The 144,179-nt window shown below is 35.7% G+C and overlaps 1 long non-coding RNA gene across 3 annotated transcripts; it reads left to right on the top strand.

Annotated features, from left to right (window-relative positions):
* Positions 1-38,864: 38,864 nt before the first annotated feature.
* Positions 38,865-121,625, top strand: LOC111930130 (uncharacterized). 3 transcript variants are annotated; one of them, XR_015287784.1, is made up of 12 exons: positions 38,865-38,979; positions 47,268-47,307; positions 48,275-48,387; positions 62,446-62,577; positions 63,004-63,120; positions 90,398-90,464; positions 92,053-92,124; positions 100,586-100,700; positions 105,010-105,123; positions 112,019-112,068; positions 114,058-114,150; positions 120,906-121,625. It is a non-coding gene; the product is annotated as an uncharacterized LOC111930130 (long non-coding RNA). The 3 variants fall into 3 exon arrangements; XR_015287785.1 differs by lacking the exons at positions 47,268-47,307; positions 48,275-48,387; positions 62,446-62,577 and having other exon boundaries at positions 38,880-38,979; XR_015287786.1 differs by lacking the exons at positions 47,268-47,307; positions 48,275-48,387; positions 62,446-62,577; positions 63,004-63,120 and having other exon boundaries at positions 38,871-38,979.
* Positions 121,626-144,179: the final 22,554 nt, after the last annotated feature.

The raw sequence follows: 144,179 nt of genomic DNA, 5'->3' as shown, positions 1-144,179 counted from the left end.
CATCTCTCTTGCCCAGAAATGCACAGACATTGAAAATTTTCTGTGATTCTTTTGAAATATGCAAAAATGCAAAAGAAAATATGAACATTCCAAGGAATTTTAATGAACTTTATTCCTGCCTTTACATTCTTTTCTTTTGTTGTTGGTTATGATCTCTGCCTCAAATCAACTCTGCCTCCTTTTGTAGGGTTCTGGATGGAGAGCTGATACTTTTTTGGAGTCATCATAGTCAAACTGGCATGCCAGCCTCATCATCTTAAGTAATTTTGAAATACGAAGTGAGACGGTAAGTAAAGTTACAAAAGGAAAAGCCCAAGTGCTTTGAATCTAAAATGTTCTCTCACACTCTCTTTTTTCACCCCCAAGAAGATTAAATTAGTTCAGTACAGCTCTGGTTATAATGATCTGATTCCTGATGCTAGTATGATTAAACTGGGTGCATTAAAGTAAGCAATGATAAATTAAAAGCACAGTAGAAATCTTAGTGGGTGTGAACAGATGAGTAATCTTAATTGGAAATGAAATATGCCCATTATTCTGTGCTATAAATGGACTTTATATCATAAATTGAAGAGATAACTACTTGATGTGTGGTGCAGTCCCACATTAGAGAGAAATTCAGTACGAGTGTCTGTAGTAAAGCCTTTTCTTAGTTCATTAAGGACAAACACAAGTTTCCAAAGTGCCTCAGTAGCATTTCTTTGCATGTGCAAAACTAGATGCAAGCAATAACCATTCTGTTAAAAATTCAAAATTTTCATTCTACTTGTAGAAAGTGCCTTGTAAATACTTTTCTTAAAAGTGGTTTCACAGTATATTGACATTCATTTTTCTTCCCAGCATTTTCCAGACTAAATAACACAATTGGTACTGTTTTGAAATCCATACAAAATTACAGAAATCTGAAGGTAAAAAGTGATTACTAAAAGCCCATAGCATCTAAGAAAAATCTGTGTCTTTCAGTTTAATAATTGTACATGACCAACATGTATGATGGGATTCTCCATACAGAGTATATTAAATATACTTCTCATAATTGACATTCATGAGAACCTGGTTTTTATTCCAAAATAATATTCCTTATTATCTTTTTTTCATTAGTAGAGTCTCTCATGAAATTTCCACTGCTTCTCAGTAGGAAAAGAAAAATGGTCTGTGTGGGTTGGGTTGGCTTTTGATTACTCAAAACCTCGTTTAATCCTATTGAGTCAAAACTTTCCGATTCCTGTCAAATTTCAAAAGCCTGTTACATACTATTCCAGTTGTGAACAAACTCAAAGAAAGGTTTGAGGCTGTCCCCCCCTTGCTGTGTCAAGAGCTACTTTGATCTTACATTCAAAAAAACAATTACAAAATCTCTCCTTTCCTGGGACCTAAGTATTTCAGAGTGTTTGGTTCTCTAGAAGGAAGTCTAAGGTTTAATTTTCACTTCTACCACATAAAACTTTGTTGACCTTAAATGAAGTGGTAGTCTTTAAGAGTGCAAAACCCCAAAAATCCTACAACTATGAACAAGAATGAGAAAATTACTCTCAGTTCTTGTCCTTGTAACCTAGAATTCAAAATTTATACAAATGAGAGAATTTTTCTTCTGAAACAAAGAATTTGTCAAACAATTTGACCCATAGAGCCAGAGGATTGGTGAAAGAAGTGATCATATAACTTCTACTCTAATTAGGCTGCAGTAAAGCAATGAACCAACCTAGATAATTAACTGAACAAAGAATAACTATGTCAGCTCTGGGTGCTGACAGCTGGTGCTCTGTGTTTGCCAACATGCTCTGTTGTGTTAAATTTAGTTACACTGAAACATCCTGCATATATTGTATTTGAATTAAAAGATTTTATTTTGCTGTATAGGAGCGCTGCTCTCCATGCATCTCAGCAATCTGAGGACTGAAGGTTACAGGGACAGAGAACTCACTAAGTTGGAAACTATGATCTAATAACTTTTTTCTCTACTTTACACCTCTGACCCTCATTTTAAAAATTATTCACATGCGGGTGACTGCCAAATTCTTGCTGTCTGCTTTATACAACATTTACACTGATCCTAAACTGCACAGGATCTGAAGCAGCCACCTCATGAGCTAATATATCACATTTATAAGCATCTCTAGAGACAGGTAGTGCAGAGATACAGATAATGCAGAAAGATATTCCATAGACTACAAAGTCTGAGGGTTTGTAGTCTTGAATTACAAGTGGAAAACAAGGTATGGTCTGGCTCTTGCACATGTGTTGCTTATGCCAGTCCAATTTCACTGAAGCAGAATTTATTTGCTTCTTTCCTGAACGATAACAAAATGAATCTATGAATTAATCCCAAGAAAATATGCAAAATTGGTGAATGTCCTGCTTTAGAGCCATTAATACTGGAATCAGCCTTTCTAGCTGGTTTAAGGAAGACAGAGTGCATTAATCCTTACATTCAATATATGTTGTAAATCTTATGTATAATTTCCATTTTATTCTAGCACCAGAGGTAACATAATGAGAGGACAAGGTTTAGAGTGGTCTTGATTCTGTTTGTTTTTCAGTTAAGTAAATTACATCATTGTGTCCAGCGTGTGCCTTTTATAAATCCAAAATGAATACATTTCTGGCACTCTCCAAGATTAGACTAATATTAATGAAAAACCTCAGAGTATGTTATTAATTTTTTCCCTGTCAAATCTATAGATGTTTTTAATAGAAGAATTATACTGGCTGCAAGGTGAGTGATTTTGAATAAGTGAATTCCTACACAATCAAATTCAAAGCAAAACCAGTATTTAGTATAGATTCAATGCATTTGCAATACTTTGGAATAGACTCTGTAAAAAAATACAAAGACCTATTCTTTCTTAGGAATTTTTTGGAATCGAAAGGCAGCACAGTGCATGAAGAATTTAAGTACCTCTGTATAAACAACTACCAAACCCCAACTTTAAACAAGATTTAAACTGTATGATCCTATTCGACTGTCCCTTTTCCTAGTGCCCCAGAGCTCAGGAATTTGCAAGAAAATGCTATTCTGCTTCTGGTGTACAGTTAGGAAATGTTTATACCTACATACAAGATAATATTTCTTGTTGTATTTGGGGATGATCTTCTCTTACTTTTCTTGTTATAACAGTAATTGTGACAACTGTTAAACAAAAAGGTGAAAATTCCGTTATCCTAATGGAGCTAAAATCTGTCTCCTAGAAGACAATCTTAATCACTAGAGTCCAGATTTGAAGATGCTTCTCAAACTTATCCCAGAAAGGGTTTGTTGGCTTTGAGTCGAATGGCATGCCTTTCTTTCTACATTCTTAAGCTGTCTTGCTGTTCCCAAAATGATGTTTCTGCTATGCAAAGTGACAACTGGGAACAGCTCTTAGCACATTCTGTGAGTGGGGTTTGATCTATGCCAGCAAGGTCAAACATTCCTTGGGAATAATCAGGGGAGAGCATTTGCTAACAGATAAGTAGATGTGACTGTTCTAGATTCAGGTGTGAGCTATGGAACTCATGAGCCTGGAGCCTTTCTTTGCATGCTCAAATGTGTAACTTGCAGGATAATGGACCTTTGGAACTGAGAGCAGCCAGAGGCTGCTGATATACACAAGGTAAAGGAAACGCATATGAATTATTTTCACTGATAAGGGCCTAGCAGTTTATAAAATGCCCAGGCAATACCATTTCCCCATAGGTTTAGAAGTTATAATTTAACAGCAGGGTTCTTAAATCTTTGGTAATATTTACTAGTAGATGTGTGCATGCCTTTGGTGTTCTTCTGTTAACAATAAATTGACAAGGATAATAATAGGCTCTGTCAGAGATATAACACCGAAGATTCAACTTTTTATTGATTCCCAGAGATGCTTTTAAACATATAGTTGAGAAATTCTTTATTTGGATTTTTTATTTTCCTTTCTCTTTTCATTTATACTGTCTTTGGTGGACTGCTTCATTCCAGTAGCTTGGCATGAGGCTGTCAGGCTTCCTCACTGGATTTATCAAAGGCAACCACACAAATGAGGAAAGTTCAGACTTACATTCTCTGAGGTTATATAGTTTAAACAAATTCACATTGGCCTTTTTTTGACAATAACTTTCCTTACACACCTTGCATTGCCCTCTTTTTTTTTATGTTCCCCTCAGACTAATTACCACCCTTTAACCTGCAGTGACTTTAACATCAAATCTCTGTTCTGCAGCTATCAGTTGTGCAGGTTCAAGTAAATGGCTTAAAGAATTTCGGACTGTGGTAGAATTGGAAGACGATTAATGAGGTTTTCTTCCTATGTTTTATTGGCTGACACTGCCACCCTGTGAATTCATGTCTTTCTTCCTAAATAGATATACACATGTCCATTTAGAAATGACACCCTCTGTGTTTCTGTCTCTTGGCACTGTTTTCAGTGAGCTGAAACTTTAGTGAGTCTTTTATTTCATATATACTGCTTTATTTCATTTTGTGTTCCTTAGCATGACTTACGAAAAAAAAAATTAAATGTAAGAAATATAAACTATTTAGCATCAGATTTTGCATATGACAACCCAACTAATGATTCAGTAATTACAGACTTCCAAGAAGGCTGACTAATATATCTCGAAATAGATTTGATTTGATCAGCTATTGGAAGTTACATCCTTTTCAAGGAGCTAAGTTTAGAAGCTTGTTCTCATATCAATATAATATATTTTCTCCAGTAAACATTTTTCCATCTTGGTATTAGCAGTTTCTCAATCTTAAAGAAGTATTTCTTACATATAAATACTTTAATTTTTAAAGTAAGCCATCTAGCTCCTTGAGGGTACTCTGTACAGCTCGCACTAACAGCTCATAGCTTCCTGTTATGTAACCAAAGCTGTAAGACATCCTTGGCATGTTGCAGGTTTTTCATAAACACTGGAACAGGATCCATTATCATATCTGTCAAACCATAGTGTAAGTGAAAAATGTAAGCTCTGCCTCCTAACTTACTGTAACAAGAGAGTCCTGGAAAGGCATTTTTGTGGCTGTCAACACAGCGTGAATGTATCTCTGGTGCACTTAAATTCTTTTTTTAACTCTTCAGCTTTTTATGTGACAGTATTGCAGGAAGGACCAAGTCCATATTGGGTTGGATGTTTTCTCAGGTTCTTTGTGTAAATCAGTGTCAGAGATAATCAGTAGCTTTGAATGCTAAGGGAGAGTAATTATTCTAAAATATAAAAAACAGCTATGGGAGTCATGTGAGGTTTTTCAATATGTTCCAAAGCTTGCAGACCAAATGTCTTCAATTTGTAGGCAGAAGACTATCTAGGGAAGTAGTGATCTGCTGTTATTTTAGCTTGTTTCTTGAGTAATTATAATTAGGTTTCTTTTTCATGAGTCTTAAGTCTACAACTGTAATTTATAGTGTGCTACTCAAACTGGGTGTTTTGTGTTTCACACTCAATGATTTATTTTAAAGATTCAGTGGCCATATTCTGTTTCCATCATGTCTGCACAAATCTTATTCTCCTAGAAGTAGGGGAAGTCAAATATATCCTCTTATAGACTACAGTAATATTGATGAGGAGTATTGAGATATTGAGGAAGAACAGCTTCAACTGCTGTTACTTGTATCATTCTTTTTGCATATTGGAAAAAAAATGCTTCGATCTCTAGACAACCAAATACTTTTCTCAATAGTTAAATTCACAAGAAAAGAGGGGCAAAATAGTATTTCTCTAGTATAGTGAGTGTTTAGAAATCTAAGGTACCAATTCTAAAACCTTCAGATGTGATCTTGGAAAAATCAGGCAATGTAGTACTGAATGCATAGCTGGAAACCTTCTAAAATGTCTTTTTGTTAATGAAGTTAAAAATCCCATAGAAGCTTTCCTCTTCTGAGCTCCTGAAATGCAGTAAAGGTTTTTGTGAGTTTTACCATCTATTAACCTCTTAAAAACAATATGGCAATCTATTAAAGCAATGATTGTGATCAGGGCTGTAAGTGAGAGTTCACACTGAAATACACAGAGGGTAGAGACACTTACCCAGTGTCAGTTAAGATAAAGCAGACAAAGTAGTAAAAAAGAGAAATTCCCCTTTTCTGTGGTGCATTTTTAAAAGCAAAACTTGCTTTAGTCTGTTGAGTTTCTTGTGAGCCTTGGGTCTTCAAAGAGACAAGAGCAGCTGTTGGTTGTTGTAAAGTTATTTATTGCATGAATTCATCAGTCTTGAAGGCGAAGAGTTCAGAGTATTAAAGTCTGTGCTAAAAGCTTTCTGGCATAGAATCTTGATGTTCTAAGCAGCAGCAGCTTTTCTTATTTCTTTTTTCTGTTGTTGTCATTTCACCCCAGTACAGGGGGTTTTTATTCATAAATCATTTAATCAGCTAAAAACTGATGATGATGATTCTAAAACATTCTTCTTGCACTAATCTGAGCTTAATTCTAATGTATGAAGGTAGTGTCAGTTCTTACCTAAAATCTACGCGTAGAGTATTATCTGTTTACGTAAATAGCTCTATCTGTTCTATCTAGAAACGCAAGCAATGTTCTGCTATGTTTTCTTTATGTCTGGAGCTAAGTTAATTTTGTAAAAGGTAACACTCCTGAACTTTAAACTAGGCTTTAGGTTCTTTTTACTACCTAGCACAGTATCTTAAGGCATTTAAGACATATTTCTACTTAATTAAAACTAAAACTTACACTCCTACTTCATGTCTGTGGCTTAATATATTTTAGTTTCTCTAAAGGCTCTAATTTAATCCCTGCATTCTTTTCTCTCTCTGAGGGACTCAGAGAAGCTTCTCTTTCATGCATTCCAGCATCTCTCCCTCCTCTTTGAATCATGTAGATTATTTTAATAGCTTTATTAATTATTTGTTGAATGCATTGGAGAAAACCAGGTACTATGATTAGCACAACTATTATGATGACTGAAATGTATAGACTTATTTTTAAAAACATTTTTACTCGTGATGTTAAATTCTATTTATTAAACAGACTATTTTAACAGAGCCAAGACCATTGACTTGCCATTTTACTGAAATACCCTGATTTTCCTCATCCCTGATGACTGTGTCAAATAATAAAGTAATAAAGGTTATTCGTTTTCACTTCTCCCATCAAAGTCAAAATGATTAAATTTGTTTCAGTAAAGATAAAACAAAGATAGCATCTTCTACATCTAGTTTCAGTTGTGTTTTCTCAGTGGTTTTGACAGGATAGATCTGGGCATCTCCCAAACCTTAATATTTCCTAAAAAGCTGCTCAGTTTGCTATTTTGTGGGAATGGATATTTTTTTTTATTCCATGCCTGATTGTTGCTCCTAATTGTTGTGTTGCAATAAAGATCCTATGATTCCTCTGGACATTCATGGCTAAACTTTAGATTGTGTTTATGTTCTAATGGTGACTGTAGTCTTTTGAGTGCAGTTTTCATACTGAGTGTCTGTTAGAATATCCCCTCAAATCTGAATCTTTTCATAATTACATGGATATGCATTCTGAAAAAATAATCTTATGTGAAAACTTAACTGTCCTGGATAGGTACTGAACCATATCGAGGGGCCAATGTAATGAAATCAAAAAGGTCTAATTGCATGTGGATATCAGATTTGGGTTTTTTCAGGTATTTAGGTAGACAGGGATCAAACTGTCTCTCATCTCCAGATGATATAAAAAATCATAAAAATGAATAAATAATCTTTTATGCTGTGAAAAAGTAGTAAAACCCTGTTGGATCAGTTATTATGTTCCAACTTATTTGACTGCAATGGGAAATACATAAATATATCCAAGGACAAAACCCTACCTTTGAGGTTTGAAAGCTTGATGATGCTGTACTTTTTTGGACACAAAAGGTGTTAAATAGTTTCAGAGACCTAAATGGACCTGTAATGAATCTCAGTAATGAAGAAGTTACTCAGAATGAATGGAGATAATTAACAGATTGAAGTTCTGCAAGCAACAAGTAATTGGATTGTTGGTGGATAATTTGTTTCCAGAGGCATTTTTACTATCTGGACATATGCTATATTTTGTTCTTATCTTTTTATTCAAAAGAAAATTGTCTTCAAATCTTGTACTATCCCCAGTGTGATCCTGGATGTTAAGTTACTAGAAGAGAAAGGTACCATTTAAAAATATTATTTTTAGCAGTTGTCCACAAGTCTCATTTTAATTTTAAATAGCAGTCGTTTCTATTTTGTTATGGTGGTTGTACTGTCAGGATTTATAAGGATTGTCTCTATATTTTGAACACTGCACACACTATTAGTAGTGCTGGTTTTAAATAAAGGACTATGGTAAGCTCATCAGAAAGGCCAATAGGGAAACTATATAGAACTTCATAGGATCAAACAAAACTGATGGGCAAATGATAGATTTGGAATCTGAAATGGCTCATTGAACCTGAATTTGCACACATTGCTGGACACTGGTATAAAGATAACCTTGGATCATGGACAGTCTGGTACAAACCTGTCCTGTATTTCCTTCCTTTATACATGGTAGAACTGGGGCTTCTTTTCAATCCTATAATCTTGTCCTATAAAATGTCTTTTGTTCCTCTCCAAAGAAGAGTTGAAATTTCTGCTCTTTCCCTACCCTTTATGTTCGGCCCCCATAGGGATAGCGTTACTATTTCATAGTAGATTTACCTTCTGCCAAAACCAGTATGTGTTCTTCTGCATTCCATCACTTGCACATATATTTTTGTTTCTTCTCTTTTTCCCTATCTGGGTGATTTTTGAATAGTCCAAGAACTATTCATAATGATTTTTAAAAATACATGTAGTCAGTGCCTCTGGCCAACTTAATTTGACGGAGGTTTTTTTTTAAGATTAATGTTAGTGTCAATTGTATTTTTTTCTCCTTAGGAATTTTTTTAATGACTCTGTCACTTGGTAATCCATAGTCCTTGAAAGCAAACTGAAGTACATTGCTTTTCTGTGCACTAACTCAACAATCTAGTCAGCTAGAACAGGCAAAATGGAACACACAACCTAATAACATTTACATTGATTGGATGTGAACTTCAGTTATTGCAATCTAGCTGTCTAGAAGGATTGGGAATTTGGTGGCTATTAATCTGTGGTTTTGTTTAGGGGAGAGAGAAGATAGTATGAAGACAGTGTGGTTTTGTATTGATGATGGGTACTTAGAATAAGCTTCTCTGACCTCTTCTCCTCATGAGAAGAAGCACCCTTCTCTGGGTGCTTAAAATTCTCTTGTCTTGGCAGAAGTACAATTCCATTAGGAATGGCATAATAGGAATTTCCTTTTAGTCTGATGAAGACAAAAAATTCTCTATTTTTATATTATGAAGAACTGTTTGATCTCTGACAACGTCACATAACCTGATTACCACTTAGCGATTGGAAGAGCTTGTTCTGTCACCTTTTATCATCTCCAAATATGAGTATTTGACAGAACGATATGAAAGGTAAATATTTTTCACCATTATATGAAATTTCTTTTTAGCCACAGAAATCCAATTAAGTTCACACAATCGTGTCCTCCAACATTAAAAAATGTAATCAGAGATAATACCAGTTAAATATTGGGTGTATTTAATCAAAATTTGAAAGGATCTTGTTGGATCAAGGCCTGACTTGTTAAAGTTTGGCACTATGCTTGTCACTAAGAAGAGCAGTGAATTCTAATCTGTGTTTTATGATTCATTTATTATGGGTTATTACAGATCTAAGTTTCTTTCTGCAGGCATCAGGAGACGTTCATATATTTTCTGACAATGATGGTTTGAAGCATCCCATGATCCTGAGAACCATTTTCTATACTTATATGTATTATTTCCATGTCAGGCTCCAATGTACAAACTGTCCATACCTTAATATCTATTCAGTAATTTTCTTTCTTTCCAGTTTTGGAGGCTTTTTTACTTTTCCCTCCACAAATTGCTACCTTAATTTGGTAAAGAATTCTAAGAGGCAGCATGTTTTATTAAGAGCAGAGATTGATTGAAAAATTCTGGTAAAAAAAGAAAATAAAAGTTGATGATTTTATAATTTAGATGCCACTTTTCCCAGTAGGTCATGATGTCAAGTCATCATTTTCAAGTATCCCTGCAGCTACAGTGTTAGAACTATATTATTACAAATGACATTTGATGTTTTAAATGGTGATATTGAATCAGGAGTATTCTCCATGCTTTAAGCAAGAACAAATCCAGTATAATATTATTTACCTAAAAGAGGCAATTGAATTCAGCATGGAACAACTAGACAATCAGCAGACTTCCCATCATCATCCTATGGAAAATTGTTAGTTATAAATTTAATAGGGGTGGCAAATTTGTATTCAACTTGTTATAAAAGTACAAAATCACTAAAATTAATAATTATTACACCAAAATATAAATGGATGGATAAAAAGAAAAGGACATACAATGTCATTATTTGAGACTTTATGATTAAGTTCTTAAGACAGCTTGGCAAGGTCCATAAAAATGTTCATTGTTCCCCCTTACTGTCAAAGTGAACAGTTTATCAAATGAATATCCATGCTCAGGATGATATAAATGGTTGATTGAATTCTCTTCTGCTTTGGTTGAAAACTGTCACTCTGATTGCACAGACTTTACAGGATAGAGTGCAGCTGCTAAACAAATGTCTTTTTTGGTTGGATCAATTCAGAAAGGTAAAAATAGGCTGGAAATTGGCTGATTTGGGCAGTGAAAATGAATGTATAGTCCATAGTGTGAAAAGGTTAAACTTTAAGCTTTGAAACAAGTGTGAAAGCAAGGAGAGGCACTTTTGGAGGAAATGAATTGAAGAAAATATGGCTTTAGGAGTCTACTTACATCCCATTATCACGGTTTCTGATGCTTTTTGCACTTTTAGTATTGCACTGTGTAGGCATCCTAACAAAAAAAAAAGCCAACAGGAACCAAACGTGATTAATATAACTGGCAATCATGAAATGACACATGGGTTCAGAGAGAAAGGGGAGTCTATGCTTAATGTACTGGGCAAGCTCAGTGAAAAGTGCATTATCACATGGGAAGACTGCAAAACATTGCTTGAACTGCATTAAAAATGAGTGGCACAGTATCACTGCCCAGGGATTGCTTTATACCAGCTGTGATTTCAATATGTAGTGGAGATAGCAGACATTGAAACACAATGCAAAAGTGAAAGATTAAAGATTTAGTTCAAAATTTTGACACAGAGATTATATGAACTGGAAGCATAATTCATTAGTAGAATTCTTGGGGTGACTATAATCCAAAACCTGAGAAATTACCCATCTATGAGCACATGTATGAGAAAGCTGACATTGATGAAGCTTGATGGTGTCATTCATATGACTAGAACTATGGCTTCGGTGGTGATGGGCTGTGTTAGTGGATGGAAAATATCAGGAGACATTTTATGCAAGAGGTCTCTTTTTGTATGAGGCTGACAGATGATGACTGGCTCCCTGAGGACATATTTGTTATTTCAGGAAAAAAAAAGAACATGACACACCTTTGTTATCATAGGGGACATTAATCAGAGAGGCTTGCTAGAATATTTACCAATAATTAAATATCACTAGACTTTTTAAAAATCATCGATTACATATTCATCAGTCAAAAGAGGCTGTCCAAGATGTAGGAAAAGCTTTTCATTAGGCATGATTTCATTCTGGAAAAGAACTGAGATCTAAATAATATAGAGAAAAAAATGCCTTAAAGGAAAATGCAAATGGTTTCTGGGAGTCACATTAAGACCATTTTATTATATAAAAGGTAAAAGTTGAAAACACTCATATTTTTTTAAACTATAAATTGGTTAAGACTAGAAATGGAAGGAAATGGATAACAAACTAAGAAAAAAAGGAAAATTGCAGCATTTAATGTAATAGAACTACTTTATAGAAAATTGATAAAAGGAAGGAAAATCCCCCCTCAATGACAGATCTTTGAGAAGCTTTTTAAGAATAAAGAACCTTCACAGTAGTACAAGTATAGTATAATATTACTTTTTAATTTAGAGCGAAAAACAACACAAAATTGATGTAGCACACATTAGAGAGCAAGGTAATAGGTCTGAAAAACTACCCCACAAACTGAGTTGCTGTATTTTTAGAGACAGAGCAAAGTAATTGCTCATTGACTATATGATATTTAATATCTGTGGTTTGGAAGGGGCACACCAAATCATAGGTGGCAAAGTCTGAAAGTGATACAGGAATTTGCAAAGTAGTAATAAGAAAGACATGTCCCTGGCAAAAAACTATTCTTTATTAGTTTGCATAACTAAATAAAATATTTTATTGTTATCAAACAGAAAGGACTTTATAAAGAAAAATAATGTGAGAAGTGTTTTTTAGGCAGGGGACCCTAAATTGAGACTCACAGGCTTTCCTCCAAAACTATACTTGGGAGGCCTAATGCATATCAGTATGTTTAGATAAAGCACAAGAATTTTATATTTGTGTATTTTGCTGCCATAACTTCTACTGGTATACTTTGGCCAGTTCTTGTGCTCTAGCTGGTAATAATAATGAAAACTGGGGAAGGTTCAAATTTATGTTGTTATGCAACTGCTTGTTAGAGAATGTTCTCTCAGGCACTGGTGTCCCGAATTGTGTTAATTCCAGTTTAGGATTTGCTATCGACTTCCTTCTTATTTTACTTAGTCTGTTTTTTCAGTCATTATAGTCCTGTGCTGGAGATCAGAGATGGCTACAGACAGTCATGGGAACATGGATCGTGTGGTTAAAATCTGGTAGTGGCAATAGGTCAGCATCTGAATAAATCATTTGCTTTGATTGATAATTTAACTTTTTTTCATTGTGGTTTGCTCTCCTTCCTTGAGCATGGCACTTGTCAAAGTAATACATGTCTGTTTACGTGTATACATTTCTCACCATTTTACCATGTTTACTAGAAAATTTTCCTGTTTTTTAGATTTCTAGTGATAGAAAAGTAAGAATCTGATAAATTCTCTATTAGGTGGGACTGAAGGTTTATCTAACCCACTGTTCCTCCCACAACAGTAACAACAGCAGGTTTTACTTTGCCAGGAACTGTGGTGATAGGAGGAGACAAAAAATATGTTAAAAGAGAGAAAAGCCCTTCCCATATGCTTTCCCCATGTCCTCCCCCTCTCCCCTCACACTTTGCTCACCTCTCTCAACTCTCCACCTACTCTGTCTTCACCACAAAATTTTGCAACCCAAAATTTTCAGCTTGTTTGAAAATTAAATTTTAGTCTTGGTGCTGCTAGCATTTTTGAGGTTTTATTATGAATATGTAAGAAACTGATGCTTAAAATATTAAACTGTATATTAAAATAGCAAATACTTTGATAAATAGAAATGAGTACCCAAAGTGAGCCTGATATAGCCTGTTTTGATGTAAATCCCAAAAGCAAGCCTCACACTGTTAGTTTTGATGTCATATTCCGCTGCAATGGCACATATAAAAATGAGAGAAACTTTTTCCAAATGAAGTGGTTTTACCTAAAAGGTAGGAGTGGGGAGCAAAACAAAAGACAAGTCCACCTAGAGCACCTGCAATAGTGTAATTGAAGAGGTTCTTTCTTCTCCAATATTTAAAGTACAACAGATTCCTCCAGTTTATGTGACAAAATCAAAAACTTCTTCTCAAGAAAAGAGAAAAGCCAAACTATTTAGATAAAATTTGAGTTGAACAGGATAACATCACATCAAGATGCAATCTACTGCTGAATCAAAACTGGGCAGTAATGAGTACTGCACAAATATAACAGAGAAGTATTTGGGAACACTCATTTTCAGTTAAAGAATAAATTTACTTTTCAAACCTCTCCTTAATTTTATGGCCATTCCTGTAAGCCAAGTTTATCATTTTACCAGTATGCATATTGATTTAATGTTTGTATTTGAATGATGTGAAGATTCATTTTTCATAAAACTTGATCATGTTACAATTTCTCATGGTCAAGGAAAACAGAGCTTGAGGCATTATGGCCCTCATTAATTGGTTCAATGCTTCTAAAAACTTTTCAGACACTTGATAAAATGTTAATTTCTGTGGACTTCTGTGATTCTGTAGTGACCTGCTCTGTCTGTTATGAAAACACAGCATCAGTTTTAGTGTGCACATGAGAAGCTACAGAAAGTTTTGAATTCTAGAAAGAGTTAGGAAGCTCTTTTTTGTTCATTTTAAATAAAGCCAAAGTGATAGAAAGAATTGGCCAATAATTCACGGCTTTCTAACATACCAAGAAATGGAACAGCTAGAGAGTGAAGTGTAAACACTATAAGTTTAGATTGGAAATGAGGTGTGTATTTTCTGACTGTTGCAGTTAAAGGATGTAAACTTGCTTTCTTCACTCAAGGCTTGGTGTTACATGCCTCATGAAGGAATTTTTGGGTGAGCCTCAGTGACTTTGTGGTATGCATTGTGGCCTTCTGATTGTAGAAGCAATAAAAGTCACCCAACCCACCAAAACCTCACAAGTCATTGAGACTACTCAGATGTGTAAAGCCAAGGCTCCGGTGTTCTGCTTCTTTCTTCCTCAGGCTCAGCTGTTGTATAATTTCAAGATGGTGCTCTCAGTCTTTGCTCAGGAGCAGTGAGCACGCTTTCCCCAGCTGGGACAGAGATTGTTCCTTTTTGTGTTTGAGACACAGCACAAGCCACACAGAACACAGGAGGGGTGAGCCAAAAGAACGTGATGTTGTTTTTAACTGGGGGAGTCATGCTCACACGGCAGGGCAAAAAACCTGGAAAGCACAGAAGTTGCAGTAAACAATTATCAAACAGGTAGTAAAAATGAAAATTTCCTTTGTTTGCCAGTGCTTGCTTGCTCCTGTAGGCTGCTTCCTTTCTGACATTCAAGAGTCTGTCTTCAAAGGTACTTAAGAATAACATTTCCAACATCTCTAGGAATGGAAAGAACAGTGAATAATGAGGAAATATTTATGTTGCTCCTCAAATCAAAGGGAAATTTGAAAGCATTAATAAAAAAGACACCCTGAGTAGGTAAACCTGTATTAATACCAGAGGGATGACAAGATGATTTAAAACATAGTTACAATTAATTTCAAAGTGTTCAAAGGTATAATCTCTATAACTGGCAATGATCCTTCCTGAACTTTTACATCCTTGTTATTTGTCTTTTTCAGGGTCACAGGTATGTGATTATCTCTTGCAAATTGAAATGAGTATATGCATGAAATGAATATATGCAGATTAAATACTTCTTATACCGAAGGCACAGCTAAAAGACTTGCCTACAGAGAGTGCGGTTTTCATGAAAACACATAATATTTTTGACTGCTATGAAGCAACTGAAAGAGTGATATTAGTAGATCAGTGTAAGATATTGAATCTTATAATTTTTCAGCTGAAGTTTATGGTCACAAGAACTGAACAGCTCTTCTTCAGAACTCTTGAATATGTCATGAATGATCCTTACATAGATTCTAACCATTTAACTGGGTCAAAGGGTGAGTTTTTGTGTATTCACAAAAATTTGTGTATTTTTAGTACCTAAAAATGCAAGACACTGGTCACAAATCCTGACAAACAGACCCAAGGCACACACATATATTTAGTAGCATTAGTATGAATTTACTTTCTTTTTGTGATCTTAGAAAACAGCTAAAAAATTCTAATCATGACACTTGTTTCTTTGAAACAAAGAATAATTTTGGGGAGTAGGACCATATTCCTATTTTTATACTAGATTTCTCAGTCATGGTGAAGAGCTTCAGCTTATCAGATTCCAAGCCACAGATGGTAACTTCACTGCAAGGAAACCACAAAGCAGGTAATGTACCTGTTCTACAAAAATGGTGCTGGAATGACTTGTTAACTAAATGTCCTAAGAGACAAAATCTTGCTGCACTTTAGTATTCACCTTCCCCACAGTCAAAGGCAGTCATCCAGCTACAATTTCCAGCCTGTCTCCTCCCTCCTGCCCTCTCTTTTTATCATATATCAATAGGGTTTATGTTTCAGGTCTGAATGTTAATGAATTAATAAAAATGTAATTATGAGTACATATTTACGCTTCAAAGTTTAAATGTGAACTGTTTGCTCTTCACAAATATGATTGGTTTAGCAAAAACCTTAGGTCCATTTTTTCTGCCTCTTCATAGGAACTTTTCTAATGAATCTTTGTAAATCTTACATACAAATGTCAAAATGAAACTATCCTCTAGATTATCTCAAATCAGTAATTGTGAATAGAGATGATAAGTAAGAGAAAAAAAAAAACCAGAAATCATTTCATCCTACTTGGTTTTCTTGGTGTTTGAGAGGTGGTAACTGATTCAGTTTAATTATTTTTTCACACACCTTGAAGTGGTCTTTATGCTCTAGATTACCTATGCATAGTACACCATGGCAAAATGTCATTTAATTTCCAATTTTGAAATGGTTTTCATAGTTTTAATGTCTATCTATATAAAATATATATAAACCTGGAGCTCAGATTTTAGGGAGAATTAACACTTCAGTTCTATATATTCTCTTGAAAATTGATCTCACACACTTTCCCTCACCCCCCAAATCCTTTTAAAATTTGTATTACTAACTACATAAACCTTCAGTTTTTAATCTTTTCTTAAAGTCCGAATTTTGGTCTTAATGATATCTTTTGGGATTGACTGCTGCAAGAGGACTAGACATTATACACAGTCTTTCTATGTTTTTATCTCTTTCTTTAAAACATTCAAAACTATTAAAGAGCTTTAAAGCTGACTAATATTATCTTACAGAATATTTAGTCTTGAAAAACAAAGAAGCAGTTCAATTTTTTTAAAATTTATTTATTTTAGTTTTTATGTAGATATATTCTACCAGAAAATTATATTTTAGAAACTGTGCCCATGTTAAGAAATAACATAATGCATCTTCCTATCAGGGCTATTTTATACTTCCTCATCAGGAATATTATTTTATATTTCTATTACCAGATTTCTTTTCTGCAATATCAATACTCTTGAGTGACTCAGATGTCACAAAAAACCTGTCAATGACACAAACAATTAAAATTTCTTGCTTCAGTTATAATTCTTTTCAATATTTTTAAACTTATTTTTAGCATCTGAAACCTCAAGTCATTTGTCAAGCCATGTTGGCACAGTCTTTTGTAGAGAGCATCTCCAGGTTTATCTAAGCCAACAGTGATCCCTTCTGGAATATTTTGCAGAGAAAAACATTTTCAGGTCTCATTTTAGCCAACAATATTCCTCTTGGGTCTGAAGCCCAGAGTGCAGCCTATATTACTGATGTTTCAGCCCCCATAAACCTCTCACAGGAAGTCAAACAATTAGGAGTTTCTTCAGAGAGGACAAACATTAAATTTTGAAGACACTGAACTGTCAGGACAGCTCCTCTTTTCCCCATATCTGATATATGTCTACACAAGATGAGCAAGAGTTTCTGCTTCTTTCAGGTGTTGATGGATATGGGAAATGACAAACAGAAATATTTGATTTTCCAGACATGTGAAAAGTTTTGAGAAAGAAAAAGATGATAACAGAGACAAGAAATATTGATCCCTTTAATTAAAATATATGATAGGAGATTAACAGATACAAACCACAATTTTACATGCTTAGCTTAATTAGACAAAACCTCCACTGAGATCAAAAAATTGTAACATCAAATCACTTTTACTCACAACCCATTCCATTTTATTTTTATTGTTTTCTTGAAAAAAATGTTTCTCTGCCTCAAGTTTTAGTGAAGTGTTTTGATTCTGTACTTGTACAAGACAATGCATTCCTGAATGAATTTAGGAGATTCTTTCACTAGATTTCAGACAGTATAGGTTACTTCCTTGTGTCAGGCACCAAAACAGTGTAAGATCACACAGAGGTAACATTCTCCCATACACTATTTGTTAATATTTCTGGGTTTTATACAGTAGGTGAAAAAATGTGGCCAAATTTCTGTCTTTTCTCATTTTTGGTCACACAAAATTATTTATTTGGTAAAATGGGTGTTCATAACAAGGAATAATTGTGTAAAAATTTTTCAAGGATTTATTTCTAGCTGGTGGCTAAACTGAGTTCCTGAAATTAAAATGTGGACTTTTTGTATCTATATGTACTCTTCCTTCAGGTCCATGGTAGCTGCATATGACACAGTTTAGAAAACAGATGTACTTTAATGATAAATATCTGATTTAGGACTCAGAATGGACATTTGAATGTTCTGCAGTAGATGATGAGTATAGGATTGTGGTCTCAACATTTGGAAAATTATTCTGCAAAAAAGAACTAAATTTTTATTTTTTTTTTTTTGTCTTAGAAACACCTTGTTCTGTGTTTATTATCCTGGAAAGATGCTGAGTAGCACAGGAAATCCTGTTGAGATTTGTGCTTACCAGAAATAAATGGAAAAGGATGGAAAAGGACTGGGATGGTCCATTTGGGTGGTAAATGAGAAAGAGAAAGTTGCTTAATTCTAATAAAAGTTCAGCTGTGAAAAAAACAATTTACAAAGAGCACAGGGATTATGTTATACTTAGATAGACACTCACTGATGCAGGGAGCAGACTGAAAGTCTTCCAAGTATGCTGCTTCATTGGCTACAGTCATTTCCCTGTTCTACGTGGTTCAACGATTATCTAAACATTTTCTAGAATGTAGAAGAGTTTCAATGGAAGTGACACTTCTCAGTGAGTGTAAAAGCTTATATATGCTAATGTTCTGACCTAGTTGAGCATTTAGGAAGAAGCAGTATTGCTGTCTTTTTAGAAGCTAAGTATAGCCCAGGTGTCTAGCTCCAGTAAAGACATAGCCATGAGTAATTACTGGCATAAAGTGTCGCAGTGGTTGAGGAAGTAGGCAAACAAGTAACTACAAATTTACTTACTAACTTACTTTGCTGGGTATTTTGTGCTAGGGAACTATTCCTGTGACTTCCCAGCTTGTAGAAATTATTTTTTCTCTTTTTGTTTTTTTTTTCTTTTTTTTTTTTTTTTTGGGGAGGAGTGACGGGAAAAGACAGTTGGTTTGGTTTGGTTTGGTTTGGTTTGGTTTGGTTTGGTTTGGTTTGGTTTGGTTTGGTTTGGTTTGGCTTGGTTTGGTCTGGTTTGGTCTGGTTTGGTTTGGTTTAGCCACTCCATGCAGTATATGGGTATCCTGGGCATCCACCTTGGAAGTGTGAATACCCTGATGGGGGAGGCAGATGAGAAATAGGAAGTGAAAGCTGTTGATATTCTAGTTTAATATGACAGGAGAGAATGTTCTTCTGAATCTGAAATGTCTTTCCACAAGTGCATAATGCACACATAAACACAGCATAAATTGTGAAGTTGAAGCAAATAAGAAATGGAGACACAGACTCTCATCAGAACCTAATGAAATTAAAGATCTGCCTGCAGTATTGTGCACATGGCTAATAATCAGTTATAAACAGGAGGAGCCTATTCTTCTCTCAAAGCACAGATGTAATTTCTGCTGACTCTAAGTGATTTTTTTCAAATCATAAGTAATTTACATATCTAAAGTAAAGAAGTTTATATATATATATAGGAGAGATTGTTAAGAATTAAGCAGAGATAAGGTAAAAAATCAAGCAGGACTCTTACAGGTAGTTTATTCCATTCCATTCCATTCCATTCCATTCCATTCCATTCCATTCCATTCCATTCCATTCCATTCCATTCCATTCCATTCCATTCCATTCCTTTTTCTATTCCTTTGATTCATAAAAGTGCTAAGATCTTCCATTTTACCGTGCATGGAATAGAGTAATGTCATATTATAGATAATCTTTCTTTTTCCATTAATGTTTGGGTTGTGTCACTATTGAGGACTCGCAATAGACTAGAGCAAGTGGTTGATAATGAAAAGGGGTCAGAGGATTGCACTGAAGACAGGAGATAACTAAATGGTCATAGTGAATATTCAACATGAACTGAGCATTGTTTTTAGTTGTCTTTGAGAACATACTTTATTAATTTTTGTTGATGTAGCAATTTACACTTGAACAAAAAAGGAGGATAAATTTAAGGTATAAGATATTTCCACAGTAAGCTTTTTCCTGGCACTTCTATATGTCTAGAAGTATCTCCAGACTATAAGTAGGTGGACATTCAGATCATCTGTTTTCTGGAACCTAGACTTGTGACATATGTTCTTCAGAAACGCTATTTAAAGGTTGCAGTCTCTTTCTTACATCTTCTAGATCATTGTTATATTATGGTTGCTGACTGTACAGATAATAGTATTTTTAATAAAGAGAAGAATTTTTGTTCCACAGATGCTTTTGGCCACCTGTGAATATAAGACCTTACATCCTGGACAACTTTTCTTCAAAATGTACAAGAATTAAAACTACCCTCTGCAAATATGCATGAAAAAGACTTAACAAGAAGGTATATGGTTGAACCAGACAGCAATTCAGTATTAAATAAATATACATACACTATCTTTTACAATGTTCAATCAGCTCTAGCAATCAGTTTCCCTGCCAGAGTTATCTGCTGCATTTGCAGGTTCTCTTCATGCTGAACATGCTGCTTGATCTATCTTACTGCACATAACATAACTTACTGGGTCTAGATTTGTACTTAGTGCTTCCTTATCAAAATGAACCATGAAGGAGAGGCAAAACATATTTTAAATATTCCAATCTCTTCAGAAAATCAGATAATAGCAGTTTGAGTCATTATTTATAAAGTGTGCGCTCAGGACAGTTGAAGAAATAATAGGCAGATATTCCCTCATTGTGCTGTGTATGGTTTAGTAGTTCATTAATTGCTGTCTTGTTGTCTGTCTAACATATGCTTAAATACCTTTCTGACTATATGTACTTTGCTGAATGAAGTCTTAAATCCATGTCTGTTATAGCTGAGATAATCTGCCTAATTATGTATTTTGCATAGATTAGACTGTATGTCTTTAAACAGTGCACGCTAAATTTTCATGGAAAATGGTCCTTGCATGAGCATGGATACAACCTGCTCAAGATAGAATTTTTCTGGAGAAAGGATGTGATGGTAGCTGAAGCGTAATCGTAACTTGGATAGATGTTATAATGGACAAAAGAGAGCTTATCTTATTCCTCTTTAAAAAGGATCAGGATTTTGGCATAGCTTATTCATGAAGAACTGCAGCCAAAGTCAATGTTCTAGAATGTCAGTGCCTGAAAGACAGGCAGCTATTGCAGGTGTTCAGAGTTTTCAAGGAAGAGGGTAACAAGTGAGGTTTCATGGAAGAGAGGAGTCAGAGAACTACCTCAGCTGTGTTCAAATAGACATCAATGAGGAAAACTCATGACAAAACTCTTGAGTTTTTTTCTGCACAGGAAAAAAAGTCTGGGACCCTTGGGAATAACATAGAAACAGAATATAAATTTATGTCAATAAGTGTCACAAATCTAGACTGGATAAACAATAGACCATGTAGTCTGTTGCCCTTTGCCAACTGCTAAACTCACTTTAAGTCAGTCCTCTGTCCCAGGAGATGGGAAGGGAAAAAAAATGAAGGTAAAAGGAATTGTATTGAGACAATGACACTTTAATGAAAAGAGCAAAAACTGTGTGTTCAAGTGAAGCAAAATGAAGAACTGATTCATTACTAGCCATCAGCAGGCAGATCTGCAACTGCTTTCTGATCATAAGGGCCTCAGCCCTTATAATGGCTAGCTGGGAAGGCAAATTCCATAACCAAGAATGACCCTTCCTTTCTCCATCTTTCCCCCTGTTATTACTTCTGAGCACAATAACAAATGGTGTGGAATATCCCTTTGTTCAGTAGGGCTCAGCTGCCCTGACTGGTCCCTTCCAGCTTCTTGCCCACCCCCTCCTTCCTTTGGTGAGGCAGAGGTGGTGGAGAGCGAAACAGGAGGCAACACTGCTGTGCTAGCACTGCTCAGAGGTGTGTTGTGTTATCAGCCATGTGTGTTATCAGCCATGTGTGTTATCAACCATGTGTGTTATCAACCCTGTTTGAATCATTAATGCAGGGCACAGAACCATACAGGCTGCTACGGAGAAAGTGGACTTCATAACTTCATCCCAGCATGATGCTCTCCTCTTTACAGGCAGGAAGGAATTGATGAACATTTATGCCTTGCAGCAGAATTAGGGAGAGGAGTACACAGCAGCCAGGGCAGAATATCCAGCAGCTGTCAAGAGAAGGGAACAGGCAGAAACAGGAATGGAAAAAGAATGGGAACTAAGCTGAGGCTGGGACTGCTGCTCTGTGTATGCTGAGGCTTCACTAGAAGTTTTATGCAGGCAGTTTCAGTTGAGTCCAATTACTAAATAAAGGACAAAAATGACACAGGTGGAAATTGTAAAGGATGCATTCAACCATTTTAGTGCTAATAGGAATAGGAATAAGTACACTGGTGTTTTTATTGTTTCTAAACATAAGAATAACATGGAGAGACACAGAGATGGACACACACACACAAGAAAAGGCTAAAACATGCTGTCAGTTTAACTATATTAGTATGCAATTTGTTCCTCCTAGCCTGAGAGGAGGATATAAATCCTAAATGTCCAGCTCAGAGGCTTATATTGGAGCAAACATAAAAAAGAACTCTTTTTCTTACAAAGTAAACAGTCCTCAAATTCTTAATTCTTAACTTTCCAGTTCTGAACAACAATTTCTTCAATGTTTCCTATATGTTTCTTTTTTTATCTCATATACATTGTTACTGACTTCAGATAAAATCAGTTTATCTAACTTGTTTAACTTCTAAAAGAGCCAAAGTTTGATAAATCATGTTAATTATGTTCTCTTTCAAAATCATCTCCATTAGCTACAATTTAGGAAGAGAGTTTTCTTCAGTCTTTAACACTCAAATAGCCACCACAAATGCATTATGAATGTAAATACTGTATCGGCTTCATGGAATGTTGGATAAAAACTTTAATTTCTCTACAGTGATATGTAATTTCTGTTAAAAGTTTATATGCATACTAAATTTAAGAGCATTTTTTAATAAAAGAATTTGTGATATATGACTGCTTGTTATGAATGTTGGGAGAATACATTCCAATAGGAATGTAAAATACTAGGGTTCAAGTCTTTACATATTATGCCAATAAATTTTTGAAATATAATGTTCCTATTAATTTTTAAAGGATATGGCTTTATAAAACAAGTTTATATTTTTTGTGCTGAATTCAAACAAGAAGTCCTCATTTATCTTGAACCCCTACATTTAAGATGCAAGTATAAATACATTCAAGCAAGCCTGAAAACATCTAAAAATTACAGGATTGAGTATGAGCAGTGTAAGATTGTTATTTCTTCTGAAGTTCTCTGTATATTCATAAAGTTTACATTACAGCCTAAACTAATTGGATTTTCTCCCTTTTCAATCATCTTTAAAAAGCCATGCCAAATTCTCATTTCAGGCTACTATAATTTACTAACTTCATAATCTAGTGGGGTAAATGAGAAAAGCCATGTGATTCCTGTGATTTACAGTAGTTTAGACTGTTCAGGAGAATGCGAGGTCTCTAGAATCATTAAATTAAAAGTGATTTGAGCTGCTAGTAGAATCATTTTATATGTCCTTATGAGGTACAGCAGAATTGGGATCTTTCCTAATGAGGAGATGCAAATGTGTGGGTATTTGCAACATATAGAAACTGTAACTTTCCAACTGATAAATGACTCTCAATAAAACCTGTTTGAAACACTGAATAATTATCCTTGTAGTTAGCTAAGGAGGAATGGGGATTGGGCAGTAGGCATAATATGAAGATAGTATAATAAAAAAATGCTGCTTAGTAGGCCTTCTAAACAAATGAGGACATCTAAAATATCAGTATTTCCCAAGACAGAGGAATGAGTTTTATTGGTAGAAAAATAAAAATAGCAAATCAAAGTCAAACATTCTCATTATTGAGGACTAGAATAGTGGGGATGTATGCCATAAAATATCTCAATTGGCAGAGCCAGCTTGAACAGTCTCAATATCCAGTGATATACTTACATGTATAATTACAAATGTAGAGCTAAAATACTTTTACAACACTGCACAGGCTGAGCCAATTTTTATAATGCATCAGAATACAAAATCATGGCATGCTGGTAAGAAACAATTCTATCTGGAATCTGGAATATATTTATATGTGGATTAAATAGTCACTGGCTGTATCTCAATCTCTCTCTTAGCTCCCCGTCTGATGGTATTCTACTTCATATAGTCTTTACGAGATTTTTAGTTATTGTAATATATATATATATATATATATATATATGTCTATGTGCTTATGGATATGGGCATATATATGAAGTCTTTTTGGTACATACATAGAAAATTACTGAATTTTTTTCCGTAAAAATTAATCTTACAGAGTAAGATCATCAGAGTAATTTATGCCTGATGAGTCTACTTTGGTGAAGGAGAATTTATTTTTAAGGAGAATGAATGCTGCGCTTTCACTACATTGCTTTGAAAATCCTTTTCAATTTCTTTCAGACAAGATGAATAAAATTCCTGACAAGGTTTTTAAAGATGGTTCACGTAGAAATTTCAGTATACTTACATCCTGGTGAAAATTGTAAAAAGGACATATCTAAGTTTTTGGCTTAATCTGGTGGATTGTGCTCTTTAAATCTTACAGCACATGGCACATCATACAGTGCAGAGAATTCCATAAGCAGCACCAGGGGGTACAACAAGGGATAAGCCATTAAAACCCAGAGAACTTCCAGTGTATGAAATTGTTGATGTTGTACTTTATATTTGCTTCATGTTTCCACTCTTCTACATGTGGTGTAGCTCAAGGGAGTCTAAAGCTCCATCAGAAACAGCAATACTGCAACGTTTTAAATACGATTTAGGACTTCTGTGTAGGTCTTAAAGAGGAAACATAGGCATAAGCTGTCTTGCATTTTCTGTCACTGGCCTGATTAGCCTTATGTCCCTATAGGGAAGCATATTAACTAAAGCAGGAGGAGAGCATTGCACAGTTTGGTGGTTGAAGTATCTGCAAACAAAATAATACATGAGCTGTTTGGCGCTGTTTGGCCTAAGAACAAAACCCATTCTTCTGATGGTTGGATGAGTGTACCACACAGAATGTAATACAACTTCCAGCACACTCCATCAGCAGTATAATGAGCAATGTCCTGACAGCTACTGTGCATCCTGTGAATGTATGTTAGTGTTGTGTAGAGCAGCAGACTTGCACACTCCCCGGGTGTCCTGATTTTCACAGCTGTTCAATAGCTCTGAAACGTAAACCTCTACTTCTGCATTTAGCAAAGATTGAGGATTTCAACTTTGAGCAACTATTTATTTTAAAATCATAACTGAGGACTGACATGTATACAATTTTATAGAAATCCACATGCATTGCAAATTTAAATAGATGTTTGATCTTTACTAGGCTTCCAGAATGTAGCTTGTCAACAAGTTCATCCTCCCATACATCTTGTGTGGTAGATTTGTTAGTTGGTAGATATAATTTTTATCCTCTCTTATAAGTAGAAAAACTGACAGGAGAAAATGAAGTCATTGTTGTCTTTATTTTTGGGGATGCCCTGACAACAGAAAGCATACTAGGTTTATGTAAGAATATTGGATGCACAGCTTATGAAAGAATAAGCCTACCTGAAAATTGTCAAGAGCTACCCACTTTCAATCATTCCTTCTTTCTTAAGTATATAAAAATGACAGATAAAAAATCCTTCCTACGCAGTATTAAAGGGCAATATGGTACTAAAAAAATATAAGACAAAATTTATTCAGTTTTGTCATTTTTGCTTTAACCAGTATAGTTCCTGAAGGACAGAATAATTATACCCATAAGATTTGTAGAGAATAGAAGTACTGGAAATGTGCTGTAGTGGAATCAAATCAATAACTCTGAGACTACTTTGAGCTCATTTTAAATATTACTCTCTGCTCTCCCTAGACTTGAGCTATTGATTTAGAAATTTCTGTCAAGCCTTCTTTTCTGCATAATTATGTCCTATACTTGTTTCTATTGTTTGCTTGGTTTTTTTAATAATGAAACTAGAAAATATGATTCTTGGATAAATACATAGTTGAATATGAAGAAGCTTAAGTTTCATGCTCAGTTTTCCCACTTTTTCCGGGTAATTCTAGTTTTCATAAACATGAATATAGTTTTTAAGCTATAAGAGGTATCATGAATTAACTCTAGTCTTTTCAAATAAAAGCAGGTGAAGTACAGATATCTTTGGATAAATGAAGAACCTAACATAAATATTTGCAGTAGACTATCAACTGAATATTTTCTTAAAGATTTTTCTATTTTGTCTAAAGAATTGCATTGAAATGTAAGCAGAAATGGGTGATCAATTGTACTAGCTTAAGGCTCGTTCTCTGAGGTGCTGAGTAGCCTTCATTTTCATGGAAGGAGGCTAAGACAGCTTAGCATTTCACAGATATTTGCACTGAGTGGTTAGATAAATAACTTTCTTAAGAACCAGATATATTTACAGAATTTTATCTCTACCAGAGGTTTGCTCAACCATAGAGATATAGCTTAGAACCTGGAAAAAATTAGTTAAATCTGCTGAAAGCATTAAAATGTACATAGAAATTTACACTTCCCACCCCATTGCCCCCCGCCTCTTGTCCCTGACTTCCCTTGGAATATGGAACAGAACAACTTTCTTCTATGGTTAAATGTTGCTATTAAGTAGCTAAATTGCATGGAGTGATGGGAAATTATATGGTTTGCATTTATTCTGAATAAACTCCAATCTACCAAATGTTACTTCTGAAAAAATTGAGAGACATAAACATTACATAAATACTCATATGAACACATTTATGTGGTATATACTTCTGTTTCTAATTACTATTGGACTAAAACATGGATAGTGCATTACCTATGAATTCAGAGAATAGTTTTGTGAGGGGGATGTGTTTTTCTAGGGTTGTGTGAGGGGGTTTGAAACCAAACATTGTCATTTGCTGTGGCTTTCATTGTTACAGTATTTCACTGTTACGATCCAAAAACCTAGTGAAAGCTATGATAAATAAAACAAGCTTATCAAGGTGCTTCTCTCTGTGAATATAATATCAGTTCCTAGGTCTTGAAGCCCTAAACAGTCACAGTATGGATTCTCTGAATGAAGGAGAGGACCATGGTATTGATTGGAGAACATCTTTAGGATCATCAAGTCCAACCTTAAACCTACTATCAAGTCCAACAAGTATAAACTGTGTCCCTAAGCACGACGTCTTCATGCCTTTTAAGTTCCTCCAGGGATGGCAACTCAACCACTTCCCTCAGAAACCTGTTCCAATGCTGAGAAATTCTTCTGGCGAAGAATTTTTTTCCTAATATGCAATCTAAATTGGCTCAGCTTGAGTCTGTTTCCCTGTGTACTATCACTTATTGCTTGGGAAAAGACACCCGCCTCTCTACAACCTCCGAAACATCCACGGCCTTTCCCTCATCCACTAAGCAGGTCACCTTGTCACAGAAGGAGACCAAGCTGGTCAAGCAAGACCTGCCCTTCCTAAACCTGTGCTGGCTGGACTGGATTTCCTGGCTGTTCTGCACGTGCCATGTGTTGGCACTCAGGATGATCTGCTCCATGATCCTTCTCAGCAACAAAGTCAGACTGACAGACCTATAGCTCCCCAGATCCTCCTTCTGGCCCTTCCTGAAGGTGAACATGAATAAAAATAATGATCTTCCATAATCTAAAGGCTCTTTTTAAACCTTTGAATCACAAAATGTTCTGCATACTTCACTGGTTTACAAACTGTGTACCTGTTCTTTCTGTCCTTGAGAAAGATAGAGCTTTTGTTTTCCACTGCAATAGATCTTCTGATTTAATTCTTGATGAGTCATAATCCACTGAATTTTCATGCTTTAGATAGTATGTAACAATGTATATGTATATTTATATGTATATTTATTATGTATATGTATGTGTATATGTATATGTATGTGTGTATGTGTATATGTGTATATGTATGAATAAAAGAATATATCACCAGTACCACTGGTAATGTATTTAATATTTGTGAGGAGCTACAGTCATTTGGAGCATAATCCATGGCAACAGAGGTAAGAGTTTTTAAGATGTTTTTAAAAAATGACAGACATTTAAAGTCATATGGAATATTCACAAAAGGCTGTAGATGTGAAATAGGTGGTGTATCACATAATTGTGGAATTTGCTATGTTGGTATTACCAACACGCAGGCAGTAGGCACATGTTTATATTATAAAAGATGGTAAAGTGTGTTGTTAAATTTAGATAGACAACTGAAATCTAAACAGGAATGTTTTAGCACTATGTAAATTTAATTGGACGGAATTGGACCAAAGGGTCATAGATGTTTATGCAATCCTGTTGCTGTTCATTGCAGAAAATGAGGTCAAGGTTCAAGCAAAACAAGGAGGAAAACAGAATTCTTGATCTTATGGTATGCTAATAAACCCTAGATAGAAGCTCTGAAGAGCAAAACAGACTAAATTTAGGCTCACTGCTTTTTTTCTAGAAATGACTGCTGCATGGTCTGTTAAGATCCTTTTTATTCTTCAGTTGTTCTCCCCTCAGGAAAAGAATTAACATACAGAGAAAAGAAAACAGACCAGGAGGCAGAGTGGAAAGGACAAGAAGAGGACTATCCCATGTGTGTCAAATTGCATTCATTATAGGTCATGATTGAACAGCAGCTACTCTCTCTCTGGTCCAAACAGGCTGATAACTTCCCCTTTATTAAAAATCTCATTTAATCATTTACTGTGTGGATAAAGTGAAGACTGAAACCACTGAGTACATCTTTGCAGAGCAACAGCATAACTGCCAAGAATACAGCATAGCTCTGTAAGCAATAAGTTTTGCTTTACTGCCAAGTTAAACTTAAAGAAACACAGTACTAAAACAATGTTAATCTCCTAGCTTTAAAAGAGTTAAATCTGCACTCAGTTGTTAAAAATATTACATTCAAATTTATAATTTTATATTTCAATATATATGTAGAAAAGGAACAAAACTGTGAATGAAAAATTATAATGATGTTCATTAAAAAACAAAGTAATTGCCACTTCCTTCAAAATTGAAATAATAATGTTTTTAGTTGGGGGGAAAAAAAACATCAATAAACCAGGGAGTACTTTACAAAAAATTACATAAATCAGTTCATTCTGATATGACCTCAGTGGTTTATCAGAAGCACGTGGAAATCTTTATTGATGGTGAGGAGTTTCTGCTGGGGACTTGGCTATATTGCAGTGCTGATCTGTTCTCACCTGTCAGTGAGATTTCAGAGTGCAGCCTTGGAACTTCTGGTGGAGTTGAAAAAAGCTGTGAGTTTCTTATTGCCTAGGTGAGAAATTTGGGGAAAGAAACAAACTTTAAAATTGTTCTTACAAAATCTGAGTAGTGTTGCAATCAGATCTTGCCACTGACAAAATCCTGGAGAACCACAATTAGTCAAAGAACCGGGAAGAAGTTAAAGAAGTTTTATAAATTGTCATTTGCCTAAAGGCTGAAAATGTAAATATCTTAAAAATATTCTGGTGTAGATTGTAAGAATAGGAGTCTTCAAAAATATTAGCTATTAAAAATGAGACAATTTAGAAATGTAGATGTGATGGCTAATACAAAGAAACAAAAAATTATTTCAATTTCATTAAATGTCATCCGCTTAGATCTCTTGATTTCCATTTTTCTAGCATCTTGGTACTAGTTCATAATCCAACAATTCTGTGAATTTCCCATATAACATAAATGTATCCTTTAGTGAAGAAAACCATCAGTGGTTTGCTTGGACAAGGTGTTGTATGGTTTTGGGTTGTTTTCTGGTTTTAAAATTGTTTCTTATTTTAAAAGGATATGTATTTTGTCTGCAAATACTCTTCCTTCAAGTCACTGAAATAGCAAAATGTTTTCAAGAGCCACTTGTTTCCAATTATGAAGAAGAAATAACCCATTGTCTGTTCATGTAGTTAGAAGTCAGAAATGAAACTGCGTTAAAAAGATGAGTTGTTGTCAGATGTTTGAAAATTGAATCACCATATGAAGCTGTTAGTGACATTTCTGACTTTAGCAATGACACCTTTCGTATTGCAAGGAGGGAGGAAAAGGAATGTTTTCAGCCACCTAAACGTCTAGTTCACACATGGTACAACAGAACAAAGCAGAGTATATATATAATTATATATATAATTGACTCTCGTGGCTGCTTAGATAACATTCTCAAGCACTTTTCATCTCTGTCAAAGCTATTGCACAATATCCAAAAACAGCCTTTTAATATAGCTTTATTTATATAACTATATCATGTAATATAACTAAATCAACCTGCCTGTACACGAGTTACACTTAATGAAAACCTTGAGCATAAAGTGCACTAATGTAAGGCTATTTTTTTTAAAATAGGATATGGTAAATTCTTTATTATTAAATTAGTGTTTAACATAGTAGTACTAAACAAAGTAAACCAGTAATTTTCATTGTTAAATGAATGAATTGAATGATGGACTTTTTTTTTAGGGAATAAGGAAAAAAAAGATCATCTGGGTTATTGGCATAAAGAACTGTTTGATATAATATGTAAATCTCTGAAAGTGTTCAGAGGCAGATTGGATGGAGCTCTGAGCAACCTGGTCCAGTGAAAGATGTCCCTGCCCATGGCAAGAGAGGGGTAACTGAATGACCTTTAAAATCCCTCCCAACTCAAACCATTCTACACTTCTGTAATTCTTTGAAAGTTCTGTGTTGTGTTAAGGTCCAATATTTCATAATCCAATACAGATTGTCCCAGTTTTCAGAGTTTATGAATTATATTGCATTACTTTCTACTTAAAACCATGGAAATACTACAAATATGCATATTGTTTGTATGGAATCAGATATGGATAAATTATAGAAAATTAGCACATTTAGTTTTTCACTTACCTGAACTTCATATAAAGTTTATTAAAGTTATAAACATTAAAAACCATTTTCAATAAATTTGACAAGAGCAGCAGGTCCCATTCATATTCAGGTTTTCTGAACAGCCACAATATTGTTACTTGATGGGGTGGGGAAGACTTAATGTCACTGTAATGTGGAGAGGCATGTAAGATGTTATGTTTGATTTCACTCTATACAACTCCAAACTAGATTTTCTCTGGCTTAACCTAAAGCATAGTCCAGACAGAATCATCCTGAGGGCCTTTACTGATGGCATCTTAAAATACAGTGGTGGTTTTAGTGACTGCTCTCTGCTGCATCTCTGGTCTGTCATCTGTGCTGTGATGCCCAAACAAAATGCCACTGAGGCGGCAGTGGGGTACAATCACCCTTTCCTGCCAGAGCACCAGCATTTTTTTATTTTTATTTAATTTTTTTTCTGCATGCAGCATCATAGTTGAAAAGTATGCACTTTTACTTTGTGACTTTTTAATGTTATTGGAGTATTCACAGGAACCTTACAATCATCTTTCAGCACCCAGAATATTCTTGGTGCTGCAGCCATATTAATGATTTACAAATGCACATGAGGATTGTTTCTAACTATCTGCATCTAAGGTACCAATAAAACTTCAGACAGAGAGAGGCTGTGTCCTTGTTATGCATGTACAGCTGCTGTAACAAATACATCTCTGGTCCTAACAGGTATTTTTGCCCATTACAGTACTATATGTAATAAACAGCTAAGGGTTGCATTTGCCAGTGTGTAAGTGATGATCACAGAATGCAGTTCTGTTCAGCTCTCCTCTATTTCTGTTAGTACAGCATCTAGGAAAAAAAAATGAGTATATGAATCAATTTATAAAACCTATTTTTTTCTGCAATGATATACAGAAAATATAATGATTCATTTTTTTACCTCATCCACATGTCCTAGTAATTTTATTAACTTTTTTTCTTTTTTAATACATGAAAGATATTATCTGTGAACTCGAGGATTCCTTAACAATTCATACTATTTCTGCCTCAATGTGAGTGTTTTACTTTCTGAACAACCAAACAGTATTTTGTACAGGTAAAAATGCGGATACAAGTTCCAAGCAACAAAAAATCATACCTTAAATATGCATTTTGAGCCTTCCTTTTCTTTGTTCCCCTTAAACATGAGTCACTCTTGGCAGGAAGAGCCAGACCTTCACGTGCACACAAATGGTATTCTGTTTTGACTGGCTATGCTTCAGTAAATGATTTATATATTAACAAAGAGTCAGTGGCAGACTGATTTTGGATCTGGAGCCCTGGACTGAATCCATTGAAGACTCTGGCACTGATGATTCCTGATTACTAGTGTTCACAATGGCAGCATTGGCAGGGAATTAAACAAAAACTTATTTCTGTCTTCTGAATTGCTTTCTTACCAGCTGATGATTTCTTCTTCAATTGATCCCTAAATGTAGCAGACAATAAGACAGAAACTGGGGACAAATGTAAGTCAGATTATCTGAAAAATCTTTCTGTTCTTATTACCAAAGAGTTAAAAGTGTGAGTTTTACTATTCTTTGAAACAACACAAGGCCAATGTAATGTTTACATTCCAATTGTATTTCATTTTAGGTTTGTTACTGAATTAAAATAAGTAGTTCACAGGCCTTATGCTCCCTGTCTACACAAAGATGAATTTCACTTTGAGATACATGATTCTCTGGAAAATAAGGACTGTATGCGCTGAGACCACATAAAAACCATTGTAAAGGGGAATTATGTGTTGCATAATATGCTTCATTTATATTATTGAAAATTAGAACACTTTCATGGCATCTTTGATAGCAGCTGCAATTCATTATTAATGTTTTGCTGGAGTCTGATCTAAATCATGTATAGTCAGTCCATAAATGTTCACTTATTTATGAATTGTATAGGCAGTACCTTGTACATCTTCATGTTCAAACAGTGAGAATGACTAGAAATATCTGACAGCACTGAAGACAGTAATAATTTCTGATGCCTCAAATATTAGGTCTATGGAAGTCAAAACACTGAATACTATAGCACTTACTTTTCAGTACACACTCTAATAATGAAGCCACATGTGTTGTGCTACATATCAAAACATAAGAATCACAAAAATTGTAGCCACTAAAATAAAAGGAAATACCAAAAAGAGCCTTGCTTTGTAAAAATTTGTCTTTCTCTGGGATATAGCATTTAATTTTGGTTTGCAAGTCAATTGCTAATTCCACTAATGAACTTTTATATTAAGATTGCCTTCTTTCTTTTATGGAAGAAAGCAGAAGCTGTGTGGGTGGAATACTTATGCAGAGGCCAAGAAACCCATATTCTGCTCTTTCCCTGAAAGAATCTGGACTTCTGGCTTTCAAGAGTCAGCTGTTGCTGTAAGTTTTAAGGAAAAAAAAAATTATATTCAAGGTGGTACACTCAAGTATTGTTTATGTATTATTAGAACAAGTAGAACCCTTGGACAAGAGGTATAAATTCCCAAACAATTGGCAGAAAAGAGCAAGCAATTACATTGAAGCTCAGATTTCTCTTTTCAAGAGCTCATGAGTCTTGTACAATATAATTGTACCGTGTGAATCAACACATGCAGGTGACCAAGGATGACCAGAAAAGCCCACTGAAATAAAAGAGTAAATTTATTTCATTATTTTGCTGGCTAAAGGAACCCAAAACTTATTTTGCAGAGTCATGCTAAACAAATAAACAGGTACTGTCACGCCTAGTCCAGTCCTAGGCAGGGCAGCAAGTCTGCTCTTTGCACCCTTTTATCAAAGGCCTGCACATGAGTTTACCACTACATGTAGAACAGATATATAATCCAAAATTTAATTCAAACCCAAAGGAGCTGTACAGCTGAGATACAACTTGCTTCCACCACTGAATGCAGATCTATGGTGTACAGGTAAACACCTCTTACACAGACAGTACTAAAGCCTTTGGAAAGGCCTGTAAGAGCTACCTCAGGAAAATGTGATGTGAAAAGAGGTCCAGAATTATTCTGCATCAGCCTAGAATGTCAATTAAGAAATTTGAATGTTGAGAATGAATTAATGGCTGTACTGTGCAAAGGAAGATACTAATATCACATAGACAGTAAAGCAGGATTCCTTCTGTGGAATTGGCAAAAATAAAATATTATTTCCTTGAAGGAACTATTTGGGCATTTCAAGGCTGGTCTCTTCAGAGAATTATTCCTATATTATTATAGGAATAATTATATTAATAATAATTATATTAATAATTATTCCTAATTATTTAAAGGGAGAAATTATGCAGAAAAGACAAATTTATTGCCAAATGTCATTCCATCAGCCAGTGGCAGAGGCTTTAATAATAGTAGTAACACTAAGTTGGGTTTTTGTGAGGTGGATATTTTAATCCTAGAGGCTAATATGCAACTACTTCTACTCTTCAATAAACATCAATGCCTTAAAATTTAGATAGACATCAAGATCTAGATTAAATTTTCAAACGGAAATAACCAAGATGTCAAGAAAATGTAAAGTCATCTTTCTCATTATTATTCATACCTTCTCCTCACGGAGGTGGAAGAATTTTCAGGAAGTGTAGGTGTTTCTAACTGCTGTAAATATCAGTGGGGTTTTGTCTGCAGTATGAGCAGCTCTGAAGTTTTATTAAATAATCTGGCTTCGCTGATTAGCATAGGTAATTTTTTAGGGTCATATCGACAATGTATTACTTAAAACCAGATTCTGTTTTTGAAAATATAATATTTTACTTGCTTTTTTTTTTTTAAATTTAATTTGCTATTCCCTCATTTGGAAAAAAAAAGTTTACTTTGCCACTGTTAGCTTTTTCACTTCATCCTGTTAGTAGTTTTCCAGATTCACATATTGTTTTATCACTAACTCAGAAGACTGAAGCAAGCTTTGAATTAGTCTAGTAAATGTAGGTGAAAAGAAAGGAAAAGTGGTGACATTGCCTGCAACAGAAGTATTTTGTAGTAAATCATTTTTCTACTTTTTATTCCAGTCATCTCAATATTATAGCTGAGCCACCACTGAAATGACAAAAGCTCAATCATAAATTTGCAAAAGGACTTCAGCGTTTTAAGGATGAAAACTGCTGCAGTGTACCAAGGCAAACAGATGTTTGTCATGATCTGAGGCTGAAGAAAGTAACAAAACTCTCAGAATAAATAGAAAGAATTCTTGAGATTTTAAATTGTTCTTCTCTAACAAGGATCACAGAAAGAACTGATAAAGTTTTGCAATTGCCACCCTTAGGAAAAATTTGAAAATTTCGGCTGTAGAAAGCAGAACTCTTCTGGTGGAATAATCAGTCAATTTGCATAAGGTTATGCACTCTGAACCTTAAAGTCTGGACTTTGTTGGCATTTGACTGCAACACCATCAAGAAAAATCAAGGAAATGCAGGATGATGCCAGTAATTTAATCCATAGGTTTGTTGAATTAATAGCCTGAGATAAAGAAAAAAAAAGTCTTCAAACTTCACATTCTACTCTAAATGCTACCAACTGGATCTTTAAGAAAAAAGAGCTGAACCACTTGTGTTGTTCTTTATTGTGCTGTAGGAACAAAGCACGACCCCTACATCATGCCTTTCCTTTTTATGTTACGGATTTCAAAAACAAGCAGATGAGGGAATAACAAAAGCTTACAATCTTTGTGTCAAAGGTGTTTGTGAAGCAGAGGAAAAGGACCATTTAAGTATGTTTCAGAAGAAGAAGTTGCATTCTTGAGGCTTTTTTTCCTTGACTGCTGTATGTATTTTTCTTTGCTTTTCAACTTAGTAGTGAAATGAGGGTTTGAAGGCAAAGGAAGCTTTTTATAGACTTAAAATCAGTAATTTTTTATGGAGGATTTTTTTTATGCTTTAAAGGTCACTAGTGAAAGATTTTTGATGGTTCAAGCTTCCCAATTGTCCCCCAATTTTTCTCTTTTCAAAAGTTAACAGATTTAGCTCCAGTGTTATACATGTATAAACTTTATAGCTTTGATTGGTTATGATGTGTTTATGCTTGTTTTTTTATTGTTTTTTTTCTGGGGGGAAGGGGTGGTGATGGTTCTTTTGTTTATTTGGTTGGTTGGTTTGGTTTGGTTTGTTTTTCTTTTTCTAAAACATGCCTTAATCCAATTAAAGTAATTATTATTTTTCACCTTATACCAGCCTTTATTTCACATGAGGGCAAATTTAAACTAGAATGCTTAGGAATTCTTCAGGATGGCATGTATCAATGTATAAGAGAATGAAACTCTAGAACTGCCCCATAATGCCCAAACCCAATGATTCATAAAATTATAAATTTAATGGCGACAGAAGTATTTGGGAATTTTTACTGAACAGTAGAGATTCATGGCATGAAAACAAGAACAGTTCCTAAAATTAGGAACAGTACTAGTATTTATTTTTCCTCCATTCTCAAAGGTTACCAGTTCAGTGTAGAAACCTTATACAGTTAATTGAAATTCAATTCAATAAGCAATGCATTATTGATGCATTGAGATAACTCTAAATCCACTTGTCTTTTTTTTTTCCTTTCCTTTTGTCTAATTTATTTTTTTTAAAAATTATATATAATATTTTGTTCTGTTTCTTAATTTTTAAAAATTAGCAGGAGAGGAGCTAAAAAGAATACCCCTGAGGTGTTTTAATGTTTTGGAAAAAGATTCTGTGTTTTATGTTTCAGACTCAGAGGTTATTTTTTTCCAGATAATACAGAGCTAAAGCCATGATCTTAGTTGAAATCAAATGCACAGCATCCCTTAAATAGTCTTCTGTAAAAAAAGTCTAGTCCTTAGCTGAATTGTGAATAGTTTAATAACTTCCTTATACAAACTCTCATTAATACAATTTTTTTTATCAAGGACATTTCAAGTGTCTACAACCAGAAAACTTGTGCAAAGCATCTGTGTAGATATGGGAGATCAAACCTAACTTTCAAGGACTTCCATTAATTAAAGCTGTGCAAACCTGAAGAAAATTGCTAACTTAAATGCTTAAATTGCTTAACTTACTTTCTTACCTAATTTGCATGTAGCTGGTGTCGGACTCAGATCCATTTTTTTCTTGCTGAATGTACAGAAAGTGAAGAGGATCAACTTCTTGGAAAGCAAATGCCATCTTTCAAATCGGACAGTAAAAAATACAGTTATTAACATTTGGTAATGCAGCTCATGAGCCACACAGGAAAGTCTGATGGCTTTTGTGATGGCTGTGTTGTGCACTATGCAGCTCTGCTCAGCTTTACATTCCTGTACTTGGATTGAATTTGTCTGGCAGAGTTTTCCTGTGGTTTGAATACAAAAGGGACAGAAATATGTTTATTGTGTGCTTTTTAAACATAAATGCATCCTCACAAGGTGTTGATTTTGTAATATCCAAATATGAAAGGGCAGGGAAAATGCCTCCTGGCGGCTACAGGTATTTGCAGCTTGGGTTGAAATAGGTCCAATCACTTTTCTGCAGTTTTGCAAAAAAAACAACTTTTTACACGATTACCTCTGAAAAACACCCAAGGGATTCAGTAATTCATCTCTTAATTAGAAGAAACATCCCAAGAAACCTGTTTCACTTGAATATGGGAACTTCCAGTCTGAATTGAAGTATGAAGTCTATTTAAAAGTCCTTGGGGCTCTCTTCTTAACTTGACTACTTGGTTGGGTTTTTTGGATTTTTTTTTTTTAATTAATGCAAAAATAAATTTACTCCTCAAAGAGAGAGATTACAAGGACTATATTTATAAGCCAAATCTTCAATTATTTTCTTTTTGTTGAGGCAAGAATCTTGTGTCTTGAAAAGAAATAGCATTTTTCTATACATGAGGCCTGGTTCAATCCTAGCTATTAACCCACAGGAAAATGTGAATAGAGAAAAAAAGGATTAACTTTTGATATAGATCATTTTTAAGCCTTCGTTTTTTCTTCAGACTTCAGGTACTAAAAGAGGAGCAAAATCAAGACATGCATGTATCCAGTTTGCCGTGGTTTTAAACCAGTAACTAAAAAAATTACTTATTTCTTGCTGTGAGATATGGATTAGAACAAAAGCAAAACAGGCATAAAACTTAAAAGGAACAAAGAAAGTTTATTGACAAACTACAATAATAAGAACACCAGAATAAACTTCCCTTGTTCACACGACAACAGAGACAAAAACTTTGGAACTTTGGTGGTTAAAACAGTCCCAATTCCTGCTACAGTCTTTTCACCAGTCTTTATAGAGAAACAGAAGTTTCTTTCTGTTAATTTATGGGGTTTCTCACACGAAAACTATTTTTGTTATAGTTTTCCATTGCCCTGATGTCAGCCGCCCAGAGCTGCTGTTATCAGAGCTCACTCCTCCCATTTTCACATCACTCTGAGGTGTGTATGGGCCATGAGTCTAGGGATGGCATTTTAAGGATGTGTTATTCAACAGCAAAAAGTCTTCTTCATCTGTTTCTGTGAGCTTCACTAGAAAACAGTTTTCTCATTGCCCCCCAAGGCTTCAAAATATACTAGCACTTTTTTTTATCACAATTACTCTACTTTTTACTTAAAATCTACACTTTGAACACTCCATTCCTCCCTATATATTGTATCATGAATTAAAGGAGTTCTTTTCAGGACTTCATTGTCCATCTCCATAGCTTTAACAGAAAGATATTTCAGCTTAATTAAAGCATCTCCTTATTCTGTACCTTTTCTGAAGCTTCTTTTCTTTCCTGTCACTGGTAGTTTATAAAGTCTCTTTTCATGTTGATCACTCTCTTTTTCTCTCTCTGGATAAAAAGATTAATCTGCAAGTCTCATCTGGGTAATGAAAGAGTTAAAATCTTGCCCAGGCTTTTGTAGATAGTTTGGAGATCTCTGCCGAACAGCAGCTGGAGCTGTCTGCGATGGAAGGTTCTTCATAGCTGCTCTGGAGAGTGTAGTCGCTGTCTCTGCTTGCTGCAGGTTCAGAGCCCCTTTCTTTCTTTACTCGGCAGTTTCTGGTGAATTCCATCACAGCAAAAACTGCAGCGGAGCCAGGGACCGGCCTGGCCCGGCCAGAGCCCGGGGCAAACCCCGCAGGCCCCATCTCCCGGCCGGGAGCCGCAGCAGGCCCAGCCCAGCCCCGGCCTGGCCGCATGGCCTGGGCGGGGAACAGGAGGCCAGCCAGAGCTCTGTTACCTTTTACAGCCAGGAAACAAAAGAGAACTCAAGTGCCCTGACTTTACATCTTAAGGTAGGGTTCACAAGTTAATCTCCCTTTTCAATGGTTAATATTGCTGTCAATTCCCAGTAATGACCAATAATTGGTCAGGAGAAGAGACTCCTTTCAGTCCCTAGCAACTTCAACTTCCTTAGCTCTCACAACCACCTTAAAGGTAAAGTCACGTCATGACACAGTTCTAGAAAGGAACATAATACATCATGGAGGTGCTTAGACAAAATGTACAAGACCACATAAGGCTAGCACACATTATCTTATTTTCTTCAAGTATGAATGGACTTTATTTATGCTCCATAATTTTTAATTAACACGGGAGTTACTTAGGAGTCCTTGGAGCCCTAAACCCCCTTGAGTTCCAGAGAACTCAGGGGGGTTTGATTCAGTAAGGCACTGTACTCCAATTCAGTAGCAACATTAAAGCTCAACATTTTCAAGTGTTTTCAGGGTAGAATTTAGCATTGATCTAATTGACTGTCTTAGTGGAATCTCAAAAGACTTTTTGTTATTCCTTCTTACCAAATATCTCATGAATTAACAAAAATGCATTATTTCATCTCAGTTGTCTCTGAAACAAAAATAATCTTTTATATTCAGATTTTAAATAATTTAATTTTACCCATTTTTAAATAGATATACAAAGGTTGTGCTGGAATACCTGCATTTTTCAAATTCCCATTTCTGTCAATGGTGCATTGCTAGCATAAAACTGAAAGGCAATGGGAACCAGCTGAGAAATTCTTATTGCGTGGAAACCTTGTCAGGAGAGCTACTGCATAATTCTCTGGATAAATAAGTGCTGAAACACTGAGGTCGACAACAATCTTTGCCTCTTACACTGTAGAAACTGAAGTTAAGGAATCACATAGGGTGTTCAGCAGAGGCCAGATTTTTAGACCTCTTTTTTTCTTTTTTCTTTTGGTCAGGAAATGTCTTTTTTTCAAGTTTGATCTTTCTTTTATTTGAATAAAATAAGGCAATTCTAATCCTACCGGTTCATGGGGATAGCAATAAATTTATTTTGTTCATTCCTATGGACATTTTTATTCTTTTTTTTTTTCTTCCTTCACTAGTCAAAGTGTCAGGTGTTTCATCAGGAGGAGATTCTATTTTTCACAAAAATGTTAGAGGGTAGCTTTATATGGTTTTGGACATGTCAAAAAGATAAAGCAGCCCATTAATCTAGCATTGTCTGATAGAAGAGAGAAAAGCATTTAAGGGTTTTTTTTCTTTATTTATTTCTAAAATAGCATGTACTTATTTGGAAGAATTTTTAAAAACACAGGAGAGGGAGGCTGTACTTTTAGCTGGAATATTTCTTCGCCTGAGTGAGCAGAAACAAGTGTCTGCCTTTGATAACTGTGCAGACATTAGACTCTGAATATTAAAGAGGGTTGGCAGCTACAATATAAACTGGGGCACTTGCCATTTCTGGACAAAATGTGTCATTCTTACTGGGAAGTCAGCTAGTAAATGCTCCAGCATTTTGTCTGCTGTGGTTCATTTTTGGCAAACTAGAAAATTAAGAAAAAACAAACTGAACTGGGAATTCTTTAATTTAGTTATTTTCAGGAGATGAATTTCCAATTTAACTTTAAATGTGTTGTTATTTAGTGGAACACCAGAGCTCAGGGAGAAGAGGTTTGCTGTATGTATAAAAAGTGCTGGATGAAAACACAGATAGTAGATAAAAAAAAGGCTGCTCTGGTCATTACAAAGCTTCCAAATATTTGGACAAGCAGAAGGGTAAATCAGTCTGCAGCATCTACCTGACAATCCATGTACGCCCAGCCAGTATTCTGTAATGTGTGATACTGCAAAACACTGCTTGCATGATGCTGCTACAGCAGTCATAGACCACTACATGACACTGTGTTCCTGAAAAAGCTGCATGTCTGATATTGCTGAGAGTACTGCCTGCTCTTCATTTAAGTACTGCACATTTTAATCCTTAGAGGAGCTGGTGTTGTTTGAAGGCAGTGTCTCTCTGCTGTGGATTAAATTTGGCATGGAGATGGCAAATACTTGGAGCTAGGACCAAACTTGAGCCTTTTCTCACTGGTATCAAATACAAAAGATCAATTGCCTTTGGTATTTGGACAACTGGGCTGCTGCCCTGGAAATGCTGGTAGCTTTTAACACTGGTTCAGATCCATGAAAAAAAGGGACCTGTGCTCGATTTCTCATGCTGATGGTTCTGCATAGCTGCAAAGCAGCAGTCTCAGCCCAACCTTTATCGTTTTTAAGTGCAAGATCTCTGTGACCTGATTGTGTGAGGGAGCACTTCATAGTTTTGATATCCTGCTTTCTGCCTCTACTGCCTTGGTTTGATGCCTGTGATATGAGGAAACCTTTATTCAGCTCAAGTACCTGGCACAAAGAATTTCTGTGGAGTAAGAAATGACTGGTCTGTATGGAATTTCTAGACATGTTCTAGTAAAGTGAGAACTAATATTTCAAAAATGTGAAATCCACATGTGCCATTAACAGTTCTTTGAGACATCTGCTTACTTGATTTTGGGAGCAATGTATTTAATAACACCTGGATGATCTTTTTTAATTGCATTGCAAGTGTTAACCAAAGTTATATGTAGAAGTACAATTAAAATGCAATTTTTATATTTATAGTCATTCTGACCATGTTTTCTTCCTCTCCTGCTGAGCCTGATAGGCCAAAATTCTACCTGGTGAACAAACCTTCTTCAAGACTCCTGAACTTATTCTAAGTTCCTCATCTTTACTGTCACCTTCCTGATTTTTTTCAACTTTTCCTGTCTCATTGTTTTGCTATGAGATTGTAGTTATCATATTCAAAGCGATTTGCACTTCTATAGCTAAGCTCTCAAAGTGCTGATCAAACATTAATAAAGCTTCACAGTGGAGCTGCTCAATATTTTGATCACCCTTTTCATGGAACACACATATTCATCAAAACCAGGAACGTGTTTTGATAAATTTTCCATTTAGAAAACATTCTGACAGAGTTCTGAAGCAGGAAACGCCTGCATATTTCAACAAGAGTTTCACATATCTTGGAAATAGTTTTTCATTTGAATGATAATTAATAATTGAAAAAAAGTGAAGCCAAATGAAGCATCTTAAAAGAACCAAAAAATTAGATTGATAAGGTGTGAATTGATCAAATGTTTAGTTTTGAAATATTTGCAAAATTTCAGTGCAGTGTCCTGTTTGAGATCAAGGAAAGAAATGTGAAAGGGAATTGAAGGGCCTGAATAAATCACTGAACTGTTGCATTAGGTACCAAATTTTGTTCTGAAAAAAATGCCAAGAGAAAAGAGTCACTTACAGATATCATTGTTTTTCTGACTATTCCCAGGAACACATTCTGCAGTAAGCAAAAGCAGACAATCCCAAGAGCAGCATTCACTTTTCTGTTTTCTTCTTGCTGCTCTAAACTATAGCTGACATTGTCTCACACCAATCAATGCTTTTAATGATTTTTAGGCTAAGAATGTGGGAATCCTTAATTTTCATTGGCAAAATTAAGGTTCAGATACATTTAACATTAATGATTTGACTTGCTGGCCCTGTAGATACTATTTTTGTGTTTTTAACAAATTCATACCTATTAACACAGTTCAGTGCTATTGTGCAGTGTACTATCTGAGAAGCAGGAGGTTTGAGCAGGTGAACAAAGGCTGATTTAACCCCTGTGTGCATTGGCATCACACTGCATATAATACAAATGACATGCAGGTCTCTTATACATGAAAAATTTCAGGCAGCCGTCAAAATAAATCATTTAGAGCTTGCTTTTCTCAGGGTCTTGGTCTGAGACTGATCTGATCTGTTTATAGACAGATGATATCAATGCTAAATACTGAGGAAGGAGACAATACGCGGTAATTAGTCCCAAAGCTATTTACTAAGACCTGGATAGGAAGCTTCATTCAGTAGGGTCCTGGGGGGCTAGGGAAAGATGCTTAGCTCTCTGCTGGAAGATGCACAAAATTCATGCTTCATAGCAGCACTCAGTATCTTCCAGGATGAAGCCCATCAAGATCAGTAAGCACACTGATATGAGTGCTGTCTGATCCAAGATTTTAATTTAATTTCTGCTCTACAGAATCAGGAAGCTCATCAGTAAGATCCGCTGTCATTTGGCACAATAGGATTATAGGGTCAGCAATTAGATGTTGTCATGAGGACAATATGCTTAGCCCTGATATTTCTTATTCCTTTCTCATTTAGAAATTATCTTCAATATTTTGTTGATTTTTCTCAGCAATTAAATGCATAGGCTTTAAATAATTCCTTCTTGGCTACATCAGTGTTAAAACTTCATTCAACTGATAACCCTGTGTGGGGCCAAATTACGAGGAACTAAAGGAAATATATTCTTGTAATAAGTAGTCTGTTCTCTTTTTGTTGGATTTTTTATTTGATTTCTGAATTTTATATTCAAATATGACTGGAGTCATATTAATAGGACTTGCCTCGTGGTCAATTCTCTTAATCCCGCAGATCTTTCCTAAGTTAGTCAGTGTTAACTTGCTGCTATTCTTCCTTTGTGGAAGTCTGCCACTCTAGACTCTGTGTTGTGCTAATCAAACCAAAGTAACATTCCATCAAGCCCTGCTCAGCAATGGCAGGCTGTTATTAACAGCATGAAATGTCTCCCCTCTTGATGAAGTGGTGTCAGCGTTAGGCAAACAATACACAAAATAATGTTCTTGTACTCCTGTGGTTGACAAATTTATCTAAAAATGGGGAAGATTTTGCTCTTAATAACTACTCAGCAAAGTTTTCCGTAAAATAATTTTACATGGATGTGAAATACAGAATCAAGTCTAGGAATGAGGACTAGAAATTGGGACTTGTTTTTCTTCTCTTTGCTTTTCTCTCAGCCTATGCTGTATGCTTAAAATATCAAGAATCATTTTCATATATCTTTGAAAGATTTTAGCTTTAGAAGGCTATTGTCTGGGGAGGAATGTCAGGTGGGTTTTGTTTTTCAAAGTGGGCATTGCTCAGTTTTCACTCAGCTAGTTCTAAATGTGTCTCTTTTCAGTATCCAATTGCCTTTAGATTTTGTTTTGAGAGGTCTTGCATAATGCAGGGAGAAGTACATGCCTAACATAGCTTTCTGTGCTCCACTTCAGAGAAACTGGAGAGTAATGTGGGAGGGAGTGAGAAGTTCTCAAAAAGCTATCAGGATCTACCTTTACCTTTCAAAATTCTTTATGTCTTGCCCAAGGAAAAAAAAAAAAAAATCTGTGTTGTGCTGAGAACTGAATTTTTTTTCAGGTGTTTTTTTCCTCAAGCACATGTCTATTCTTTCTAAGTGCTGACACAGCGTAACTTAATTTATGAAATCTGATCAGAATGCAATTAATTTTAAATTCTGGCTAATTTACTTTTGATGTTATTGTAAAAGTTTCAAGCAATAGTTTAAGATGTGATTCTGAAATTTCAGATTTTGCACAGAAGGCCTAACTCTAACTTGCAGTTAGCTCAGTTGACCATAGTGCTAATGACATCAGTGTTAAGGCTTCGATCCCCCTGCAGGCCATTTACTTGAGAGTTGGACTCAATGATCCTCGTGGGTCACTTCCAACTCAGAATATTCTGTGGACCTATGCCTGGGATGTGTGGCCTTTTCTGGGCTATCCTAGCAATATCAGAATTCTGGCAGGGCTAATCTATTCCCATCATACCTTTACAATATTAGAAACACCTTCCTATCTTCTGAATACATTCCATTTCACAATGAACTTGCACTCCTGCCATTTTTTAAGTTTGCAAAACTGGCACTAGTAATGCAGCACTTAAAAATCTGCTGCACAGGAATTTAAAGGTGAGCTGAACATGCAAATAGTTCTGTACCATGCAAAGTTATTATTGCTGCAAAAGAGATACCCCAGCATCTGGTTATTGGTTTATAGAAAGGAGATCTATACTTTTGAGACTGGAGCTTTCTTATAAAGCATTGTAACTACTGTGTTTATGAGCATTTGAAGACTCTCCAGTGTTCAATGTTTTATATTTACAGTGCTTTAGATTCCAGAGAATTTCAGACCAGTGATGAACAGCAAAATGCTTGATTAAAAATAAACCTCTTAAAATCAAAACAGTTTCTGGCTTTTCTTCCTCTGCAGTTTCCAAGGAATTCTTACAGCAGTTCGCTAGAAAGTATGATTTGGTTTTATGACTTTTTTAAAGTCATAGTTTAAAGTTTAAAATAACTCCACTTTTATGCTAGAAGTAGTTTTATACTAGGAAAGGAAGAAATGGTTGGGAGATTTTATGGTCTACAGATGAAATGGAAACCTTGCCCCCAAGTTCTGTTTGCAAGGAAGCAGAGAAATTGCAATCTTTAATGGCTGCAGTCTTTTGAACATTGAAAGTTTAAAAAGAGAAAGAATTATAGAAAAACCTTCTGTATCCCATAGCTGTGCAGTTCCAGCAGATATATTTTATTTTTTTAACCCAAAAAAAAAAAAAAAAAGAAAAAAAAAAAAGAGAGAGCTTAAATTACAAGCTGTGGTCCCCCTTAGTTTTCCTGGGATATTCTCAAACTTTTAAAATACTCTGCTTATGTTACTTTTACATAAATCTCCATAGAAGTAACAAATTGAACTAGCTTATCAGTTACCAGTTTTTTGAGAAGAGAACAATATCAATTTTATGAATCTGCCTTTTCCCTGTGCTGCAAGCTGAAATCTGGTGAGCAAGAAAATCTTTATCTACTGGTCTGTGCTTTAGCAATCACCTGTCACAGCTGTGGGAGCAAACTTTGGATGTAAGAATGGATCCCAGTCAATAAAACTTGAGACAGTTTCAGACTGGATCTGAAAAGATATTTGCATGTAACTTAAAAAACCTGACAGTAATCTGGCTCTTATTTTCTGTTTTCATTGGTAGGTCCTGAAAAATCCAATTCTACCTGTTGATTTGGGCACACTCGTGTGTTCTTCCTGATGTCATTTTGTCTATATGGAAAACAGTTTCAGTAAGAAGCCAAAGCTACAGGGTTAGATGTAGGAAAAATGCACAAAAGCAGGAGAGTTTCAAGTCAGACAGAAAGAAAGCTTCCTGAATTAAGTGTATCAGTCTCTAATAGGGTTTAAATTGCTTTAAAAAGGCCAAGATATTAGCAGAATAAAAATAGTTGTATTACTTCATGAAATTAAGTGACCTTCTGAAAAAATGAACTGTGTCATTCTGCTTTTTTAATATTTGTGTGATTAAAGATAGTATTTTTAATGGCCAAGGAGAAAGAACCAACCAGCTATCAAAATGATACAGAAGTTTGGAAACCACTGCACTGCCAGAAAGATTTTCCTTTTAAAAATATCAGCTTCATACAGGTAATAAGGATGAAGAAGGCTTGTCAAAATATTTCTCATAATTTTGAAACCATTAATCTAGAGGATTCCTAATTTAAATCTAGATTATGAAAGTCTGCAACTGACATAAGGGTTTATAGAATTTACTGTCTTGAACTTAAAATGGCAATTAAATTTTTCCAAGCTGATGGAACATTTTGGATGGAAACTGAACAATATTACAGTGTATTCACTTAACAAATTAGTAATTGTTCCTGTTTATGGAAATATTCTGTTGGCAATTTTGAAATGTTACAAAAGATAAGAAAAGTAGAACAGTAATATAGCTTGGGGGGAGGTTAATCACATCAGGTTTTGGTGTCTTCCAGAGGATTGGGTGAATTGTTTTTTTTGGATTACACAGACTGTATTAGGTTGGCATTGACTCCAGTGAGAGACTGGACAAGTGCTTCATAGAGATGGATTTACACTGTAAAAATCAAGACAGGGTGAAAACATCCTATGAAATTCAACACAGGAAGAAAAAGAGTACTCAGTCATACAGGTTAAACTTCATAGAAGTGTGAGAAGCAATGGAAAATGTTGAAACAAGATTTTTGTCTCTTCATGAAGCCCTAAACAATAATGTTCTGCCTTTGCACAGAGATGGTGTGCTTCTTAGAAGGAAAAACATTTTACAACATATAAAGGAAAGAAAAAAAAAACAACAATGGGATTTTAAGCGAGAGAAATGCAAGAAACATTATTTTCAGGAATGAGTAATTACTAGAAATTGTTCAAGAGGCAGTTTGTGGGTGGAACCAGACCTCACTGAATGGGACATGTGAGCAGGACACGAGGCATTAGCCAATATGATAAATATCTGAGTTAAAATAATGAGGAGAAAATAGAACATATACAAACTGAATATGTACTGGACAAATAACTTTTTACTATATTACCCAAACTGTGTGTTTAAGTAAAATAATATTTTAAATTTTTTTATTGTTTTAGAAAGTATAGGATGTCAGCTAAAGTTGGCATATCAGATACTGTATCCTTTTTGAGGATAATGAATTTAAGCCTAAGAATTGAAGTTTTAAAATAACTAGAGTATCTAGTGAAACAAAAACAAGGCACCAGACATAAACAGCATTATTAAAAAATTAAGTTGCAGAACATATCTCAGATATGAACTGTGGAAAAACACCTATAGCAGTGGCAGGCAATCAGTCATAATTCAATTTTGAGCACTTATATTTTTTTTAGAAAAAAAAATTTTTTAAAAATTTTTTAAAAAATATATTTTTTTTATAAATCTAAAGAAAAATGTCTAAACCCAGGGTAAACATATTCTAATGGTCTCAAAAAAAAAAAAAAAGGCATTTGGTGAGTAATTGTCACACACACAACAAAAGATAGCAATTTATTGACTTTGGGATTGTCACTGGAAGATTACCTGACTATGTAACCACCAAATGATAAAAAACAAAGAGACTAATAGAAAAAAAGTCAAAGAGAAAATATGCCACTGAGATTTGCTCAGCTGGCTAGGGAATGGGGCTAATAATGGCAAGGTTGTGGATTTGATCCCTGTATGGGGCACTCAGGAGCTGTACTCGATGATCCTCGTGGGTCTCTTCCAACTCTGAATATTCTGTGATAATAATGTGATAGAACACCTTGTGTGACCCTTTGCAGGAGCAAGATAATGTGTGCAGGATGGCTTCCAGTGAAAGAACTTTTGTGTGAAATTATTCTTTGCTTCTCAAAGATGACTGTTAAATGAGAACAAACTCAGGAGCTGAAACCTTCTTCTACAGTAGAAAGATGGGGGGGAAGCATAAGTCTCTAAAATGCTTAAACTGAAAAAAAGAGGAGTGGTTAAATAGCACAAAATAAAAATAAGCTAGCATTCCAATGCAAAAATTTAGTAAAACTAAATGCTGAGTGCTAAATTGAATCTGAGACTGCTTCATCAACTAATACATATTACAAGTATTTTCCTTTAGAAAATAAAGTATGCCAAATACTCACAATGACAAAGCTTTGGAGACTGAAACAAGCCCCCCAGGGAAGTGAACAGAGCATGAAGCCTGCCAGAGTTCAAGAAGTGTTGGGACAATACTCTCAGGTACGTGGTGTGACTCTTGGGTTTATCTGGTGCACGGCCAGAATATGGCCCTGGTGATTCTCGTGCACCCCTTCCAGATCAGATATTCTGTGATTTTGTGAATGGTTCTGAGTGAGACTAACGGTATGAACACCTTGAGTTCACGTGTCCCTAACATAAATTCTTGAAAACATTTATTAGTTATAGTAACATTGTAAATAAAAGAGTACATTGAATGCACATTAATCGCACCACCTGTGAATACTGCCTGCTGTCTGCTACTTCTCCTCTGCCCACTCTCTCCTCACTGCTTAATTCTCCTTGCCTAGAATGTATTTACTGATTTCTAAAATGCAATTTCTATAGTTGTTACTGAAATTCTTTCAAAGATTCACATTTTTTTCAATTGCATCAAATATAGTCCTAATGTAATCTCTCCCATTGTGTCTTGACAAAAGAGAAAAAGGAGTATGTCAAAGAAGCGTAAAACAATTTCAAATATTCACTTTCCATTGGTTGCTACCATCTTTTTATGTCTATTCTCTCTTGTAGTATTTTATAAGCATAAGACTCTCTTTGCATTTGTACTTCCTTAGCCACAGCTTGTATCTCTGTTACCTAAAAAAGAGACACCACTTTAGTCAATGACTTGGAGGCACATTTTATAGTTTGTTGCTGCAAAAGGCCTTATTCTCCATTCAGTTACCACATGGAGCAGCAGTGTAATGGTTCCACTGTCAATTGAATTGCAGGTTTTAATGGTGTAGATGAAGGAAGAATCTAATAGGGAGACATTACAAGAATTAGGAGACTGATGAGCTATTGGTGAGGATCCTATCTGGCTGTTATCTTCTTAGTTGCTTTCAGGCATCATTAGTGCTCTGTGCTGACTTGTGCTCAAGGAGCATAGAAGGAAACACAAGCCACCAACAGGGAGGATCACAGGCCATTTAGTATCTCACTTTCCAAGGGGAGATGTAGTTCTCATTTGACTGTTTGGATACAATACAAGCCCTGGTTCTTTCGCTGATCCTTAAAATGATGTAGCTCTGATATAAACGTCACTCCAGGACCTCTACACTAAAATTCTAGGAGGTGCTAGGGATATTCAACAAATTACTGAGCTTGACCTTGCAACAGTGGAAACTATAGGGCTTGTGCAGTATTTCTTTCTGTAAATTGGAAGCAGAGGTGGACAAAAAAAATGAAGTGGTACCCAGAATTATATATAATTTTTTAGATATATTCTTTCCTCTTTTTCTGTGTGACTTTCTTAAACTAGGCCATCAGTCCCAGAAATCTCAGTTCTTGAGACATGTTCTCACCTAGGGCAAAGGAAAATTCTTTGATGCTTCTTGAAAAATTACTGGCCTTCTCTCAGAGACCATCATAGTGGCTGCATATCACTGTAGCATCTAAAAAATAAACAAACACACAACCAGACAAAAAAGGAACAAAAATCCCCCTTCTGCAGAATATGTTATGATGTTGAACATCAATTAGTAATATATAAATATATGAAAATATAAACATATACTACTTCTTAACGTCTTCCTGCTTGGGCTGACAGAAGATGGGTCAAAAGAACAGAGAATTCACAATGCAGATGTGAATTTTGGGTTAAAGCTTTGTAAATTTCAGGATTAAATAAAGCTCTTGTACAGTCTTATTCCTTGTGCAGTCCTCAGCTGCCACCTTCCCTTCTGTAAGTCACTGAAGTTTTAAAGTCAAAGTGCCACTTTCCACTAAAGTGAAAAGCATTTTTCTACAGGTTTGGGATTTAGTCTTTTCCAAGACTTTTATTTAATTTAGTTTGAATATATTGAAATCTCAGGATTCCTTCCTTTCAAATGAAATAATGACACTTGATTGACTCATGTTTTGGGTGACCAGTTAGAAACACCATAAAGGAGCATGATTTGAAAAAAATACTGATCATCAACCCTCCAGGAAAAAACCCTGTAAGACGTTTTCTCAGATATGGAGGAGAGAAAGCCACAAATAGTTTTTTTTTGGGGTTTGAAGTTGTTGTTCTATGCTCCTCTTAGTACCTTGTTCACTTGCAGATTATATGCTGGTGTGCATTACGTAATCACAGGCAAATGAATTGTGACATATATATGTAAAAAATATGAATAAAACAATTTTTTATAATTACTGGCTTGTCAAAGCAACTAAAACTAGCAAAAAAAGTTGTACTAAAAATAAGAAAATATCAATTGCTTTCATTCTATATAGTTATAAGTGACATCAGCAAAGGAAAAGGAACTTTTATATGTATGACACACTAAACCAAACTAGGCAGAGTACCAAAGTGTGTGCTGTGAAGAAAAGTGAGCTGGAAAGAAATCATGCTGAAAGCATGTGAAAAAGTATGCTCAAAATAAACTCCTAATCTTTTCTAACAGAAAAACTTTGGATCTGAAATGCATGCTTTTAGCCTCCAAAAGCTGAGATTTAGTTTTCTGTACTGATCTCCTATATAAATAATCACATCAAAAATAGTAATAGGATAAAATCCAAAAGTGCAAACAATTGAGGGAGAATAAGCTTTAGGAGGAAAATTTTGGAAATTTCTGGAAAAAAGTTATATATCCAATTTTTGGACTAATTTCCTCTCTCCTTCGCTAAGTCAAAAGCAGAAGAAAAAAAATAATTGAAAGATCACTATTTATTCCTCCTTTGTTCTGAAAATGTTCAATTTCTCTTAAAAGGAAGATTTGCTGATTCATACGGCATAGGGAGCAGAAATGTCCTCAATTTCTTCAGAGTGAAAACATCAGCAATTTTTCAGCATGAAGAGACAGAAAGCTTGACTAAAAATACATAAAAGCACATTTGGAATAAGAGGAAAAACAAGCTAAAAATATTACTTGGATGAGCATAACCTATTTAGGTGTTGTACAACCACGGCTAGATTATGTGGTCCCATATTTCTAGTGCTTTTACAAGGTCATCCATTAACCCTGATTTCTTTTCAAAATGTCTCATTTAAACTGTATTCAGTAGAGCTGTTGTTTAGATGCACACATTTACCTTTAGCTCTTCAGTTCACTTCATCCCTTGATTGCAACCCTCCTCTCAAATGAGTGACTCATCTATGGTGATTGAAATTACCAGTCCGGGAATAGAGTAAAACTCAGCATAAACATTTGAGTTAACTTGAGAGAAGTCATGCTGGTTTTTAATTATTTTTTTTTTTTATCCCTTCCTTACAGGGTAAGGAGAGTGTAGACTTAAATGTGTGTGAGCACTGAGAGACTGTGATCAGTTTTCAGTATTGGGTACCCATACTGTGTAAATAGATAAATACAGTTATTTGGATTTTTCTCCTATTTGTTCTCTCCACCATCTCTAATACCAATAGGCAGCTATTTTGCAAACGTAGCTGATACAGTGTTGGAGGGGAAAGTGACTATATTGTTGGTGTTTGATTTTTTCAATAAGAAATGAGCCCCATCACAGCTGGTATCACTTCTAATCTTCTGCTGCATTATAGTGAGCTACACAAACCTCCTGGGGTGCACTTTTAGGATACCCAGAAAAATTAACAAAATAAGGTAAGAATTCTGGAAATCCAGATCAGGAGGTCCTAGACAGCTGAGTGAATTTCTATGAGGGAAAGGAATTATTGAAGTGCCGTTTTTCTGATTTGGAAGAACAGGAGCACCATAAGCCTTAAAAAGCACCTGGTCAGACACTCAGATTCAGGAAGATGCATGTTCCTTGTCTGTCTCCAAGTAAAAAGGCTCCTATTTTGAACTAGTTCTTGCTCAAGCAGCTGTTAAAAATCATCTAGTTCCTGGTACCCCTCTTGATGTTACTGTCCCAAAAGATGGTAGAATGTCATGCTTCCTAGAAGTCCAGGCCTGAAAGCATGACAATTTAAAGCACTTTTCAGAGGCAGATCATCAAATAGGAAATATTTTTTTATCAAAAAGTTGTTGCTTATTAAAATAGTTTCTGATCTTAAAAAATATTATTTCCTTGAAAAATTACAACTGCTACCCTCTTGTCAGCTGGTGTTTTCACTGGGTGAAGTGTTACAAGGAGTCTAGGAAGCAAGAATGTTAATGAATCATGAAATACAGAGGCAAAACTTGCTCATTTTGGGTAAATCTATCAGTTTTCTCTTTGTTAATTTATCTCTGTTTATAGGGATGATACAGCATATTTTTTTTAAAAAAAAGGGAAAAAAAAAGGAACAAACCAGATTATTTGTGTCCAAGAGAAGGAGTGGATTCTAGAATGTGGAAGACAAGTGGTCATTATTATTAAGAATAGTGAAGTTTTATGGTTGATTGACCCTACATTGTTGTAGTCTGGCTCTAAAGTGAAAGAAAACAAATGCAGCCTTAAAAAGAGTGAAGTTTCTTTCTGCCAGGGCCTTAGGGGTTTTTTTGGGTTTGTTTTTGTTTTTTGTCTTTTTTTTCTTTTCTTTTGTTTGTTTATTTATTTGTTCTTTTGTTTGTTTCATTGGGTTTTTTGAGTTTTTTCCCTTTTTTTGTGGGTATGAAAATGCATAATTTTCTTATCTAGGAAGGGCAAACTATGAAAGACGTCAAAAGCACGATAGATATATATGCATTTCATCCCTTCTAGCACTTAATAGTTCCTGTCTTACTGCGATAGGACCAATCATAGAGACATGCTTTCAATCTTCACACAGTGCCAGGAAACACACAGCTTGAGATTTTTGCTAGGAGATTGCCAGCTCCTGAGGGAAAGGATTATTTTGCAGAATAGATGGAACAAGCCACCTTCATGGTGGTGAGGTAACCTATTCAGAAAGCAGGAGAAACTTTGAGAACCTTCAAGTGAAACAAGTGGTATTGTGGAGTTTGTTGGTTTGTTTGTTTTTTCCAAAATGTTCAGCCAGAATCTGCTGTACAAGTTCCACTGAGCCTATTCCACAGAGCATCCCAAACCCCAGCTCTCCAGCCTTCAAGCTAAGAGTGCAGCAAATAGCCTCTTAATAAAAGGTAGGGTCCTTGCTCCATCTCAAGGGAATGAGTTTTCCCACTACAATGTCAGAATGGATTCAGTTTTGCATGGAATATACTCTGGAGGTAAAGGTCTTTCATGGAGTCTAAACTATATCACTGCAAAGCACTTGTGCTTCTTTCTGATGAATTGTGGAAGTAACAGTATTTTAGAAAGTGCAGAAACCAGACTCCTTCATTGATCCCTCTCAGGAAATAGAAGAGAAGAAGAAGGCATTAAAAAAACCCAAAACCAAATCAAAACAAAAATAAACAAAAAAAACCCCTGCAAAACCAATAAAACCAACTGCTTTAGGCATTTGCCTCTAGCAAACCAGTGCTAGATGCAATAGTGGCAATAATGATTAGCCATGGTGAATTTCAGAAAGTTAAATGAAATCCTAACTCACAAAACCTGAGCTATTCTCCCAGCAGGTCATTCCCAAGGTAATACCTGTTAGACAGCCTACTGTGAGATCTAAATCTCTACACATTCAGGAGTAAAGAAGAGGAAAAAAACTGAATTAAGACATGAAGTAATAGAACTGGTGCACACAGACCCTTTATAGGTTTTTTTACAAACACAGTAGTTCCCAGGACATACATCCCCAGAGGCTTTGGACACCATGGCATCAATAAAGTACCCCTGACAGGTTTCTGGGCTGCCAGGTTTTCTGCTAAAGATATGTGCTTTAAGTTTTATGCCTAAGTCTCCTGACACAAAGAGGAAAAATGAATGGAAGCAAATACGACTGAAGCAAGAGACTGTTGAGAAATTTTCAGTGGAGATGTTATCTTCATGATGAAATCCTGGCTTACAGGAGTTGGACAGTAATGCTAAGTGGTAAACCGTGATGGCTGAATCCACTTCTGATCGTCTGTTGCCAACAGATTTTTGGGTGATAAGAGGAATTCAAGCTGCCACTTTCAGAAACATTACTTCCAATTTTGTGAGAAGCATGTTTTGCCTCCTAATCCTCAATTTTATCCACTGTCCTTCCCAGACAGGCCAGTTTCCATAATAAACTGGGAGGATCTCCTTCAGTGTCCCAGTGATATTCACCTGTAATCCCCAGCAGGGTTTTCTGGCTTGCTGGGTCTATATCTACAAACATAAAACATATTGCACTTATTTTTTTTCTCTCAGACGTATTAGGAGCCTTGGAGTGGCTTGTAGAATATTCTCCTGCAACTATTAGATCAAATTGGTAGAGAGGGTAAAGGTTAGTCTCTCTATTTTTAATCCCTAAACCGAAGGAAGGTAATCCAAAGCACACATACAAAAATACAGGAACAAACAGCAATATATAAACAGCTGTATTTTGGATTTTGTTTGTTAATAATACATACTCCTGGCATACACTTTCCCCCAGATCAGATGTTGTCTTCAGGTCACTTATACTCTGTGCATATCCTGAAAGTGGAAGATAGATGGGTCAAAATACATCCACAGATTTACATTTTGGAGCCTGATTAGCTGATACTCAGCTGCCACTGACAAAAGAAATTTTACAACATTTTCAGCCAAACCATTGACATAAGGGATTCTTACCATTGGCAAATTTCTAATTTTAATTGTCGCATCCATTAAGGTTTTTTCTTTTTAAAAACAATAAGAGCATCTCTGCATGTTATTGGATAGACATTTTCAAGATTCAGCTGGCATGAATACTTACTGGAAATGCCAATAACCCCCATGGAGGAGAAATGAAAACACAGGGACACATCTTTCCTAATTTTTAACTCAAAATATTATCTAGTTGCACATTCACAGATTGAAAATTTTCAAATAGTCAATAAAGCCCCATATTTTATTTATCATTACTCTAAAACCAAATTAAAATTCTTTCCCTTCTTCAGACTGTTTCATATGTAAATTTCATCTATATATTTTAGATGCTTAAATGTGTAGAATGACTAGCAGCAAGAAAAAAGCATATGAGAATGCCAAAAGCTATGATGCCTTGATATTTTAAAACAATTATGTCTGCAAAAATAACACACAGGACCATGTGTAGGTCTATTCGTGGGCAAAAGCTGAAAACTATCATGAGCCACATTTTTTTTGAGAGGTTTTATGGGGATAGAGGGCTTGGAGGAAGATAAGAAAGAGTGTTGTGGAGAAAGTGTGTTATTTGAAAAGATGAAAGTATACCTAGAAAGTTTTGAAATATGCCATCACTTTTCCCCAACTTGAACTTTAGACAGCATATTGACATTAAATCAATTTGGTAATATAAAAGAGCCTCACTTAAGAAAGAAACAGAGAAATCTAAACTGAGATTGAAGTCTCCCTCAGCCCCATCCTGCTTTATTCTCAACAGCAACAAAGTCAAAAAAGACTATCAAGAACAAAATCCCAGAAGGGAGCAATTTTGTTTTCCTTTAAAAATTTCTGTGTTTATGAAGACATTTTCTGGGTTTCTGCCTTTAGAATATTAACTAAACTTTGTTTAGGAGGAAGGCACAGAGTGTGCCAGGAAACAGGAATTAGTCTCTTTAGTCATGGAATTTATTCTGAGTTGAAGTGATGTGTGAACTTGAAACAACTTCTCAGATATGGTCAAACAGGGAGAGAGGTGAAGTGCTCAGCCTCATAGCAAACGTCTGACAAGTAGAAATAGTTTATGAATAATAGCTAATACAGTATGCTCAGCTTTCTTATTTCATCTCCCTCCTTGTGTTATAAATCCACACTGGCATGAATATAATTTTTACTTGCTAAGCCTCGCGGGGAAGTGAAATAAATAAAAATTAGCATTTGAACAAAAGAATCGATTTGAGATCTGCATTAAATGCTTTGTATTCACTGTGTGATGGATGTACTGCCTCTTTCTTGCTCCTTAGGAGTTATTTAAAGGTCCAGCTGAAATGAGTTTCATAATGAAGGAATACATGAAAACAAATACTGCAAAGAGCCATTGTGCTGCCCCTCTATCTGACTTACAGGAATAAATGTAGCAAAGGGAAATATGAGCAGGAGGATGCTAATGAAACATTGACAGGAGGAGTGATAAGTAAAGCAAGACTGTCAACAGAATCTTAAGAAAACAATGACAGCAGGATAAGCAGTAGCACAAGCCCTTCACACTGTTTTTTGGGGGTTTTTTCATTTTTTTTCCCAGCTGGAGCTTTACATACTTGGAGGGTTTTGAGCATCTTGAAATGCTGCTCATTCATGCCTTATAAAAGCAAGTCCAAATAGGAGTCATGTCCATTGCTTTAAAAACAAGAAAATATTTGTTAGAATTTTTTTTGTATTTTCCTAAAGTAACTGCAGGTTTATTTTTTCCTGAGCACTTTCTAACTTTGCAGTTAAGGGCCAGTTCCATATGATCTTCATCTATGTTGTTGGAGTTATTAGCTGAGAGATCTCAAAAAGGAGAAAGAAATTAAAAGCACAAAACATCTAAAGGAAAAAACAATCTAATTGCAAATAAGACAAATTAATTCTTCAGTCATGTTTCCTATAGAAAAAATGTGAAATTCCCTAGAAAGTATCCAGGAAAATGCAAGTAACCTAAAATGCATTTTTCAAACAAATTACTCAGTCTCCTAATAAAAAAAAATAATGGTGAACTACAAAGTGAAGAATTAAAATGTATTAAATAATTAAGAAATCAATAATTTTAATCTTCCTTCCCCTTCAGAAGAGGGGCTTGTGGATAGAAATAATGATGAAATGGTGACTAACTACCCTGAACTTCTGTGATAAAAATTAAGTTTATTCAGAATCAAATTGTGTAAATTGATAGTACAGATATATGTATAGATCTATTCCCACTCAAAAGCACTGTGCAAAAGATAGTAAATGGACTATCACTGGAGAAATATATGATTTCCATCAGTAGTGGCAGGAAAATAATGAAGACTAACTAAACATTCAAGTAGAGAAGGCAAGGAGTTATTGTTAGGAAGGCTGGAGGCAGACCCAGGGGGGAGTTGCATTCTAGGAGTACATCCCCATGCTGTGCACCCATGCTGCTGAATGTCCCTGTCATGTCACAATGTGGGGAAAGAGGCTTAGTCCTGACTTGTGATCTAGTCCATGATGGAAGGAAGAACAGAAATGAAACCAAATACTGATTATTGAAATAAGTATGGATTTCTGAGAGCTGAAAGTGATTATGGAACAGAAGTAGAGGAGGGAAAACAGATATTGCCTTCCACACCTATTTTTTTCATTTGGAAATAGCTGGACTGAGAAGACTCTTTAAAGATTTTGTAATGTACCTTTAAACAGGTGTTTCCAGTCTGTTTCCTTCTGAGTGCTGGTAATGTGATCAGTTCATTGCCTTTCACCAGGCACTCAAGACAGAGGGCAAAAATCAAGATCTCATTATTCTGAGAGGGTCATTGTAATTCTTTCCAGCCCATTAGGCACAAATATATTTGTAGACAATTCCATAATTGCAACACATCACCGAGGATTTCACTAATTAATGTAAAACCAAAACTGTACTTTATTAACACCATGCAAGCTGTAAAGTTTCTCTTTAATCAAACATGGGGAAGGACTTGGATGTTTTGATTTATATCCATGATAAAATTTTTCAGTGTAAGGTTTTGCTGGCCTACATATGATCTATATGGATGTAAAAAAAACCCAAACAGAGCTAAATCAGAGAATGAGATGCCTTTGTCATTCCTGTTGGAGAATTTCGGGCTAGAGGTAAATATTTACATTGTGGTGTTCAGGGACTAAATATGATATAACTGTTGTTCTGATGAGTTTTCAGTCACACACTCTCCCCTCCTGCAATTCCATGAGAATCTTCATCTCCCACTTAAACTTCAGTGTCCAAGACCACATTTAGATGTTGCCATGGTTTATTTGGTATAACCCGCCTTAGCAAATCTATGTTAGCCATAAGCTATGAATCAATTTTTTCCTAACACAGAACTTTGAAAGGCTGCACAAAGAATAATATATTAGAATCACTATTGTTTAGGCATAAAAATAATCTGTTAGCTTGATACAAATACCTGCATGTTGTTTGCAAAATAAGGTGCATAAAATTACAGTTAGTTTATGGATATTAATTTTAAACTGTTATTACAAGTCATTAATTTAAAAAATCACATTAAAGTGCACCCTACTGATGTAGAAGCCCTAGCAAACAGAAATGCATATTAAGTGGGGAAAATTAAAGCTTTATTTTAAAAAAAGACACAGTGCTTAGTTGTTCTTATGTCGTCAGAGTAGTGATGTTGATAAGTGAGTTATGATCTCATCTGCCCAGGCCATAGACTCTATGGGATATGATGCTTATGGAATTACACATGGCAGCTCAACCTGTTCCAAAAATATACTTGTTTCTCCTTGACATGATTCCATCAAAGGGATTAGTAATGATTCATCACTTATTGTAGGGCTTTATTTCTTCAATAAAACTGAAAAGAGGCAACTTGAATACAGATCGTACATATTTCTCATCCATAACTTTGACACTATTTCCATTGCTTTTCATTCTGCTGAGTTTTACTTCCTTTTTTCCTTCAATTCTTTCCCTCCTGCTGGTTTAATTTGGCTGATGTTAATGCATCTTTTGTCTGAGTACTGTATACCTGTACTGAAATTATAATTTTGGCTATTTTTCTTTCCTTCATTATTTCACGAGTGTGAAAAACTGGGTGTTGGTAAATACTTCAGTGAAGCTGATCAGACACTGCAAGGTCCTGTCCTTTCCACTAGTTCCCTGACTGGGGGTGTGACTGGTGTGTTTCTTTGACATTTTAAATATTTCTCTTTCACAGTTTCCAAATTCTAAATTTATCCCGGTATACAATATATTCAAATCAGTTATTTGATATTACATCAGTTTTGCAACTAAAAGAAAAGCTGCAATCCAACTATTTTGCAGGAAAATATGGCTATGAAAGTGGGTATGTAGCAACTGTTAACCCTTTTGGAGTTCAAATAAAGATAGAATACTCAGCCTAAAACTTTAAATAGGTTAAAATATGTGGTTTTCTTTAGTGGGAAGCTTTCAACTGCCAACAAACCTGTCTTTGTGTGCTTGATGTATTCTGATTTATGGCAAGAGCTGTGAAGCCACAGGCTCTACAGACAGAGCACATATTTAAAGGTTAAGTCAGGTCTGTCCTCTCTATATTGCACTACTCGTGACTGTAGTATGGTTTTTGAGTGATTCTTACCATTGCAGCACATGCTGAACTGTGCCACAAAATCTTGTACAGATTTATCCTGGAAATGGAGTTACAGCTAAACTACATTAGCTGTATCTTCAGCTGTGCTTCTGTAATGTTTCTCATCAGTTCTCATCTAGGTCTTGGTATTCATCTTCTGTCTTTGAATTTATGCTATAATTTCAAGGCCCATGGGGCAGGAGCAACATTTATTATATTTTTATATGCAAGAAATTAAATCAGATCTTATGACGTGGTCTTGTATCCAGAAATACATTTTAGAAATATTAAAAAAAATGAAAATATTAGTAATCTCAATAAATAAGCAGATTAATTAAAATGTAACTCTACTCTATGGCTGCATGTTGAACATTTTGTAAGTTTATTGTGGTATTTCCTGAAGAAATAACAGATGCCCCTTGTATACCATGATATGTGCATTTGAATGCTACAGTCTGAAGAGAGAAAAATTGTACCCAAAAGTTTAACCAAAGAAACATCACTCACACAAACGCTCACAGCCAGTAAAGACAAGAGTAATAGACAAGGAGATTTCAGATCATAAATTTGTGATTGTTAACTTTTCATATAGCTTCAGTATTTCTCTATGATATTTGAAAGTCTGTCTGTCTTATGTCTGTCAATGGTGCTTGAACATCAAGAATAGTCTGCACTTACATAGTACATTTTCCTCAGACATCTTTAAATGCTTCACAGGCATTAAAGCACTGAATCTCTAAGATATTGTCTGAGGCTGAGAATCATTCTTTTTTTCAAAAATTCCATTTACTTATTTTGTAACTGTACAGTTTTCACAGCAAATCTGTAATGTATTAACACTGGAATGTAATAATGCAAACTGCTAGTCCTAAACTTCTCTTTAATAAAATGTATGTTCTGTATTATTAGTATCCATAATATTGCATCTGTCTTTACTATAATTTTAATAATAATTTATTTTATAAAGAATGTGAAGCAAACTAATGCATGAATATGAACTCTGTTTTGGAAAGAGTGATGTCCTAGTCACTGCTTAGTCACTCCCTGCATTGATTTTTATCAGTTCCTATAGTTACATATTTCCATAGAACTTCAATTTTAATTTCCTTTTTTTTGTTTACTGTTAATGAACATCAAGATGGCTTTTTAGATACAGATTCTATCATATGACATTTTTATTTAAAGACAGTAGTAGAAAGCTTAGAGTGGTATTGAGAAAAAAAGCCCTTGAGTTTGATTACTGTATTAGAAAATCAATATGGTTATCTAGTATTTTATGTCTAAAATAAAAAAGCATAGAATCACTTTAATCATTGAGATAGCTTCAGTGAAAGAATATGAAACAGCACCTGTTTGTCACAGAACTTTTCTTCTGACTTTTCATTTCTTTTTTGTTTATACATTTAAAATTTTCACTATTCTTATTTAGTTTAATCCTACTTGCATAGTTGTCAGTAAGCAATGCATTTCCTAAAGAAGGAAGTTATGCATCAGAAAGTTTTTTTCAGGACTGGGACCTGTTTTGAAAACAGTGAGATCTGCCATAAAATGTGGTTCAGCCCCCTGACCCCAACCAATGCCTTAAGCTTCCATGGAGAACAATTAAATGGGCTCCTCTCTTTCCTAAAATTGTGTGTCTTATGTTAATTGTTTGTCACCTTTCTGCAAATAATGAGTCTATTCCCCCCTCTGCTGAAAGAAACAGAAATGTAAAAGATTTCAAGTGGCCTCAATGCATACTATGAGAGCAAAAAAGTCCTGATACTTGGGGAATGCAGCACGTGCCTGCTAATGACAGCTAAATTTAAATACTCTCTCCCTGTTTGAATACCAGCTTTAACTCCCTTACTCAGCTTGAAATCAATTAAATTAATTAACTTCAGAACATTAATTCCTAATTTACTGCAGCCTTCCTGTGATATGAGTGAAGCCTGGATTCCTCCTCAGTAGATAATATCTTTGTGCTAACAGTCTTGGGCTTCTGGGACACCTTCTGCTCTGATTTACTGTGCTTTTAGGTTTGTTGATGTTTCATTCATTTTCACTTTCAAGCTCAAATGCTCAAAGGTCTAGATCCTGCAATACCTACACCCTCGGCTTTTAAGGAGTTTAAAGGACTGGTAGCTTAAGTAAGATTTGAAAGTCTTTGGAACATGCAGAGGAAACAGAGCTGTGCTGCAGCAGGGAACACCTTGGCGTGGCAGCTGATGCCTGTGCTTTTCTGTCCACCTACACAGGTGAATAACAAGTGCAAAGTCTTGTCAGGGCAGCAGGACCTTTCCTGGCTAATAAGTCCAAGTAGTAATGGATGCAGTGTCTGGTAAAAATATGGACTCTGAGAACCTTTGTAATAAGAAATTCATGTTGCACAGCCACAAATGGGCATCTTGGGACTGTTTACTATCAGATTTTACTCTTTCCAGAGCTTTTGTGTTTCCTTCCTGGTATTAGCCACTACTATTTTTTTCCTTTGCTTGACTTCTGAGGCAGGTACCGACAGTGGAATACGTATCACATTAAAGAAAAAGTCATTGAAGGAACTGGTGAATCCACTTCTCTGTGTCTAGTTTTTGCATTGTCCTAGAACATCATTGATGCACATGTAGAAAATAGAGGAACAAAAATTTGGTCATAACTGTAATAGAATTTCAGATCATTCTGAAAAGTCTGTGTGTTGGTTTCTCTGCTATAGGCAGATACATTGTACACAGGACATTGTCAAAATGGTGTTACAGTACTTGAAGTGTTAAGGTTTTTGTAGTCCTTGGAAGCAGAGTTATGTTTTATAACAATCTCATGGGCAAAGTGAGTGCTATCATTGTTTTTGATGTTTTAATCTCAGATAAAACAGCAGTTTCTAAACTTGAGATTTCATTTTTCTTAAAATAACTTCTTGAATTTGTTCTCTAACTTTTCTAACAGGAATTGCCTCTGTCTCTTCCTTTAGTAGCTTTGTAAAGGGTCAGTCAGCATTGTTTGTGCCCATGTGCTATGACTGCTTAGTGATGGCCATTGGAGCATCATCAGAGGGGGCCAAATATACTTCTCAAAAGACACTTACATGGATCATTTTAATTTGGTAGGTCAACATATATTTACAGCAGCTGTTGTCTTTTGTATGTAGAGGATCAGACAGGTATAAAAACATTCATTCCTGTTTTTACTGCTGCTAGGTTCCAACAGGCTCAGACTCCTGGCCTTAGCCAAAATGTTCTTTGATATGAAAATTACATTGATTGGCTGTAATCTTCTTCAATCAGAGCCATTCTAAAGTTTTACTGGTTCCCACATAGCCCTTGATTCAGTTTCTGACTCCCAGCTTGCCTACAAGTTTGTGTAGTACAGCCAAAGTTTTTTATTATTCCAAGGAAATTGAGGATCATTAGCATGAAGGCCTTCCTGTTTGTACCTTTTATCTGACATCTGTCTATAATGCCATCTTCAAGAAGATGCCATCACAGCCACTACTGTGATCCTGTGACATCTATTGTTTCCCTGTTGCCAGTTAAGGAGCCTTGAATTTGTCTGTGAGTGCTACAGCTCTGCAGTCCTGCATTCTGCAAGAAAGGATCTCACCTTCAGGTTATGAACCAGATGAGGATTACAGACATTGAATAAAAATGTAAGTAAATTGCTAACTATTTTTAAAGATGTTTGTAAAAACATTTGTAAATCCAGAGAATAAATTCCAATATTATTAATGTCTTTGTACTTGCAAAACAGTATAATTAAGACAGGAACTATAATTTTGGCTAATTTCCATAAAATATTTTAATGGTTCGAGTTCTGTCTCCATTTTATATTCAAACATTGCTCTATGATGTTTTTGAAGGCACATTATTTTTTAGAAATCTAGTAATTATTCCAATCCAGCAACTGTTATTCACTTGAGCAACTATTGACATGAAAATTATTTGTTAAAGACAGAAAAAGTTTTTGGTTTAAATTTATTTCAAGGAGATGTTTGATGAACAAACGCTTGTAGTCATGAGCCCAAATATACAACTAGATAAGCAAAATCTTCATTAAAATATTTGGTAGTTTGAATGCAGATCTTTGGAAAAGCCATGTGACACTTTATGCAAAATCACCTGGGTAGTTCTGGAAATTCTTCATAATAGTCACATTTTAAAGGGTCTTTATAGGAAAAAGTTAAATTCAAATAATTGCTGTAATTTTTGTATATGTCTATTCTAGCAGGAGGCCAGGATATATTTTATATATATGTAGGATAGCAGTGAGACTAGGGCACAGTACTAGCAAACTATTTAGTACTTATTAGTGTCTCTTCACTATTTATTATCCTTCTCTATTTAGCTTTGCCGTGTGTGAAATGGAGTTCTTCGAGGCTGTATCTTTTAATGGCTGAGAGGACAAAGCATTCCAAACAGGCAGTATGAACAGGACTGCTGCAAGTTTTGCTCACTTTGTTCTTAATTTGCTTATATTTTATTCAATATTACTGGAAATTTTTCCTCCAGCTAACATTATAAGCCTTCACACCACAACCAGTGGCAAGCAGCACTTTCCCTTAGGCTTATGCTATTAAAAAACATGTTAATGCTCAGTGACAGTGCCCTTAGATCACTACACCTACAGGACTAAAAGAGTGAAATAGGAATAGGACTAACAATAACTTAAAGCCACAGCAGACCCAGGAATAACTTCTGTCATGGGCAGATACAGCCTGTGCCACTTGGACTTTGGGAAATAGCGCCTGGCCCTGCTTTATTTGTCACGGCAGATATATTCTCACCTCTACACTATTAATCCCATACTTGTAGGCTTGTGGCTACTTGTGGACTAAAGTTTTGTTGCATTGCAAAGTGGAGAAATAGGAAACAGACTTTTGAGATGAGTATACAGCTACTACCTCAGGGACAAAGTATGCATGCTCCATCTGCTTCTTAATAGGGTTGTTAAAGAAATCATTTGCTCACTTGTGAAAAACATAGAAAAATAGTCGATTAGAGGAAATAAATATATACAGTCAATTTTACATCTGAGCCAAATGGGGTACTTCCAGGTAACTTGAGGTACATGTTCCATGGAGTCATTATAAAATAATTTTAATTGATTTTTTTTTAAGTTTTATTTTCTGTGTATTTATTTTTATTACATAATTTATGTCCAAATATTCTACTGAAGGTAAGTGCCATTTTCTAAGCAGACATGTAGGCTGAAGAAATAATTCAGACTCTTTCTCATTCGGGGTTTCATTACACCTAGGGGGTGACCTAGTTCAACCCTACTTAATTTTTAATATCTCACAAAAACACTGCCCAGGGTGTATGGCTGAATGCACAGTGAGCTGAGTTGGCCCATGATTTGTGATTAAAATTATATTTAATGCAAACAAACAAGCACAGATGAACTTGATCAGAATAAAGAAAAATTAATAGATCAGTCTTTAACCAGTCTCTGAAGTGAGAAAATGTTTCCAGCTGCTTATCATGCTCTCTGGGCGAAATTGAGTTTCTGACCAATTTACCCTTGTTTTTAATTACAGCACAATGTAATATTCCAAAATCCTTATTTACTCCCTTACTTCTCAGTATAGTGCTACTGATTTCCGTGACAGTGTACCTGCGGCAGGGAATTGTATCAGAACTGTTAGAATTGTTATGGTACAGATATCAGAAACTATTATCTTGCATAATTTTTGAGACAGCCTTCCTGTTACTCACTTGTCAGAAATTTTGCTTTAATTATCTTGTCTTTGCTTCACCTTGTCTTTCCTTTTCATAGAAATATTTTTAATACAATGTCTTAAAGCTACCACCACTGTTGGAGTTGGACTTTGATCCTTATGGGTTCCTTCCAACTCGGGACATTCTGTAATTCTGTAATAACATTATGTGTTCCTACACATTTGCAGTCCATAATTACATTATGATGAAGGTAATGATTTTGTTGGAAGGGGATTAAGAAAGGCTTTGGGGAGAGGTTAACATGGAAATCCAGGTTTCGTTTGCACAGATATTTGAATGGCCCTGTGTATGTCACTGCAATGATCTAAGTGCAGGCAATGACCTCTTACCTCACTACCCCGCCATCCACCCACAAAAAAACCACAACCTCATTTCTCATAAATAAATTGGGAAGATTAATAAATTATTATCAATACTCTTAAACCATCCTGGCTTTACATGGCCTATCAAGGTCTTCCCTATCAACAACTTCCTTTTACTGTAGTGAGAGAAAGAGGGTGAAAGAAAAGCAAACAAGCAAAAAGGCTCCACACTAGCCTGAGGCTGAAGTTAATGTATTTTAAAACTATGCCCAGCCACTGTGACAAGAGCAATGTGCTGTAAAGGGGTTGGCAGCATCCAGCTGGAGGAATTAAATCTTGCTTGTCTGGCAAACACTTAATAACTTTTTGCAGTGATGATGGAAATGATTAATCCAGATCTGCCTGTAGGATGTCTGTTACCAAGAAAGGCATATTTAGGAAGTGTTTTTTTTTTTTTGTCTCCAAACCAATTGGGTGTGTTCTGACTGTAAAGAAATAGAACTTCAAAGAACAGTGAAATAAAAGTTCTGCAGTTTTGGCATAGAATTGATGTTTGTCAGCTCTGGGATACTACACAGTGCTAAAAGTGAGACTCTTTCACTGGACAGAGCACTCAGGGATCAGTTTACATCATTGTATCTTAAACATTATCTTAATTATATTAGAAAATTGTTGCTACACCCCTGCTATTCTGTGATTTATCTTCCTGTATGATTCTTAGGTAATTCTAACAAAAAGTCTCACTCATGTATTATGATCCCAAAAGGTGAAAAAGAGTTCCTCCACCTCATGTGGATAAGACCTTCCATTTTAGAGCAAGTGACCTTATTGCACCATCATTGCTTAAGTCATAATCTAAACATTGAGGGGACAAAAAAGTGTTAAAAACCCCCAAAATATCTGTAAAATATTTCTGATCCTTTTATCACAATGCTACCATGCTGCAGGTACTTAACTTTAAAATAGGTGCCTTTAATTTTCCTTCTATTAGAGCTGTGGGCATTTGGGAAAGCAAGCTTGGTGGATTCGTTATCTTTTGTTATATAAATATATTCCTTAATTAATTGAATTAAATGAAGCTCATAAGATGTAGAAGCAGCTTAATTAGAAGCAATGGAGAAAAAAATGTTGAAAATTAGGCCAATGTGAAAATAAATCAGAAGAAAGACACTATAGAAAATAGAAACAAACATCCCTACAATAATCCAAATTTTAGGCTGAGTGTAGCTAGTGCCAATCAGAACATGCAAATGGTGAGATGAGATTTACACTTTCTATGAGCTCGAAGTTTGGAGCTCGCAATGGTAATGTGGACCATCTATAAAACTGAGAGCAATATCTGTGCTGAGCTCTGGGATACATATTTGAACAAATATAAATATGGATTTTTCTTTCTTGATACATTCCTTGCAAGGGAAATTACAGTGACAGGGACTTATTATAGATTTTATTTAGTACAGAGACTATTACTGTAAGGTGTACTTAAATTCGGATTTAGATCCTCACAGTAGAAAAGAGAACTCTGTTTTCCATACTTTTGCAAAACCCTTTAGCAAATATTTTGTGGCACTTCTTTTCAGAGGTATTATTTAGTTAGTCAGGAAAGTGGAACTTTGGGCTCCAGAGTTTCATTGATAGATCTGCCAGTGGGAGGCCGACTTATTTTCTGTGAGTCTTAGCACATGAAATTTAATTGCCTGTTCTTGAAAAGTGCTTTGGGAACTGAAGTTCTCATGCTTGGTTGATTATTTCTGGTTCTCCAGCACAATTTGCAGCCTGTACACTTGTGTCAGCATAACTGTTTGCAGGATTGTGTTGAAAAGCAGATTCACAAAATGATCCAGGTTTAAAAGAGACTTCCAGAAGTGTTTGTTTATTTAATTCTGATCATGATTTGAATCATCCAGTCTATATTAAGGCTCTTAAAAAGTAAGATAAAGGGGCAATAACGTGAAACTGGCATAGGGTTGAGCAGCTGGGGGTAAGATTTTTGGGAATTTATAAAGCTGAATTGGCTACCAGAACCATTTTGAATAAAAGAATAAAAGGATATATAATAATATATTCTAATATAATAAAAGAAGCATTTTTCATAGCTGCTGCAAGGGATTTCCCTATCTTCCACCCATGTTCCTTCAGGTGACAGGCTGCCAGTGGTAATGTTAAATTTTGTGTATTACTACTGAATGCATCACTTTCAGAGAAAGAAAAAAAGAAAAAAAAAACTAAACAAGTAAATACAAACCTATAATATTTAATTTTTCCTACCTATAAATACTTTTTGAGTTGATTGATGCCATTTTTTAAAATCAAAGGCTTGATTTGATTAGAACTTTCAGTGTCTTTGAAATGCAAACAATTCTAAATTTTTTTTCCTTAAAAATGAATAAATGAACTGATAAGTAAATTGTTACACTTGAATGTGTATTTTTGCAGCAGTGGTTTTTTCCCAGGCAGACCCATGGGAAAGCAGAATTGCCAAATAATCGCATTGCATCAGAATAACATCAGTCAAAAATAAAATTACAAAAATATGTTATTTCAGAAGTCATGGAAGCACATTAAGCTTTGTTATGAGATTTGTGCTCCTCGAGTCTCCCCTCCCCTCCCCTCCCCTCCCCTCCCCTCCCCTCCCCTCCCCTCCCCTCCCCTCCCCTCCCCTCCCCTCCCCTCCCCTCCCCTCCCCTCCCTTAGATGAAAGAAGGATTGTTCAGAGAGCATTGTTGGATAAAGCACTGTATCCCCTAGGGCAAGGGAGTGGAAAAGGAGAATGAAGAAAGGAAACACAATCTAGATGTGGAATGAAGGAACAGCAATCACGTTGATGAAGCTGGCAGAGGACAACCAATAAATATGTCATCCTTTGCTGGTGTTTTTTCTTTTTTTTGTAATTTCTCTGGAGGACCAAATTGCTGGGCCATGATAACAGTATTTGTTCAATTAAAACTAATGCTGAGATGCATCTGTGGTGATATAAAAGCACATTGAGGTCTGATGACATCAGTGCCAAAAGAGACATATGGATAGTAATGCTAGAGGTTTTCTTTTCCCAAGTTAGTGTTTAACATGGCCACCAAGAAATTCTTAAGATCTTTCCCACTAGGCAGAATGGAAAACACTCCTGATAATACTCACGACAGAAATAAGTAAAGCAGGCAAAATAATTCAAGTAGAGTTGGAGTTTTTTGTTTCTGTCTCTGGTAGTACTTTTCTTTAACTGCTAACTTGAATTTTAGGTTTTAATTAGAGCAAGAGCTCAATCAGAATTCACCTGAAACTGCTGTGCTGCAAAGCAGAAACCAAAAAATTGTGTAGCTTTCATTTGGACTGATAAATCCCTTTATGTTGTCCAAAATTTGAGTGATTTGGCATAAATATCTATATAGTTCTGGTGTGTTTTTTACAGACCAGGGCTGAGACTGAGTTTGTGCCTCAATTTGCCCCCTATTTTCAGAGGCAATGCACTAATCCTTACTTTTTCTTACTTTACTTACTAATTCTTACTTTTGTGGTGTTTGGGTCAGGGAAAGGCAGGCGCAATCATTCTGGTCTTTGCAGGAATGAAGCAATATTGTGATGGTGCCTCCTTATTAACACTGTTAGCTGTCATTTGCTCTTTTCCATTCTGCTCCAGAAGAAAGACAGACAGGTCAGATTAGTTTACCTTTAAACTATGGGTAAAGAGAAGTGGGAAAGTGTTCACATAAAAATATGTTGCCCTGGCTGGCCAATTTTGATATCCAATCAATTTTTTCCTCTGTTTCGCTTTGGAATCAAGAATTGTAAACTAATCATCTGTGATTTACACTGACCTGGATGATTGTTCTGGAGGGAGAAGGGACAAGGAGACTAGTTTAGTGCCCTTCACCCCTCCTCCAAACCACTATTGTGCCCTAATCTCAACAAAGTAAGGCTACAGGATCAGAGTGCAAGTATCAGAGCCAAACCACACATGTCAGCAAGACCACTATTTCAGATGCTGCTTATTTCAGATAAATATATAGATATCTGCTCTTTCAAGTCCAGTTTTGTCACATTTATCTGTCATATCACATGATGTAACCTCAGATGTTGAACACCAGCTTTCTGATGTAAAAGAAATCAAAAGGAGGTTCTGGCTATATTTAAGGGTCAGTATATTCCACATACACAGAATAGTTTTTCATCTAACCCTTAACTGCTCTAATATATAACTAATGCAGTATTACTGTAGTTAAAAGTGCAAATGAATTAAATTAAAAAATAATTATAACAAGAAATACACTGGTATAATGATACTAATCTAATTATGATGGTATATTTCCCCATATAAGCCCAAACTACTGCCTTTTTTTTTTTTTTTAATTTACATAAGAAACAGATTTAAAAGCAATACTTGTACAATATGCCTTTCCAGGAGTTTTATATCACATACATGATACCCTGTATCCAGATTACATCTTTTTATGTTCAAATTGATCTAAACATGAGGAGTGAAAGCTGAATTTCAGTTCTGTATGTAGCATGGCTTCTTTGTCAGAACTGTCACTGGTAAAACCTGACAATAATTTGCTTTTTTCATCAAAAATTTGGAGCACAATTATCTCAGTTAAAATCAATACAAATTTTAACATTAAATTGCAGTGAGGAAAGCTCTCTTAAACCTCTAAATTCTAAGGTCTTTCATCTACTTCTAATAGTGTTCATGGTATTATCTATCTAATAAATTCTTTCTCAAGAAGGGTGAATCCTTAAGGTCTAAAGTGTGTCTTGATAGCTGTCATAGTTTTAAAAAAATCAGGTTTTTTGGAAGGTAATATGTGTGTGTTGTGAAGTAAAAAACTCTGTAATTTGAAATTTCTGTATATTCCTATTTTTTCTTTTCATGTTAAACACAAGAAAGAATGCCAGAAATGAGGATGGGGGGATGGATGTGGACTGACAGATCAAACTGATCATGAATTATTTATGTAAAAAAAAAATGGAGAGATAATTTTAGTCACATACTGATTGAAGTTCAGTCTAATCAGAACTCTAGGGTTTTTTCATTTTGTTTTTGGTAGAGTTTTTTTTGTTTTGTTTGCTTTTTGTTGTTGTTTCATTTGTATGTTTGTTTTGTTTTTTGTGAGAGTTGGAAAATAAGGAAAAGCTCGTAATGGATCCCACATTTCTTTATATTTGTTTACAACTAGTAAAGTGATGCTATCAACATAATATCTTTGGACTTTAAATCTATTCAGCCACTGTAGAAATGGATTTGACATGCACAGTTTGCTGCTAAGATTTATGGTGAACATTTATTAAAGTATTAGGGAGCAATGAAACTGTTCAGGGTGTACTACTATATATTTTGCTATATATTTACCATAAAGGAATGCATAAAAATAGTAAGGATTTTAGCAACTAAAATTAAAAATACCTTTTTTCCTTAATGCTTGTATTGCTTTGGAAGTTCTTACATGACCAGATTGGGGGTAGGTGGCAGAGGAGGAACGGGGAAGAGGCACATTCTACTATGATAGAACTTAAATTGAATTTAAGTGGATTAAAATATTTGCTTTGATATGGATACTATCAGTATTCAAAGCATTTAATGTCTTAAAATAATATATGAATTAAATATTCTGAGCCATGCCCATAAAAAGATTTGGGCTCCTAAGCCCGAGATATTGGTCAGTTCTCAGTTTAGCTGCTATGTGGTCCTGGCAAATGCCCATGTTCCAATATTCCAACAGCATCTCCTTTTCCCCTTGGTGAAGTTCTTTGAGCACCTAAAAATCTGCTTCTGAGTGCTCCCAAGAGTAACTCAGTCTGCACCATCCTAACCATCTAAGGATGAATTCATGCTTACACATTTCCTTGGGCAGGAAGATAATTCTTCTGCCTTATGTAGGGATCACCCACTCTGTCTTCAGCTGTGACTGCTCGTGGGTGCCTAGGATAGCCTCAAAGCATTAGAGAAGTGGGCATTACCACCTCCTTTCCTGCAGCTCTCACCAGTTCTTCAGCAATCTGAGGTTCAGAGACTTCCTGAATTTAATTTTGTCTTGTATTAAATAGCTCTTGATCTGCATGTTTTTCTTCCAGACACTTTAAAAAATGTTTTGAAGAGTTTCAGCACTCAAAATATTACTGTTAAACTATTGCACAGACTGAAAAGCTGTTGTATCAAGGCTTACTTGCATTCATTCATTTTGAACCTTCTATGATGATCTTCTTTTCTTTTTTTTCTTTAAAAGGTGACTCCTATTTATTTTTTCTAAGCCACCTCCAGTTTTACAGACCTTAATCATGTTCCCTGCTCATCTTTCTCTTCCAGATGGAAAATTATAAAATACCTATTTTTTTTCATCATACAAAAGCCATACCATATCTTTGAACATCACTTCCAGATTTCTCTATATCTTTTCCATTGCAGCATATTCTTTTGAAATAGAAAGGATAGAACTGACCAGGTATTCCAGAATCATGGATTTAACTATGGCATATCAAGGCTTCCTCTTTTGATTTCTGTTCCTTTGAAAATAGTTCCTGGCCTTCTGTTTGCTTTTTCGATAATTATTCATAGCTTTATACTTTCTGGAGTTCATGATCATAAATACATATCACAATCATAAATAGTAATTATTTGTTTAGATCCCACTTTTATACAAGTAAACTAGAAATATGGTTTTCTCTATGTGCATTGCTTAATATTTTTACTATTTAATTTTGTCTGTTCTTTGTTATAAAGTTACTCAGCATTATGAAGTCCTACTTTGCTATAGACCCTCATATTTCTTTCCTTTAATAATTTATTTGTTACCATAACTTGTCCACCTCCCTCATTTCATCTCCTTTTCTGATTAATGTGTGATTATGTGAAACAGCACAGATACCAATGCAGAGCCACAGGTGAGGTGTTCATCTGCTTTAAAAGCTGACTGCTCTCACCATATTTCCTATATGTTAAAGCATTTTTTTCAATGTGAAAATATTTCTTTTTATTCTGACAGCCTAATTTCTTTAAGAGGCTTTCATGAAAGACTTTGCAAAACGCTATTTGAAAATCAAAGCAGACTACACCAGCTAAATGTCTCCTGCCAGTATGCTTATCAACTTGTTCAATGAATTTCACTGGATTTTTTGATGTGAGTCATGCTGATTCTTCACCAATATATAATTTTTAATCCATGTGGCTCCTAAACATTCTATCAATTTACATAGTAAAGATATCAGATTTACCCATCTGCAGATAAATTAAGAAGCCTAGGAGGCCAGGGAAGGACAGACCTTAAAAGCATGGTGTCATGATGATAAAGCCCTTTGTAAAATTAAGCTATATTTGCAGGAAATAAAATTCATGCAGGATACAGCTATTTTTAAGCTGAAACAAAGTTTCGATGCTGATCTCTCAGGATAATTCATGATTCAGACTTTTCATTCTAAGGCCTTAACTGGTTATTAATATTCTAACTGCCTAAATTTGCTTTCTCTTTCATTCCCTGTATGAAAGTTATGTATTATCTTGTCTTCTTGGCTGCTAAGCAACCGTAATAATGCCTCTGACAGTCAGCCTAACAGATAGCCCTGACTACTGTTTGCTTTGTCTACTGGTGGTAATAGTACATGAATGTAAATAGGAGGTGATAGGAATGGCAATAACAGAACAAATGTCACTGGAACTTATGAGAAATCTAAAGTTAAAGCTTAGGCTGTATAGGTAGTTGAGAGAGTTTCATGACAGCATCTGAAACTGAAGGAAGAGAAGCAATCACCGTTGTGGGAGTGAGCTGGCAACTCATTAATTGTAAATTAATTTCTGTATTTAACAGCTTATGAGCTGTGTTAATCATATTAGTGTCTAAGTTCTTATAATTAGCAGTGGATTTATTCTCAGATCATCTGAGTTACATTAGAAGCATTATTTCCTTTGATTTAGTGAGGCACAAAAAGACAGGTAGATCTCGCTTAATTTAGCACCTCTGTAAAACTCCATGACTGAAGAATTAGGATCTTAAAATCTATCCCCACCAAAAATATAATATTTAAAATATTAAATATTAGAATTTTGCATTAAAGTGTTCAATTGGGTCTAAATGGTAAGGATTTTGTTGTTTACTGATTTCAGATAACTCAACTTCAATCTTATTACATTGATTTTGTAGTATCTCTCTACAACACTAGTTACATTTCTTTTCCAATTAATAATTTCCTTATTTTTGATGGCCAAGGCTTTGATGGATTTGCTTCAATTTTAGGCAATTTTGTCAACACAAAAATTCCAGCAAATTTCATTCTAGGAATTTTGAAGACCTCAAAGCTGTAAATTATGTTCTTTACAGTGTCTCTTCAAAAGGGCAACTTTTGTGTGACCACACTGAAATTGTGCCAGGTAGCCTGCAATCCACACCAGAAGATCAACACTAAAGAGCAAGAGCTGTACTCAGGTGTGTAATGCTTGCTCTGCTGCTGACACCAATATCAGGACTGCCATGATAGTTCTTGTTACCTCTTTCTTACCACTGAAATGAATACACTGGTTTATAAAAAACTGAGCCCTACTAGATGATAACAAATTTTGTCTAATAATGCAGTACCTAGCATGTTATAATAGCAGTTTTCCTTTTCTGGGTGTTTTGCTGACTTTACCAGAAACTAGAAACAGAAACAATGACCTCAAGGTCAAATGTTCTTTTCACTGAAAATAAATTCTCAGAGAAAAAGTCAAAGAGCATTAAAATCAATTAAGAAAGTACAAGATGCTAATGGAATAAAGGTAAGACTTCTTCCTACAGAGTATAAACTAAACCTGGCAAAGGAGATCAAAAGCAAGAAATACTTAAAAGTAAAGTAACAGGCTATTGAAATACCCTGTGTGTACTTATGGTTCATTTCCTACCTTATTGTCTGATTTTAAACAATAGTTTTATCCAATTTCTGTCTCATACCTGTCTTTTGACAAAAAGATCTTGCAATCTTCCCATTTGCAGTGGGAACACAGTATGTCTGTCTATATGCCTACAGTGGTGCAAGGATTTGTTTTTTAAATTAGGTCATGTTAAAATTTGGTATCAGTGTTTTAAAAAAGAACAAGGTAGGAAAAATCTTCATGTTTCAAAAAATTATTTATGACTAATACTGCCAAAATTGATCTTAAAAATGTGAAAGTCTTCTTATATGCAGTAATTTTATTACAATAAGCACACCAGAATATTTTAAAAATTATGGTGTAGGTGCATACTTTTAAAATTTTGGACTTTGAACTACGGGTGCAGTATCAATTTCAATAAAACTCCTTGGCAGATCAGTTTTTTATATTCCTCACATGTCATAACATCTGACATGCTGTTTTACATGTTTTAGAAAGTGGAAATTTCTAGACACAGATTATTGGAGAACAAGTTGAAAGTAATCAATCATCTTTGAAAGTAATTAGGAAGTCCATGCAACATGACAATCTCCCAGGTACAAAACCTGATAGAAGTATATTGAGTCTTTCTAACACGTACTGCTAATATTCAACAGAGTTGTTAGGGAAGTCCACTAGACAGAATAAAGAAGAATTCTTTGGAATACATAAGGAGGTAAATTTGGAACATTTCTCATATAAAGTGTTGTTTTTAGCAGTGAAGGCTGGGATAGTCAAAAACTTCATTAATACTTACAGGAAATTGAATATGTGTAGGTGAATGATTTTTAATAAGACAGATGATTACAATTCTTATAAAAATTATTGGCCACTCTTTCCATAAATGACATTGAAGAAACTAAAAGGCATTCCAGCAAAGCCTACTAGAATAAAACAGTAACTGAAAAGTCGCCTTATGGAGAAAGTGCTAGTGAGCAAAGAAAATAAAAATAAAGCTAGTTTGCTGCAATGAGCTGGACAGGTCTGGTGTGAAATTAAATACAGTAAAGTCAACTGAACCTGAGGTGCTGAGAAGCTGAAGAGGTAAAATCTAGCTGGCTTCATCTGACAGCTGCTAACAGTATCCAGTATATTCTAGATGCTGTATAGCCAACTTACTATGCAGTTCAAATCCTCCTATTCCAATAACATATTAATAATATACTAGATACATATTAAAAAGACACTAGATGACTCAGCATTTGTCCTTAATGCTGCTACAGGATTCAATTGATTTTCCATGCATGAAAAGGATGAAAGGTGTTTTGGGTTTTTTTTCTCCTAAACTATTCAGGTATCTGTCTAAGACTCGGGGGCTAAAGTCTTCATGGGGATGTTTTCTAGAATTGAGCTGGAAATAAGATCTGCTTCAGAATGGATTGATGATTATATAATTCAATTGAACTTAAAGCTATCCTTTGCATCACCCCACTTCCTCCTGACTCAGCTAATAGTCACAGCCTGTGTTTCAAATCAACCCTGGCAGGTGCCCTAAACCCTCCCCTCTTCCAGCCCAGGTTATCAGCCATTCCAATATGCTTCTTCAAACAGTTCCTTAAACCTTAGGTTTGCACAAATTAAACTTCTGCCTTAACTTTTTGCAGGCTAGACACTGTATCAAGTGGGAAAAGCTGCACTGGGTTTACTCAGTCTCCATGTCTTTCACTGGAACACTCAGTGTTCACCTGCAACATTTTCTTCTGTTGCTCTGTTTGTCTATAGCAGTGAGAGAAAACTTCAGAACTCATTTATGGGTATTTATTTTTAGACAGCCATTGACTGACAGAAATGCATGCATGAAAGAACAGACTTCATATAAAATGGTGAAAAATAACAAATGGAACAACTAAATTACAAAACAAAACAAAACAAAAAAAAAGGCAAAATGCTCATGCGCTTTAGGAAAGAAATGAAAATAAGAAATGTTTTATTTTTTTCTGTTTTCTAAAAAACAAATCTGATGCAACAGATCAAGCTCTAGTGCACTTTACTCAGTGTCAGAGCTATGAAAAGCAAAAATGGATTCATGTAAATTTTCAGCCTCCAGGTTCTCACTCCTGGGGTACTACACTCACCAATGATTAGTTCAGAAGCTTGGCAGACAGTAGCACTTTGCCTGCAACTGTGCCAATGGGAATTACTCAAGCATAGAGAATAATCTCAGATAAAGCAGCTGTGAGGAAAAGTCACAGACAGAAGGCCTTTTAGGGACATACAGCCAAATTCTTAGTTCTTGTCATTTAGATAGTACATCAAAACATGAGTAAAGAACATGTATATGTGTATCTATATAGACCATGATATTGGTGTTGGGTTTTTTTATCCTTGAAAAAAATGTGTAAGTTGTATTTCTAAGCAATGTACTGTCATTACAGAAGACTATTTTTAGGTTATACCCTCAGTAGTGGAAATCTATATTTTCTATGGAGCTATGATGAAAATTTTTTTTTTATAATCTGGACTCTTTTTTTTAAAGGTTATGCTCAAATAGCCAAAATAATATAAGGATTACACATGAGGTGTTTCCCAACAGAGAGTAAACAGAGTTCAAGCTGATTTTGGTGCATTTTCTCCATCTAGAAAATATTTGCTCTAGCATTTCCAACAGCAAAGAGATTGGCAGAGTCAGAACTCAGCATGAGAGGGAAAATTTTGAATTCTCTTGCATTCTGGAGAGCATGTAGGTTAATCACTATCTTAAGATGTTGTGCAGGTAGCACAGCCAGACTGTGAAGCACAGAGATCAGAGGTGACCTCACCCCATGTGAGCTGAATGTAAAGGAAAGCAATAACATTTGAAAATTTAGGTTGAAGAGCCCAGTTATAGTATGCATTGCTACAGTTTTAAGGAGGAAGGGAAGGTAGAGAAATGGATGGAGCTATTAACTTTGGTCTCTTCACGTGTTTTCAAAGACCATATGCTCTTGTGCAGTTTAAAACAGCTTCCTAACAACATTACTATCAAGGTGACTTTGATTCTAGTTGCCCCAGTCCTCTGTGGTTGCTCTCTGCGGTGCTTTAAACCAATAGGGATCTGTGACATTATTTATTAGAGAAACCGCTGTTCTTTGGATTCTTCAGATCTTTGGGAAGATAGTTCAAAGCTGTCAATCCCTCTAAGGGAGAAATTGAGAAAGGTAAAAAGAAAAAACAACATACCCAGGGAGTGATAGGAAGAAAGTAGTTGTCAGGGCTCTTCCTTGAATCATACGAGGCATGGATAATTTAGCACATCTGCTACTTCCCGCAGAATAAGGCAAGTAATTAGGTACATATCCATGTGTAATTTTGAGATGTAGGAATCCACTGACTGCTTCTTTATGACTTCTAAAAATGTCATAAAAGCTTCTTATGCTTGTTGAAAGTACTTCTTTCCCCAATTCAGAGGCCATGGCACTATCCATGACTACAGATTATGTCATTCAATCAGTAAGGAAACCTTTGCATGCAGTTTTCTTAACTCTGGCACCTGTTAAGTGGGGCTGCAGTGCTTACTGGAATATCTATTCCCATAATTATCTGTGCTTACTTAACCTGCATTACATGATTCCATTAACTCTTAGCAAATATCTTCACCAAGGCATAATGAAACTGCATTTTCACAAAGTTCAGAAGAACAATGTGAGATGTCTGGATAAAGGAACCAGTAAATAAATATGTCTTTCTCCGCAGTAATATTTAGCACTTGAGGAGACGGATGGAATGCTTTAACATAAAAATAGAAACTGTTATTTTTCAAAGCATGACATTTTTGCTTTTTCTTGCTGTCCAAATACTTCTTACTGAAAAGTGCCAGTGAGCACTCTACCACATAGCTTTTTAATACTTTCCTTGGTATCACACAACATCTAATGATTGAGAGTGATTTTTAAAGAGTGGTTTATAAACAGTTTCACTTGATGAAACAGAAGCAGGATAGCATTCCTTCTTTCTACCTAAAATTATTAGAATCAAAATTAATTTTCAGCATTCATAATGCTCATAATTCAATATATACTGACTATTTTTGGATTAATACAATTTAAAAATGCTAATAGAAGATAATTGTGGCTTTGCCAGAATATTATTATGCCTAAGATGCTCCAGTTCTGTTTCTCCATTGCACACTAAGAACCTACTGGCATGCCTTGCCCTTTTGCATAAGCATAAAGCTTAGCCTACAGCATTTTATTTCCTTTTACCATTATCAACAAGAGTGTAGCTATAAATATTAACTTCCCTGAAACACATTTTTGCAGAAACAAAACGAAAAAACTTCCCTGTCATCTTATGTTATATTATTGCTTGCTCTCTACACCAGATGTTCTTCTGCCTGTGAGACTTTCTTGTTTGGGGAGACATTTAAGACCTCACAGAATATGATGGAAAGATGATCAGAGATAGGAGGGGGGTGCATATCAAGGAGTTTCAAGATAGTCAGGCACCAAGACCTAAATATTTTCTCTCTTTTTAGAAACAGGCTTATTTTATTCTACATATACAATGAAGCTACTGTGGTAAGTGCAGGGATGACAAATGTTAAATTACAGATAGCAGCTTCAAGCTATCTATTAAATATCACTCAGTTTGTATAAACCTCTTCAAAGGTTTCAAAAGAACATAGCTATAGGATCCTCAATTATCCTGCTCAGGAAGACTTTCTCTCTTTTCTGTAAAAAGAGCCTGGTTATGCATATTAAGGGCAACAGTGACAAGTTAAATATCATATAATGTGTCACATCTGTGTTGTCTTATCCAAGCTCATCAAGGAGTGAATCACTCCAGCGCCTCTGACAGACCAAGGTGTGTTGTCAGAGCATTGTGAGCACAGGCTCAGTGCAGCAGAGCAAAGACAGCAGTGTTTTGGCAGCACTTCCCGTGCCAAGCCAGTTGGGTGTCACCAGCTTGTGTCCTTGCATGCAAATAGCATCTTCCTGCAGCATTTAGGGGCAGCATGGCATGGCAAAGCAGAGCACAGCTTAGCCCCAGCTCAGAACCTCAAAAGCAGAGAAACAGACGGATTGCAGAACCTGAAGGCTTCAGCAAGAGAAGCCAGGGACCACAGTCCTCTTGGGGGCAGAAGATTGACAGAAAGACAGTTTTTTGGCACAAGGTTTTTTATCTAAAGCTTGGTTCAAAATAGGCCTTCAGCCCACCCACCCTGGCCAAAGTAACTCCCAAGGAAATGGATGAGCGCATTGCCGTCAGGTATTGACAGGTTTTTGGCAGGCAAGATTTATTCAGAGCCTTCCTGACTTTCTGTTAGGACCTTGGTAATATTGAAATGTGGTTTGTAAAATGTTTGATTTTGAGGAATCTACATTCTCCTACAGATGATTTTTCAGCTGAAGAAATTCTGTCAGGTTCTGACAAACTTTCCTGTACTTGGCATATTTGACCTTTCAGGAGCTCTCCTACTAGTTCTGACACATATGGCTCAACTCAGTGCCATGAAATGCTTCATTTTTACTAGCAAAAAATTTGTCCCTCTATAGTGAGAGATGGTAACATAGCATTTAAAATCACAGTCTGCTCTAACTCACAGTGTACTTCTGTTCAGTTTAAGTGTACATCATTTAATTTTCAACATTACTCACCAGGAGTGGATTGGGACATCAATCCCAATTAATGTATTTTCTCAGATGAAAAAAAGCAGGCAGGCAAATTTTCTTGCAAAATATAAATATTATCTGCAAATATTCATCTTCTTTTTTAATGTGGTTTGAAAAAACAGCAACGACAACTTGGCATTGAAATAAATTTAATTTTGTTTCTAATTAAGCAGAAATGAGTACAGAAATTCAATAAAAGCAAGCAGTAACTGGAGGATTGAGTCAGTTACCTTTTTCTATTATACTATAATCATGTTATATAGAGAGGCTTTCATGACCTTTAGAGCCACTTGAGAATCTAACAAACAGCATCAGGTCCCACTCTGTCAGCAGCAAAGATTTTTATCAATGTAGTGCTGCCAGTAAGATTTTGTACTTTTATATACCATTTTGTTTTAATCTAGAATTTTAAAATGTTCTACCATTTATTTTTATAGCATACACTAAGCTGTTGCTTAGTGAAGTAACTGCAACATTCAATATATATATAGTGCATGGACTTATGCCACTAACCTCATCTTGTTTCCATGGTTTTCTCTGGTTCTCCACACATCTCGTCTGTTTTTAAATCGGGTGTTATACATATCTTTGGGAGGAGGAATTATCAGGCAGTGGCAAACAGAAAGTGAGAGAGCAGGAGCCTCCAGATTATATTGCTACCTGTTTGACCTGGAATAATCAGCTAAAAGTCTGGGAATCTGGATGCTAGGGGTATATTTATGCTTCTGACACCAAGGCATTCTATGAACTGAGGCAAATTACTTTAACTCATTAAAAAATGTCATAGTAAAAGTTATCTCAAAAGGCTTTTGCAGAGCCACCAGCATAAACCTATTTTTCTCATCCTTATTTCTGGTGAATTATTTTCTTTTCTTGTAGAAATTGTCCTTTGAAAATAGTTAGTTTTCATCTGTTTGGTAAGAGCAAAATTGAAATGCCTTTTCCTGCCAAAAAGTTAGCTTGAAACTGAAAAAAAAAAACCACCTTATTTCTGAGTAAAAAGGAATTTCTAGGGAAAAAAAAAAAAAAAGAAAAAAAAAAGATATGGAATAAACCATTTTCTGCTAGGGAAATATGCTTTGAAGGAAATATTTATCTGTTCTGGTACTGTATGCCTGAGATATCTTACCAAAACAGGCAGCCTAAAATGAAATGTGGGCAGGTGGGAGGTGGGATAAATTATGCTAGAGGTAAATTAGAGTGCTATTGTGTGATTGTTCAGTGCTTAGGGAAAGAAAAAATTTAATGGTCCAACTGATCTCTAAGATTCTCTCTACTCACTTCCAAATTTGTCATAATGTTTACATCTGGCTTGCAGAGGCATGAAAATAATACCAATAAACATTTGTAGACATATAATAAAAATTCTGACAGTCAATTTACAAATTGTGCACAATTTACAAATTTGGGGGAACAATTTCCAAATAACAGAAATGCAGAAAATGTGACCAAAAATTCTTCTAAAATAAACAATCAATTGATCAGGACTTGTCAGGTTTCTTATATTTTAAATTACAACAAAAAGTTGAGAAGGCTTAGGGGGAAGAATTTTCCTCCATTTCTGTCTGTGCCTGTAATCCTGGCCTAGACTGTGGGGACAGATATCAGTGCATGACATCTAGTGGTAGATGAAAGAGAACCATCTATCTGTGCTGTCAAGGAAAGCTTCTTAAATTACTGCAGCCACCTGTACCCAGCAAAACCAAAAATTACTCTTGTCTTAAACCAGGTGATCATATAAGAAAAATTCATTACTTAAGCATCCCTGGACGATGTAGTCAGGACGATGCAGTCCCAGACTGCAGTGGAGAATCCATTTCAAGATGCTGGTCAGTGTTCTCAGCTGAGGGAAATATTTTAGCTTTCTGAATTCATTTCACTATGGTTTTTATTTTGTTTCTACCTCCCCTTCACTTTCCTTTCCCCTCCTGGCTAAAAAACACAGTTCCTAAAAATGGTTAGATGTACCTTTTCGGAACTATTTTTCCTGATTATTGATGCTTTACTAAGAAATATTTTTCCAGAGGTTTTTGTAATTTTTCTAAAAATAAGATTTCCCTAATTGAGGAAAAAACCCAAAACCAATGACAAAATCCCAGCCATAACTACAACAGCAAGAGCTAAAAAACCTCCAGCCCCAAAGTGAAACTTCTTTCTCAATCCTGCAGCAAGATATTACAAGTTCAAAGTGGGGAAGATGGAAAAGTTTTTAATCTGGAAAAAATAATGTTCATAAAGCACCAGATTATTTTATTTCAAATGAGGTTCCAGATGAGTTGGCCTGATAACAGAATGTTAAAGGGAAACTCTCAGCCCAAAATATTAAAATCAGCAGAAGTGCTGATGACTGCAAGCTGGATTTTTGTTAAATTAATCCAAGAGCAGCTATAACTGGATAGTTAACCAGTTGTGCCATGTGTTTAATATAAAATGCATCTAAGCTCTTTCAAAGTTAGAATATTTAGAAAACGATATGTCAACCACTGGGTGGAATGATGTGCTTTTTTTCCTTTGGACATTTTCATGTCAATCCTGATTTAATCAGGATATTCAGAATATTAAACAATCATGAAACGGAAAATATTTGTGATAGATAGAATGTCGAGCCTTGGAGGTGTACTGGCTACTTTCCACCAAGAGCAATGAAGCCCAGAGCATGGAAAGTTTAGCAGTTTCAAAATCCTTGTGGGATTGCAGTCCTGTGTATGAACAGGGAAAAATCAGGGCTGAGCTGAGCTGGACTGATAGAGGGAGGTAGCTGAGACTCAGCTGTTATTCAGACAAACGTCTACATAAATAGGCATGGGCATGAATCTGAATTATCATTCTGAACTCTACATCCTGGACCATATAGCAGTAATAACCATTAACCTTTTCTAAGGTCTGAATACAAAGATCATCCATTTAACATAATGACAAAGACATCACAGGGACAGAATGCAGCACATAAAGAACAGAAATGAACTGTGAAAGGACAGTGCAGAAGGAATTTCTACTCAGCCTCCTTCAGTAACAATGACCTTTGCCGAGTCCTTAGTTTTACTGACAGTTCATACAGCTGCTGAAGAAATGTTTGGAAATACTTGTTATATAATGTGAAACAATAATACAGCATGAGTTACTTTTGGTAAACAGTAATGTCTAATTAAGCTGCAATCAGTGTCTTTTGAGTCACACTTTTTCTAGTACCTCTGCAAGACAGCACTAAAAACTCCCTACGATGATCTGTTTAGAAAGGAGTAAATATGATAAAAATAGTAAAATGATGACCTTTTGTACAGAGCTACTGTTGGAATTGCTGCCATTACCCATTTGAAGGATGGGGAATTGCAGCAAGACCGGGTAAAGAGGAACAAACTGGTAACTCTAGGTGTAAAATATGCCAGAAAACGCTTGTTCCTGTAGTTTCTCCCAGTTTTCCTTCCTTGATCCCTCCCCCTCCCACACACACACACACACACATTTTCATACGCTCTCTCTCTCTCTCTCTCTCTCTCTCTCTCTCTCTCTCTCGCTGTCTCCACAGTAACAGCAGCACTGGGATTTTGCTGCTGTTACAGCCTGCTTTGGATGCTTCCTTTGCACAGGGAACCACTCACCCAGCCCTGCTGGGGCTTGGAAGCTACAGCATCACCCACCAGCAGCTCTCCATGTGTCTGAAGGGCCAGCAGCTGTTGGACACCCTGGCTGCAGAACACGTGTGCTTTATTTCTTTTGGCTGTGGGTGGTTTATGATGACAGGTGCTGAGGACAAGGGCAGGCACTCTCTAACACTTGTACATTAGGCAGAGGGATTAAATGCATGCAGGTCTCTTTGTGCAGGGAGCTATCAAGACAAAAAGTGCACCACATATTGAGTTCCTAGAAAGAGGAGTGTCCTCTTTTTGAGCCTGGGAGAAGAGGTACATTGAAGCTGAAGATGTTGTGGCTTGCAGTGTCTCCAGGCAGTAGTCATATCATTTACTACAACAATCTACAGATCCCTAACGACACACAAGTCAGCTCTGATGTACCATGTAAGTCAAGTACACAGACAGTCTTACCCTCTTTAGGATTTTGATGGAAGACAGAGCTAAGCATGTGCAGAGCAAATAAAAGTCTTCTGTTTCACCAGATCTCATGGAAACTAATGAGAAGTCCTTTGACTATTTGCTGGTAAGCACCTTTCTGAGTTGAAAAGTGAAAGCCTGATGATATTTATAAAAGATCATAGTTCAAGATTATCACAGAAGATTCATGAAGAAAAAAAGCAATTGCATTCCATATTTTTTAATAACACTTAGCACAGGTGTCTACCTGATACAGGTCAGTAATTTTTGTCAGGAATTTCTCTCACAAACTGAGGTTTTGCTCAGTGATGGTGTATTACCCATTATGGTATGTTATCTTAACAGGTATGTACAATTATTGTTGGTCCAATGAGAGTCTATTGCCTTTAATTAAAAATTCCTTTTCTTCTTTTCAATGTTCTACCTTCTGATAAGGAAACAGAACTTGTGCAATAGAAAGTTTGCCATGCATCTGGAAATAGGAAAGCTTTAACTCTATTTATTAAGAGGGTAACTTTAGGAAGCAGAACAAGAACACAAAATGTCAAACACTGGATCTAAGAGCTTAAGTAGTGCTAGCTGGAATTCCAAATCCTGTGTTTACGACATAATAATAGCAATAATATTAACAACATTTTTCATTCATAACTTCTGTACAACATTTTGTCCTACAGCTGTGTATCCACAGTCATCACTGAAATAAATTTAGCTCTGCGATAGATGTTGGCAAACAAACAGATCAGGGAAAATCAGCATGCAGCCCAGCAAGAGAAACAAAGACAAATTTTTGTCAAGGACTCAGGGACAAATCCTGCTGACAGTGAAACTGCCGTAGGCTATTTAATGTCCACGCAGCACAGAAAGACCAATGTGTAGTAAATTCCATGGCATTCCATTTATTTGCTCCTTATATGCTGTTTAAAAGCTTACCATGAAACACAATCTTTCCAACTGTGCTCTACTTCATTCTTTCGCCATTCTAGTGCAGAGATTTTTTTTTATTCATTTGCATGTCAATTGTCCACATCATTCTTTTAGCTATTTCTCTCACATAAAGCTTTAGAATTTTCTAGCTGTTTTCTTACAAAAGATGTCCAGTCAGTCAGCAAAGGTCACTAACTAGCCTATCCACTACCTCTATTTCTCTATGTCTACTGTGACACCTATTGCTGAAAACAAGTTAGGAGGCACTTGTTTTGTGCCAAACGAGTTTGGTTAATATTTCATGCACATGCTCAAAATAAGATTTGTCTCAAAATCTTCAGACGAGAACTGATCATGTAATCATATGTTTCTGCTAGTGTTTAATCTCTCTTGCATGTTTTGTCCAATTATTGTCATTACACTCTTGAGTTGCATGTTACAATTAGTGTTAAATAATCTTCCTGAATCAAGTGATGTCCTTTGATAAGTTTATAATTCTATTAAGCTTCAATTCTAATAAAAGCATTAGCATGAAAATACATTTTTAAAATCATCATCAGAGTTAATTCAATGTATGGATACTGATGGGGCTTTTTTTTCCATTTTTTTCTTTAACTATTTTTTTAAAAAAACTTAGAGCTCTTTAGTTTGTGTGTGAATTAGATCATTAAAGAAGTATATTTCTCAAGCTTAAATGCCATCTAACAAAAGCAGCTGAGATTTGAATAAGTAAATTCAAATAAAAAACACAGAACAAGAGAGGCAGACTTCACTGATGTGTGTGTGCCCACTGGAGAGGTGTTGGACTGTGAACAGGAATGTAGTGAGCCTGGGTTGTGGCATGAAATAAAGAAGCAAAATCTAAAAGCAAAAAAAAAAAGAAAAAGAAAAAAAAAACAGGAACCCCTGCAGCCATTGCATTTGACTTTCTAATAATGTCAGTTTCAGAGGAGAGGAGAGATGGAAATGAGAAAGGGTGCACTTGCAATGCAGTCATTCTTGCTGTCATTGCCTTTATGGCTTTTCAGCAGGCCACAAAAGGCCAATCCACTAGAATATGAATGAGACACAGTCATGGCCCCACCAAATAAGTAGGAGGCATGAAACCTCCCTGTTTGGGTCCTAATAGCTTTTTCTGGCTCAGTAATCTCTCACTATAAAGGGAAAACAAGACAAGACAAACAAAAAATGATCCTCAGTCCCCATATCCTGTCTGTGCTTGCTTTTCTTTGATTATTGTTCTGAAGGGGTTCAGAGAACTGGAAGATTAATAGTCTAGAGGGATTTGGTGAAGTAAACCCCTCTGAGAGGGAGTTTTATTCCCATCAACCCGTCCTCTGTATTAAATATGCAATATTGTTAGTCTTGTTATGTGTGTAAAGATCTGACAGATAGGCATGGGGAATAAAAACATTAAAGGAACAAACAATTTAAACAACCGATGTTTTCCACTAATTATGCATCTGAAATTCCTTAGAAGAAAAGAGAGGTGCACTAGGAGGAGATATTTTAGTTGACACCACCCTCATATCAAAGCCATATCTATTCTCCCTTTCTTATCAATTAAACTAATGACAGCTTCCACTGAATTCAGCTGTGATCTTTGAGCTTATGTGACACATTATCAAACACATATTTAGGATTCTGTTACATCATTCTGTCACTCTCAGGAGTTGCACAGGGTTCAGAAATTGTAAATCATAACAGAAGTTTCAGCTGGCAGAGGAGAGCTTCGTGTTACTTGGCAGACCACTGCCCAGAGTACCTCAAGCAAACTCACCCTGGAATCAGTAGTGTAGCCATGTGCTGGAATAACTTTATTTATGAAGACTTTTTTGGTGGAGTTAAAGAAAGCTCTTCCTGTTTAAATGTGTATTGTAGCATATGGATGTGCCTGTTCAGTTGAAGGTATCTGAGGATATATATGGGATCCATGGTCTGGTGTGCTGTGGAGGTCCACAGCCAGGGATCCTCTGCAGGCAGCACTGACTCTGGAAGCATGGAGGCAAACTTTACTCCAGCCCACATGCTCCTGTTGACAATGAGATAATTGAATTTTAATTGTAATTTTAGCTAATTCATTCTGTCAAGAAAGTACCCAATTACTAATCCCATTAAGGTCAAGGAAAAATGAAAAATGTGGACAACGAGGTTAGGTAATTTGGACCAAGGCCATTTCAGAGTGTTAGAACTATGTTTATGACATGAAATACTTTGCTATATCATGTTAGCTTTTAGCCTCTGCTGCTGACAGCCTTCTGAACTAACAGGAAGCAGAAGTGGCAGAACAGCAAACTAGACTGAATTAACTGTGTATGCAAAAAACAACCACTGTTTGGGATACATGTGACTCAAACATTGCATATACTTCAATGATATTTATTTCATTACATAAAAATCTTCGTGCCTGTGAAGGGCAGAAATATTCTTTGACATAGGACTTCAGCTAATATTACCGTCAGAAAATCAGTTAGAATTTTTTCTTACTACAGTTTCTTCTGTATCTCTAAATTATTTGAGGGAAGATAGTTGAATCTAATATTTTGGGGGATTTGTTTACTTTGAATAAGCAAGAAGATAGAGGTGGTAAAAAAATGAATCTTTGGCAATGTACTTGGGTTTTTGGATTATACATTTGGACAGGGAGGATTAAGACATTTGACAAAATGTTTTTCTTGAACAATGTGATTGCAATTAAGATGGATCCTGAAGGGTGAGAGTTAAGTCAGTTTGACTTAGTTCTGGAGAAATTAAACTAAGATGATTGAGCTATATTTTTTAAAAAATAGGATTCTTCAGTGCTATTATATTCACTGGCTGAAACTAAGAGGACTTACTACTATCTACATGGCACATCTACAGGCTAAAAATATATGACTTATGCATTTAAAATATGGGTCTTCTGCCTAAACCTTGCACAGTATCTATTCATTGTTTTAAATATGAAATAAGACCTTTATCATCTAATTCTGACTGATCCCATTTTTAGCAAGAAAAGAAGCAGCATAGTAATTTTTCCTGATGCACTCAGTGCAAGGCAGAGGTGGGGACAGAAGCTACTTATTCACTTTTTCAGCAATAATTGTGTCACCAACAGCATTGAAAACCATAGTCTGATTCTCAAATCTTCTTTAATGAGGTTGTATACATGTATCACCATGTTCTAGAAAAGCGTGCTTTGAACCACTGACTTCGCCTGTCTTTACCACCATCTGTTTATATTTGATTTTTTGTTTTCCTCCTTGTCTCATCTTCTCATTTCTGATATAAATTAGATTATTATATCCTTCCTTCCTTCCTTCCTTCCTTCCTTCCTTCCTTCCTTCCTTCCTTCCTTCCTTCCTTCCTTCCTTCCTTCCTTCCTTCCTTCCTTCCTTCCTTCCTTCCTTCCTTCCTGCCTTCCTGCCTTCCTGCCTTCCTGCCTTCCTGCCTTCCTTCCTGCCTTCCTTCCTGCCTGCCTTCCTGCCTGCCTTCCTGCCTTCCTTCCTGTCTGCCTTCCTGCCTGCCTTCCTGCCTGCCTTCCTGCCTTCCTGCCTTCCTTCCTGCCTTCCTTCCTGCCTTCCTTCCTGCCTTCCTGCCTGCCTTCCTGCCTGCCTTCCTGCCTGCCTTCCTGCCTTCCTGCCTTCCTGCCTCCCTCCCTCCCTCTCCATATAGAAGGAAAGAATTGCAATATTTTTTTGTCCAGAGTTTAAATTCTCCAATGCATCACTTTAATCTCTTATCATCTTTACTCATATTTCAAGGAACTAAACATGTAAAGGCTGAAAAAGAAGCTATAAAATTGTAAAATATTATTTTTCTTAGTTCATATCTCCCACCCACACCTGTTCTACTTCAGCATCTGCCCTCCAGCACCATCAGGGCAAGACTGAGTCATGGAAAAACTGTAGTTGTATGATAACTACAGATAGAAACTTTTAAGTTACTTGATTTAGCCGCTAGCAATCCTTCCAAGATTAAAAAAGTGGCTTCCTCTCTTGCATGATGCCATGATGCCATCTAAAAGTTTCATGTACAACTTTAATCAACAGGATGGTAATTGTGCAGCACTAGCATCTCATACCCAAACTTTTTGAATCTCCTGTTCTTGAGCTGCCATGGAGAACTTTTTGTCTTGCTGAACTGTGAAGTTTGTGAGATAGCCACAATATCCCTTTGTGTTCCTCCAATGCACAGAACTTCAGGTGACTTAAAGATACATACAGAGCTGTACTAGTTTCAGTCAAGGCCTTATGTTATTTGAAACATTTCCTGAAGCAGGAAAGAGAAAACAATTACTTTGAAGCAAAGTAATCTGGATTTATAGCGTCTCCACATAGCTGAAATACAGAAGTCATAACACATGAACACACACTGTGTCTATGTACATGTATTACACAGTATGAAGGATGTATGAACACAGTTCACTTTATGATGAGGTAGAGAAAAATATTTGAAATACTATGTACAAAAAATGAAGCTGAGTTCCAACATAGAAAAGTTCAACTCTTCATTTGATTCAACTACGAAGTATGGAGAAGCTTGAGATAAACCTACTCTTTACACCTAATCAATTTTAATTTGGCATTTGAGGTACAAATGCTGAGTTGCAATGAAGGGAAAGAGCTGCCAAGTGAATATTTCTGATGAAAACTACCAAATTGAGTAATATCTGGTTTCATTTTAAAATTATAACTTGTTACTGAGAAGTGTTTGGGTAAGGTCTAGAAAAATACATACAATGAAAGTATAAGCTTTGAGTTTTTAATGACTTCTTTCACCTGAGAATTTATCTCTGAACTGTAATACTTGATAGTCATCAGTCAGTATTCACTTGTTCCAAGAATCCAAAATGAAGATGCATAACCCAAGTAACCAAGCACATCTGAAGTGCTGAGTGCTACATTGCTTAATGTGCATTCAGCAAAGTATTTCACAGCTTTTGATTAACAGCTCTCAGTCAACTTATTGATTACATACAGATATATAAGAAATAGGAGCTAAAAACGGCTGTTTTTCAGGCAATTTATTTATCAAAACAGGGGTGTTACAGTCATAACATTATTCATTAAGAGTAGCTTGAATAATTGACCTGAAATGCATTATTTAGCAGGAATAAATATTTAAAACCAATGTATCTAATCAAAGGTGATTTAACCACTGCTTGTCACCAAAGAATTCATTGACAATTGTCCTTTCCTGTTGAATGAATCAACATAATGAACAACTGCTGAAGTAAAAGGATTCATCATTTATCATTAGAACAATATAATGTATGTGTGAGAATGTTAAATTCATCCTAGAGACATCTCAGTTTTATTAAACCAGTGCATTAAATACAATGGAGAAATAATTGTAGCAATAGAAAGAACAATCACTTAAATGTCATTAAAACAGCAATTAGTCGTGGAAAAGTTACTAGATTGACAAATCTCTACTCACACCAGGCACTTTTTATCTGCTGTTTCTTTTAGGCTATGAAGATAATGGAGAAGCTAGAGAAATAAAAGAGAGAAGATGAAAAATTGTTCGGAAAAAACAGTAAGTAACCAAAGGATAGAAATCCAAGATTTAAGTCTGTCTTTTGGTGCATTTTAATTAGTCTGGCCAGTTTTATATGCTCTAAGGAAGATAAATATCTGAATCCCACAAATTCATAACTTTTGGTATAAAAAAAAATTGACCTTCAAGTTTAGAGCACTGGGGGGGAAAAAAAAGGAAAGATTAAATTTATGTTGGCAATTTTCCATTTTATAACCTATACACATGTAAGGTACATGCAATACAGGTCACGATGGATCTATGTATAGTCATTACAGACATGTATTTGTATGGGTCTTCTGAATGTGAAGGGCATAATGTTTTGTTTAGCAAAACCCAGTCCAGCAGGAGTCCAGGCATGCAAGGGACTTTCTGTGTAAGTTAGAGTAGCAATAAGGTGTTTGCTTCTGGGACTTTTGCAGTGTTCCTTTTTTTTCTCAATGGGTTATGTCTTGGTTTACTGTAAAGGTAGAATGGAAGTAAAGAAAGAAAGCTTCACAAAGTTTTGCTTTCCAAAGATATCTTTTTTTATCCTTTTTTTTTTTTTTTTCTAACTAAACCTGAATGAGCAGAACAAATATGTATTGTATTAGTGATTTTCCTTGGAGAGCCATGAGTGATGACTGTGAGATATGGGATAGAAACTAGGATGAAATAAATGATGCTGTATTGATGATATTGTTTTATCATGGTGTGAAGCATTAGCCGGTTCTTTACTCAGCAAGTCAGAGAAGGAACTACAGTGTTATAGTAGATGAGTTTTTAGATATCATACAAAAGTCTCTCTAGAGTATCTGATTCATTTGTTTGGCTTATATGCTCAGGATCATATTGTTCACTTAATTTAGAGTCAGACAGAAACTTCCTTCTTGATTAGACTGATAAATTTCTAATCCTGGTTTTGCTTCCACTATCCAGCCTTTCTGTAAAATGTATATCACACCTCTTATAATCATTTGGATATCATCTCTTGAAAACACCCCAGGCTTTTTTCTGCTGATTGTCCCTCAAAATCTGCTAAGAATACAAAAGCAAAAGCCTCTGAGTCATGAGAAATATAATCAACATTGTAGTAAATGAAAGAAAAAACCTGTTGGTGTGTCTTTTTTGGTGATGTTTGTTTCTTAACATAGCACCAACCAAATATAGGTAATAATGTCACAGGTGTTCCAGATGTTTTCTTCAAATTTTGTCTAGTGAAAATCTAGCTTGATCAAAAATATTAGACTTAATAAATTGGACTACATATGCTAAGTGATAATTTATGGTGAAACTAAGTGATCTAATGGTTCCTCCTGGACTTAAGCACAGCTGAATGCAGAAGTTGATATGGCACTTGAATGAGGGAAGAACAACTCATTTCTTTTTCACACAGCAGCAGGGTCTGGCTCATAAATAAGTATCAGACATGAAACCTATTATTTAAGCATCTAAGGTCTTTGTTTCTTTCTTTCAAATCTAAATTTGGAAAAACCTGTCTACTTATATCATCAAGTGTATATCTTTACTTGTTTATCAAAACTTTTAGTTCCAATTCCTTCCCTTTTCCAATGCTTATTCTGCTAAAAGTGTGTTTCATTTCATGCAGGCAAACTTAGAAACCTGTCCTCAAGACAAAGATTTTTTTCTGTGTGAACCAAGACAGAATTACCCTCTTCTGGTAGGTAAACTCCCTTGAAGGATCATCAGGGAGGAATTTCCAGCCAATCAAGCTCTGCACACTTAACTCAGTGGGTTACAGTGGTTGACTGAAGCCAGCACATATGAACATTTGCTTCCAGTGCTCCTTCCTGAGGATGTACAATGCAGCACCTGACATTGGATCAGCTCTCAGCAGCAGACATTCCATCGTTGGCAAAAAGTATGTGTGTGATACAGATGTACAGAATTACAAGAACATGTAAAAGAAGAAAATAATCTGTTTGGTTTTTGTAGTTAAAGGGCACGGAATGATTCACACAAACATGTCTCAGTGGTATGATGAGAAAAGAAGTAACTTTATTTTCTGACTCCAGTATTTACAGATTCTTGACAATGACCAGGGATTGGATAACTAAGTTACCACCTTCCCAAGCACACTGGTGATGTGAAACGTCCATCAAAAGACGTTTCTTAGAAGGAATGTGTAAAGACTTTATGTTTATAGTTACTTTCTTGGGAAAGTAACTAAAACTATGAAAACAAGATCAGAAGGTTTAGTATTCAGGGTGACAGGTTTTAATAATCTAGATTCTAAAATGTTCTCTTGAATTTCCTGGCAGAAATCAGCTAATTTCCCAACAAACTCTCTAGTCCCACTCTAAATTGTAAGTATAAAAAAGGGCGCTTTTTTATAAAAGCACATTTACTTCAGTAATGCTTTCATGCAGTTCACAAATCAAATAGGCATCAAAAAAGCCATGATCCCTTTGTTCTTGGCAATTATCAGAGGATTTGTCTGCAAATTTTGATTATTTTCATTATTTCTGCACAAATTTGGCTATATGACTGAATTCTGTGTGGGACAGACATCTTCAAAGAAGACATGAAAGACTCTGATCTGCTGCAGACCCCCTCAGCACTGTGCCAACATAGCATTTGCAGTAAATACTTGCAAACAAGGCATAGAAGCCATCCTAGAGAATCAACAGACTCTGTTTTCACTCCCTTTCTGTTATGTATTTTTTTCATTCAGGTAGGGTATGAAAAGGAGGAAAAGTGAACATTACAGAGGCTAGAGAAGGGCTTCCTTAACAAAACGATGACCATGTCCTTTTCTCTCTCTGATCTTTAACTTCTGCACGCTGAAGTCCCTGTCTCCAAAACACTGTATGCAAAAGAAAGCCCTTTAATCCATTTCATCTATCTTATAAAGGCATCTGTTTTACAAAGTTGTTTTAATGCTGTCATTCATGACTGAAATAATTCATTTTTTCAAAAGTTATTCTTCATATGAAAATAAAATTTCCGTAATAATATAAGTATTAGATGATTTATACTGAAGAGCATTGCAATGTAAATTGTATCAATGATAAATTTAATTACAGAATGACTGAGCTCTAATTCTTTTTAACTCCTGGTCTTTACTTTCAATAACCTGAAGTATAAATTCAATATAAATTTGACTCTTTTTTTGATCTGGAGATTAGTTTGAACCCCTCACTCCCCCGATCTACATTTCTATATTTGTAGTTGTATTTCAAGCAGATACCACTATCATTAACTACAATGAACAAACAATTGATTTATTCAAAATCACATTCACATTTCCTCATATTTCTAACATTCAAGAGTATTTGAAAAATATCATGGCAAAAAAATTAGTTTTCCTTGATAGCCAGTCTATACATCCTCACTGGCTTTTGATTTCAGGTCAGCTCATAATGCAAACATAGTTCTAATCTAAGTCTATAAACAGCAAATAAAATTTTTCATTTCTGGAGTTCCTAGTCCATTGTGAGATTTCTGTTGTGGTGGGTAGTTGGTCTTAATGCAGACTTAGAATAACTTCATCAGTATATTTTATTTTTTTTTTTTTTGATAGAAAGGATCACAAATCAATTTGCTGACAAAAGAAAATAAATAATTAAGAGTTTTAGGTGCTTTCTCTTATTTGTATGGATGCATAATTATAATGAGCATTGCCACCTATTTGACTGAATAATTAGAGATTCCCCAGAGAAACTTAATAGTCTCAATGGCTTTGTTCTTCAAATTTAAACCGCAAAGCAAGGGAATAAAGTGTTGTCATGCCCTTTGTGTGAGGAACACATGGAGTTGTAAAAAGCCGAGAGAACATGTGTACATTTTTTAAGTCATTAGGTGTAATTTTCTGTCTGTAGTCAAAAGAAGAATGTCTTTGTTCATATAGCCTTCAGAAACAAAATTTCAGCCAGAATATTCCTGGTCCTAAGTATTTATAATCAGTATCTTCTAAATCAACTTGTTGTATTTCCTTATACACAAACACTGAAACAACCAAATCCTTTTCACGTGAAAATCAAAGTTTTACCTGGGATAGAAAAGGTGTAAAGAGGAAAGGTGTAAACAGTATGTTTACAGTCCTTGCAAACTGAAAGAATCTCTTATAAAATAAAACATATCTTTTTTTTGCTTTTTAAACTTTAAAATTAATTGCCATAAATGAAAAAGAAATTTTGTTAAGATTGTCCTTATTCTCAAAAACAATAACAAAGGCAGGTGCTGCTTTTTTATTAATTGGAAGAGATATTTTAAGATCTAATATGGGAATTGTCTCTTTTGTTATTTGTCTCTTTTATTATTAATTATTCTCTATTTGTTTTCTGTATTGAGAAGTACTTCAAGGCAAGCAAATTCTGTGATGCAGAAGAATTTCATGACTCATAGCCATATTTTGATGGGCAAATACATTTAGACAGCAAAATTGTGAAGAAAAGGTTCCCCTGTTTATAGTTAGATGATATGTAAGTAGGCTTAATAAAAACAGAATTGATTCCTATAGTGGATTTTTTTGTCTTAAATTTAAAAGGTTTTAGTAAAAAATTCTCACTTCTGTTGTAGAGCAAAATCACATTGGTTCTTGCAGAGGTGACAGATATTCTGTGACAGAAATGTCTGTCCACTGATGCTTTGGATTGCAGCAAATCTTAAGATGAAAGACTTTTGTCTGAAATGGAGTACTGATGCATGCCTGAAGCATGCCTGATTTAAAAATGTATACACAAGCATGCAGGTTTTAAATTATGATATTTTTTTCCTTCAGTATTGAAAGATTTAAGTCATTACCATGGAAACTGTTTGCATCAGATTACTACTTTTTTCTCCAGCTATTTCAGTATCATTAAGTCCTTGCTAATACTTTATTATTCACTATCTTTTAAACCCACACGAATTTCAGTATCTAATTTACTTAACAAATTGTGTCTGACAAAAGAGAAAAACTTATAGTACAATAAACAACACTATTAATTACTCTGTGGAGCAGTGAGACACTATGTTTGTCAGCAACGTTACGCCTTCAAAATAATGGCACCCAGTAATTAAGTATGAACATATTCTATTATTAGAGCATATATCCTTTTTCTTTCATTTATTTGTAATAGAGAATAATGAAGTTGAATTTATTATAGCTGTAGCCTTTATCCTGCTAAAACAAAGCACAAGGAAAAGAAAAAGCATTCAGCCTGGGAACATATAAGAAAAATTATGTCGCTATGGCAACCAAAATGTCCTTTGTTATACTTTACTCATTAAAGCATTGGAGATTATGAAAAGATAAAAAAGTCTTCTAAATTTAGAAGGTCATCAGTTACAAAGTGTTTCTTTCTGAGAGACCAGGTGGTTACAGTTTGAGGACAGTATCTTAAACCTCTTATTTATGTGATCAACTCCTTTGTGTAGAAATTTTCATTCATATTATGAAATCTTCCTGCTTAAGCAATTCCTACAGAGGTGATATTAGGATCAAATTCCTATCTTGGAAACACCAATTTAAATAAACTTTAGCCTAACTCTAATTGTCTTCGGCATCACACCAAAGAAACCAAGATAAGATGTTGACCTCTACTCAGAGAAAAGCTGAAATCTGCTTGAAGCTTGTGACTTAGTGAAAATTGAATATTATAAGGAGAGTGAACAGTTCCTTAACTAGTTTCTAAAGACTATGGAATATACCTCTTTGAAAACAGAGCATTTACTTTGGGACCAAGTTGGATAGTGCGTTCTGGAATCTGCATGTGCAGATAAAGGGATTGGAAGGAGAAATCCTTGGCAAGAAAAAGAGAAAAATCACCAAAATGTTCAAATTTGCTTTTGAGAGTTGTGAGTTGTCTTGGTTTTTTAGACCTGGTGAGAATAAGTGCCATTTCTATTCTTCTCTAGCAGGTACCTGAGCAATGACATTGAATTGAGAGTTGAATTACAATGACATTGGGCTGGCTCACATAATTCATAGCCATGTTATTCAGGATTGTGGTCAGTAACAGTTCTCTTAGTGCCTTTGCTATACTGCATGTCCATTTATGTAATTATTGCTATCAGATTGCTTTTCGTCCTTATCATTATGATAATTTCTATCTTGTAAACTAGATGCTTCACGTGTTGTGATGCTTTTTCTTCCCTTTAGAAAAAGTTAATTTCAGCCTTTTTCAAGAAAAAAAGTAACTAAATGTTTACATTTGCATCATGACCCCTGGTATTGCTGAGAGCAATTGTGCTGGCAGAGTTATTTAGGCCTTTTGAGAGCTGCCTTTAGGAAAGCCACTTAAGTTGGCTCCAACGCCTTTCCCTGGATTCTATTGATAGTGCCACTGTTAAGCGTATATCCCAAACCCCCCAAGAAAACATAAAGTACCATAAGTGCGCTGATTTTGTTGTGATCTTGTAATTCAACTGTCCAGGAGATATGAATAATTTAATGCAGAATTTTCTCAAGACCCTGGTTTGCACTTTCATCCTGCCTGTTTGGTAAAGCCCTCATGTTCATTGCCACCAGTAACCTCAAGGAGCAGGGATTGTGATTAAATGTATTCATGAAGTTTGTCTTGTGCTCTGACAACACAGAATGAAAAAGGTAATGAGGAGGAAGCTGTCACAAGTTAATTTTCTTAAATGTTATGTTCTTTAGTGCTTAGTCACCTCTCATGATAGTCCTAATCACCTAAATACTAAAATAGACATAATTTTCTAGAGAGATGAGTCCAAAGCTCAGAAACTATGCTGATGCCTCCATGAGAGATCAGTCTAGAACTGTAATCTAATTGTTGCTTCTTTTTCTCCTTCAAAAAATAATGTGAGCTGTGAAAGCACATTCTCAAGGGAAAATGTCTTTTTCCAGATCCTAAAGGTTTGTCTTAAGTACTGTCAATTTTTCTGTCTTTATTGCTGTAGTATTTTCTGACGGAAAAGGAATCTTCGAGGAGCTCAGGCAATTTGTTGAATACTTTTAAAGAAAACCATCTGTTTCCTCTGCTGTATTTCAAAGCCAAAAGCACTAAGTTGGCCTCAAAATTGTTGTGTCTGGTCTGGATGATTGTCCAAGCTGAACTCCAAGCTTTGGAGCTGCTATTAGTTACAAATACTAAGTTCATAGAAAATTGCATAAAGAACCATGTGATCATCTGTGCACCATCATTTGTATTGCTGCTGATCCCTTTGTGCTTTGCTTCCAGATATTGCAGTGCTATTTTGGAGGCGAGATGCCACTGAAAAAGCAATGATGTCAACCTTTTCCATCATTCTTGTGGATGCAAACAATAGGGATTTATAACTGAAAGCTGATTTCACTTGCTTCCTTTTTTCCTGGGCATCCCTGTATCAGCAGCCTTGCAGGAGACTTTGTATTTCAGAAATTAGGGATTTAGGCCAAACTGTGTCTGGTCTGTTGGGTATTGTTCTTGGAGCTTGGAGAGCCCTTATCTTGAAAGTATTGTCACCTTAGCAATCTGTGCATAAATCCCCCTGGTCCAATTACTGATACAGGTAGGAATGGACTTTTAAATAAGAATTTAGTTTTTTCATAGCTGAAAATAGCCATAGATGGACTGCTGCCACCAGCAGTACTTTTCTCCAAATGTTTTTGGAGTCATGTATAAGAGCCCAGATTTCCAGAAACACATAGCTCACACACTTGTGAGCAGTGCTGGTTAAAATTGTCTTGAAAATTCAGCACTATACCAGACTTACACACTGCTCATTCCAAATGCCATCTTTGTTTCTTCAGTAGTCTGCCACACATATATAAATACTTGGGCTCTATTATTTAAATGTCATGAGGATAATGATATATGAGCAAAGAGAATCCTGTTTTGAAAGAATCAATCAATCAGCTATAACAAAATGAACACCTGCAATAAGACAGTAATTATAATAAGCACTAGAGCTGGATAAACTTTTCCTCTGATCCACATAAAACATGAATTCAGCATTTGTTTTTGGTTTTGGATTTTTTTTATCAAATCAATTTGGCCAAAAAATAAAGATGTTTTTCAGCTTAAACATTATTTTATTTAGAAATTTAGATTACGTCCACACCTTTTAAGGGAGTTATTTAAAATGGCATTTACTGCATTTAACTTTGTCCAAATAAATAATGATGTTCAGGTATCTAATTATCTGCATCTCTAGGAGCACTTCCTTTTATTTCTAGCCCTGAAGCTAGTGAAAAGAGAAGTGAGAGACTTATTTCTAAATATTTTTCATCTTTATATAGCTGCTCACAGAAGTAGGATGAATCATCTTCCAAATAAACCTGTTTCCAGTGATTGTACATGGAGCACATGTTGCTCAGTCTAAGCATTTGAGTGTCAGGTTGCATTGTTTTACCTGAAACCCGCCTTATTTTCCCTCCACCCCTTCTCTTTTTTTTGTTTGGCTTGTTCAGTCAGCTATCCAGAAACAAAGAAAGACAAACAAACAAACAAACAAACATACAAAAACATCAACAAAACCAAACAAAAAAATCCCTCCAAATAGATTTTTTCTATAGCTCTATAAATGTTAAATATGCTAAATATTTCCATCACAGTAATACTAATTGTCACAACCAATTCCAGGCCTGTTGTGTAGGGCCATGTACAAACTGGTTGAGCCCATTCCCAAACTGTTTATTGCCTCTTACCTAGGGTGTAACTCATGGGTAAAGTAAAACAAGGAGTAGGGAGGATTCGATGTCAGTCATAACAACTGAGTCTTTTAGTATCAATAGTAACAGTAATCACTAAAGAAATAAAAGCAAATTGGCTGATCAGATCTTTGTTTAAGGCAATGCAGAGGGGAAAGACAGAAAAAGAAGCAAATAATGTAATATATATTACATTACATATTACATTAAGATGAATGATTGCACCATTTATAATTAAGAAATATGAGATGCTCATACTGCAGGCATGTGAAATGAATCTGAATTCAGTGAATCTATCTTTCCATCTAGCCAAGTTTAATATCTCACCAACACTCATGATTTTAGCAAGCTAGCAATCTTGAAATAGATCTGACTTTAAAAATTGCCAGATTCTTAGCACCAGAGTATTAGAACTATAAAGGTAATTCAGATTAATCTGAATATGAATTTTTTCATAACATGGAGACTGAGAAACTAGAGTCAAATGTCCTGGAAAAAGCCCCTTAAATCAAATCTCGTTAATTGGGTTCAGCTTTGGGCACAGGAGGACAATGCAGATAATGTCATGGGTTGGTCCCAGCCATGGCTGTATGGTAGAAATCAAATAAACCAAATTTCAACAGCACAACAAATAAGAAAGTTCTCATCCACTTATTATAAATGTGATAAATTTTGTCCTTCAGACAGTTTGAAAGGATGATGCTGTCATCCATTTTTACCTCAGGGAATTTTTCAAAACACCACAGCAATAGATGCCATCTGTGAGGAAAACATGAAAGATACTATGTGTAATTGCCCTTGGGATATTAAGGGATATACTACAATCCTCTGGTGTCATGTTTTTCCCTAGCAGCCCTGAAACGGTGCAACATATAATGAATGAAGAAGTCAAAATATGATTTTGAAAAGAAAATTTGTGTGGAAAGGGTTTAGTTTTTTTTTTCTTCCCACCCCACAGTGCTTTCCTATACAGAGGTGTATCCCTGGGTTGGCTGTGGTCATGGGGACCCAGTGTGGGATAGAGGGTGCTGCTATGGGGCCCTTGGAATGTTGTGGGGCACCCAGTGTGGCCATCAGGCACCCAAATTTGTCATTAGGGTTTAGGGTTAGGGTTGAGGTATTTTATTTGCAGGGAATAACTTCAGGGGCTTACCAGAAAGACTACAGGTAAGAAACTATCAGTTTTGCAGAGGATTTGTACCTAGTGGTACAGGTGTTTTCATGTTTGATTGCCAGAAACATATCCTATCATCATGTAGACATAATCCTCACAACTTCCTTTTGTGCCTGTGCCCTCCACTTTTTACTGGACTTCTAGAAGCAGGAACCAGCAGGCTGCACTGCCCTCTCCCTTCTGCTCTGATAGTCCAGGCGTTCTAGTCTCATGCTAACCTGGTCAGGCACAAACTGATTCTAATACACAAGTAATAACTGAAATCAACCAAATTTCTATACCATGAAGGACTGGCTGAAGAATACACACAAAACTTCAGTTTATTCTTAGTTTCACCATTACTAATGAGGTAATTTGTGTTTGCAGCTGAACGATATATGTACTGCTACAGATCACTGAACCATTTCAAGTTACTGAGCTAGTGCTACCTGGTGATTCAGATAATGGATTGGCACTTGAGATCTTCTGGAAAGGATGAAGAGTAAGTAACTAAAGTGGCTTAGCATTTGTTTCACTATCTATTAGTGTTTTGTATTATGATGCACATTTTCCAACATCAGGTATGGAGAAGTAGAGGTTATTGTCTCTACAAAAGAGAAGGGGGGTTCTTGTTCTACCATTTCTGACTTGTGACCAGCTAAACAACACACAAACAAACAAAACTGAACTTAACTTTATTCAGCTTATAGAAAGGCACTGATGACATACATAATTGATACTTCCTGTTGAATCCTAACCCAATTTCATCCTGACTTTTCCACTCCCCTATAATCTTGGAATGTTTATGAGTGACAGTTGCACCAATTTTATACAAGCTACCACCCACAACCTAGAACTACCAATGTAAAGCTTTTTTGACAGACTGTTATCAGAAAGGAATTTCTGTATAGTCAGTGGGATCTGGTTTAAAAGAAAAATGAAAATATGTTAGCTGTTATCTTTATTAGTTAAAATAGAAATTCTGATGGAAAATCAGAAGGTTTTAATATTAAACTCCTTACTTCGTGAATCTATTTCATCCTGGTAATGCTATAAGTTCCCTCTGCAACAAAGAAAAAGTTAGAGCCCTCCACAAACTTATTTTCTTACTCTGAATTTGAGCTTAGAAGTATTTCTGCCTTTTATTCTCAATAGAAATTACGTATGTAGATTAATCTCCCAGTCTGGATTTAACATAAGAATACTCCACAACATGTTATTTTTACCTATAGCCATGCTACTAAACCAGGATCAGTTCTAAAATCAGGACCAGCCTGTAGATCCAGAGACAAAAGTAATGCCCTACTGCATCACATACATGTGTAAGGGCACTGGAGTCCTAAACTGTGTTTCAGTCCTCACTGAAGCTAATGAAAAAATTGTAATGGGCTTCTCTTTTCAGCTGTGGAAATTTAACTTCCAATTGGTACATATGTCCTGCAAGTATATATCACCACGTTTTACACAAAAAGATTTCAGCCTAGAAGATAAAAATAAATAAAATGTGAGCATGCTGAGACATTTGTCAACTTGGAGTTGAAATTTTATATTACTCATATTTTTCTTATAAAATCTCTACATGTAAAAAAGTTCTCTTTGACATAGAGTTTGAGTCTCTGTGCAAAGTCTGAATTTTATGAATTCATGGTAGAAATCATGGTAGAAAGCTTGAAAATAAGGATGATAATATTGGCATCAGCAGCTACAGCAGCACAAACAAAATGAATAGGGATATACTGAGATCTGAGATATAAGGTCACATAATATTCTGCAGAGCTTTGGAGGTGAGAATGAGAGCTTTAATATGATGGCAAAGAAGGAAATTAAGAAAGGAATTGCAAGGATGAATTTATAGATAATGACTGATAGGAGAAAAAAATTATTACAAATACCAAGAAATTCTATTTTTGAATATTTGCCTCCTACTTTTAGCATACAGGTTTTTTTATTGCAAATGTGTGTACTAACTTTTCATTATTTTTCATATGCATGTTAGAACGATGCCCAGTATGGAAAAAGTTCATATGAAATGTGCTCAGGCTTGTGCATTCAAAGTGTTCCTTAACTTTTCCTTCAGATGTGACAGAAAACAATAGCTTTCCAACACTTGCAAAGGAAGTGGCTTGAAAAAAAAGAAGACATGGATATCTATGCTTTTTTATGAATGAAAGTCTGTCTGATTTGTAGTGTAATAGTTTTTTTGAGCCTTACTAATGATGTGTATTTTGTTTAGCACAAATAACCTGTTGTGTATACTGGCAGGAGCTGTGAACAGTCTCGTAGGTAATCTGACATGGTGTTTCTGCTCCTGTCCCATTTTACCCCACTAATCTTCAGCTACAAGAACAGCCAAGTTCTGGACTATGGGTCCTGGTGTGACCTGTTGTGAAATTTAATTTTGTTACAGGTGTTCTGTATGATTTTTAGTTATGAAAAACACAACACATTTCTTTAATTGCACCAGATCCCATTTGGTTTAACTGGGAAAGACAAAACAGCCACCATGTCCAAGTGTACCTAATTTCTGTGACTTTGAAAAACTGCAGTTTTATTTAAAAAAAAAAAAAGCAAAAAACAACTGCAGTTTTATTTTGTTGCATCTTTAAATATTGTGTCTATGCAGTGGAACATAAGCAGCTAAAACTCACTGACAGGATTAGTCATATTGGTGTGGTTTCCACACACACAGACACAACGCAATCAGAAGTTGTTACTTCTTAAAGCAGTAGTAGCATTTTTCTGGCTGCATCTGGCACATTATATGCAACAGTGAATTCTCCAAATATCATGATTTAACCACATGGTTTTCACTTTTATCCCACCAAGCCTACACAATCATTCTGACTCAAACACCTGCATCTATTGTAACAAATATGGATTAAAAATGAGGGCAATACAAAATACTGATGTGAAATGGTTAGCATAAACTTCATCAGCACCAGGACCCAGTGGCTAAGAAGTATTGGTGACCTGGTTCCAGTTAGAGGTTAGCAAAAATCTTCTGCTCTGAAACAGAGAAAAAATTGCAATTTGAAAACTTTGATGAAGCTGTCAGGCTCTGAAAGTCAGAGACTACCCTGGGGACAAAGATAATATTACTGGGTAGAACAAGGCCTTTTGGTAAAGAAAGATTCATTCTCTTAGAGGTGTGGGTGGAGGATAAAAATTCTTTTAAGCTATTTTCTGATGGAATTATATTGTCAGAGGTTTTGTCTCTCTCGCTTTTAAAATATACACGGAACAAGGACATCATTAATATGACAATTTCATAATGAACTTTTCAGCTGTTCTCAGCTGAAGAAGGGAAAAACCTGTTTCCTAACTTACATTCAAATACACTTTTAATTGAATGGGTGGTTACTTCTTCATTTGAATAGACTATATTTTTTCCTTTCAAACATCCAAGGGAATAAGAAACAAGGTATGTAGAAAACTTACTGAGAGGTATTAGAGGAACAGATCAGAAAGAAAATTTTAAAGTAGATCAATCACGGGAAAAAAGTTTAGAAGAAACTTTAGTAGATCATCTAGTTCACTTCATATTTTTTACCTCTAAACTTGACAGATAGGCAGTCTAAATATGAAGGACAGTGTTACCTCTGCTTTGATGTTGTGTGGCAGTATTTCCTTCCTTCTTCCTTTTACTCAAATGTACAAGCTGTCATATAAACAAATCCTCATCTGTGACACCTATTATTTTATGAATGTTCATAATCTTAGCATTTAGTGCACATGCCTGAAATTAATTTGTGCTGTGAACATTTGTTGTAAGAACTAAACCAAAATCAGAATCTTCTCTGTGTCCCAAAGTGCAGTGGCTGAGATAAACTGTAAAAACATCAATTTTTCCTAGACTGAAAATATCTGTGTGACGTTAGAGTTGTTCAGCCTGATAGGAAAGATATTTGTTATGAGAGAAATACTGAAGAACAGGATTTGGCAAAGTCCTGGAAAAAGTTTTGGTAAAAACAAATGAAATGTCAGGCTTACTAAAGCACATTTTTTAAGTGCTATGCCATGGCACTATGTGGATTTTAAAAAGAATGATTATATTACAGAAATGTAATATCCCCAATGATTTGGGGACTGAATGAGGCCTAGATTCCAACACATGTCTAGTACCATGCCAATACTTATTTTTATAGAAGGTTGCTGGGATATTTGAGGACCATTTAGTAATTACTGATAGCCAATACTTAATGTGTGGTTGTGACAAGGCAGTTTGTTCTCTTTTTTTTTTTTTTTTCCTTTAAATTTATGTATTATGCTCAGTTTTTCAGTGTACACTAGTGGTAAATCTCAGTTTATTACTCTTGTAGGACTGAAGACAGAATAATCTCCTTATATTAAAAATTAAATGCAAAGAGCAGAGTGAAAAATTATATATTTTAAAGATTCTAACAGAGACTCCTGTGGTTTGAGCAACTTTTGTTGCCACGGTAACTGTATGCAGTATTTTCATAAAGTTTTTTTCTCTTTCTTTTGTTTTTCTTTTTTATTTGAAAAAGTTAAAGTAAGAACATTTGCTTAATAACTAAATTTTTTTTTTTTTTTAATTTTATGTTTTGAACTGTCCAGATGTCAAAATTTTAAATAAAAGTCTTTGATCATCTGAAATGGTGGCAGAAATGACAAAGAAAGAGCTACCATATGGATGATGCTCTGGTCAGAAAAAAATAGTGTATTATCATTTTTGCTTCCCATAACTTTTTCATGAGATCTGTGTAAAAATCAGCTAAAAAGTTGACTCATACCTAGTTATCTTCTTCTGTTATGTGAATTTGTCCATCCTTCTACTCTTTTTCCTGTAGGTCAACCTCTTCTCAATCCCTCCATGCCATCCTTTTCCATGGATCTTCCAACTTGAATAGAAACTCTGCACTAAATTCCTGAGCTTTAAGGAAGGTATTCTCAGCATCTACAAGGTAAGCAGGTGGCAGGGAGAGGTAGCTGATCTCTCCAGTTTAATTCAGACCCATCTAGCTGCATACTGACCCCATTATACTCTTCCAGTGCCCTCCAAGTGTTTGTCATACACAGTGTTCCAAATTTTCTGCAGCCTCAATAAAGCAGGAATCTGGACTGGAATCAACAGTACAGTAGGTGCACAGCCTAATGTGAAACTGAACTACTTGACTTGTCCACTTCTGCTACATAACACAATTATTTCTCAGCAATGGACACCACACTTGTTGTTTTCTAAATTGAATGAATATTCATGCAACTATCAAGTAGGTCATTAGTAATTAGGCATTTGGAACTTCAGATGCTGAATTCAAATGAAACGGGGTTTATATACTTCAAACCACCACTTTCACTCCACCTTATGCTTTTTCCCTGAACAAAAAGACAAGGCTGAATCTTCATTTGCCAGCTCTGTGTGCATCGTGTTCATGTTGCTGGTTCTTTTCAAGGGAGATAAAAGGCAGATTTTATGCCATGCATTGCAATGGCAATAATAAATTGTAAAAAAATGTAATACACTCACATTATTTTAAAACTGCCTTCAGGACTTTCAACTTGGTCATATCTTTAAACAAAAAAATTTGACAAGTTTGGGTAATTATACAGACCCAAGATATATAATTCGGTCATTATTAATTCCTGAAAAGTCATAGGCAATATAGCTAATAATACTGATAGGAAGTGATTTGTTTTATTTCATACAGAAATGTGATTTTAAATTTGCTTGTCCAGGATTGGTGTAAACTTTATCTGACTGTAAACAATTCATACAATGGGAAAAATAAAAATAAAAAAAAAAAGGAAACCCGAAAATGTTTATAAGACTTTCAGAGAGAAGACTCTTAGATAAAAGAAACAAAATTCACTGTAGAGACTGCCCCTTGTTTTGGGTTTGCCTCCTGTTCTTTAGATCTGTGAGACCTGAGAAGCTGCCTGGGCATCTCCTGTGCCTCTCTTACCCTGCTGGTGTGGGTGCCAGCAAAGCGTTCTGCCATTCCTTCCCCCTTGTGCTTTTATGCCCTTGAATTGCAATTTGTTCTCTGTTCATACTGTCCCCAGTGGTTATGCTACAAATCTCTATGCCAATATGAGCTAAAAGAATAAAATTCAAAGTCAAGAATAAACACCTCCTAAAGAGGACTTTATCACTAGGTAGGGAAGTCACCACACTTGATCATGGAATGCCTGCTAAGTTCTGCACAATTCACAAAACAGATTCAGTGGAGGCTCTCATGCACTGAGGATTTGTCATCAGAAAAAGTAAAACAGAACTGAGACTCAAAAATGTCAAACTGTTGTGAAGAACTGAAGAATTCTCTCCTGTTAGAAAGCACAGTGTGCAAATGACAGCTTGCAATACTTTTACAGAGTAGCTCTTAAAAAACCTTCACTTGCTCTCACCTGGAAAAACATTGATGTTGCAGTCTGAAAGGACTGCAGTCAGGGAATGCAAGGAGGAACAGAGTAACTGAAGTTTTACCATCATCCCCAAGGAGGAAAATTAAAAGATCCTTGTTTTTCTGTCTTTATGATGATAGCTGAATACAATATGAAATGTGCAGGTTTTGTAATGCAGTAGCTGAGCTACAGAACTGCATGATAGGATAATAAAACCTACAAATTTTTCTTATTCCAGTTTTGAAAGACAAAAATAGTATAAATATTTTCATCCTGGTAGAGCATGAATCATCTGTCCAAGGCTACATTGGATAATAATTAATATATTTCTCTTCTGTCACCCCTATGCAATGTTAGCAAGACCTCATGATAATCATTAAGTAAAAAAGATGTCCTGTGAAACCTTTTCTAAATATTTCAGATTATCAGAGACACCAGTAGCTGTAGTAACAGTGGTACTGACAAGACAAGAAATGAATCTGACTTTTTTAATTTCTGCCTTAGTGTGAAATTTGAGTCAGTTTAATAGTAATTCACTTTTTACCTAGCAAGTTGTCTGTACCTTCTGTAAGGGTTAATTATGGATCCATTTTATAGGCCCTGAAAAACAGCATCATTCATCTGTTTCTTGCAATAGCATAGCAGTTAATTTATTCAGTGCAAAAATGAAAATTGAACATTAGCATACATTGAATGATAGAGAATGATATAACCGAAGTCTAATTTTATAGTTTTTATGGTTTGCATGGAAAAGGGTAGAAACCTTACAAATTCCCTTTTATGGATAGCTAAGTCTTTTTTTTTAATCGAATTTAGATTTAATTCTTTACAGCTGAAGTGTTAGTTACTTGTGATGAAGCCCACCTACTTGAAACATCTATTTTAGGAAGAGATGAATCACTTCTTGTTGTGCCTCTCTTTCTCTTGACTATGGATGAAGCATAAGGGAATATTCATCTAAAAATAAGACATCTAATCTAAGCTAAAGTTAGGCCAGAGGAATCCTAGGATAACTGCCTAAGTATGTAGTATCATTTAGTGCTTAAAAAAATGAAGTCATGTTGGAAAAATGGAGCACAAGAGACATGTTTTTAAAATACATCTCTCAGCAGATATTAGGCATCTTAACACCTTTTGAAGTGAAAAGGATTAAGGAATGCCTCCAAAGCTGACTTGTGACTCCTATAAATTTGGTATGCTTTAGGTAGGGTAATATTGGTATTACTGAGCCTTGAAGACAAAGATAAATATAGTCTGCAAAAAAGTCTATAAAGGTATTTTACAGTACTGTGATAGCACAGCCATCCAGACTCTATTAGAATTTTGCATAACTGTGAACATGTGACCAACAAATGGGCAAAGACAGATGTGTTTTTATACAGAAGGCACACAAGTGACAAGAGTTGCCAAAGGAGAAGATAATGACACTGGGTTGCAAATTGGTGTGACATCTACCTGAAGAAATTAAAATGGTCATAAGTGCTATGGAGAGAAAAAGAAGCCATGTCTTGGGAGCAGAGAGAAAAGAGCATAAAAATGCCTTTCTATGTAGAGAAAACCACAGAAGAAAGAATAAATGGCCTGACACTCTTCTTTTCTTTTTTTTTTTTTTCCTTTTTTCTTTTTCCTTTTTTCCTTTTTTTCTTTTTTTAACCACTGAGTACCTGGAAAGCAACATTTCTGAATCATAGATTACTGGATTGCTGCATATTGCAAACTAACAAACTTGAATCACAGAGTCAAGGCTTAAAGTGTCAATAAGCTGTGGCCACAGGGAAGCATGTGGTAAAATGATACCTTTGATAGGATGGTCATGCTGCTCAGCAGCAGGTAATGAGATACACAAGGCATACACATATTTTGAGGAAGACAAAGAGGCACAAAAAACCACCACATTCTTGGTTTGTACAACCTTCCAATAACTTTTCTAAAGCAGCTGATGTCTTAGTTAAGAAACTGAACATATAGCTCAGTGTACCTTGCTGTTGAGTTGTGCCTTAAAATACTAGTCAGTCTAAAAATGTGTGAGGCTTTATTAAAAACATATTTCAAACACTTGTAGCTCTAGAGAGAGAGTGTTCCACATCCCTAGTGTTTACAAAATAGCCACTTTCCTATTTATTTGCCTTCATGCTTTGTGATCATTCATAGCTACTAACACAGAGATGCAAGAAACAGTCACCTCCCTTATCAGGTACAGGAATAAAAGCTCTTTATTCAAAGGTAACCTTTCTTAAAGAAATCTGACAGCAACACTACCCTTACCCAAATGACCTGTGACTGAGCAGTTACTAATTAACAATTTTTTCTATCTTATTATCATCACACTGCAGGATAGATAAGAGACTAACATTTTTGCTGCTCTTCTCTGCCTTTAGTAAAACCTATAATTTTAGTTAACTGTGTTACTGAAAGGGAAGGAAACATCCATTTGCCATAAAGACATGGGAAGACCAGGCCAAAAGGCCACAACTCTAAGTTGTGCTCACATTAATGACCCAGTATGAAAATAAGGATAATTGATTCAACAGGAAGCAGGGAAAAAAATGTCTTGTGACGTTCTTGTTGCAAGCAAATATGGTAGGTAATGTATGCATCAGGGAATTAGGCATCACTGTGGTGGAAGTGTAGAGGACTCATATACCACCTTAACATCATATTTTAAAACAAAATTTACCAAGTTCACTCATTACAAATCTTTATATGCTAAAGTAGTTGTGAGTATAGAATGTTATATGACCAGATGTGTGGTTCTTGATGATTCACATTCACTGGTGTGAATTTACACTGCTCATTCACTCACTTAAAGCATTGATCCATTGTGTCTGGTTGTGTTATGGCAGTTTTATGAAGTACTTGTATATAGTTGTTAGCTAAAACTACTTTAGGATGCTTATATTTAGGTTCAAGGCACATTGATAGTAATTTTTTTCCTACTTAGTGGAAATGCCTACAATTGATAGATGTCACAGGCCTCCTTGGCTGCACTGCAATTCAAACAGTGCAAATAAAAACTCCAGGATTTTGAGGTACAACATCAGCTGAGTTGACTCCTCAAAATTCTATTTTCTACCAGCAAGCAAAGACTTGGTTTTCTGGTTACCATGCTAAATTATGAAGATTTAACACCAAAAATAATTTTTCCCTAAAAAATCTTTTGTCAGTAGATGCTGCCTGGATATGGTACATGCAAAAGTGCAGTTTCATTGTCCTGCAGTGGCAATCCTACATTTTTGATCAGTGAAATATGCTGTCCCCCCAATTAAAAAAGGAGACTAAATCATGACACACCAGAAACATCCTTATGTTCATTATTTATTACTATAAGTATGCAGGAATTATAGACTGCAGAGAAAGCGAGGTTGCTCTGTAATTAATTTTTTGTAGATACTGCTTCACTTGTCTTAGCTTAGCTCCCTAAATCCTAGGGAAAAGCAGTTTCCTTGAACCACAGTTTGGAATCTACTGCAAATTCTGAGGTGTTGGGTCCTTTTCAGCAGATGGTATGAACAGAAATTTGCTCATGTGTTAAATCTTTCTGTTTGGTGTCACAACTCAGTCATTTCTCTCAGGGTTTTCCTTATGTCGTGCTTTAACCCCAGACAGCAACCAGGTACCAGGCAGCTGCTCACTCACTCCACTCCACCTTGACCTGGTGGGGAGGAGAACTGGAGGGAAAGGATAAGGCCCATTGTTTGAGAGAAGAGCAATTTAATAATCAAAACAACAATCTGATCATACCAATAATGACAATAAAAGTTGTAGTACTGAGGAGTGATAGAGTAGCAGAACCCAAGAGAAACTAGAGATGTACAATACAATTGTCCACCATTCCCTGACTGACAGCAGTCCCTGACCCTACCTAGCAGCAATTATCCCCTTTCTGGGTAACTCCTCCCAGTCTATGTACTGGGCATGACATTCTGTGTTATGGGATACCCCTTTGGCCTCTTTATGTCACCTGTCCTGGCTGTGCTCCCTCCCAGCTTGTTGTGCAGCTCCTCACTCTCAGAGCATAAGATGCTGAAAAGTATTGACTTAGTGTAAGCACTACTTAGCAGCAACCAAAATTCCCATGTGTAATCAGCATTATTTTCATACTAAGTCCAAAAAACCACAACACTGCACCAGCTACTCAGAGAAAAATAAACTCTGTGCCATTAAAAACTGGGGCATCCTGGGATTTATGGGGAGCAGACTGGCTACAGAATACTGCTTAGAAGTGTATGTCTTTAGGCCCAAGATAAACATATTTTTTCATATCAAATAACTTTTTTTGTTAGAGAATATATCTAGATAAGACTAGAGCGCAGATCTTCAGCCTTTCTAAAAATCGATTGCCCTCATGCAAAAAATCAAGCAAGTCCTTGTCAATAAAGCAATATGCCTGCCTAAAAAAGAAGCTGTATGGTGGCCTGTCCTGTCACATACTGTTTCCCATCTTTTACTGAGTACAAGAGATATTCATTAGATATAGACCAGTAAGCATTCAGGAAGAAAAAAAAAAAAAAATTGAGAAAAGGCTGTAAAACAATGCTGTTCAGATCTCTACAAATCCATTAATGTTGATTTTGATCTTCCAGTGCTGGGGCTGTCTTTACATTTCTATTTTATTTTGAAGCTTTGCTGCCCTTGGGGTTCTCTGGCAGGAGCAGCATTTTGTGACATAATTTGTAAAGGTATCTGCATGCCTTGACAAGGTATTCCTAGCAGTCTGCCTGGGAGGCAGATGTGCCTGGAGCAATTCTACAGCTCGACAATAGACACATATGGGATGTTCCAGGCTAGGGGTTTCACCAACCTGCTGGGTGCTTCCACTGTGCCTGAAGTATACTCTGAGCTTTTCTCATGTAGGGCTTGGCACCTAGACAGCTTTCCCCTCACTCTTATCACCACTCACTTCACGTGGAACATACACACATACTATGCCCACTTTTCACTGGTACGGGTGTGCATTGTCATAAAAGCCAACGGCGCTTCTGGAAACTTACATTGATGTTTTAATAAAAAATAATCATTAAAGTCAATCTTACCTTAGATATGGGTCGAACACCTTGGCATTTGTTCATTTTGGCTCTGCCAGTGTCCATAAAAAATACACCGATCAAGAAACAGGACTGAGATCTGAGTTTTTTCACAGTATTCAGGAGTAATGCTTAGAGGACTCAGCGTGTGAAATATTATATTTGTCAGAGAACACATCCCTGCCATGATGCAGAAAACAGAAGACTCCTCCAAAACAAAATCTCATTCAAAACACACTCTAAAATTAAATTGATTTACATTCATAATACTGGAAAATATTATACTTTTCTTCCTACAGTCAATAATTCTGTTTGCCCCAATAAATCCAGCTAAGTTGAAATGGGATACTTGATTACCCCAGCACAACCTGGCAACTTTAAAGAATGAGTGTTCCAAGCAATTACTCATAAAACCTTTTTCTGTGCTGTCCAGATAGGAAACATCTCTTCATCAGAGAAGAGAGAATACCAGAAGCTCATAAGGTCAGGGCTGCTTTTCTATTTTTTTTTTTTCCTTTCTTAAAGACATTCTCTTGTATATAAAGTTTGCTGGTTTGGCATTGATACAACATGTGCTCTTATGATATAGAGAGGAAATCTGTCTGCTTGTCTCAGTGTTTATATTTATATAGTCACTGCTCAGCCCTAAAGCTGTTCTTCAGATCTCTAGCTAAAATAAATGTCACACACTGCTGAATTATTACAAAAATAATTCTGTTTATTTACAAATATGACAACAAGCTGGTAACTTACTGAGATTCTTGAAAGGATTTTCAGTTTTTACAGAGATATGTTCCAGCTAGGCTATTTCCACTCTCCCTGAATATTGTATTCTAAATCCAGCTATTAGCCACTTGCCAATAGATGTGTCCAGTCTCAGTAGCTATGTATTATGATGGATATAAAGGACATTATTAAGTATTTGGAAAATACTCTCAATGAAAGATAAAATTTCTCAATCCCTTCTCACTTTTTATGACTGTACTTGGCAGCAACTTTTATCTCGTCTTCCAAGGTACAAAAGGATTAAAACATGATGAGAAAATGAGAATTAAAAGTGAGAATGAGATTTAAAATTATAGTGTATGTTGATAATGTAATATGATAACAATGAAATGCAGGATATTTTTGCTTAGTGCCAGTATTTTACCATGCACCATCTATTTTTTGCACACTTAACAAAGAGGATCCATTTCCCAATGCACACATTTTCTTTTAAAATCTGCAAAACCAGCAAAATGTTTATCAATGCACAAATAAATGCAACAGCAATCTCTCCTGTTTAAAACAAAGGTATTTGTTCTGTATTTCTCTTGGGTGATTAACATGAGCAAGAAGAAATTGTCATGAGAGAGAGTAAGGGAGAGAGAGCACATGAGATTGGAAAAAAAATATCTAATGATTCAATTATTGTTTATTTAAATATTTTGGAATAGTCAGTATGGCTTTGTCTACAGGACTACACCTGACTTGTTCCAAAATATTTCAGGCAGTGAAATAATTTCATTAAATAGTTCGTCATGGTGATCCCAACCAAAATATAGATTAAGGCAGAGTAAATAATTTTAATGTATATCAATATTGATAAACATCTTTTGCAGTAATTGGCATGTGATATTCACATTTATAAACAGGTGAAAAAAAAAAGGCTGAGACAGTAAAATAAGCAAAAAAGAAGAGAAGGAAAATACTTCTGACAGTTTCTTTCTTGTTTTTTTCTAATAAGCTTGTATAAATTATCAACATTTGTACATAAAATATATGTACATATGTTTATATACATGTATATAAAAAAATATTTTTATATCTTTGTTTTGTTACTAACAGTTATGAACATAAATGAAGGATAGTGACAAATCTATGTACAGGATCTCTATGCTGATTAAAGGCATATTTACAAAAGCTTTGTCCAATGTTCTTCAAAAAATAGAACTTTCCAAGGGATTATAAAATCTATTCAGTACAGAAGCCCTTCAGGAGCTCAAAACATTTGGCCTTAAAGAAAGTGCAGGTAGCTCATTATGGAGTATATGTACTCACAAAGAGACACAGAAATGCAGCAAAGTTTATTTTCTTCGTATATCAAGATGGCAAAAGGTGTAAGGTATGTTCTCAATGTATAATGAAGTCATTTCAGAGGGTATAAAGGAGGGCCTTTTCCTCCAAAAATGATTATTAGCATGCAGAAATCACATAGGAGCCGTGACCACATTGCATTGGATATTATTATTTAGAACAAATATCCAGGATCAATTTGAAAAGGTGAGGTGTACGTATGTAACATCAGTCACACATTGAGCTCTTTCTGGTGTTATAAATAAGGATTTTATATTGCACTGTTCAATAATATTAGTGAAGCTGTTTGATGAAAAGTAGAAATTTCCATCTAATGTCAAGGGATTTTAGTAGATAGGATAATAATTCATCCTCTCCTTCTCTCTTTAATGAACTCATCACCATGATACCTGACAGCCATATTAAAAACCACAGAAGCCAGAAAAAGCAAAAATCCTTAACTGAGTGGCCTTTCAGCTTCTGCCTCCAACACTGATTGATGCCTTAAAGGTAAGAATGTAGTGGATTGAATTAGATTTTCTTTTTAGATTTTCCTACCCAGCTCTCCACTTTGCACAAAGTGGAATTACAAATACAATCTTACCTTGGTGTGTCACTTTGTGCTGGACACCAGGAGCCCACACTTGGGACAATATCAACAGCTGCAGAGGTTTTGGTAACTTCTGCAGAGAGATTTGTTTCATTCCCTTTCCAAACTTAGTGGACTGCTACAGATCTCAACTCTGTAAATTACAAGCAGCTCTTTTCATAATTCAACTCTACCAGTGCAAATGTGAAATTGTTGAGACATTGTGTTAATCTTCTAAAGCTGAAAACCAATTTAAGAAATAATTCCCCACGGAATTCAGGTGAGAACAGATGAATGTAGTGTGACATGTAGTTAGGAAAAAAACTAAAGAATAATGCTAGTTACTAAACTGAACTCTGAAATAGAGGTAGTGGAGAAACATATATCATATGCATTTTTAGTTTCCGTATTATCAAAAGAGTTCAACAATACAATTGCACTCATCTAACAAAAGAAAACAAAGACTTTTTATTATTTCTCTTTTAATTGGAGTTCAACACCCTAACTGGATATCTTTGACCTTATTTAGATCAACACTTTAACTGTCCTTCTAAGGAGCTTTGGATTCTTTGTCCAGACTACAGTCTTCTAGCAAATGTGTATCTGAAATATGTGATGACCACTGATACCCAGTACTCCAATAGAAATCAAAAAATATAATGTGTCACAAATTTATTTTTCCCTCCAGAAAAAGGAATCTGAGGGTAGTAGTAATTTGCTCTTTCTTGTATAAAACAGCTCTAGTTTTCCATAGCTTGGCAAATAATAACATCTAAAATAAAATATGAGAAGGGACAATGCATTTCAGTTTTTGCAGCATTTTTCAGAGAATTTCAGAGATAACAATAGTTCTTGTGTGGAGAAAGGGGAAAGAAAAAAGCCTTTTGACTACACTAGAGTGCAGAAAAAACCATATACAGTTTAAAAACATGAAAACAGTATTTCCTGGATGCCAGAGATAGTGGAAAACAGATGCCCTGGGATCTGCCCACACATCAGCAAAAACACTGGGCTTTCAGCCACAATAAATTGCTGGTGTTAGATTAGCTTCAGGGGAAAAACAACCAAAACCAAATAATACCACTTATCTGTACTTGTAAGTTTCAAACCAGATTTTCCAAAGTGGCAGAAAAAGTCATCAGCACAAAGAGTCAGCGTCAGAAAGTTCAACAAAAAGTGCTTGCCCCGAGGTCCCATTAAAAGAAGTTTGCACACATCTTCTCCTAATTGGGTCAGCTTATCAATTTTGAGGTTGAAATTATTGATGGTATAAAAGAGATCCGACTAGCTCTTTCTTTGGCTAAAAACATGAACTATAACCTCTAGAAGTGTTCAGACCGGTACTAAGAAGGAAGACAAAAAATATAAAGCATGATAAATGTGTTATTTTTGCAATAACTTAAATCAATTGACACCTTGGTTGTATTAAATGAAAGAACAGATTCAACTAGTATGACACTTTAATTTTTCTTTTGATGGGATTATGAAAATGTAAAACCATTTAAAACAATTCTGTGGCATAATTCTTATGTGAAAGAGGGACATGGGGAAAAGTTACTAGTTTGTGTATTTTCTATATCTGGACCTGTGGTCCATCAACTAAATTTAGAACTCAAGCAGTAGAAAATCATTATGGACAAATTTTAATCTGAGATTTAAATAAAGAAATATTAATTCATGTCAAAGCTGCAAAAATGTTTTATTTGAGCTTCTAAAACATCAAACTTTTTACAGCTCAGGTCTTCCTTTATGTCTTTACTGGTGAACCCAATTGGAATTTGCAAAGAAGCATGAGAATTTCAAAGCCAAAATTAAAAATTCTGTTGAGCGCTCATAGATACAGAAACCTGTAGGTTTGTATGTAATCTCTGCAATTTTCTTACATAAGTCATGATTAAGAATCCAGTGCAGCAGTTTTTGATTTGCTAAACCACAGAATGGGCTTTGGTCTTGCAGTTAAGGAGACACACTGATATTCCTACAAATTACTACAATAGTTCCTTTTAATTGAATGAGAGCCTGCTGAGAAGAGAGAGACAAAACAGGTTGGAGATGAGCAAAGTAAACAGAAGCTTGCAGAAATACAGGCTTTTTGCAAAGATTCACTGTTACTGCCTCAACTACTTTAAAAATAGACAAGTGTACAAAGAAGTAACATATGTAAAATCTTACATTAAAGTGAGATTGACTTGTTTAGAAGCAGTAATACAGCAGGAAAGCAGCCTGCAGCCAGCAAAAGTGCTGCACAGAGGGAGGCTTATCCAGGCAAACAACAATTCACACCTGTTTATTACTCTGAATAGGCTTGCACACAATGCTAGGCATGGCATTTATCCATTGTTTGGAAGCAATGCTAATGTAATCTCTTACACTATTGTTATAAGCAAAATGAAAGCTTAACATGAGTCATTTCCTTGCAAATCATCAATTAACTCATCATAGCATTTGCCAGAGGACCCTAAAAGATCCAGAATGATAAAGCTATGTAAATAATATGTATTTCAGGTTTGCTGACAATTATGGCAAAGTTGTTGATGGTGAAATTACATAAACACTATATTTCAGGTAAATTACTATTTAAACCATCATTAGTTACTTAAAGTACACGGTACATGTTTGTACCAATAATAATTTAAAGAAAACAACTCACACCTCACAGAAGTTTTAGTTACAATTCAATCATTTTCTAATCAGAAAACATATCAATTAAATTGGAAAGTTTTAAAACAATGTTTAAGTAATTTGAGCACCAGTCAAAATCTAACCATTTATCTTGACTATCTTGACTTTTACAGTTTAATTCTAGTTTTTCATGATAATGCTTGGATAAACTCAAACTCAAAGCATGAAATATTTTGGGAATTCTTGCTTTATAAATATTATTTAACTAAAAATACATTTTCTACCTGTATCTACTTGTGTACCTAAAACATTTTTTGAGCAGCATTAGCAGTCCTGTCCTTAATGTTAAACACTAACATGCTCATTCTCCCAGCAACTCTGACAGCGGTTTTCAGAACTGAAGGATTATAAAAATATTGTCTCTGCTATTTGTGCATTCAAAGTGTCCAGGCTGAATATACTGCCAGGCATTCTGCACATTAAAAATCATCACATATATAATCACATTGAGAAACTCTTTAAGACTAATAGGAGTCTTAAAGGATAAAACATACTCACAGGGAATTGATAAAAAAATGATATTTGTACAGACTCTGAATATGAAGAGGACTGTTCTGATTTTTTGAGAGTTAAAAAGCAGTAAAAATCCAAACCAAATGACAAAAAAACCCCAACAACATCCAGGAGTTTTGCAGTGGGTCAGTAGGGAGAAAATGTAGACATACCATCTGTCATCTAAAAGCATTAAAATTTCAAGATGATATATTTTATGCTGGTCTTTTCTCTTTCCACAGAAAGAGGAGATCTGCACATCTGGAGACTTACTTACCGTTTTTTCCAATTCCATCTATATTGACATTAATTTTACTTTAAAAGCAACTTCCTACTGATTTTAGAGAATCTTAATGACTGGAATGACATAAGATCCTTAGCTTTTAGTGCTCAGGGAACATGAATCCATTATGAAATATTTGTACTTATTAATATATATTGTCCACAAAAAAAATGAAGGGATCCTGGGCAATATATTCACCATTGGCTTGGTTTTGCCCTTCATTTGAATGAAGAGTTCAAAGGAATAAGCCTGGTAGTCAAAGTTCACTGCCAATATGATTTCTTTTGTCAAACAGCTTTTCACTTGGGTAACTAACAGTGAAAAGGCCATTATTTGTTATTAAACCCAGAATGATTGAGGCTGGAAGAGACGCCTTGAATTCTTCTTTTCCAGACCCCTGCTAAAGCAGGGTCAGTTACAGCATGCTGCCAAGAACTGCCAGTCAACTGTTGAATATCTTCAGGGATTTAAATTCTACAACCTCCCTGGACCTTTTCCAGTGTTCAACCCCCCCATATAGTGAAAACATTTCATCTCACATTCAGGTGTACGTTCCTGTGGCTTTATTTGTGCTAATGTTGGTCAGTAACAGCTGATCAAGTTTGTTCAAGGACGAAATAAATTCAGAAAACTTTTAAGTGATTATTATTCCAAGTGTTTTTCTGCAATGATGATTATTAATCGGACTTGCACTTGGCCATATTTATAAAATGTTCAATTATACTCACTGGAATTCCCAATGCTAATAACTTTCCATGGTGCAACCCACGTGTATTAAGTAGACTTTTCTGTACTAATGCCTTATTAAAAAAACAATATAGAAATAGATAAATTGATCAGTGGTATGACTAATGGTGGGGTTTGCCTGTGGCATTGATATCAGAAGAATATAAAAAGTTTCACAGCAATAATGGGTTGGTCTTGAAGTCCTGACAATAGGTTACCAGAGCAAAGGAGCAGTGAAGAGCTCCCAGGATAAAAAAAATTTTAAAAAAATAATGTTTTTATTTTGTTGACAATTAATTCTTCAGAAATATTCAAACAGAATTTATAATAAAATATAAGGTTAGATAATAACTTGGTGGTGGCTGATGGGATGAAAAAACCACCTTGGACTACCTTAGATCATTAGAATTTGTGTATATAAATTAGATTATAATGTGCTAGACCAAGACCACCAGGGACCCAGGGTGCTGACTGGCTCTTGCACACCATATGAGAGAACCCTGCTTTAGGGAAAAGTTTTGGTGATGCAGATTGTGCAGCTATAAAGCCCTGCACAGATCATCTTACTGCCCCCAGCAATGGAGAATGGGATCAGACAGGATTCCAGTTTATCTGGTGCTCCCCACCATTCTCTCCAGTGTCCAGGTGGTAAGCGACTCAAAAGTGCAAAGATACAGGGACATGATCAAGGACATAAGAGCTGTGAGTTCCTTGACTGGTAAGTATATTTCATTTCTTCCATGGGAAATAATCAATGGTGTGCACAAGGAAAAATGGTATTAGAATTTGTTTTTCTAGCAGGTAGCTGCTGGGTGTCAGAGGAAAAGACACCTTTGTTGATTCATCAGAGCAGAGTGTGAGTAAGAGGTGCAAAGGGGTGGAAGCCCTTTTCTCTGTGTAGATGCTCAGTGCTGAGGGAACATGCACCTTTGCTGATGAATTTGGAGCTGATACAGGTTATATACACATACATGCAGATATATGTATTTATACATACACACAGAAAATACACAGGTGCCCTTAAGTCAAGCAGAGAGGACAGAGGGTTCACCACTTTTTCCACATGTTCCATTTAGTACTTCAGAAGTGTTGAATTGGAAATGATATGTTGGTTCACATGGGGAGAATCCTGGAGGAAATTATCAGCTTTTGGAAATTATCATGATGCCTCATAGCCCTTATTGAGGGGAAGTGCAGGCTATATTGAATGCCTTTCTACTGCAGAACTAAAAAGAATGGTACTAGATAAAGTGAAAGGATATACAGAGGTTTTAGGATCTGAAAGGCAGCTCCTTTTGACCTGAATCAATGTGCTGCTTGTAGGCAGCAAGGACATTGGAAAAATTAATGCTCTAGTAGGGAAGGGAAGGATCAATCCGAGGAAATTAATGTTATGGCGCTAGAGGATTCTGACAATGACTGAAAAAGACCAGCCGAAAATATGAAGGCATCCCCAGTCGATCCTCGAATTCCAATAAAGCTGAGGAATGAAGCAATAGATATTTTTTTTTCTTTAGATAACAGAGCCAGTAATAACTAGTTGTAGGGCCCCACTAAGTAAATACCAACTGTTGCAGTGATGGGAATAAGAACTTCAAAGCCATTCTTACAACCTGTAAAATGTACCATTGCACATATTTAACTGATTTATGAGTATTTAGATTATATATATGCCAGCACTTTCTCTTCCATTGTTGAGATTAAATTTATTATGCAAGTGATATTCTCAAGTAACTTGTGAAAACTCTGTACAGCTACACATCCCAAAAGAAATGCAATGGAAAACTCAAATCTACTAACAAATGGGCCAGACCTTGGAAGAACTTGAGGGTGATATCCCTTATGTGGCATTGAATGTGGTAATTCCCTAGGATGTGCTTCAAAGAAGCCAGGTAGAGCAAAGAATGTGACTTCACTTAAAACAAAACTCAAACTACTGGCAGAGCCAGTGAGAGTAAATCAATATGCTATTAGACTGGAAGCACATAAAGGATTGGAGTCCTTGATAAATACTTTCTTGAAGTATGGATTGCTTAGAGAGTGTCAATCTGAATTTAATACTCCTGCTTTACCAGCAAAGAAGCCTCATTCTTCAGGACTGGTACAGGACTTAAGAATAATAAAACAAGTAACATGGACCCTTGTTACAAGTAACAAGTAACCTTGTCTATGCTACCAAACTCCAGGTCTCACAAGTGTGGAGCTGATGAGGAGAATCTCATTCCTCAACCTGCTGGTCATGTTTTTTTGATGCAGCCCAGGGTATGGTTGGATTTTTGGACTGCAAGTACAGATTGCCAGGTCATGTTAAGCTTCTTCTCCACCAAAATGTCAAATCCTTGTCCTCAGGTCTCCTTTTAATCTATTCTTGACACAGTGTTTGTTTGTGCTTGGCATTGTGGCAATCCATTGCTAGATGTGTTTTATTAAAATATTGTGAGTTCAAGTTTGACACACCTAAGCTCATTAATGTTACTGTTTTTTTTCTTTCAGTTACCCTTTGGTCTTCTACTTCCATCTCTTCTGCCAAGGTGCCGAGGACAGCAGCCCGATAACTCTCAGGGTTTGGTTCCACATGTGGCCTGAGAAAGTACCAGTACTGTGCCATCTTAAAGCAATGTGTTTGGTGAATGCCCTTGAATGGGTGCATTCTCAAACTCTGCATTGTGCTCAGCATCACTTGCATGGCACTGACCTTGCAGGTTTTCCACAGCAGCTTGCTGTCTTTGCTTGGGCCATAACGAGCTACATTTGTGTGAGGAGCTCTGAGACCTTTGTCAAAGAGCACTGCATCAAAAAGCACAAAATCTGCCTACACATCACCAAAGAAACCTAAGAGGCTCTTGGGTTTCCTGAGGTTAAACCAGTTTACATTAGTTCTGAGTGTTTTGCAGATTGTCACTTATTTGTCTCAATAGGGTGCAGATAGTGCTGGATGGCCATCTGTCCCCTGTTTCAGCTGCCAGCAATCAGCCACTTGGCAGGGCTAAACAAAGAATATCTCCATGATATTTAAAGACATACTGGACATTTTACTGGGAGATTCCTGACAGCAGTTCTATATTTAGGAAGCATTTTAGTTAAAAGAAGACTGAAAGTAGTAAGTGGAGTGCTTCGGAGTCAACCGAGTCTGAAGAATAAGTTGAAATAAACTTTGAGGCCATTGAGGCTTTTCAAGGATTTTAAAAGTTTAATAAATTCATTTAAAATGCATTTTTGTTCTTGAATTTTACAAATCAAGCCAATGTATAATTAGATTGTTATTAAATGAGTGTATTCTCCTACCTCATTTTCAAAATAGATTGAACTGAAGTGACATATATCTTCAGGTATCTTCTGACTCAGCAAATCTTCTTTCCAGAATGAAATGGGGGTAAATCTGAACTAGATCAAACACTATCCAAACAGTACAATTGATACTAATTTCTGTTTCCAAACATGCAAATGAGATAAACAACCAACCTTCTCCACACAAACTAAGAAAATATCTTCAAAGTACTACAGAACACTGCTGAAATTTCAATGACTACTTGGCCATCATCACATAATCCCAAAGAGCAATGTTTTCCTGTTGGAATTTAAGAGAAAAATATTCCTCATTGCCCCTCTGTGTTTCAAATTCAAACAAATTTGGATAACCATGCACTAATGAAAGATACAAAACTTTCTGGTAGCTGGCAAGAAACACAAAGCAAATGCACAGGGGACTCACCATCAAATGAACATTCACCAGCAGAGGATTTAAGGTACCTCTGTATTGGATTTAGTCATTTAAGTCACTCTGGTCTTGAACAACTTCAGCAACACTTCCCATAGCTTATCCAAAACATTTCTTAAACAAAAGCTGCTTATGACTTAATTTAAAATAAAAGAAAAACAAGCCCATCCAAGAGCTGGTCTTTCTACAATGTTACAAGTATTTAAACACATTTTCCATTAAGTTCCAATATAGTTTCAATTTCTTTCCCCAGGCACAGAAAAGCGTAACACACTGTGCTATGTTACTGCAAAAATTATTTCTCTTGTAAAGGAAACAGGTATAAGACTGCTTGTAGCTTAAATTTCCTTAATATCCTGGACGTGTCTGAGAATTTTTGTTAAATTCTGATGTTAATCTCTTTCTGTAAATGAAAGCTGCCACTTTTATCACCTACCCTATCAAATCTGCAGAAAAAATAATTCATTCTTACTTTCACTTATTTGTGGGATTTTATTTTTTTTCCTAGTCTTGAAAGGATTTTGTAAAATTATATTTGTTTTTTGTCTTTTTAAGTTGTAACTATGTAAGAGTTTTTACAGGTATATGATTATGTGATCAAAGTTACCAAGGAAATGTAACACTGCTTAGTCACTAAAAGCATTAACTCAAAGGAAACAAAATTCTTGTTCATCACTTCATGTACAAAAATCCCTAAATGAAAAAAATATAATTAAATAATTTAAACCCTAAAACCATTCAACAGATTACACTTATACTCTAACAGCATCAGGATGATTATGGTGGTTGATGGCCCAGAGAACATAACTTGAAGTTTTATGCAAGACTGATGAGCAGTAAGCTTCAAGCCAGTTTTGATAAAGTGATGCATTATTAATGTATAAAGTAAAGTATATTTGCTGAATATAATCCTATGAGAAGATTTAAATTTTTGATGACAAAATCTGAAATCCTCAGACATTTTAAAACTTATGAGAGATGAAATTAGCATTAGAATGAGTCTGATTTCAGATTATTTTGAGTGATGACGGTATCAATTAAAACCAACACAAATAATCATGTAATCTTATTAAAGAAACCAAACAATTTTTTAGATATGAAAAAAAAATGCTGAACAGCATTTAAGAGACAGCATTGGAAACATAGTCTGCTGTGACCCATGGCTTTTGCTAAATTAAAAGACCACTGTTTCTTATCTGGATTTTTTTTTTCTTGCATCATTTTAGATATTTAGCTTCAAATAATAAATTATAAGGTATGCTTTGCTACCAGCATAAAATGGGCTTCATTAATACTAAATGCCATTTAAAATGGGGTGGTACAGACATTAAGCTCATCAAAACACCTTTAATAGTAAATACAAGCAATAAATCCTGTACTGTGAAATCTAATAGAAGAATGAATCTAGCCTTTAGATCTTAAGATTCACAATCACTGCTTAAACCTCCATTAACCAAATCACTTTGGTTTGTGTACTGCAAGCATCAAGAACAGGTTTTAGCAAAAGTTTTCAAAGTATGATGTCAATAGCTTCAGCAGGTGACATGTAAAGTTTTAATGATACTGTTTCTGAACAAAATTATTATTGTTGCTGAAACAAAACACATTATAGACTTCATTTATTGAAATTTTTGGACACAAAAAGAAATCACAGGAGAGCTGAATAGATTTTTCACACGGATTTTTAGAATTAGTCTGCAGAAGAAAACAGAAAATTGAGAGCTTTGAAATAAGAGAGAAAGTGAGAAATTTTTATGAAATGGTCACAACTGCAGTTTTAGCAATTAAATATTCAACAACATAAAGGGAAAGGAAAACCTTCCATGTTTTGTATATATGCAATCCACATTTGCATTATATGACATCTCTTTTATTTATTTAAAACTAATGTCAAGAGACTTAAAGAAAGACGTCAGATTCTCCTCTGTAATGATAACCATTCTTGTGGCATTTTCAGGAGCTGATTATTGCTCTCTAGGATTTTCCAGCTAATCTATACAAGTCACAGGAGACTGAATATAAACTGTGCTACATCAGAGGTTCTTGGCCTTCAGTCACCCGTCTTGCACCAGCTGCTTAGCAATCTTTTTCACCGAGATCGGAGGGTATGTGGATCCTGGGTTTGACTTGATGGGTGAACAGTCACAGCATTTACTGCATGAATAAATAATGCAGGCCAAATTCATGCTTTGTCTAATTCCATTAGAATGAATGTGCTTACTCCAGGGATCAAAGTAGTTGGTGGGTAAGTGTGCACAAGGGCAGTAAATTATGGTGGTATCTGCCTGCCTGGAGGATGTAAAATGTGAAATACAAAGAAATTTAATGGCTGGAGGTGGGGAAACAGTTTGATTTATAAAGAATGAACTAGATATTCAGTAATTGAGTACTGCTCTCTTAGACAGTGCTTAGGACAAATATAGGTATTTATGTTTCTTTTTGGCCTTTTTTTCGTCAAAAACGCAACATCAATTTAATTCTTGAAACAACAAAGGAACAAAAAAACCCATAATCACAGAGACTATCACCATCAAAAAAGTGTTTTCCTTGAATTCATTTTATTTGGTTTACCTGTTATCAGCCAATTTTGGTATTAAACTCACAGAACCTAGTCAAAACATAACAAATAAACTTGAATGTAAAATAGAAAGCAGATTTCTCTGAAATTTTGGTCTCACTCACTCACTCACTCACTCACTCAATAATCCTGTAAATCCATGTGGCTTTTGACACAGTTCCCATTCCAGGAACTTTCTGTCTTATATATACACACACATATATACATACACATATAATTATATATATACACACACACACATATATATACACTTATATATACACACACACACACATATATATATATATGTACGAAATATTGTTGGATCATTTTACCAACAGTATAGTAAATATCAAGGCAAGACATTAAGGAGATGACTTCTGCTTGCTTCTCTATTAGCTTGATCAAAAATGTGTTCAACTTGCCGGAAAACTCCCACACAATGAAAGACTGGAAGAGACTCAAACTTATGAAAAACTACTCATCCCAGCTGGGATTAATTAGACAACTGACTCGTCTCATAGAGTAGAAACATTCCATAGCCCTTTAAAAACACTCCTAAGAGTTGTTATTATTAAGCCCCATTTAGGCTTTGACACTTGCATTTCATGTACCCTTAATTTAATTAAAAACAAACAAAAATCCCTTTGTTTTCTTTCTCACCTGAACTGCTGATCTACTATAGCTTAAAGAGATCTGTCCTTCTGTCCCTTTACCTTCATAAGTCATTACAAGTTTAGAATCATCACCTTCTTTCCTCTGGTTGAATAATCTGAGATTTATGCACCAGAAGGCAGAGAGAAGGATACTGGCTGATTTTCATAAGATAAAACATCAGAAGTTGGAAAGAAATAGTCTTGTTCCTGTGTTAAAGTAATGTTAAATTGACATGGCAAACACTAAGTACGTGAAACTTTAGAGCTTACTCTTCACAATTCCTTTTTGAAGAGGAAATGGGAAAGGAGAGAAAGAGAAAAGATTTAGCTTGATGTTAAAAGTACAAAAGGGGTAAATGTTTTATTGGAATAACTCAAGTTTCAGTAGAGCTCTCTGCATCCATTTGAAGTAGCTTCATTTCAGACACACTTAACACTTTGTTTATCCTGCTTTAGTTTCATAGGACTAGCTGTAGTAAATACACAGCCTACACCAGACACAGCTTATAGTGACAGAGTTTGAGATTCAAAGGTTACACAGCAGCAAAGGACCATAAACCCTCTTTATGTTAGAGGCTGGGAAGGAGAGCAGAACTGCTACTGTGCCAGTGCCATATGAAAAATGGATTATTGTCAGTGGCAATGAAACAAGGCTATGATCTCCACCTACTCAGAGTTCCTTTCCAGCTTTTCTTCTCTGTCTAATCTGCTAGATTGAAATTTTATATTACTTTCAGTCCTCTGGATTTTGTTTAGTAAGTTTTTGGAACAACATAGCTTTGCATCATAAGATCATTAAATATTTCTACTTTATGCTAATATGCTCATTAGAGATAGTTGAGAATTGGAAAATTGGTTTGGAAATTATTTTTTGACAAAAAATATAAGTATACATTCATATATATATATATAAACACCAGTGCTATATTATTATGATTGAATTTGACTCAAATTATATGAAAACATAACATTCCCTTGCTCTGCCCTTTTAACATACTTCTAGTTTTAAGAACTTCAGTTCTGAGACAGGGAACAATACAAAGAGAAACATCCTCATAATTTTTTATCTCATCTTTCTCCCTTTTTCAGATGGATCAAATATAAACCACCTGTTTTTGGACTGAAACAAGGTTGATATCTTAAATTATTAGCAATCACCTGTATCCATGCTGCTCTTCTGTTCCACCATTTGAGATAGCAATTCAAAGTTATAGCAGGTAACCTAACAAAACAATCTTTTTTCATCTTTTGGGGACAACCAGTCTTTATTGCACTGACCTTGTTTTAGAAAGCACAAGGAGTGTGGAAAACAGCTTTCAGATTAGGTGTGGTCAGCACCTGGTTGGCAATTAAAAGATTTTATAGTTGGTGAGTTCAGGCAGCTCTGTCATGGCGGGCATGCTTTTCTATCCAGAGGAAATTCTTGTTTAATATGCATTTCAGATGTTCCTGCTTTTCAAAATTTTACAGAGAGGCATCCAGCATTAGTGTGTCTTTTAGCTCAGTCTCATTCTTCCTCTTCAATTTATTACAGTTTTATAGAAATTACAAATGAGCTGTGGGAAGAAAGGGAGAAGATTTTTTTGGAATGCTTTAATATCCTGTCAGCAAGCTCTCCAGACAGAGTTAAGAAATTTTGATAGGATGGATGTTCTTTTTTCCTTCCTTCCATCTTCTTCCTTACTAAAAATAAAACATACCAAGATGCACCGTTTCATAGAAAATCATTCTGCAATAAAAAGTGCCCATTATAGAGTGTCAATGGGTGGGATAACACGCATAATTTACCTAGGGGGAGTATGCAATTAGAAAATTAACCTTTTACATTTCTCTCCCTAATTAGATGCAACAAATGACTACAGAATAACACATTAGCAGCTGTATTTACTGTATTTGCATGCTATTAACAAGAAATTGATTATGCTTCAAAAGAGGAGAATTGAGTCTGTGCCTATGAAAAGCACAGTTTGAGATGGCATGCATGGTGGATCTTTGTACTCCTTTTATTCCTCCTTTCATTCTGGTAAAGGTGCACTATTAATGCCCAGCATCCTAAGGACGTGTGAAAATACCTTAATTTTTTCTGTTTTCAGAAACAAATGTATTCGTCATGTCTTTCTACCATGGTAATTCCAGCTTTGAAAGGGGCTATTTAATGCTAATTGTAATGACTTTTTTTTCAAATGAGATGAATATTTTTCTATTAAGAAATGGATTGACACCAATTTCATTATGAAAGAGCAGTCTACAAGTAATAATGTATTTTATTCACTATGAACTTTATCTGAAATTATTAATGCAACAAAATTAATGTCTCCATATCTGACTACCAATATCCAGAAGATTTCTGTTCCTGTATTGTCAGCCATACAAAACGTTGTGTCTGTGGTGGTCTCAGAGGAATTTAGGATGACAGCAGGAGATACAAAGGCCAGTAGTGCAATCCTCTCTTTCAGCATGTTATACGTGGTGTTATCATCTATCAGAAATGGCAAGGGCTATGAGAGGACTGTCTCCCTTTTCCACATACTGAAACAATGTGATTTCTGTCATTCTGACAATTACTGCTCTTCAGTAATAAATATACATATAAACTTCTGGGGAAATTTGATAGAATTTCACTAGTAAGAGGAAAAGAAGTTGACAAGAAGCAGCCAGGTTCTGGAAGAAAATAGAACTATTTTGGAAGATGCAGGGATACCAGAATTACCATAACTGAAATTGACCCATGACCCTCACAGTAAGGAAAAATTAATCATTAGGAAAAATGCTTTGACAGTCACTCTTGAGAATGTCTAATATTTCACCAGTATTTTTTTCCTTTATCAGGAAAGTTTAGAAGATGATATAAAGCCAAACTCAAGATCTAAGCCTCTCTGACAGTGTTATGTAAGCTTGAACAAAACATTTGTCCTCTCTGGGCTTCAATTTCCTTGTCTATCAACTTAGGATAGCAATAGTTCCTTACCTCACAGGGTGTTGACTGACTGAATGCAGGAATGATTAAAGTTCATGCAATTATAAGTGGATCTGCATCATAGGCATCTTAACAAACTTAAAGAAATTTCAGTTCTGTAGACAGTAGTTTTATTCAGATTTTTTTTCTCCTCTGTTATTCCTGGATAAAACTCCACAGAAATTTCTCTTTATACAGTTGTCTAGGACTCCTTATTCTGATTTTGTACTTCACTCATGCTTATTCAGAGTTTCATTCTTGGAAAAAAAAAAAAAAGTAGATGAATCTGATTAGCTGGGCTTGTTCAAGAGAAAGACTGAAATGAACCTATTGAAACTAGTTTTAGATTGTGCTCCTGAGGGTGTTCCACTGTGACTAGGAAGAGAGGGTTCAAGTGGCCCCTTTTCAGGGTTAAGTTCCCTTGAAAGGGAGGAGTCCAAGCCCAGAATTTTAGAATTTTAGCAACTTGTTAATCAGTGAGGTTTAACATATATATGGTAAACGAACTGGAGTGACAGACTGTGCCGTTTGCTAGAATGCCTAGAAAAGCACAGCGGAGAAGCACGACCACCTTTTCCTTCTCTTGTGACTCAGTTTTAAATATCAAGCAACTACATTTGTGCTTTTCAAGGTTGCATATCCAGCCAGTACATCTGTGTTCTTCCAGGTGGGAACTAGATAAAGACTCCTCGGGCAGCTTCATGCGAAGGAAGTGAAATTTTGTCAGCTTTCCACCACAGTGGCCAGGGTCTCTCCTGAGTGCAGCTGTACAGAAAGGCTGAGGTGGATCTTAATCAGAGCATTTGCTGGTCCACTGACTTTCATTACAATTCTGCAATAATGTTGGAACATATCCACCTCTGTACTGTGCAAATGGACTTTGAAATACTCTACAAGTATGCATAAGAACCTGCACCATCACAGAGTGTCTTAAGCATATGTTGTGTGGCACCATATACATGTGTGTGATATTATGTACATATATGTATGTATATATGTGCTGTTATCTCCATGTTCTCAGTGCTTAAAACAAGCAAGTTTGCAATCTCCCTGTGCAAACATGAGATATATTCTACTTGATGACTGCAGGTAAACATTGATCAGGATGTTTGTCTCACCTGCTTGACAGGCCACACCCCAAATGTAATATGACAGGCCTAAAATAAATCTATTAGGTTCAGTTGCAGAATCTTTTTTCCCCTGGGACACAAAAAATGAGCTGTCAGAATTGTATTCAATAATGCTCAAGTTATTTTCCTGTAGAGGATAGAAATAGAAAAATAGTGCTTAAAAGGGGATCTTCTGGACTGTATTTTATAGTCTTTGTGGGTTATGATAAATTTTTACATTTTTCATCAGCAGGACTATAGATGAGTCACCTCATTGCTTTGGGTGAAAATAGAACTTGTACAATTTGATTTAGTATGTTGTACTGATATGTATTTTTAAATGTAAACAAGTGCTTCAAATGTAATTAATAAAGCATTTGAGCAGATGCTGACTATTTTTTGTTTTGTTGCATAACAAAGAATATTACCTGCTCATATAACTTTTGAAAAGACAGTGGATGCAATCTATTTCATGATACAACGTAAAGTTTAGTCCTGATAAACTGCTGTTTGGAAGGTTCTGAGGAAAATATAATAGTAACCTCTATCTTTCTGTACCTAAAAAATTAGGAATGCCTCCAGAGACTTGAATTGCAAATTTGATTTTTTTGTAATTAACCAAATCAAAGTAACAATATGTTTTATTGAGACATTACACTGAATGGTCATCAGAGTTGATAACTTATTTAGTAGCTTGTTAACAAATGAGTGATTCTGAGTGTTATTACTACCCTTCAATTACTTGAAGTATGCAATAAGAGTACAGTTCATGTACAAGAACATTATTTTTAATCTTCTAATTCTTCATGCATCAATTTTCCCATCATTATATCAAAGTGCTATGCCTTCTTACTAGCAATAAAATCAATAACCTTGATAACAACTGGTGAATATTAAACATTTCAGAAGTTCATATAAGACCTTCAGCTTGCGATACCTTAATTTAGGTAATTTTGGCTTATTTTCTTTTCAGAGAAAGGTGACGAGTTGATGAAAACAAACCACGGGTCATTAATTTCAGTCCTATCAGAGCAGAGAACAGAAATACCAATGTAAAAAAAGACACAAGAGTATTACCTAGAGTTGAAAAGGCATGTAAAACTTTTAATATCTTCAAGAGGTTTCACGTGGTCCTAGCTCTCAAGCCTGCCTTGGTCCCTCTGGATGGCATTTCTTCCTCCCAGCATGCCAGCCACACCACACAGCTTGGTGTCAGCAAACTTGCTGGGGATGCAGTCAGTCCCACTGGCCATGTCAATGGCAAAGATGCTAAACAGCCCCGGTGCCTGGGCTGATCCCTGAGGAATGCCACTTGTCACTCATCTCCACTTGGGCACTGAGATATTGACCCTACTCTTTGAGTGTAACCTTCCAGGCAATTCTTTACCTACTGAGTGGTTCATCTATCAGATCCACGTCTCTCCAGGTTGGAGGCAAGGACATCGTGTGGGACAGTGTCAAATGCTCTGCGTGAATCCAGGTAGATGATGTCAATCCTTCTTCACTCATTCAGTATTATTGTAACCCTTCATGGAAGACCACCAAATTTGTCAGGCATGATTTGCCCTTAGTAAAGCCTTGCTGACTGTCACCAATCACCTTGTCTGCCATGTGTCTTAGCGTAGTTTCCATGACTTTGACAGGCACTGAGGTGAGGCTGACTGGCCTATATCCTTCCCCTGGTGTTCCTTATTTCTCTTTTTAAAATGAGAGCTGTATTTCCACTACTTCATGGCCTCCATGACTTTTCACATAGGATGGAGAGTGGCCTAACCACTTCTTCTAACAGGTGCCCACCATTCTGCCTTGAGGGTCAGGTAGGAGGAGTGCTCAGCTGCAGGGCCCTGCGTGCTCCGAGCCTCTGCCGTCAGACAAAGTAAGGTCCCACCTTCAGAGGCACCCTCTCCATCCTCCTTCCATGAAAGCTGCCACACCACCTTCCCCAGAACCACCTCTTATGGGAGTGGGACAGGTGATGTCCTGTCAGGCCCTGGCTGTGCCTCTGCAGCAGCTCCCCATTTCAGGAAACCTGCCTGGAGGCCACAACCCCCTGCTCTGCCCTGGGGGACACTCTCCTTTCCTTAGCTCGTTCTTTGGTATTTCTGCAAAGGGAGCAAAGATTAACATTGTTATGAGTCAAATGACAAAACACTGATGTGGACCAGTCTTCTACACCCTAAGAAGATAAATTTAAGGTCATGATTTTACTTATATTACTATCTAAAATAACTAATAATGCTGTATCAGTCTGTGTTGCTGAACCACCAGATAAAGCTGATTTGACATAGAATGTGGAATAAGAAAATAATTCTATCAAATGAGCCAGTGTGCATGGTTTAGTTTATTCTCAATAGAAGGTGGTGGTTAATACCTGAAAAGTTACAGAAATGTAAACATAGGCTAGTATGAATCCTGTTAAAATAAAAACAGCTAGTCAAGAGGTTGGGGTTTGTTTTGTTTTGTTTGCTTTTGACCTTTCTCTGTATTATTTTTATTTGGTTGGTTTTCTTTTTTCTTTGTTTTTTTATTTAACAACACCTGAAATTCAAGTTCAGTGGCCCTTTGCAAGAGCTCTGTGAGTTCTGTCAGTCTCCACCATTTCTGTGTGCATCCTGAAGAGTGTGTTCTGCCAGAGACCCTTGTAAGCCCTCCTTAAATTACCTCATGCCAGCACTGGATGAGCACTCCAATATTGTCCATAAGGATATTATCTCAATTATAAGAATTTACAGGAGAAATATTTAAACCTTGTAACACTGACAAAAAATAATGAATTTTTGGTTAATGGTTAATTCTATGGATGTATATTATATCCCAGGACTTTCAGAAGAAAGTATGAACTTTAAAAGGTGTATATAAAAAGGTGATTTGTAGGTGGCTGAAAGCTAAGATTAAGTGTGAGTTGGTGGCAAATAATAAATCAGTAAGGCAGTTTTGATCTATTCAGTATTATCATAACCCTGACCCAAAAGGGGACTATCATCAAGAAAATATGGCAGTATTCTTATAATAAATGGCAGTATTTTTATAATATTTGCATTTTTTTTCTATTTGCATAACTTATTTCTCTACAATATGGCTTAAGAATACTGAATTCTATCTCTCAGGCAAAATTCTACTTCTGTACCAAGCCATTAATAAGTCATTTTGTGGCGTTGTTGTTTTTTTGTTGGTTTTTTTTTTTTTTTTGGGGGGGGGGGGGGGGGGGCAGGATTGGGTTTGGTGTTTTTTGTTTGTTTGTTTTGTTTTGATTTCTTTGGTTTTTTAATTCTAAAAATCATGTTTTGGGAATGCAGGAGGAGGTTGGTCTGCCTCAGGAAACATAGACTATTTTTGCTGGAAATCTGATATTCTAAGAAGTAATATTCCAGTGTCTCATAAACCAGAATGCTTTGGGGCACTTTGTGTTGGATCTGCCTCAGTAAACATCAGACAAGTAAAAATTGTCATCTAAACTAGTTATCTAGTCTTGCTTTTTAGTCAATGGCGAGAAATAAACACTTTTAGGGAGTGATTCATCTCATTGAAGATGAGCATCTGAGACAGCTTAGAGAAATTGCCTGCCTACAGCATCTGGTCCTCTCAACAGCCAGAGCTTACACAGCTACCTTAGATTGAGACAATCTTCAAGTCATTTAAAACTAGACAAGACAAATCCCATGTTTCATACCTGTTTGGAATCAAAGAACACAGAAGAAGGGAATAATAACAGTTGTTAAACATTAAATTGTTCCAGGAATAAGTTAACCAAATAGTTAACAAATACCTTCAGACTATTATTTTCATTTGTTTACTTTTAAGTTCTTGACTAGTAAAAGGAAATGGTGCTCAGAAATACATGATTCAGCTGTTCTTAACCAACCTTTGTCAAAGATCTTGTGATGTTTACATTTCAAAGTGTAAATTCAATCTTATTTACACAAAATAAAATTATGTTTTTACATTTTTAAAGGGGGAAAGTGTAGATTAAAGTTTGTATTCTGAAAAGCAAAACAGTTAGAAGAAAGGGATAAGGGTATTCTAGCAGGGTTTTCTAGCAGGATTTTTCTGAAATCATAAAACCAAGTGGAAAAAATAAAAAATTCTGTCTCTTTGTGTAACCATGTGCTTACAGTATAGCAAAAGACAACCACAATGACATAAGATTTGCAGTCCTAATAACCATGGAATAAATCTTAGAAGATACACTAAAAAAGTAAAATTTCAATACAATGCAAATTACTTTGGCAGGAGAGCTGAATTATTTAAGAAAATGATTTGGACTTGGTAAAGCTTACAGAGTTGAATAGTGGAGATAGATTTGCAAAGCACCATCATCAGTGGTAAATTCAGGTGGCATTTCCTGATTTTATTTAAGTGTTCTCACAATAAATAGCCTTTCGTTATACACATGATAGATTGAAAGTGATGTTATTTTGCTCAGTTTAAACTTTTAATTAATATTTTTGATACCCATTTATCCAATACATAGATGATCTTATCTGTTCTGCCATTATGTTTAAATTTTACTTAAACATTGAAGGCATAACCAAGTTTTTTTATTCCATGTGGTCTTGGTTTTACCAACTGAATCTCTGTAGCTTGCTAATTCAAAAAAATTAATAGTGCCTAGAGGTCAGTAAGAGAATGCATGAAAATTTTAAAGGACATTTGAAAAAAATTTACAAAGAAATAGAATGCCATATCAAAATTACCTAAATTGTTTGCTGGGAATGGGGAAGAAAAGTACAGCTTAAGTTTCTGCAGTATTCAGGACTTAATAAACACTTTCTGCCTGTGACTCAGGATGTTCATATTAATGCTATCATTCAGAGGTTCCCAAAATAATCAATACCCTTCAACTCCTACCCCATGCCTCCCCTATATTATTCAGTTCTTGGTAAGTGCTTCACATAATATTTAGAGTATTATTGCTCTAGGAAATGTGGAAAATCATAGCAGGTCTGCCAGAACCCGTGTGTGCCCTCTGGGATGCTCACATTTGTCAAAGATTCAAGGTTGAACATAGAGGGGAAGAATATAAACACACTCCATCACCACTTACCGTCACTATCAAATGGAAGCAGGTTGAGTCTGTTCTGCAATGTTCTCACTTGTAAAATATGACTATTGAGTACACCAGAAGGTGACAACTCTGCAATTTAGAATTCATACCATTTTAAAAAGTAGGAGTGATAAGAAAGAATACTTTTTCTCTCTTTTTTTTTCCTGTTTATGTGTTTGACAAAATTTTTTTTTAATCCAATATACTGATCAAATTTCAGAGTTAATTAATTTTAAAAAACTGCATTTACTTACATTCTTCTGCAGATTTAAACTAAGCAGTTGCTTTCATTTATTGAATCAATTGCAAAATTATTGGTAGGAAAGGTTGTATTTTGGATATGCTTAAAATTTTCTCTTTAAGACTGATTCATTCTGCCAAAGAATGTAAGGAAAAGCTATCAAAATCTCTTTAGCCTAGTATCATGTTTCTGAAAATAGACAGTTGTGAATGCTTAGGAAAAAAAAAATGCATCAGAACTGAGAAATTTATACTGTAAGACTTCCAACAATTTGGAATTTAGTATCTTATGTCAATCTTTATCTTTAACTTTGTGTTACTAGCTCCTGGTATGCATTTATTTCATTTGTTGATTTTTAAACTGCAAAACAGTAGTCATAATTTAAAATTTTGATTTTTAATCTTTGATGGTATATATTTGCTTAATAATTATTTACTTAATAATTATTTCTGTAATAATTTGGACATTACTGAAGCGTCCAGTATTTACATTCAATGAATATTAATACTGTAGAGTATATTTTGTCATCCACTGATGCCCACAACCAGTTGGGTTTTATAGATCACTTCAGTAGAATCAACAGAAACACCAATTTTCTGTCCTTGAACCATAAACAGCTATTACCTCAACAGAATAAACTGTAAAATAGAGCTGAAAGAGGTATTGGAGCTTAGGAAATATAATCTAGAACATTATTTCAGTTCAGATATGACAGAGGATGGTTGGGTTTTGTTTTGACTGTAAAATGCAGCCATGCGTGGGTTCCTTGAAAATATGAAATGCTCTTAACTCATAACATTGCAAATCACAGTGTAAATATAAGAAAATAAGGAATCCTCTAGTTCACACATGCAAAAGATCTCGAAAGTGCTAGAGAAGTGTCTGTGGGACTGTGTCCTGTGCCTGTGAGCTCCGTGGTGCCTGGCCCCAGTGCCTGCAGTGCTACGGAGAGCTGGCTTCTGGCAGCACTCTGCGTCTGCCTCGCCAGCAGACTGCTCGACTGCAGTGAGCAGCTGCAGGGAGTGAGGTGATAAATTAAAGAATTATGGTCCAATGATTAGGTCATTAGGTCTTCCTGACTAATGGTTAGCATATTAATTGGTGGTTAAAATTAATATCTCTATCTTGGCTTCTGATAAAGAAGCTAAAGAAAACCATCTGATAATCATTAGAGAGGACTAGCTTTTGATTTACATACACACATATATAATTTTGAAAGGCAATCTACAAAGCATATAAAAACCTTAATTTCTTGTGGTGACTTTTAATAGCCTGTAGTATTGTCTTTCAGTGAATCAATGGAAACCTCATTGGTTGAAACTTGTGAGGGTTATCTGAAAAATAGTTTGGAATGGAGATTTATGTAGACTATCTTCTGTCTCTAGCATTCTCATTCTGAGATATGTAGCTCTTTTGGAAAAGCAAATTAAGATTTCAGTTCTGCTGTGTCAGTACAGAGGAGATCTGTGTGCAAAGAGACATCTCTATATGGTTAAATGCAGAATGTCATGCTTTCCACAGAAGTTAAAGAAAACCAAAATGGCAGAAAGTAACACTGCAAATGATACTGTTCCTTCCAGTATAAATAATAATATATATAATTGAATTGAAGCAAAAAATATAGATTAGAATATTTCAGTTGTAAGAGACCTGCAATTATCATCTAATTCAACTGCCTGACCACTTCATGGTTGTATAAAAGTTAATCATATTACTGAGAGCATTGTTCAAGTGCCTTTTAAACTGTCAGGTGCCTCCTTTTCATCTAAAGATAGCATATGTCCTTCCCTCCTTCCCTCCTTCCCTCCTTCCCTCCTTCTCTCCTTCCCTCATGAATGCAACAGTAGCCATTTAAATGTTTGATTCTGTGAATTAGATTTTGTCTCAAAGTAAACTTAAAAATGCATATCCAATGCAGCTCTGAGATCTATTGCATTTCTACCATCTGACATTCAAAAAATGTGTAATATAAATAAAAGTACAAAATCAACACTTTTGTCTTCTGTTCCAGAAAAGGGGGGAAAAAACAACCCAGCTAACAGTCCTTTCACCATCAAAACATGAATGACCTATTTAAAAAGATTCTTTAAAGAATAGATAAGAGTTTTGCTGTGTTGTAAAGGTCAAAAGATAGCTTCTGCTGAGTCATAGAGGAAATATTAATTTCATTATGTCTGGTTAGGGAGTCCTCACTATATTTGCACAGTTTCTCTGTACTTAATTTTCATTATTTGTGTTAACATGTTACATGATAGGCAGAAAAATCACATTTAATAAAAAAACTTGCCTTTTCCTTTTTTTTTTTTTTTTTTTTCTTTCTACTTTTTTCTACATTTTACAAGAATTTAGTCTTAGGAAGAGCTTTCTTCCCAACAGATTTTTATTTTTAAGGGACTAAAAATACAGTTGATAAAAATTTATCCATCTCTGTCAATATTTCCAGAACCTCCTGCTCACTTTGCCAAAAGGATTTAATATTAACTTAAGCCAAGACTTTCACAGACTCTTATAGGAAGACTCTTAGACTGAATAATTTGCATGAATCACATATTTAAACATGGAAAGCATAGAAATTGCAGAGAAAACAGTTGTAAGCTTCAGAATTTATGAGACTGAAAATTTACAAGCTCAGATAAATTTTATGGTCATTTTTTCTCATGAGAAGATCAAGGAAGTGGTGACAGTTTAACTTCAAAGTCTTGAAGCACTGGTTAAAAATACAAGCACTAAACACAAATAGTGATCTCATCTATCTCTAGACAAATTTTACACATCTACATAGTATAAAAATGATGAATGTCCTTTATCTTGACCTATGAGTTCATTTTCATCTCATTTTCTTCTCCCCTGCCCTGCTGAGCGAGAAGTGATAGAGTGGCTTGGTGGGCATGTGGCAGGCACTGAAGGTCAGCCCACTAAAAAAAAACATATCACATGTTTTGCAGGAAGTATCAATTCAGCAAAGAGCTTTTTATTAAAACTTCATCCAGTTTAACAGTTTCTGAAACTGTAAGAAAAAATAATCTCTAATGTAAATCATTTCATTTGAATTTTACCAGCAGTGGATTTACTTCATTGAATATAATATTTGTCTGATGGAGGTAATGAACTTTCTTCACTGAAGTTTACAGGGTATATGTTTCCTATTTATCACTGACATATGCATGGTTATAACCAAGTGAAGAAAATCTAATAGTCATAGTTTGGATAAACTTGTTGTAGAAAGGCTGAGATATTAGTTTGGAAAAAAATAAAGTGTTCTTCCTTCTCTCTCCACTTCCTCTTTTGGACCTTTTTCATTAAATTAGTTGCCTGTACCTAATACAAAAAAATACAAAATAATATTGTTTAATATCCTGTGTACCATGTTGATTTCCTGTGCAAAACAAACTTAAATTCGGTGATATTTTTCTATTCACTGAAGTTGTGCTGATCAAAAGTTGTATATATCTGATACTTCTGTCAGATACTTTAATTGTATTTATATGTTTATGAGTGGAAGGTTTATTTCTGATTTCTAAAAATAATTAAAATTTAGCAAGAAATGTTTCAAATGAAATATGTGTAGTGATTAAATTCAACTTATTTTCCATAATATTTAAACTTAGACTTGGTAGTTTTTAAATGACCTTTTTGACATCCATTATTTCAAGCTCTTGTAGAACTGTGATTATGAGAATCAAAACACAGCCTGAGCAGGTGTTTTGAGGGTTACACTCCTGTCCCTCCATTTCAGAAACAAATGGTTTTGTCTTTACTAACAGGAGTGTATTGAATATGTGTATATTTGCACCTGAGCACACAAGAGTGTGCAAAATACATTTGCACAAACATATATAATAGCTGTTTCAATGTGAGTGTGTAATTCTGAGGAATTAAGACAATCTGAATGTGATACTTTTCAGTTTTATCACAAGCAAACTAGAAAGATTTGGTGACCTCTGTCTTTATCAAGGTTCTGTCTGGAGGAGGTGTTTCATATGTGTTAATTGGCTTAAGATTAAAGGATGATTTTTGTTTTTTAAAGCTCTCAAAACAAGCTCATTGCCACGTATTTTCAAGCATCAGTAAGCTTAAGAAGTTTCTGCACCTAAGAATGATTTGAAATTAAAAAAATGCCTTCTGAGAAATGATAAGGACATAGCAAGCTTAGACTCTCATTTCTGTAGCTCTAGGTTGAATCCATAAAAGTAAATTTTTAATGCACCTTCTTTTTAAGATTTATTTAGAAACAAAAAAAAACCCACCTGCAACAAACAAGCAAATGAATAAGTAAAATCAGAATTCAAAGCAGGTCCAAAAGAGATAGTTTTAGACAGAGAATTTTTTTTTTTTATCCCTAGAAAACTTTTGTCAAGAATATTTTAAAAGCAAATTTTCTGAGCTTTGCAAGAGGTATTCAAGTCTTTGATAAACCTGTGCTCACTGAGCTTTGATAAAAATAATGGTGGTATTTTTGTGGTGTACAGAATGAAGTGTATTTCAGAATATTTTTCTTCATCCACAGAGATATTACTCTTTTGCACTTCTTTTGACACAGACAGCTATAATTATTTATGAGGTATTGTTTTATTTTTCTCATAAGATTACGTGAATCTGATTTAAAGCTAATTAAACACAAAACAGTGGAAAAAATTTCATATGATGATGGGTCTGTCATTAAAGGCTTTTTTAAAATTTGACCTTAAATGGAGGTTTAGCTCATTACTCTCTTAAGAGCTGGATATTTTTTAAAAAATCAAGGCTGAACACAGCTTCCTTCAGCATCAAAAATAAATAATCCATGGCTTTTTCATAGAAAGATAGAAGTGCACACACTAGATCTTTAAACCACCAGGAGGTATCAGCTATTAAAGGTTACTTCAAAGCGTAGCCAGTTCAAGTGCTCATATCAGCTCAAGGTGTGACCCACCACATCTAGCTATCCTAATGAAAATCAGAAAATCCATGAGAATGCTACACAGAAATAAAGCAAACCTGTGGTTTGTGCTGTCAAGTGAATTGTTGACTGAGACTGTTCTGAGAGCTCGTTGTACTTGCCGGTTCAAATGTGTGCAATATGCATTCAAAGCCAGTATTAAGTTCACTCCTCTTGCAATGACCTTGAAACAGTGTCGCTCTCATTTCAGTAGTTCTCCATTGCATTGCAAAAACAGAAATAAGAAAAAAAAAATCCAGTCAGTCTCTCAGAAGTTGCCTCTGGTAACAGTAAATCCCATTCTACTTATTTTTGCCACTGGATTTAGACAGCTCCCCATTATCACTAAACGTGAAAAAAAATTGCCCTTTTATTACCACTAGATAAATGAAGAATAACAATTACCCAATTGCAGTATAACATTTATGCATGGTTATACATAATATTATTTATATTAGTGTGAACACCAAATATTTCTCTTTCAGAGCCTCACAGGGCTTCTGTAGGGAAAATAAATAATTAATTAAACAAACAAAAAACAAACCCAAGCCTCCTAAAGATATTCAAAACCTGGGGCCAGAGGTCCCGCCATCAAGAACAGAAACATAGATGTTTCACAACTAGTCCCTGAGGATTCTGGCTGCCAAAGGGAATTCTACACATCTAGCATCTCCATTACTATTTGTTTGCCATCATTTCTGACCTCAGCCTTGGGGGGTGCTGCTGCCAGGAACAGCCAAACAGAAATGCATTTCTGGAACAGAGTGCTGAGGCCAGAGGCAGGCAAATACCCTTGGGTTTGGTTCAGCCTCCCCATGGTCCCAGGGCCAGCTGACAGGGGAGGGGAACCTCGATGCATCCCTCTCTTACTAATCTGGTGCCAGGGCCAGCAAGTGATGACCAACCCTGGAGAGGGATTGCAGATCAGCAGAACATCTGAAGAGCAGATCAAAGTAATTACAGTCACTCCAGCTAGTGAGTCAGCTTCACTGGGATCCAACTTAAATGCCTCTATGCAAATGTACATAGCAAGGAGAATTGGAGTTAGAGATGTGTGTGCCTACAGGGCTGTGATCTTATTGACATCACAGAGATGTGGTGGAATGGCTTCTATGTCTGGACAATACAGAATTATATCAGGCCAAGGATGTCAAAAGCAACACAAGAAACTTCTATATGTACATTGGTGATAAGAGAGAGTTAGGAAAATGTGGGCCCTCTACAGAGGGAAACAGGACACCTGGTTATACAAGACATGCAAAAGGCTTTCACAGAATCACAGAACCAGTGAGGATGGAAAAGACCCCTGAGATCTTCAAATCCGACCTGTGACCAAGCACCACCTTGTCAACTAGGTTATGGCACTGAGTTCCCAGTCTGTTCTTAAGGACTTCTAAAGATGGTAATTCCAGTGATTCTACCACTTTTTGCACAGTCCATTGCAATGTCCAATCACACTTCCTGTTAAGAAATTACTCCTAATGCCCAGCCTAAATCTCTCCTGGTGCAGCTTGAGTCTATATTCTCCCATCCTGTTACTGGTTGCTTGGAAGAAGAGACTGACCTCCAGATGTCTACAGCCTTCTGTCAGAGAGTTGAAGAGAGTGTTGAGGTCATGCCTGAGCCTTCTCTGGTCCAGGCTTTCAGCAACCTGGTCTGGGGGAAGGTGTACCTGCCTATAGAAATGGGGTGGGAAACAGATGATCCCTAATGTTTCTTCCAACAAAGCCATTCTATAATTTTGTGATTCAGTGTAAGGTGCAAGAGACAGATCCAGGCACAAAAAGTCTGCCATGATGCTCAGGGATGCACTAAATGCTGCTCTGGAGGAGAGGGACAGGGTGGCAGCCCCCAAGAAAGCTCCACACAGCTTTCCCTCAGCCAGCTCTTCACAGAGGCCTGCTGTTTACTGAGCTTTGAGCTGGGACAGCACAAGCAGCTCTGTCCCTTGCAGGGGAAGGGGTAGACATTGCAGGGATGATAATGCCCCTGGGGCCCTGGTGAAGGCATTCAGCCACATGGAAAGCCCACCTTAGTCTGTGCCCAACTCTGCAGCTTAAGCTTTCTGTGAGCAGGGTGATTGCAATGTCGTTCTGTTCCTTTCCTTTTCATTAAAGCCTGAAGGGGAGAAAAATCCAAAAGGGATTGCTAAGGACTTATTTAAAATTAATAAAGATGACTTCCATATATTGAAAACTGGTCATATATCTCTGATGTTACAAATAATAGGCAGAAACAGCTACAGTAAGTGGAATAAATTTGATAACACTTTAAGTAGATTAGCCAGAGAAGAACATATTGTGTGCTTGCAAGAATAAGAATAAGGTGGCAGAGAGAGAGAGGAGAGAGTCTCAAAAGCAGTTTTATGCTCAGAGCACCAGAGGCTGAACACTAGCACTTGGAAAAATTCACATTTGTCTTTTTAACACATTTCTCTTAAGTTTTCAATGATATTACACATCATGAAATTGAGCTGGACTTTTTTTATATCCAGTTAATATCTGATATTATAAGAGGAGAAAGGGAGTGGAAAACATTATGAAAGAGAAATGCCTTGTCCCAATGTCCCTGGACAAGGAGGCAACATCATCCTGTCAGTGATGCCCAACATCTAACATATGAACACTTGCAAAGGCATAGTAGGTGCTCTCTTTGTCTATATGCTAACTGCAGTGACAGGAGATGGAAAAACTCTTATTTATCTTCTTTTTATTTTGATCACTGGAATAAAACACTCTCTATGGGAAATGATAATTCTGTACTTTTCTGCATATTTCTGACATATGGATAAATAATTAAGAAAGTGCTTCCTTTTATCCATGTCAAAAAGTTAGGAATGTCTCAGGACTATGGCTTTGAAAGATTTTTACATGAGAGCTTGTAAAAGTGCCAGATTGAAAAGTTTCTCTCCACAGGGAAGAAGTAGAAAATGACAAGTCTGTTTCTACCATTTCTCTCCAAACTTCTTTATGTCTACATTGAAAATAAACTCAGAAAGTTAAAGGACAGTTCACCTGTCATTAATCATTCAGGTTTTTCACCTCTTTACAGACTGTCAGCCTAGTTGCTAGTCATTTAATATTGTATTTTCCACTACTAGCTGAATTTAGAATACCAACTAATTTTATCCTGCACCTATGACAAGGAAGCAACATTTGGTACTTCTAGAATTTGTTCATTATATGAATCATCAACCCTGTACTCTTGCATTCTACAATCTGAAATAAAAGCCATTTAAAGTGCAGGTATATGTCAACTTGTGTAACCGAGTTACCATGCAGGTTCTCCCACTCTGTAAATACCATCGCTGGTAATCAAAGTAGCTTTCTCTTTCTGCTGGTTGCTTTCAGACCTCTGCCCCTTAACTTTGCATGCTGAAAATGTCATCTTAGCGAGGCTCCCAAAATTGCTAACACTGATACAGCTGTCTTGCCAGCCACAACAGTATTGTTACATTGAAAAGTCACCGCAGGTGAAACTGGAGTCGCCGCTTCCAAAAAATTTGCTCTTGAAAGCTGTGTTTGTAATTATGCACCTAAACCTCTTCAGTATGCCTAAAATGAAATGAAAATCCATTCAGACTCTCTGGGCAGTTTTATCCTTTAACCAGTGCTGGCAAAGCCCTTCCCCCTGTCAGACAGAAGCTGTGAGCCTCTAACTCTGCAGTGGGCAATGTTAACATGACCAGTGTAGACAAGCCAGTGACGATACCATCAAAACATTTTGCTTATCTTACGAAGGCCAGAATACTGGACACTCTCCTTAATATTTGAGAAGGGGAAAGGAAGGATAATTCTCATATTATACAAAGCAACAGACCCTTTCATGACTACCTGTTACCAAAAACTTTAGCAATTGCCTATATCAGCTTAAATTTATCAAGAAAATTTTTGTTTCTACCTTCTTTGTGTCAGAGCAAATTGAATGTTTGAAACTATTCACATTAGAAAAGACAAGACATAAACCCCCCAAACACCTTAACACACTATTTAACACCTAAATGCATTAAAATTAGACACACAGCTGCTTCCTGATCTTTCTGCCTAGCACTATGTACTTTCCCAGCTACTTCAGCAAGATAGGTCATCCCTCTTAGATAACATAGCACTTCAAATTAATTAAATTAAACAAAATGAAGATGCATCTGTGCGCCTCTTGTTTTTATTCCAACATGTTGTCCATCTTTGAAACTTTAGCAGCCAGTTCTTCAGCAACTGTGGCTTGTTTATGCTCATCAATTCCCACAGCTCCATTGGCCTCCAGGTTAACCAGAGAAGGATATGATTTTTGCTGGTTTTAATTTTTAAGAGCTGCTTTTTGTGTCGTTGTTTTTAGTTAGATTGCTTCTTCTCCTGATGAGGAGCTGATTTAATGAGCACAGTAAATGTCAGATAATATTGGAGAACTGACTCACAGAAGTGAATATCTTATTCAGATGTACCCTGGAAAAGAGTTCCTTTCCCCAAAGGTTGCAAAGGTAGAAAACTATTTCTTTTGCCTTAATGCTAAAGGCTTTGAGTGCCAAATCAAGGTGATAGGCCTGCTGCAATTTCTGAAAGAGCGGCATA

This window comes from Cyanistes caeruleus, chromosome 6, assembly GCF_971803275.1.
Source record: "Cyanistes caeruleus chromosome 6, bCyaCae1.hap1.1, whole genome shotgun sequence".
In the NCBI taxonomy this organism is placed as follows: domain Eukaryota; kingdom Metazoa; phylum Chordata; class Aves; order Passeriformes; family Paridae; genus Cyanistes; species Cyanistes caeruleus.
This window is presented reverse-complemented; position numbering and strand designations above follow the sequence as displayed.